General features: G+C 40.3%; 1 protein-coding gene across 4 annotated transcripts; it reads left to right on the forward strand.

Moving 5' to 3' along the window:
* The first annotated feature begins 28,251 nt into the window (after positions 1 to 28,251).
* On the forward strand, positions 28,252 to 87,501 carry ctif (CBP80/20-dependent translation initiation factor). Of its 4 annotated transcripts, none has more exons than XM_036140257.1 (15): positions 28,252 to 28,436; positions 29,421 to 29,566; positions 38,693 to 38,926; positions 41,081 to 41,152; positions 45,684 to 45,806; positions 46,085 to 46,158; positions 47,196 to 47,300; positions 47,442 to 47,520; positions 60,351 to 60,427; positions 65,380 to 65,460; positions 71,882 to 72,491; positions 73,438 to 73,737; positions 76,531 to 76,683; positions 84,114 to 84,167; positions 86,113 to 87,501. In XM_036140257.1, exons 3-15 carry the CDS (start codon positions 38,750 to 38,752, stop codon positions 86,332 to 86,334), a joined length of 2,127 nt encoding a protein of 708 aa, XP_035996150.1. In that variant the 5' UTR covers positions 28,252 to 28,436; positions 29,421 to 29,566; positions 38,693 to 38,749; the 3' UTR covers positions 86,335 to 87,501. The 4 variants fall into 4 exon arrangements, with proteins under 4 accessions (XP_035996150.1, XP_021175365.2, XP_035996152.1 ...); XM_036140258.1 differs by lacking the exon at positions 28,252 to 28,436 and adding an exon at positions 28,501 to 29,180; XM_021319690.2 differs by lacking the exon at positions 29,421 to 29,566 and having other exon boundaries at positions 38,695 to 38,926.
* Positions 87,502 to 144,179: the final 56,678 nt, after the last annotated feature.

A 144,179-nucleotide genomic window follows, 5' to 3' on the forward strand; every position in this document is an offset into this window, starting at 1 on the left:
TTTACGAGGTGGTGAGTTGTTGCCCTTCACCTTGTCTGGCCAATAACTTCACAAACTTTCTCATCATAAAATGTCCATGTGAAAGCAAAACTTTGAAAAATAAACCTATTGACAAATCCAACGTAAAACTCAGCGGTGGCTCGTCTCATTGTGCAGCCCACACCCTAAGCATGCATTAAAAGTCTGTTGAGCCGTAACTGTTTATGCATTCAGAGCATAAACTCGGCACTATATTACATTCTGCGATGCAAATAGGGGTGCAGGTAATGAAGCTTTTGCAGTGTGAAAAGGCCAATTACTCCAGTATGTGGTGGCTGGGACCAGGATTGTGCTTGGGCACCCTCCAGGCTAAAGACAGAGCCTAGTAAACACCTCATCAGCTGATGAGAGACACGCGCGCGCAACACACTCACATGCAGCGTCAAAAACCCTCTTGTGAGACGCATTAAAACACGCACTGCAATAACAGAAAGGTGGACTTGGGCACAGCTCAGCGAAAGGATAAATCTAAATATCTTCAAATGATCAGAAACACTATGAAAGGCTTTAAAATGTGCTCGTTACAGAGATGTGATGTAATGAGATTGTTTATAGAAAATGACTCCTCCAAAAAAACTGAGCTAACAAATGTATGTTGGCAATATCAATTTAGCTGCTCCTGAGCTGGGAGGAGTTGAACCGGGAGGTGGAGATGGACGTGAACAACCCTCCTTTGTGTTTTAAATGTCTGCTGCTCATTTGTTACGCGCTTTTTTGACGTTTGAAGGTAAACCTGTCACGTCTCGCCTTGTGTACACAACGGCCGAAAAGAAGAAGAAAGAAAAAAAAAGGCTTTTGTTTGAAGCCCAATAAATCCAAGAAGAGCAAAGCCTAGACGTCGGAGATGGGAACGGGATGAGGAGACGGGATTCATGGAGGGGCAGAGCGGGGAAGAGAAAAACAGACGTGCAGCAGGAGGCCACTTGTGTCACCAGTGGCAGAAGATCGTGGTGGGGGAGGTGAAAATTAAAGCACGCGGGCGGCGTCTTGCACCTCAGCCTTGGCTGAGCCCCCCCTCCTCGGTCCTCATTGGTGTCGCGGACCTGTAAATGTACAATAGGTGTGAGTGCAGGAGGCTATTTTTTTTTTTTTTTTTGAGGGGGGACGGGGACGGGGGGTCTCAGGGGTATGGAAATTTGCAAATGAGTCACAGGTGTAACCGCCATCATGCATGCCGCATATTTGAGGAGCATCATCATCGGGTGGAGGGGCACCCGCGTATGGGGCGCGCCAATGTGCCTCCCTGCTCAACAGACAGATTACTCTGATGTCTCATTGTGCCGAAATGGGAGTGCGGACTGGAAGAGGAGAGACCTGTTGGATGAGTAAGACGACGAGAAGCATAAAATAAATTAGTTGCTATCACTCACGGTCTGAGGCAGATGGAGATAAAAAAAAAAAAATACCCCCCCGTGTGTCGCCTTATAATTACGCTGAGTGAAAGTCTTGCGTCTGATACTTCTACAACAGCATAAGTGAGGGTAGATGGTTAAAAAATGGCATGCATGTTTATTTTCCAGGAGTTTCACCCTAGTTATACCGAATTTAACGTTAAATTGGAAACGCATAAATAAACGTTCCAAATGAAATTTGCCCGATTGGGGAAGTGCATTTTCACGCTGTGGTGATTGTAGTGCAACCTTACCTTCATAACGTCCTACATTAGCATAATTACTCCAGATTTCATGTGGCCTTCAGATTATTTCAAGAGCAGTGCCTAGAAAGCTTCATGGCTTCGCTTTCTACGACTGAGCAGCTGCATCCGGGCCTTGTATCATCAAGTCCAATGCACTGGATGCAGTGATTTATAGCACGGGCATTATTGGACTCCAGAGCAGTGGAGACGTTTTCACTGGAGTGCAAAGTAGTGCTTCTCCGTCCGGCAATCCGGGGGAAAGTTCAGTTTTTGGTTGTTGCCAGGAGCACAGCGCTTGCCTGACTGCATTGTGAGAAGTGGATTGGTGCAGAGGTGTGTTTCAGCACACCTAGACAATTTTGTTTAGGCACGTCGGACATTATGCACAATTTCCTGCTCCCAACTCGGTGGGAACCGTTGAGAGAGGCCCACTTCCTGTTTCAACATAACCCGGGGCGAGGGTTAGCGTGGAAGAACCTGACGGCCCTACACGTCAACCCGACGGGGCAGACATATATAAAAAAACAAAAATCAGCTGGCAAATTAGAATGAATTGAATTAGTATTAACCCGGTGGAAAAAGACTTCACTGCACAGTGAAAACAGGAGGAAAGTAGGCAGAAACTTAAATAAGATAAATGATATGAGAACCTTCGTGTTAGGTGTTTATGTGATAAAAAAAATTGCAGATAAAGTTCTGCCCAGCCCTGTCTGGCTGTTTGTCTCCGTGAGTGTTTTTCGTTCACATCCTATATTGACCTATGTGACTCAGCAGGGGTTTCTGCGGCTGTATAATGGGGATGTCCTCGGACATACACCATAATCATCTTCCTCTCCATGCCTCTACATTAAAGACTCCCCTTTTTGCTCTAGCATGTAATAATAGGGCACTAAGCGATTCTTGCCTCACAACAGCTTGTAACTTTGTACAAATCACATGCCCATCAAAACAACAAAAAAAAAGATAGTGTTTCCCTCCTGGTGTTTCGAAAAGATCCCAAAAAAAAATAAAAAATCCTTTAATTTTTCTATTTTGAAGTGAGCGAGTTGCGGTTGATTTCAAGAAGCAGGAAAAGAGCAATTGAGAAAGTAGAGGGAATCCTGAATAATGAGAGTGAGAGGAAGAGACAGAGAGCATGTTGGAGGTCTGGTGCTGCTGTCCTGTCACAGCGTTTTGCACGAGGAGTGACAGGAGACGAATCTTTGGGAAAATTCCCAAGTAATGCAGAAAAAAGGGAGGCGGTAGGAATCTGTCTGCCTCACCAGCAGTGGGGAGGGTGGGGAGGGCTTAGACTTGACTCTACACACACACACACACACACACACACACACACACACAGATGCGTTTCCATACAAACAACTTGGCCAGGCCGGGCGGTTAGGTGGGAGGATGTAAGGCAGAGGGCAACACCCTTATGTGAAGCTTTGTTGTGTGACACATAGACAGCCCACCCTAACATTCCCACCCCTATATTTGGCCTTGAATACAATTGCAGGTTTGAGAGTGACAAATCGGACCGGGGCAGGCGGGCGGGCGGGCAGACTCAGACGAGAGAGTGAGGGCAAAATTATGAGAGCAGAAGGGAAGCACTGCAGCAGAGATGGTTGAAAGGAGATCTTCTGCACCACATCATACTGACAACTTATATTATTAATCATTTAAAAAAAAAGTTAAAAAACAAAACAACTGGCCTTTTTTTTTCTCAATTCAAATGTCTTGGATGGGAAGCAAAACGCCTTCAAATTTCGGAAAAAAGGTCCAGTTGTTTTGTTTTTTAACTGTTTTTGGAATGATCATGAGCTGGATGACTGAAACTCTTCAGCATATTTATATTATTAAGCCATATTGGAGCAAAATCCCGCTCAGAAGCCTTCACGTATAGACCCAACATGTTTAAGTGGAACTGTTTCTGCCATAAGGGGAACGATCGATTGTTTCCTCCTGCGATCCAGATAGCAGATGCAGGAAAGCGAAAACCAGAATTACAAAAAATATTCAGAAAGAAACAATGTGGATCTGACGAGGGCTTATTTTGACAACAGCTGGGTTGTGATGAGAAACGCCTCTGGTTTCCTTCAAGTCGTTTATTTAGATACTTTAATTAGTTCCGAGATTGTATAAGATGGACTGGTCTCAGTCATGTGTAGAAAGGTCCCTCTTGATATTTAGTGGGTGTAAGGGGTGCTGAAAGCCACGAACTTGTTAATTTTTACCCCCTTTACCGAATTTTTTTTTTTCTGCAAGAATATTCAGATAATTAATTCAAAAAGCGTTACTTGCACCTGCATTTAAAGGCTGAAAAAGCTTGCCTTCAATTTGAAACTGCAGCTAGATGCAATAACTCTGATGAGGTAAAGCAGCCAAAAATGTTATGTTTCCCTGAATTTGTCAAGAATAAGATATTAATTACCGCATGACATTCTTCTCACATGACTGGAAAAAATAAAAGGCAGCCTGGTACATGAATGTCATGCAATGTGCAGCCAAAAAAACTAAGTTTTTTTATTTATTTTTTTTTGGTTGGTGGGTCTATTAATGTGCTTTTGCTTCAGAGCAAGAAGGTCCTGGGTTTGAATCATGGTTGGAGGCCGTTCTCTCAGGAGTTTGCATGTTTGTTTTGTTTTGCATGAGCACAATAAACTGCAAATATACGATTATTGCAATATCACTGTGAGCAATAGAAATAGCAAAACACAACTGTTTGCAATGCAATATGTTTTTTTTAACTACTTTCAAAATGTGAGTAATTTTGTTTTGTGCATGCACATTAGATATTCAGGCTCCTGGAAAAACTCTCAGCAGTGCATTCTCACCCCTTGCACAGACGTGCAAGCTTAGAGACTGTTGGAAGTATCAGAATGACAGATGAGAGGGGTGAGGGAAATGTGGATAAAACTCATTGCAATCTTTAATATCCTTATCTCCATTGCCCCAGTTTCTAAAAACATGCAGCCCTGTTACGTGGGCGTTTGCAAGGTATGACAGCTTTTGTCTCACAGCTTTTTTACCAAAGCATGCATGTTACTAACATTTTGGCAGCGACTACGAGTGTTTAGAAAACGGACAAATGGCTTAGACCCATGACTTAGTGGGATGTCCTCATCTTCACCAGTGTTTTCTGCAGATTCAGAGGAATGCAACCTTACAAGACGAGAAGTCAACATTTGATATACCTTGTTGGTTTTGGAGTTAAAGAAGACAACTCAGGAGGGTGAAGTAAGCTGTGGCAAAGGCTTGCTTCTTTTGGGTCCAGCCTAAAGCTTAGCAGCTTGGCATTGTTGACTTCTTTTCAGTTGTCGCGCTGTCTGATCCTGAACTTTAAAAGAATCCTACATTTGAACACAGAGTGAAACCTGGACCCTAACTACATCATACATCATACTATATACAAATACAATACAAATAACTGAAGTATTTGTAAATAAAATCCTTGTATAATTATCTGCACTATTTTTATTTCTGCTATATTAGAATACTTTACTCCCTCTGAAACGTGCAGGTCAGGTTCAATTAGTGTAGTTAGTGTAGTTTTGGTATCTTACAATCACACGTGGACAGTTTTAGTGCATTTTGTGATTTGCTGTGACATTGTGCCCTAAATAGGGGGAAAATACATATTTTATTACATATTTTCTTTTATAAACACGTATTATTTTACCTGTCTACTCATAAATTATGTTGTAAAAACATATAATGCAATAACAACTATACTTTTTTTTAAAAAAAAAGAAAAACTTACAATAGATTCCTGATGTGTTTAGTGTTTTCTGCATTCTTTAAGCACTGAATCATGGTGACAAGTCCAGCACAGCAGCGGCCGACACCAGCCAGAAGAACTGGGTTACTTTTCTTAACATTTACCAGGTGATAGGTTCCGTGTGTTCAGCATATTTATATATTTCTTTCTAGATCTCTCAGGATTGGAATGCTTTATTTTTTATCCACAATTGCTTTTGAATGGGGAAAAAAGAGTTTACAATAGAAATATTTATAATATTCATCTCTTCACTGGATGTTTATCTTGTAAATATTTTCTGAAACAAATATTATTAATAAGTTATTGATCACTCTATTAAAAATATCCTGTGTCGTTCTGATAATTGTTCATGTATACACTAGTTGGTGATTTTCTGAGGTTACATCATATTGAATGCTTAGGTCAAATTTGAAGTGGGTGTATTTATATGGATTTATATGGATGATTTTATAAGTAAAATTCAACATGTTCTCCCTTTAATAAAAGTTAGATTATGCAACTAAACTAGATGCTTTCAGATAAGTTTTTATTTTCAACATCACCAAGTGGTACAGTGTGTGTGAATGCAATTGTTTTAATTATAAAACACAAATGTAATCGCAGAGAGATTACATTTTTAATAACATTACATGTTATAAAATAAACTTTGATTTCTGCCCTTTTGGCTCTAGAGACGAACAACACCAAAAAAAAAAGAAAGTAAAAAAAAATGTGTCATACAGTTTTACGTCTATGTGACCTAATATGATTGGCGAATTATCAAAATAGCGATGGTGGACCTGTCACAGGCCGAACTCTGTCAATGATTTTCTATTCTAATGAAAATAAAAAACCTTCACGTAAATTTACAGTGCAGCGGCCCCCCTCTACTTTGCTCTTCTTGTTTGTGTGTGTGTGTGTGTGTGTGTGTGTGTGTGTGTGTGTGTGTGTGTGTGTGTGTGTGTGTGTGTGTGTGTGTGTGTGTGTGTGTGTGTGTGTGTGTGTGTGTGTGTGTGAGTAGGGTAATTACACGGTGGTGAACTAGTGGTTGGACAGTAAATCAACTGTAGAATGACTTGGATTGGTCAGCTCGGCCGACAGCACTCCTCACAATGAGGGAGGGTTACGATCCTAGAATAAATATGGTGTGTGTGTGTGTGTGTGTGTGTGTGTGTGTGTGTGTGTGTGTGTGTGTGTGTGTGTGTGTGTGTGTGTGTGTGTTTGGGTGCACTACCACATCTGCATGCCCCCCATACATCTGCCCTAACCCACTGAATCGTCTGTATGTTCCTGTTCTCATGTGCAGCAAGTCTGCATCCGCTGCATGGAGTTTTTTTGGGGTGCACATCCTTAATGGGCGTGCCGGTGCAGAAGAGTATTTGCATGCACAGAAAAGTTGGCGGCGTGTCAGCAGAGTCGCTCATCCAAACAGGTCATGAAAAAGGACTCCTGACGGCTGCCTTTTTGGCCACAGCAGCCGCTCGGCCTGCAGCCGCCCGGCCGTTGCTACTAAAAACACTCCCCGCAAACCCAGAGACAAAACAACAGATTGGTCACACAGAGTCTCAGAATAATTCTCAAGCTTTATTTGGTACAAAAATAGATCCGAATAACTGAGAGTAATTAACATTTTACAGCTGTTTAGTGTTAGGGATGGCACACCTTTCAGCAGCTGCACAATGCTAATGAGATGCTTCGCATTTAATATTTACACATGCTGTGTAAAAATAGGAGAATGCTTCTATGAAACATTTGAGAGAGTTACTTATCTTCTTCAAATTCAGGGATTTTACAGACACCAAGATTACTTTTAATAATTTAGGAAAGTCCAGATGATGATGCCACGGCTTTGTAAGCTTCCAACAGGTTAATTAAATACATACACGGATTTGTATGTATTTCTGTAGGATTTCAGGAAGCAAATTGTGGACCTCCACAAGTCTATCCTTGGGCACAATTTCGACGTGCATAAAGGTGCAACAGTCTTCTGTTCAAACAATTATATGCAAGTATCAACCGTATCATGCTATTCAGGACCGAGTTGGCTTCTGTGTCCCGGAGATGAACAAGTTTTAGCGTAAGATGCTGGTATCAACGCAGTCATTTAAGAAAGAAATCTTGTATGGGCTGAAAGGCCACTCTTACAAGGAAGAATCCTTTACTCCAAAAGAAAAGTAAAAAGCCAGATTACAGTTTCCAAATGTCCTCAGGGAATAAGACGTTAAATTTTGGACGTGTGTTCCTGCGGACCGTCATAACCATTATTACAGGTGTAGGGGTAGAAGCGTGCACGCCTGAGAACACTCTCCCCCGTGCGAAGTACCGGGGTTGCAAGCAGCTCGTTGTGTTGACGTTTTACTGCAGGCGGTACTGGTGCATATTTCAAACTAGATGGCGTCATGAGCGAAGAGCCTTACGTGGAAAATTTAAACAGCTGAAACAACATCTCAAGACCTCAGTCAGAAAGTTAAAACGTTGATATAAATGGGCTTTAAAAGGACCAATGTCCCTAAACACATGCTTCAAAAATGAATTAAAGTTGGGTCAAGGACAACAAAGGATGAAGGACATCAGTGTTGGAGAGACACTAGGCAGCTAAAAAAAAATAGAATAAAGTAGAGCACTCTTTGCCAAATTTAGTCATGGTGCTTAAAAAAAACACAACTGGTTATGTTGAACTCACATATCAATCAAATTATCATATTGATTAAATAAATGAATACCAGGCATGATCAGACAGAACAGAGCCATACTGTGGATGCTTATATATTAAACAATTAACCAAAAATACTCAGAACTTAACATAACTCCGCTCTAATTAAATGAAATAAAAATAAAGCAGCTAAGGTTCTTCAACCCGTTATTATTATTATTATTATTATTATTATTATTATTATTATTATTATTATTATTATTATTATTATTATTATTATTATTATTATTATTTCACACTTTGATGTGAGAGCTGCTTGACATTCACCTGCAACATGTTTGTGGAGTTGCTTTTTTTCCTCCAGGCTTTCACATCAAAAATAATCAAGATTTTAAATGAAAATGGTAAAAGTATCTTTAAATGTCTGCCTGTCTGCTGCAGCTGTCCTTATTATGCCGATTTTCTTAAAATCTGACAATGTTGTCTAACTCTGCTTCTCCTTTTGCTTCTTTTTCATTTTGTTTGTGGTTTATCCACAACGCGATGCCCCTAATGGGTACGGTCGTCGGTATTTCCTGGAAATGTGGGCATTACGGTGTTCATCGTTCCACAGAGTCCTGCTACGGCTGGTTTAAGCCAGCGAGCCCTGCGTCGTTACGTTAAAATCTGCAGAAGAAGCTGTGCACAGGATAATCTCGGTTGTCTTACCCAGCAGACTGGGCTGCTCTCCATCCCCATAATGCCTCTGTTCAGTTCTAGATCACTCACAAATCAAACTTGCAGCCTAAACAACCTTTTCCGCTCCGATTTTCTGGTTTTTCTTCTGTTAACGGGGATGTAGCAGATGTCCAGGTGACAACAGCACCTTCTTGGAGCTCCTCCCTCCCAGCTACTCCTTCTTTAGCTCCCCACGTTTGGTAGGTCGGGGTGGAGGCGTTACCAACATCTACAGAAATAATTTTAAATGCAGACTTTATGCCCATAACAATTTATTCTTTACTTGAGAAATACATCTTTCTACCGCCCACCTAAGTATAATAAGGGTTTTATCCAATAGGGGGAGTGGTGGCCTAGTGGTTAGAGCACAGAGCTTCGGTCCCAGAGGTTCTGAGTTCATATCCTGCAAGCTGCCATTCTGGGTCCCTGAGCAAGACGCTTAACCCCCAATTGCTCCCCAGGCGCCGCACAGTGGCAGCCCACTGCTCCCCAAGGGGATGGGTTAAGATGCAGAAGTGAATTTCTCCATTGTGAGATCAATAAAGTTCAATTATTCAATTATTATTAATTAACTCTCTGAATTTCTTGTAGATTGTATTAATAAATAAAAACATCTTTTATTTTGTGATTTTAACTTTCATGTTTGTTGGTTAATTGACCCACTGGCCTCTGACTTGCCAAGGCGTCTGTAACTTAATCTGTCAGTGGACCAACACTTTGGATCTTATTCTTTCCCATGGATTGTCGCCCTCTGTGAAATATCTGAACCTGCTATATCAGATCACTTCCCCGTTATTATTGATTTTGCAGCTCCCCCTCTTGTCAGTAGGCTGTTGGTTGCAGGTTGTTTCCCTCACATCCTCACTTCTGCCACAGCTGGACAGTTGTCCGCTGCTTTTATGAACCTGCCGCTTCATCGGTCGGACAGAAAACCCTCTTTTGTCCTCGAGGTCTTTCACTCCTCCTTTAATGCAACTTGCAGTCAGATCCAACCGGTTCAGTTTAAATCTACCGACCCAAAGCTGAGCCCTAGATAAACGATGCCACGTGTGTGCTCAGACAGCAGTGCGGGAAGGCTGAGCATCAATTGGAAGACGGATATGTTTTATCCGATATTATTCACAAAGGTTGTCACTGTCCCCGGGTGTTATTGAACGCGGTTAAATCTGTTTGAAATCCCCCTATCCCTGTTCTGCTCGGTGCTTTAGACAGCATGTTGCAAAGGTTTCTCTCCTTTTTAATTGAAAAGGTGGCATCTGTCAGACCGGTGACTGGTACTTGCCCCCACTGTTCCAGCTGTGTTTGACCACTTCTAACCTGTATCCTTTTCTTTTCTGGTTGAAACTGTGCAACATATTAAAATCTACTAACTACCCTCTCCATGGAAATTGTGCGACTGAGCCCCAAAATTTTGATATGTGTAATTTTAAAAAGAGTGTGTGTATGTTCGCAATATTCTACGTTATTATTCTAAATGCTTTCTTTTGCAGCATGTACAGTGGGTGTAAACTGTTTTTGTAGCGTTTACCCCAGAACACACAGTAACTAAGATATGGTAGCACTGCAAGCTGAACTCTAGCGGTATTTGTGCGTTCACAAACACATGAGAATCCATCTTGTCCCGCTCTCGTCTCACCCGTTTGGGCCGAAACCAAAAACGCTTCAGGCCAATCTCGTTGCAGTATTACGATTTTTAAGGCGGGACATACCAGCTGTGATGAAAGCAGGAGCTGACGAGCCCACAGCTGAATAATAATAAACATGGCAGCACATGCGTAGCTGCTGCTATCACATCTGTTTGGTCAGAATTCATGATTTCATATTTGACAGAAGACCATCAAGAAGTACCTTGACCAGAGTCACATGTTGTGGTTTCTCATGGCGCTTGCTGCTTACATTTTTATTTGATGCTGTGATTGGCTAAAACCAACCTTTAGTAGGTTTAGTCATATTGTTTTCACGTGGTCAATTTGTTTCCAGCTGATTTTATGGTCTAAGGGTTCACCTGGAAATTTTGCTTCAACACATTAACAATAGCTACGTTTAACATGGACAAAAGTAATCGGAATAAAGGGCCAATCTGAATAAAAAAGTGTCGTGTTAACATGCCAATCGGAATATGATGATCGGATTGAGCTCATCGGAATGAAAACGTAATCTGAATGAGAGGGGTGGTTTATGCCGATTGATAATCCGATCAACGTGCGTATAAACACGAGACGCTCAAAATTGTTGCTTACTCAGCAATGTTTCAATCGGATTCAATAGAACCTGGTACAAGTCCCGCCTGGTACTCAGAAGATAAACAAACTCGTAATATACTGCTTTGTTTGCTATTTTTTGTTGTTTGGCAAAGACGGAAGTACTTCTGTGTTGTTTCTTTTAGGGGAATTTGATAACTGCGCCTGTCAGAGTGGTTCTCGGCTGAAGAAAGCCAGGTGCACACTATGATCGAATTAATTGATTGTGTGCCCATGTAAAGGATACAATCCCATTATTTAATCAGGGAATTTTGTGAATGTAATCATAGCCATTGTCAATAGTTATTTTTATTTATGATTGTCTATATATTTTACATTTTCCAAATATTGTCACTTTAGTTTGTCTAAGTTTCAGGACAGTTTGCTCATGTTAAACCATTGTTTTAGTTTTACCAGTTCTGTTGTGACTATCTCTCAAAGCTGCTGCCAATTCTTACCAGTGCAGAAAACGCTGGTGTCATCTGCGAATAAAATACATGTCAACAAGTTTAAAACTTTGCATAAATCATTTCGCCCCAAAAAAGTGAACCAGGGCAATTGTTTTGTGTTAACATTTGATTTCCAGGTAACACACCAAAAAAGGTGTTTCAAGACCAGTTCGAACCAAATCCTCTCTTTGTGAACAGTGCTCCATATTGTCCATGTTCTGCTCCAACATGACTGTGTCTTTGTTCATTTCAGTCAGCAAAGCTTTTAGTTATTTACTTCAAACCACTCAGTTGTTCTTGCTGCGATGTTAAATTTGCCAGTTCCCCTGATATAAAACGCAAGCATCTCTTCATATCTTTCATATTGTCTGTGTATATTTCTTTGTCATTTACAGTGTTTCCTCCTCTTGGCATTATCTAGCTAAAACAGAAGCCAGAGCTACTAATTTTAGGTATTGTTGTGTTCACACCAAGGTCCAGCACTCAGTTCTGTTACTTTTCCTGTTCCTCCTGGATGCTCAGGAAAGGCCTGCTGGGTTAGCTACTGCCGCTGGGAGGAGCAGATAGCTGCTTATTTACCTATTAAATGTAAATACTACATCTTTTCCCTTTACCCCCCACCCCCCATAGCTTTGATGGACTTTATACAACTCAAATGTGGCTTTGTTCTATTTTTTTTAATGTCTCATTAAATTCTTCATTTGTATAACTTTTTGCCAAAGCATTCATTGATTAAGATACAAAATACTGCACAGCTTCTGGAAAACACAATAATAAAATCTCATGCGCACGGTCTTACGTGTGCTTTTCTTTACTCCATTAGAGGTTCAGGCCACTAATGACCGAGTCGTGTATAAAATGCAGCTCTTTTCAGAAAGAGTAAAGCAAGGTTCAAGTACAAGCAGTGAAAGCATCTTGAGCAGCTTTGCTTGGATTCAGTGTTCCTCCTGCACAAAGTAGTGGGACTGATATTATATGAAATGACCTTTCAAGTGTAGATCCTAATGAGGCTCATAAAAGGAAATAACTATCGAACATTCGGGAGGGGAAAAATAAACTTGTTTACTTCATGATGAAAACCCCTCTTTATCTCTGCTAATCAAGAGCATGCAGGCAATCTTCTCTCCTCATCGATGCTCAAGAAACCACCATGAACTTCGCATAAATAACTCAAAAACAAAAAAGCAAGACAGCAGCAGGCCTATCCAACTCTGGACACAAGGCGGTTCAGTTCAGCGAAACTCATTCAATAGCTTGTGGTCTGAAGGTTGTAGTCTTGAGTTTGGTCTCAAGAGGTCATCGGGGGGAAAAAATGGACAGAGTATTGTTTATTAAGTAGTAATTATTACCCCATCCCCCCCTGGGGAGGGAGAGAGTACACTTTGTTGTGGACGAGGCTCTCTTCGCTGCTCACAACTCATGTGGGTCATGAAGAAGTGTCTTCAGTCACATCTGTTTAACTTAATTACTGCAGTTGTAGCCTGATGAAGGCCACATCAACAGGTTTGCCGCGTTTGCGTGTCTGCTTTTATGTGCGCTCGTGACAACGCTGAAACTGCCACTTCTGCCAGCACAAAGAACGTGACTGACTAGAAAAGTTGGGAGTATGAGACACAGGCATGTTCTGGCATGAGTCACCATCACACACACGCACAGACACACACACACACGCACACACACACGTATACACATCAACAGGCTGTCCAGATATTTGGAATCAGCGATTATTGGCAATAAACAACCATCAGCTTGCCTGCTCGTTGTGTCAGTGGATGCAAGGGTCCTTCCCCTTGCGAAGCATGATTGTTAAATTTGGATGCGCTCACTGTGGGTCCTATTTTACCGTTTGTCTGTGATAAATTAGAAACCCACACCCCATTTCTGCAGCACGCGCCAGGCTCAGGCACACCTCACTTGATTTGGGTGGTTCACCAAAGCCATCTCTACCCACAGACTCACACAAACACACAGAGACTCTCTTACCCCTGATCATATCAGAGCTGCAGCCACCACTACAATGAAACCCCCACTCCCTTCAAAGGGGCTGCTGCAGGTCAACCGCGCGTACACAAACACTTTCACAGATATCGCTCCTGGCCTTCCGCACCAGGCAACACACTTCTCACATCAACAATACAAAAGCAAACGATTGAATTTAAGTCATTCTAATGGCTAAGCTCTGATTTAGAAGTAGGTCAGTTCTCACTACTTTAATGTCTCTGCAACAATGAAGATGTCAGACAAAAAAATCATTTAAAATAGACATTGTTTTATATGAGTTAAAAATGTATAACCCTTTATTATGTTATTATGTTTTTTTTTCTATCTTGTTGCCAGGTATGTTGAGAAAAAAAAAAAACATTGACAGCAGGTTTGCTTATTATAGGTGGAAGCTTTGCGAATAATTTAAATGCACATCTGTCTGCGGAAAGCATTTCAGTGAGATTTTGGAGAACAATTCTCAATTTCTCAGTTTATTCATACTAACGGTGCAGTTTTTACTGGACATGCTGCAGCAACTCAGAACAGAGAAAATGTGTTCTCGATGCACACAAAGGTAAATAAAATTCACTTCTGCTTAAAAGCATCATCCCGTGGAAAATAGCAAGTGGTCTATATGCATCAGGGGTATACCTAAAAGATTAAATACTTCTATTCTTGGAGGGAAGTCCAGTTGCCTCTTTCCTCTGATTTTCTTCCCTTGTCAGAGAAAAGCAGGAACCTTAATTTTTTTTAGTCGAGTAGTCCAAATCAAACCAAAAATAAAACTATGATTCTTATCTACTGCGCATTAATTAAGAAGCACAACAGGCTTTCAGAGGGGTGTAAAGATGATGTTACAGAGGGTTGTAACTTGTCTCTATCTGGTATTTCCTTTTCATGTAAACCTGCACGGCCATCAGTGCGAGCATGTTCTCACATGCCCCCCCACTGAATAAACCACATTCTTGAGTTTAAAAAGACTTCCACAAAGAGACGGCTACAATCCCTTCATACAGGAGGGAAAGATTTATGAAGTATGTGAAAGGCTTTGCAAGAGATTTCCCTTTACTATCAGGGTGTGTTTGTTAAAGTCTGAGTAGAAAATGACACTTTTCATGTCTAAAATTAATTATATTGGTCCTTCAACTGTTCCTCTTGGTACCAATTTGTAAGCAGTGGATAGTTGGTGCAGATGGGCACAGTGATGCTAATCCTTAAAAATGAAAGAGAGAATAAATACCGCTGTGCTTCGCTACAAAAAACAACAACAACAAAAAAAAGACGTTTTCTACCACATTACAGCAGCGATGATGGAAAACCCTGGAAAGCCAATGCACAGCTACAAAATTATTATTTTTTAAATCCCTAAGGATTAGCACTAAAATAGTGACCATTCCCATTTAAAATAATTTACTTTTATTATGTTTTAATAGCCTGTTTAACAGATATGTAAGCATGCGGGATTACAATCATACAGTGGTGGTTCTAAAAATAACAAGCAGCGTGCTAACTAACTTAAGATCTGCAAATGAATACCATAGCAACGCTGCCTCAGAGGCTCACCTGAGCAACACCCGTGCGTGAGGAAAACCATCTGATGATTTTACAACTTTCTTCAAAGTTTGGGGCAAAACTTCACTGAAAAATTCATGTTCAGTGAACGTGCGCACGTGTGTGTGTTTGTGTGTTAATAAAGTTAAGCCTAAAAAACAGTGATTTAATTAGACTTACTAATCAAAAGGAAAACTACAAAAGTGAGTGATCTAACAGTAGAAGGTTTGAAAAACCATCTGCCAGTTTCTGGCATCATTGTGAGGATAGTTTGCCCCACTACACATTTTCAGCTGTGAGATGTTTGGAGAGTTTTAAGTCACCACACGGTGCTAGGATGAAGATCTGGGCTACACCTCAGCCCAGGGCTTTCCATTTCTTTCTTCTCTGCCGGTCCTATCAATATTATGTTGCAGGATCTCATTCAGCTTCAGCCTAAATTGTTTTACAGATTGTCTCATGTTTTCCTCAAACACCCACTGATGGGGGAGCTGACCAGGTCCTGCAGCAAAAAACTAAATAAAACACATCCACCTTCACGCATCACAATTATGTTCTTCTCCCAGAACGCTGCATTTGGTTGATGCCAAATCTTTCCGCTTTTCTGCTGCGCAAATAATACATTTATAAACTCATATTTTTGTCCAAAGAACATCACTTTTAGAAGTCCTGGACTCTATCCACATTCTCTCTAGCAATCTTTAGTCTGGCCTTCATGTTTTTGTTAGAGAACGTTTTTCTCCATGCGTATATTTTGCCAAAATTCAAACGTTATTGATTGCCGGGGAAATCATACAAACAACAGCAAGAGGCCGATGTAAGTGGTGCATCTTGCAGTATGCTCTTGGGGTGAACTTGTTTGGATGTCAGGCGCAGGCATATTGGCAGTTGTTTTGAATGTTCTCCACTTTTTGACTACTTTCTGGACAGGGTTGCTGGCTATTTTCAAAATCTCTTACCAGGTTAATAAACTGCTACTTCTTTCTGAAGGCCTAACACAGCTCTTTAATCACACCATGGCGTTCGCTCTCACTTCAGCAGTCAGGAGCACCCCAAACAAAATGACCCAGGTTTAAACAGGGCCTGGTTCAAAATGATGTGTAATCGATCAGATGTGCCAATCTAGCAATTGTAACTAATTTATTCCTCACCAGAAATTGCATTCTTTATTACAGTTTAAAGAATATTTTATTATACGATCCTGCAAAAGTGTTTATATTTCTAAAGTGTCTCAGATTGATGTTAAATTGATGTTAGAATAACCATATATGCAAATATGTTTAAAATAAAATAAAAATAAAAACTTGTCGGCTTTTGTTGGGTGTCCTGCTGTTTTTCCACGTGACTATCTAACTTTTATTTGTTCGTGTGATTTATATATAAATGAGATTTTTCTGTCTGTGTAACAACTATGAAATATTTCAGTGAAAAAACCAAAGCAGTGGGAGTGAATAATGATTTTCACACACACACACACACACACACACACACACACACACACACACACACACACACGCAAATTCAACAGTTTGTAGTGTTTTAATTAGGAAGCGAAACACAAAGGTTCAAAGACGACCACAGTGTCTCAGCCTTGTGTGGGATGAGGTTTTAATGGGCATGAATTTGGAATAACCAGACACCCCTCCCTCATTATTACCCCTCTCTTTCCAGACAAGACACCAAAAACACCAGATTTTACATCATTTTACAACCCCTCTCTGGCCAGAAGGCACCTCATGATATCCCCGCACGCACTGTATGTTTCACTCAAGGTCAGTAAGTGGGCTGAGATTTGTGATTCAACACACATTTATACAGCGGAGAAGCGAGTGTTTTATACAATGTAGCTTCATTACGCTTGGAAACATACGTGGGAAAGCGAGCTAGTGTTAAACAAAGGCTTGGTGCAGCTTTATCGGGACAGATGACAGTGTAGCAGACCTTTCACATCAGCAGAAACTGGGAGCTCCGTTTATCAAGTGGAGACGCAGTTAATCTCCTGTTCATTGTGATATTAATCATTCTGTAGAGTCATGAAAGTTGCTTTCAAATACATTTATACTACACAGGTTTGGCATTTATTTGTTACTTTTGTCCACATATGGACTCACAAGCTCCAGCATTATTTCCGCGCTGACTGCATTTAGCATTGTGAATTGTTATGTTTTCCTTCTTTAATTGACAGAGCAGAATTGCACCAATGCACTGACGTGGGTAGATGATTTCGTTTTAAAACGTCCAGTAAGGCAGTAAAAACGCCGTCGGCTTCAGTCGCAGACGTTCAAACGCAAAGGTTGGTTTAATAGGAATGTAACAAACACATGACATCATATTGAGTGTTGTCTATTCTTGAGAAGCGGTGACGTGGGGGTACAAGTGTCTTTTTTTCCTTAAGGATAGTTGTTCATGTTAAAACTGAAAGATCTTCACAGATGTCTCGTCAAATATAGTTGTTGTTTTTTCTTGCATGTCCTGCTCAGGAAAACAGTGCGGTGGGTCCGGCTGCCCCGCAGTGTCGGGTCAGATTTGTTCCACCAGAGACGGAAAGTGAGACACACATCTTTTTTTTTTGTTTGTTTGTATTTTTTTACTACATGGAATGACAGAATGTATGTGATTCAAGCAAATAAGTTGGAACAGCCATAATAAAGTATAACAGACAAAAATGATGGGTGGAGTCAGAGTAAAACTTCTAATTAAAACTATTTTTTTGATATTATTAACACATATAATTTAAAATGCAAAACAATATTTCAGGTCATCCTGTTGAGGAAAGAAACAAGCCTTTTGCCCTAATATGTCTAATAGAAAAGTTGGAGGGAGCGGTGGTGGCGCAGGGTAGAGCGTGAGGCCAATGTACGGAGGCCCCAGTCCCTGATTCCCAGGTTCGAGTCCTGGCCCGTGGACCCTTGCCACATGTCGTCCCCCTCTCACTCAAAGCTGTTTCCTGTCAGCCTACTTTAAAAAAGAAAAAGGGCAATTGTTTCACAGAAACATATTTAATAATAAAATGGAGCTTACACATGATCATGAAATCATGTTTAATATTATTATTGATCATGTCATCAGGTTGCATTGTATGATTGTTAAAGGGATTTTTAGGATGAACATGTGACTCTGTGCCAGAGCCAACCATCAAACTATTCTGAAGGTCAAAAATATGTTTCCTCCTTCCTCCTGTCTTCCACCTGCTATCATTATCTCTTCCCAAATCCCGACTTCTCCACCCTCCATCCCTACCTGTCACCCTTCCTCCAGCACCCGCTGCTTGTCATATCCCTCTCACCTCTCCCTCTGTTACCTGACACATCTCTCACCTCTCCATCTCCCAGCTCTGCCACTTTTCTCCTACCGCCCGCTATACGCCCTCACCATCCTTCCTGCGTGTCTGTCCCCCTCGGCCCGACTCGTTTCGACTCCTCTACCTTTCGCGGCCCCTGCGGCTCACTCTGATCCCCTCCCTCTCTGTCCCTCTCCACTTTTCTGACACTCTGAAGTGTCGCTGGTGAACTTCCTTCTGTGTTCCATCTGCCCCTTTCCCACCTCTCCCACTCCCTTCCAGCAGACCCACCTACTCAACGGGTGCTCACCATGCACGCAGGCGGGCTCGCACACACGGCCCAGAGCTGTCAACGTGCTCCTCGGACCCATCCACTCTGTACCGCAGCTCAGCAGCAGTGGGAGTGTCAGGATGCTGAGGGGAGGACGGAGGAGGGGAGAGCAGAGTTGCCCCATGCAGCCTCTCCTTTTGAAGAAGGAGGTTTAAGGTCAAAAAAAGAAAAGAAAAAAAGATTGTTCCACCAGACAAAATAAGTTGCTGGTGAAGCTTTCTGTTATCTCAATGCCCACAGAAATTAATAAATGAGAATCAGTAAAAGGAGGGAAAAACATGTCTGCATGCACATTTGTGTATAATTTCACACCCTGTATTTCTTTAAAAGTAATTTCTCTGTTCCTAAGCTATTTTAAACACATGTCTAGCACATACTCTCTTGCACATAACCTTGTTTGCACAAATGTAAAAGCTCCAATTCAAAATGAAAACAAGGACAAGTTACGTCACGTTTTTGGAATTTAGGATTTATCGTTCTATTTTTTGCACAATTGTATATATTTCTACTTTTAATTTGAAGAATAATTCCTTGCAACGTTGTTTATTTGGGCTTTTTATCTATCACTACACTAAAAAATGTGTTCAGATCAACTCTATTTGATATTAAAATATTTATCGTGAGTTGAGTGCTTTGTTCTCAGTAACATTTTTTTCTAAAATAAAAAAAATAGTACAATTTACTGCCCATTTCTTTTCTAAGATAAAATATAAATATTATTAACACAATCATTAACGATTTAATAATTTCATTCACAGCATTTATTGGTTGAATTAAACAAAAATAAAAAATAGAAATTATTTTCTCATTGTATAATATCTTACAAATGCTTAGCTGTAATATTATTCATTAGATGCCCTAAATTCATGCGTACAACTTGAAGTTAAAGTTCTTTGTTAGAATTTGATCAGCCTTAAATTATAACTATAGCCTTGTAGGAAAAAAAGGAAAACTGACAAAAATGTAAATCTTAAACTATGATGTATTTTATTGTTCAGGTTGCATGATTAACTATTATTAGTATTATAAGGTTCTGAATGCAGGGAACCTTTTCATCACCTTACATCCACTCATCTGAACAAATTTAGGGCAACTAGTATCATTACCTATTCTGTTTCTTTCATTTTCTTCCACCCTCTGTATCAGTGGGTTACAACAGATGCGTCTTACTGGAGGTTTTTAACAGCATCGTTCAGCACGCAGGAATCTGAGGAACTGTGTACTGCTCCCACCTGCTGGTTAGAACGCTATCATGGTTTTTTGTTGTTGTTGTATTTGTTTTTTGGTGTTACTCAACAAATTAAATCCCAGCCAATCTCAGTGAGATTTAATGCGTGCGTGCGTGCGTGTGTGTGCGTGTGTGTGTGCGTGTGTGTGTGTGTGTGTGTATGTGTGTGTGTGTGTGTGTGTGTGCATTTTACACAAAGCCCTGTTCAATCACTTCCACCCACTCAGTTTCTCCCTCCCTCTCTCTGTGTTCTGCCATTCTGTTTCTCCCACACCTCTCTCCTGCAGCCATTCAGCGCCAGAAGAAGAAGAAGAAGACGAAGGGGCAGGACAGTTGCTGCGCCGGGGCCGCTGCCCTGATGAACTCCACATGCTGATAATCAGCTGCCCTTTACGAAACCAGTAATCACAGTTTGCCGGCCGGTGTTGTTTATGTCACACCGTTGCTCCCCGAAGCCGCAGGAGGGGAGAGTCTGTGACCGTAGGAGATGTTGGGCCTGTCCTGTCTAATTCCATGTTTATGGCTTTGCCTTTTATAACACATGCAGATTGAGGCGACCAGGCCACAAGCGCATGGAAATATCATCATGGGCCCTCTCCGCTGCTAATTGGAGCCTTGGTACCTTCCCTCCCCCAGCGAGGTTTTCAGCTAAGTGTGGTGCGAGCTCAGCCCCGACGCCAGCTGCAGCCTCTGTCTCTCTTTCTCTCCTGGAACAGATGTTTCTCTGGCTCCGTCAAACCAACTTTAAAGTTTATACAGGCGGCATTTATGTTGTCAGGCCTGCTGACAAAACAAACTTACATGCACTAATGTGTTGCCACTGATGCTCCCTCACTGCTACAGCGATGGCCACATTACTGCGTCAGTTGCTATATTACATATTGTTCATATTCATTAGTTTTGTCCTTTAAGCCCTTCAAAATCATTTTCTCCCATATAAGGATGGACAGAGAAGTTTTTGAATAAACTGTTGTTATGGAAACTTTGTGTCCTCAAGATGAAACTACGTACCGCAGTTCTCCTACTGAGAGCTTTGGAGATTTGAGAACCATTACTTCTCCCACCATCCTGTTCACTGGAAAGATAAACGTGGCTCCTCATCCAGCCCTCTCTGTCCCCGTTGTAGTTATTTGAAGCGTTTGAATTAATTTCCTGACAGATATGGGCGAGTATGGGTGAGCAGCTAGTTTCTTGTAGCCATTTTCAGACTTACGAACATCAATGTACGTCTCCCATGCTTGAATGCTACAGTCTCTTGTTTCTCTACAGCCATATTCAATAAATTAGAATATGGGTTCCAATGAGAAAAACTACCATTTAAAAATAACAATCTTTAAGGAAGTATTAAACATAATTTTTATTAAGCCCACGTTTCTGTATTAAATATGTATTTTTAATCAGATGTACGGTAATATTGTAATCTTAAATGTCATGTTTTCATTACACGTAAGCAAAAAAGTCATGCATTGAATTAATATAAATAAAGGCCTTAAAACATTGTGCTGTGAGTAATTAATCTATATGCTGTGTGTACCTGAGTAAAAATTTCAAATTTTTGACTTCTAATTAAACATTAAATGCATTATGAAATCCCCTCCGTCAACCAATAACATGGTGCCAATATGTAAGAATCTATTGGTTTTGTTTTATTTTTACGAGGCAACAAATTCAAAAAGTCCAAATCCTGCTGTACTACAGTTTTAAAATGTAGGATTCATATCTGTAAATGTTAGCATTTCTTCAAAAAGATACTTGTTATGAAGCTTTTCTAAACCGTTATGCTGCTTCAAAAAAAAATTCATCAAAAAAATAAAGGGGCTTTTAAATGTCTTTACCAGAGATGCCAATAATAGTATTGGGTACTGTATTCTTACAAGTTAAGCGTTTTGCATTGACACATTTTAACGTAACTTTGTTTTTAACTTTAAAACCCCTTCCTATAAATAATATTGCTATGCAAAAGACAGATTACCTATGTATGTCAATAATTATCAGAAGTGAAAAAGAATGTCTCATGGATTGTGTGTATTATCTGTTATCTGCAGACATTTTTAGTACAATGAAATTATAGACATGTTTAACATCATAGTTCCCATAGCAACAATACATATATAACTTTGAAAAGCTTGAAATCCATGTTATGTAGACTTTGATTCAAAAAGCTATTTGACAAGTTTGTAATTACTTTACATTGAGGTCTTACATTTTCTGACATCTATGCACTGCGAAGAGCACTGAGTGCGTATTATTGCCTCTACCTGAAATAAACTACTCATCAGATGAAGAAAAGCTGCAGAGTAGTTATATTTGGGAAGGCTATTCTAAATATCTCTGCAGTGTAAAAGCACAACAACAAGGGAGGAAAACAGATCGCAGAATAGCTTGTGGTGAGGCGGGTGATTTAATCAAGGCAACAAAGTAATTATGGTACGCATAAGGATAGGATGCATACTGCATAGGAGTGGGAGAGTTGAGTTAGTGTAGAACCACGGAGAAAGACAAAGTGGGGGAAAAGAACATGCTAGGGACCGCTCATGTTAAGTCCAGCAATCTCCTGAAGAGAGCATTGTTGAACATTTGAATGGCATTTGGAAGAAAAATCCACTTTTTTTCTCCTGGACGTCTGTTCAGTTTCAGATTTCCACATCTAGATTTTACTTCTGACCACAGCTAGTCTATTTTTATGAGTTATTTGCCATTCCAATGGTCTGGGTTAGCTGATTAACTGACCCTGAAAGGTTCTGTTTCATGTTTATCTGTAGATTTAGTTTTCAGCCAGTCTGTCTGGGCTCTGGCTAGCAACTGTTTTCACTCTCCCAAAGCTAAATCCCATAAGTCTAAAGCGTTATGTATGTATGTATGTATGTATGTATGTATGTATGTATGTATGTATGTATGTATGTATGTATGTATGTATGTATGTATGTATGTATGTATGTATGTATGTATGTATGTATGTATACTGTATGGAGTACATGGTGCATTCCCCAGACCGCACAAAGTTTTGTACGGCACGTCTTTTGGTTGCACTTCTCCTACACTCCACACAGGGGCACAATTTTACAGCAAAGGGTGTTGAGCTGATTTTGAAGACTGAGTGTCATACTGAAAAAAGATGTTTTCAGATGTAAGATTTGTGTCCTTTGTCAACTAAATTTATTATTTTAGCTCAAAAAGTAGTATGGTCAGGATCATTAATGTTCCCTCTTCCATCTTGTTAGGGTTAAGGTTGGATAGACAGGTTGCTTTGGAAGACAGATGAGGCAAAAAGTTTGATTGATGCTCTGAAGAAGCACAGCAACGCCCCATTTCACAACAACTGCCTTCTGTCATCAAGGCAGTTCTACTGATTTATCTCCTACTTTTGAGAGGCTTGACTTCTTCCTCATCTTATCTACTCTAGACACACAGGTATCTCTATTCAAGCTTTCCAGAGCAGTTGTGATTTTTTTTTGCATTTTTACACACTTTTTGTTAAAACTGAAAATGAGAAAGGGGCCAGTTATTGTATATTTTTTCTTAGATGGCAGAGGGTAAAATGGAACTGTTTCCCATTCACACCAAACTCAAAATAAAAATACTCCAAACATTTCTAAAAACAGATGAAAAATTATTTATTGAACATAAAGTCAGGAAAATAAATTTTCTTTACTCCCAAAGATTAGAAATGCCAAAAACAAAAATCCAAAAAGGTTGCAATCACTCTCAAACCCAGTGAAAGTGTCTAACTATAGTCTCTCCACTATGAATACAATGCTTTCATATCCCTGTAATTTATTTTGTTTTTACCTTTTGTCATGTTGCAAACACATTATTCCATGTATTTTTATTTTAATAGTATGTCAAAGAGCCACACAATATATTTGTTTTGCATATTACCATTTCTGATGAAAATTAACAGGAGAGATCATATTTGTCCATTTTTAGCTTCTCTTCATTGATTTCCAGTTAAATCAAGAATAGAATTTTAAATTCTCTTCACAAATAAAGCCCTTAACAATCAAGCTCCATTAAATATCATTAAATAACATCTGACTACCCCATATGTTCCTAACATAGCACTTGACTCTCAGAGTGCAGGTCTATTTGTGGTTGCTAGAGCAGGGGTCACCAACATGGTGCCCGCGGGCACCAGGTAGCCCCCAAGGACCATATGTGGTGCCCTCTAGCCTGTTTAAAAAGTAGCACAACCCTCCAATGAGCTGCATTTAAAATTATATTATATTGCTCTACATTTATAATCACATTTGCATTTATATAGATTTAAAAATACCCATCCATCCATTTTCCAAACCGCTTATTCCCTCATGGGGTCGCGGGGGTTGCTGGTGCCTATTTCCAGCGTTCACTGGGCGAGAGGCGGGGTACACCCTGGACAGGCCGCCAGTCTGTCGCAGGGCAACACAGAGAGACAAACAGGACAAACAACCATTCTCACACACACTCACAACTAAGGACAATTTGGAGAAGCCAATTAACCTAACAGTCATGTTTTTTGGACTGTGGGAGGAAGCCAGAGTACCCGGAGAGAACCCACGCATGCACAGGGAGAACATGCAAACTCCATGCAGAAAGACCCAGGACCTTCTTGCTGCAAGGCAACAGCGCTACCCACTGCGCCACTGTGCAGCCCTATATACCATATACTAAATACCAATATCTAAAAAAAAAAAAAAAAAAAAAAAAAATAGAGCATTGCAAATATGTTTATTGGTGAGCCCTGATTCGTGTAGTTCAAAAGTCAGTACAGGTAGCCCTTCGTGTGACACAGTACCGATGAATTAGCTCTCAGTTTCAAAAAGGGTGGTGACCCCTGTTCTAGAGTCTCTAAAAGTAGAATGGGAGGCAGATCCTTTAGCTATCAGGCTCCTCTCCTCTGGAACCAACTCCCAGTTTAGGTCTGTGAGGCAGACACCCTGTCTACTTTCAAGACTAGGCTTAAAACTTTCTTTTCTGACAAAGCTTATAGTTACAGTGGCTCATGTTACCCTGAGCTACCTCTGTAGTTATGCTGATATAGGCTTAGGCTGCTGGAGGATATTAAGATCTATTTCTTTGACTCTGCTGAGTTCTCCTACTGTTCTCCAATTTGCATTGGTAGTTGTTATTTCAACTTTTAACTTTTTGTTCTCTGTCTTTTTTCTCTAAAATAGCAGGTACACCTGCTCTGGTGTTCTGTTAGCTGTGAAATCATCTCTGGATGAATTTGCAACAACATAGAAATGATTATATTAAAAAAGGACTCCTGGCTCAATGTGTGCTTCTGTGCTTGTTGTGTCTCTACTCTGTCTTCTCTAACCCACAGTCGGTCGAAGCAGATGAGCGTTCACACTAAGCCTGGATGTGCTAGAGGTTTTCCTTCCCGTTAAAGGGAAGTTTTCCTCTACACTGTTGCTTCATGCATGCTCAGTATCAGGAATTGCTGCAAAGCCATCGACAATGCAGACGACTGTCTACTATGGCTCCACTCTCTTTCAGGACAAGTTGAAGGCTGCTTGTCAAGACTTGATGCAATTTGTTATGTTTCCTTAGATAGGAAACTTTTTGACTGATCTGTCTGATTGTTATGATTAAATTTGTTTTTGTAAAGTGCCTTGAGATGACATGTGTTGTGATTTGGCGCTATATAAATAAAACTAAACTGAATTGAAGGGATTGTAAAAATTGTTTTCAATTTTACCTTGAAATAAAATCCAGTGCAACCAGTTGGCTTCAGATGTCACTTGATTGGTAGAGTTAACTGTATAATACAGTGAAAAAATTAGAATCCCAAGGAAAACAGCAGACTGGTAGAGAGGCCTGAAGCTGTGGTAAGGGCTTCGGTTACAAAATTATATTCTACAGTTTGAGCATTTAATGTCTAACGCAGCTAATTTTCATCTACTGAAAATGGAAAAAAAATATGGCTCACCTTCAAACCTACCAAAATACGGCTGTCCTCCTGAACTGATAAGCTGAGCAAGGAGAGAAATAATTGGAAAAGAAGCCCAAGGCCTCATTGTCACTCTGGAGTGGCCACCCAGATTAACAGCTCAGGTTTGAGAATCTGTTGACAGGGTAGCTAATTACTGTGCCCCTGACAAATCTGGTCTTTGTGGAAGTGGCAAGAAGAAACCATAAAAAAAGAAAGCTATAAAATGTCCTATTTGCAGTTTGACACAGGTCATGCAGGAGACAGCAAGCATGTGCAAGAAGGGGCACTGTTCAGATTAGATATAAACTGAATTTTTAGGTTTGTAATGGACTGGCGTCCAGGGTGTACCACGCCTCTCGCCCATCGGCAGCTGGAGATAGGCACCAGCACCCCTCGCAACCCCAATAGGGACTAGCATGTTGGAAAATGGATGGATGGATGGATGGATGGATGGATGGATGGATGAACTTTTTGGCCTACAGAAAAAACACTTTGTGCCCAATATGTCCAACTGAGGATGTGTGGCAAGACTTGAATAGCTTTTAACAGATGTTCTCTGTTCAATATTAGAGTGAGTTATTTAAGAAAGAAGAATGAGCAAAAAAATTTCCCTGGATTGACTAAACTGAACAATTGCAGCTGTTAGATGGGTTCACGTGGGAGACTTAAACATCCATGTTGACAACCCCAAAGACAGAGGGGCTAAAAAGAACTATGTGATACACTTAAAACATTTCATTTGGCTCAGCATATTTAACAGCCAACACACAAATCGGCTCATATTTTGGACCTGATCATCAGTGAGGGTCTAAACATTTCCAAGGTATTTGGGTTACCGTGTCTATGCAGATGACACACAGCTCTACATTAGAATATCACCAGGTGACAAGGAACCTATTCGCTGTTGAGCAGACACATAAAACAAATCGATCCGTGGATGTGCTGTAATTTTTCTTCAAATCAATAAAAACAAAACCAAAGTAATTAGTTTTGGACCAAAGGAAGAGCAATAAGGAGACAGTACACAGCTTCAGTTATTAGTTATTATCAAGTTAGAAACCGCTGATCAGGCACGAAATCTGGGTGTAGTGATGGACTAACAGCTAAACCTTCAGAGGCACAATAACAAAATTATGAAGTCAGCACTAACCTAAACAACCTTTCCAAGACTGAAGGACTAATATCTCATTCAGCTCTTGAAAAACTCATTCATTCATTTATCTTTGGTTGAATTGAATTGAAGTCCTTACATGGGCTTTATGTGTCTCAGAGAATAGTACTTAGATACCTTTCTGTAATTTTAATAATTACAAGCCAATATTGGTACTTAAATATTAGATAATATCTCAAAAATAAATATTAGAATTTATTAATTGATTTTACAGCTTTGTTGAAGAAAATTAGTTGCTGAGAGACAGTCAATATGGGTTTAGGAATAATAAATCTACAGCTCTGGCAATGATGGAAACATTAACAGAATCTATTGATAACAAGAAATAGGCACTTGGAATATTTCTATATCTAAAAAAAGCTTTTTACACCGTAAACCATGATATACTGTTGAGGAATCTGGAGGAGTATGGTTACAGAGGTGTTGTATTGGACTGGTTGCGGAGTTACATAACTAATAGACATTGATTTGTACAAATAAATCAACACCAGTCAAGACGGCAAGTGGGATGTCTCAAGGTTCAGTTTTTGGTCCCAAAGTGTTCATATTGTATATCAATTATATCTGTAAAGTATGAAATGCACGGATTTTATTTTTTTAAATGTATTTATCTATTTTTCAGACGATGCAAGTGTTGTTTGTTCCAGGATGGATTTGCAAAAGGTTTTGCAGGTAATCAGGTAAGAAAATGCACAAAACAAAACAAAACAAAAAATGGTTTGATATAAATAAACGATCATTACATTTAGACAAAACTAAATAAAACATACAGAAGTAAATTCATATAATTGATAAAGTAAATATTGAAAGGGTAACTAAAATTACATTTCTTGGTGTGATGTTAGACCACATAATCTGCTGAAAACCGCACATCAAATATGTAGGGGGGATTTGGCTCGGAGTCTTGGCATCCTGTGGAAAATAAAGCATGTCCTCAACCAGAAATCCCTTTATACGTTATATTGTACGTTACTCTTAACATATTTTAATTACTGCGTGGAAGTGTGGGGGAACATAATTTCCAAACAATAACTACTATACAGAAAAATGGCTATGTTTATGAAAGAAACAAGCTAATCTAACTGAAAGTTAAGTTTAAACCAACAGATAATGAACATATATGATAAAGGCCAATATAAAAAAAGTGAAACTAAATACCAAGAGTCGGTATTGCAAACTTGTTTTATGATAGTTTTAATTTCATTCAATAGATCTTTTTTTCTACTTGCTTGGTGTTGAAAAGCTGCAGTTGTGGTGTCCTGTCAAACAAAACTCTGTTTCCCAGAATGCTTTACTGTTGGGTTCACGTGTCAACGTTGCCAACGGTCGGTCAGGACCGAACGTCACATTCCTGCATTCCCTTTCCCTTCACTGTGAGACGTTGGAGTTGCTACAGGACTGCTAATCTCCTTCCTTCCTCTTCCCTCTGGACAAACACACTCATGACAGGGCGGATTTGATCCCCCGGCGTGATCCAGGGTTCTCCAAGGCTCGCAATCTCACTTTGGGTAAGGATTTATTCATCACCGGCGGACGGGGGTGTTTTAGTCGGGAGGGGGACTGTTCTAGAGAAACCGCTGAGACCAGACAACAGTTTTCTACATGGGAGCCGCACAGCCTGCATGCCGTGTCTGCGAACCGACTGCCCTGGCTCTGCTTTTACAGCCGCCGGCTCACCTGTTGAGGTGTCGGCGTTTGCGAAGGAGCAGTCTGAAACCGGCGTTTTGCTGTCTTGTTGTCATTGTTGCGCTTAAGCGCTAACGTTAGCCCGCTGGTTAGCCGCAGAGCTTGCGTCACCATTGTTGCCGGTGATACGCGGACGGAGACGCCGCCGGGGCGTGGAGGCGGCGGCTTCACGCGCGTGGCTCTGGTACTCTGTCGGGGCCTTTTATTTATTTTTTTGTTGTGCCTTCCGGTCCGTGTCCCGTTCGGCGTGCCGCATTCAGCCCGAGTGCCTCACAACCGTGCAAGGCACATGGGTGTGGCTACGTGTTGGGAGAGAGACGTGTAAACGTGGAGGCGATGTAAACACCAGGCGATGTGTTCCTGCAGGGCTGCGGACGCTTCATGGGCGAGGAATGAGCTGTTTTTTTTGTTTTTTGTTTTGTTTTGTTTTTTGTTTTTCTTTAAATGTCCGACTGTCCTGCAAAGCAGCTGAGCTCGCTGTCTCAGCTGTTGACCCTCGCAAAACAAAGAGAGGATCACAGCTCAGCCGCAACAGTTCAAAGGGCACGAGTGAATCAGTAACATTTGTAGGGGAACAATTTATAATCCAGATCAGTGCTCAAAAATGTCCACTAAATATCCAGACATGTTATGTATTCTGTTATTTAACTCGGCCTCCTGACTTTATGGCAAAAATAATAATAATAAATCCATTACTGTAAATATGCTGGCAACTATTATAATGCATAATAGACTTGACTGTTACTTTAAGACGATTTCCCCCAGTGCGGGTTTCTTCTAACATTCCTGACATTCCTGTTTTTCAGGGATTGATCGCATCAGGGTGGCTTTGCTGAGTGAGCTACAAGAATGTTTGCCTGCTGTCACAAGACCGAGACCTTTCTATTTTAAACGACAAGGCATGTTCCCGCAGAGAAGGCTACAGCTGTTTTGAAATATCCACGTGTATAAAGGTATAAGTTTTTTTAAGGTATTGAAACTGCACTAGATGACAGAAACATGTCTCTTTGAACAAATACGCTTGACTTGCTGTTAAAGCTGTGGCGCCTACCAAGGAATGAGGTTTTTTTCATCTTTCGCATCTGATACTTTGACCTAAAGATGCCGGGAAAAATCAGTCGGTGACCAGAATCGGACCCGGCCCCGGTCGGCACACTTCAAAATCCTGTGTTGTTCCGATCTTTGAATGCATCACAGTGCACCCTCCCAGTTCACGCTGACAAAGAGGAGTGACGATTCAGCGTCAGCTATTGTTATCTGTGAGGTGTTTTAAAATGAAGTCAGAGGGAGCACGGAGATGGACGAAGCTGTTTAAAGGAATCTGTATTTTCTTCGGCGTCTTGAGACATGTTTGCGGTTCATTTAGAAAACCAGAAAGAGCAAGACTTTTAGCAGATAACAGGGAGGCCAGATGTATATGAGCAGATTTGCTCTCTGCTATTTTTTTTTTATATTTTTGCCTTTGTTAGCAGCTTTGTGGTATAATTAGAGTTAGTTTTAGAGTCTACATTCTTAAGTGAATGCACATGGGGACTGGTGTTTGAATAATGGTAGCCATGCTAGCAGTGCTAATCAATCAATGCTAAAGAGAGGTGAAATTAGCATTTATTTTGTTTGTTTTTTAATGTGTGTATGTAATGAAACCTTGTTTTGCAATGACTGCTCTGACATATTGCCACAGCGTTGCCTCTGTGCATAGCATTAGTAATTAATGACCACTCAGGGGAGGAAGGCCAGAATAACACAAAATATTTCCAAGGCTGTTTTTGGATCTTCTTGTACTACAGCCTTTTAGGAGAAACTTTACACTTGCCACAATACAGTCAGACAAGTACCGTTCTCCTCGTCTGTCAGATTCAGATGGAGAAGCGTGATTCATAACTCCACAAAGCTGTTCTTGAGCTAATCTGAAGGCCGCATGAAGTTCGGAGGTCCATAGCGATGGACTTTGCAGAAAGCCGGCAACTTCTGTGCAGCTCTGCGCCTCAAGCCTGGCCAGCCGGACTGGCTTACGCCGTAAACACGGCACATCAGTCTGGAAAGCCTCCGGCAGAGCCCGATTTCAAAGGCGGGACTAACGGGGTCGTCGGAAACGGGGTAGAACAATCGGATAACTACGGATGTGACCAAAAAAACCCCGGCAAGCAACACGCTCTGCTTTAGCGCTTATAGCAGCCAGTTGTTGAGGTTTTAAAGACATAGCCAGCTCATTGAGGACATTGTAAAGGGCATCATTAAAACATTGCTACGTTGTGGCCGCCATCGTGACGGTTATGGATACGGAAGAGTGCTATCACAGAACCGCGCTGGAATTCAACGAGCTCCAGAGAGCGACGTATTCTTTTACAAATGTTTGTAGAGACAGTCCGCCTGCTTAGGTGCTTGATTTTATACACCTGTGGCCACGGACTTAGACAACTTTATTGTCATTTTGTATGTACAGAGTGCATACAGAACGGAATTTCGTTGCATACGACAGTGTAAAGGGATTGCGGGTGGAATAAGGCAGCATTACAATATAAAGTGCAGCAGTGATCAGAATGTAACAGTACAGGAGAAAAACAGTGTGCAAGAACAGTGTGCAGAAGAATGTTCAGCCATTGTTTATGTGCAAAATATAATGGTGCAAAAATGCAAATCATAATGAAAGTTCAGCAACATTTGTAGTGCAAAATAAGGATGCAAATGTGATGCAGAGTCCAGTTTAGAGTTGGCAACAGGGAAAAAGCTGCAGAACCTGGTGGACATGCAGAGGATGCTGCGAAACCTCTTTCCAGAGGGCAGCGGGGAGAATAGGAATGGCTCGAAATGGAATGGAAGTGACTGGAATACCAGATTTCGATGATTTTGGTGGGTCGCCGTGTATGTTTCTCTTCTGTATGGACCAGGCGGCTGATCTGCTCAGCGCTGCTGCTGTGTAAACTCAGCCTGAACTGTCCACCAAGAGTCGGCGCATGGTCATCGCCCCCTCTGATCTGCAGTCTTAGCACATCTCACATCTGCGGGTGCAGTTTGTGCTGCTGCTGCTGGCACACTTCTCCACGTGGACCAGCAGCAGCAGCAGCGCGTTAGCTTCATCACAGGCCTGTGACGCACCGCGGATTGCACGGATGCCATGTTTTGAGGGACGCAGGGGGGGTGAGCGAACTCAGCTGTATGTTGTGGAGAGAGTGGGAGTAATCTGCAAAAAAAAAAAAAAAAATCGAAGCTCCCTGAGTCACGCCGCGTTGCAGGGATCCATTCTCATTTCAGTGGGAGAAGCTGCTTATTAGGTTACTGTTGTTGCATGGATTAGTTGAGTGGCAAAAGAGAAATGAGAAGTAATTACGTGGCTGATGGTTCGGGAAAACATGCAGAGGCTCCAAAAGGTTAACCTATATAGAAACGAAAAGGTGTAATTCCTGTTTTATTTGTGAACCTTCTGTGGCTATGGGTTTGCTAGCATGCTGCTGGGTGTTTTGCCATCATCTTGGATTTTTTTTTTTGGTCGAAGAAATTGTGGCAACAGCCTCGTCGGAGACTAACCTTTATTGTCTCTCTTTTCCCTTTTGTTCCTGTTCGACTTTGATGTTTTACCCTTATACATGTCGGGAAGCCATTGCGAACACCACCCCACACACACACACACACACACACATTTCTACTCCATGGCTCTGTACGTCGACGTGGACAAAGTGGCATTGTGGGGCATGCGGTCTGAACGGTTCCACAGTTCTGCACATTGCCAATCCTTTGCTGCTAGGTCACAACAGGGAGAAGACAATGGGGTTATTGTTATAACGGTACACACACAAGTTAACACGTCCCCCTGACCCCCCGTGTGGCATTTGCAGACCATTTGCTGCTGGTTCGTTCTCGTCTGATCTCTGTGTTTCCTCGCAATATCTCATTACAGAGAATGAGACGCAGGTTCAGTGCTGGGCTACTGAAAGTGATTAAATAGAATATTTCAAAAGCTGTGAAAATGCCAAGTTTCTTTAGACCTTGTTGCTCTGAAGTGTTGCAGGCGTATTTTCTAAAGGCTTGGAGTGTAGATGTTTGATAAAATAGGTCTAAACGCTTTCTATCTTTGCCCCTAGAATCAAGCTTGAACGAGTTCAACTAATGTGGGGACAATTATCACGTGTTCAGTCCTAATTTTTAAATGCATTTAACGTAGTGTTGAAAGGGTGTTACTTGGTGCAATATACAGCAACAAATTATATTATTTTCTGGTTCTGCATATTGCAACAATTTGTGATTGATGCATCTGATATGTTTTCTATATACATGAGCATCAAATGCATCATGTTTGTCTGTTTAATGATACTCAGCAATACATTTTAGGTCTAAGTGACCACTCTATGATAACCTTTAGCCCCATGCGCAGTTTTCTTGGACGAATTAGACCAGATTAGACGAATTATCAGCTCTGCCTGCATGTGCCGAGAACACTGAGTCGGACACCCACTGGGGAGACCGGATCTCTTGTTCTCTTCTGTTTGGATTGAACGGATTACAGTTTTGGTTTTTGTTAGCCATAGAAAAGACTCCAAATCGCTGCTGGATTAGACTGTTGTCCGATCTTACATGATGTAGCTGTGCATTGATAAAAAAAAACAACAACAACAACACCGTCACATTTGTAGTGAAGTTCATCAGTTGTTGTTCATGCCTGGTGTTCATCTCAGTCATCTCTGTTTAAGCAAGTAAATGCACATGATCACCAAAAGCACCCAGAATGTAAGATGATCTAATCTTGGCTATGGAAGAAACCCTTAATGCTTCAGCAAGGAAAGAGATTTTGGACAATTTCTTACTCTAAACTTTATGGGAACAGTTTAGCGATGTACCCTTCCCGTTTGAACATGATTGTGCACTAGTGCTCAAAGTAAGTTCCACAAAGACATAAATGGATGAGTGTGGTGCGCAAGAACTTGACTAACCTGCACAGAGTCCAGAAAATCTCTGGGATCAATCAAAGCAAGGACCAGGCTTTCTTGTCCAACATCAGTGTCTGACCTCACAAATACTCTGAAATTTCTACAGGTTTCTGTGTTATTAGGCAGTGGTTACAAGTCCTTATGAGTAAAATTTGTGAATATATTACATGTGGTTAAGAAGCTAAAGATACAAAAAATGTAAATAATTGAAATATTATTTTAATGCAATATATTGCTTTACTACTACTGCTACTTCTACTACTACTAATTTACTTATAAAGCACTTAAAACAAGAGCAGCTGTGACAAAGTGTTGTACAGACAATAACTGATAAACATTTAAAATGAAAAAAAAAACAAAGATTACAATGGAAATATAAAAGGAAAAAGAACAAAAGTCTCAACATGTTAAAAGCCAAGGAATAAAAATGTATCTTAAGGCGAGTTTTAAAAGTTTACAGTAAAGGGACACTTTGTGTAATATTTACCACCACAGGTACAATTATTTACAGAACTAAAACGGAAATGATATCATTGAGGCAACTGTGCTTTAATATATCTGATATTTTCCAAACAATTGATGTTTCTTTCACGAATAGGTAGGTAGACCTGATCATGCTTCGCAGCGCCTGATGCGTATATCTGCTGGAACACTACTCCTTTGAAATTCTCTATTTTGTCTTTCCATGTCCTTGCATATAAACAGGATTATTATAACTTTGGGAACTCACTGTCCTTTTCTGTTCAGAAACGGTAACACAGCAAATTCTTTGTATTTGCTACATGTGAATAACCGAAAAAGAAAAAATGTCTTCGATCACATGTTGCACTTATTTAAACACAGTTTGTTTAGTCTGTATTTTTTGCACGGTGGGCAATTTGCAGAGCATTGTGCTCCCCCCTTCCCCCCATTTTATGCACCATTATCTATTTATTAGAGCAAAAAGTATTAGTAAATGAGCTCTTTTTGCCTTTCTAAAAAATGTTTTATTGTGTTTCTGGGTTATACGCAGTGTTGGTTGAACCTGCCAGCGTCTGGTACCATGCTGTGGCTGTCTGGCTTGTTCAGTATTTGTCTGAATGCCTCTGAGCCTCGGGCACAGTGGTCGATTGAAGCGCAGACAGCTTTGCATTTTGCAGGGCTGATCTGTCTCTGTGGTCGGTACAACCATAGCTGGCTGTAAGGTAGTTTCCAGGACTGGCTAGATAATGTCGCTGCATTAGGGCTTTGGCTGTCGTGGTGTTGGCAGTTGTTCGGGAAGCCGGTCACCCAGAAGGCAGCAGGGATCTTAAACGACTTTAGCGACTCAAATACATCAAATTATGTTGATTGTCAAAACACACCATCTAATGTAATAATTGTTCAACTGTGAAGGTGATGTACAATTGGATTTACTTGAGTAACGCCGGACAGTGTAAATAGCTGGAAATAATTAAGGAAATTTGTGCCTTTTGAATGTTCCAAAAAGGGAAATTTCCACGTAGATGTGAGTCCAAACATTTCACCGTAGTTGTGGTTATATTCTACTCTAAAACATATCATTGTATTGTCTTAAACTGCCACTTGTTTTGATTTGATTTCTGTCAGTGTCATATAGTGGCAGACAACACTGGCACTATATGACAGTGTGACTGGCAGAAAAAAGGCAGGCAGCTCTTTGTCAGGACAGCTGGCAGAGTGGGGGGTACGCTGGCGATAGCGTGGAGACAAGAGGAGGAGAGGAGGGGTCTGTAGTGCTGCAGTATTATGACCTATGTATATAGTCAGCAACAAACAAAGAAAGGACCACCAGCCCTCATCGAACATATGAGTGCAGCGGCTGTTTTGAATTCATCTTCCTCTATTTAACTATTCCTCAAGCTGAAGCAGTCTATTAATTGAACAAAGCTTTCTGGATGGTAAGCGAAACGTCTTCGAACTGTGGAAAAAAGTCCAGTTGTTGTTTTTTTTTTCTTTTTACTTTTTTTTTTAAATGATCATGACCTGGATGACTGAGCATCTTCACCAGCATTAATTGAAGAGCCCGTTAACAGAATGTGCAGCTTGTTGCACCCATGAAAAGGGAGTTTAAATTCATTTCTATTTTGAGATCCCTAAAGTATCTCAATGCCACCTTTGAGGTGAATATTTTCATGTTTATGCAGTTTTCATCTGCAGGACTTGATGATGATTGAACAGCCCCTTTGGCATTTAGGAAAATACCCAGTGGAACCAGTGGTATAAATTTAGCTATTTTCATGCTTATTCCTCAGTTATGGTGGCATTTCTTGCTGAGCGGAGGCCATTTTCAACAACTTAATTTTACCTGAGGCAATATTGATGGGTTTACTTAACTGTGTGCGTTGGGGAAAGGCCTGTTGGCTAAATCAAACATATTTTTGGATGCTATATGTGTTCCTGATTCTGAAGGGTGAATTTCAGGGCTTGGTTTGAGATCAAAGGTGCTTGTAGGCTTGACTCTTCCTACATTGTTTACCTGTGTCATGTTTGCTAAGGGAAGACTTTTCTCTGTTTGGGTCAGACAAATCCTTGTTCTAATCTTCTCCCACTCTCCTGCTCTTTGTGCCCCCTGCTGGGATGTTGGCTTGTTGACTTGTTCATGTGCAAAATTCAAACTAGTGTTGCTTTTAATTAGAACACTTTTTTAAAAAAACAAAAAAACAATTTCCTTCTGTTAGAAATATTGATTTTATTCTACCCTAACAACGGTGGTGGCCTAATCTGGTCCCAGACAATTCAGAACCATAATTAGCAACATGTAAGACTTTGTAAGAAGTTATACGATTACTGTAGGGTTTGAATTATGGATGATTAAATTAATTTAGCCCACATCCATGTTTTACACTAGGAGCTTAGTTCTCCTATAATGCACAGCCACTCTATCTTGTACTTCAGGTAAAATAGTTTAAGCGGGTACCAATTTGTCTGTACTGTACAGTGAGCAAATAAAAGGGCAAAGAATAATCCAAACAAAAATACAAAGACAATCAATACAAACAATCAATAAAAAGGATCATCAGGCAGATTCCAATTTCTTTTAAAGAAATAGATTATAAATATATGAGCGTTGAACATGTTTATTTCTAGCCTTTCTTGCTTTAATCAGCTGCTGGTGGTTTAGCTTAGTAGCAGAGGCATTATACCACGGTGTGAAGCTGGTGAATCACTCTAAACCAGTTTTTTTAAATGTAGGTTTGAAGGAAAGCATAAGTTAAGTGTTGTCTGTAGCATCTTATATTAGCGACTAGCGGTTAGCATAACTAAAACAGTAGTCTCAGTCTATTTTCTACGGAATATAAATACCCAACCCAGACCCCAACCTGGTGACCCGCTCCTCCTCCAGGCACAAAACTCCAGATGAAAATTGGAGAATTTCGCTTATTGCTCCTTTTTTTTTTAAAGGGAACAAACCAGGTCTCAGGGCAAAGATAGACAACAGCTCGGTTCAGCTGTAGCTGAGCAGCACAACACGCACACTCTGAACAGCCATATCATCAGGTTGCTATCATATCATTGTAAATACACAAACATCAAAAGCTGAAGAAATCGAAAACCACTGTTTCTCGTCCGGTTACTCTGTATGAAAGAAACTGTTGTTCTTTTGTGTGAATTATTTTTGTTTCATGTTACAGTAGCTACAAAGAAGCAGGCCAATCAAAGTATGAATGAATTATACTGTACTGTTGACATGGGAGGATTACAGTTCTGACTCAAGGTCAGATTACTGACGTGATGACCTGATGTACAACTGCAATATGACTTTAATTAAAGCCCCTTGAGCAAGGATTTTAGGCTACTGATCTGGTAATTAAACATTTAGGTCTTTGCATTATGGCCTTAGGCCTTGTCCATACGTTGCTGGATATACGGAAAAACAACTATATTTTTCTGTGTTTTGGCCTTTCATCCACACAAAAATTGTTTTACATCACTGAAGACTATTATTTCTGAAAAGTCCTTCCAAAGGCCTGGCGAAACTAAATTTTAAGGTCCCTCCCATCACAGTGTGTGACAAATACTGCGGCGCTGACGGCACATGTGCGACCACAGTTGTAGACTTGGCCATGCAGTCACTGAGGTGTTGATTTTTACGTTGGTATTGTGATTGACAACAACAATCCTTGTTAAACTGGACAAATTAGCTGCTGTAAAATCAACGGGCTCTGTGATGCTTCTAATGAATTTAGATTTTCCCTGTCAATCGGAGCCAGTTATGGAAAACTGATGTTGGATTTGTTCAGATAAAAAGGAAAAAATATTTTGTAATGTTTTTTTGCTACGATTACATTTAACAGAAGGTGCCAAATTGTAACGTCAAGTTAAAGATGGTTTAAATAAAAAAAAAAAGGCGGCATTAATGTAGATAGCTTTACAGTGCGAACCTAAAACAAACGTTTCTGACGTGTCGGTGGCTTGTTGGCTGGCAACGCAAAGGGTTCCCCAGCCAGCCGTCCGGGCTCAGCATGTAGTATTTTGCGTGCTCCAGCCATAAATCCTCTTTGCACGGCTGGTGATCAAACCTTGATGTAAAGGAGCTTAGCATCAATAGACGGTCTGCAGGGAAGCTGCTTCCCTGTTGGTCCGGGGTCAGCTGATCACACACATCTCTGACCGAGGAGAAAAACAGGGAGACCGAGAGATGCAAACGTAGCAGTAGAGAACAAATCATATGAAATGGACACAGAGCTGGAGCAGAAATAGTTTGGAGAAATACATTTGCAGAGAATAACTTTCTTTCTGAACGCCCGAGTAATCCATTGACACTACAAGGGTGATGTTGCAGTTGGACACCTTAACAATGCAAATGTAGTTACCGGCTGACAGTATGATGTTGTGAAAGTAGGAGGATCAACAATGCAAGGAATTTTTTTGTTTTTTTTTCTGTATGTTTTGGCTAGTACCTCCTAGAATAAGGAATTTAAAAGTTTTGGGCCTCTTGGCCTACTAGCTGGTTAAACATGGAAGTTTAACGATGACTGCATGGCTGTGAAGTGAAGGACAAACGGTCTAATTTATGTACCGTCTCTGGACTTTGGTCCATCCACTGACGTGGACCGTAGGCATCTGAAGTAAACATGAAATCTAAATACCGGTGATAACATAAAAGCTCCTTCTGTTGCTGAATTTCTAACCAACCTCCCTGTATGTTTCGGCACAGGTCACTTCCCATCCCTGCTCCCTTCCTCCCTCCTGCCAGCTCTGCAGCGGTTGCCATGGAGAACTCTTCAGTGGCCTCTGCATCGTCTGAGGCCGGAAGCACGCGCTCGCAGGAGATAGAGGAGCTGGAGCGCTTCATCGACAGCTACGTCCTGGAGTACCAGGTGCAGGGCATTCTGGGGGATAAGCCAGATGGAGACGTGGACGTGGACATTGACAGCAAAGAACCGCAGGTTAGATGATGCTTCTGCGATTGTTTCCAACACGTGGCTTACCAAACTTGTATTTTTTAGTAGGGATACAAGATTTATTGGCATTAACGTCGGTATTCTGATCGATCTTCATTATGAAACGTCAGGATGGTACAGTTTTCATAATGGAGTAGCTTTAATAGCAGAAACAGTTGTGAAAGTAGTACATGTTTTACAAACATAACTATACATTTTCAACTCATCTGTGCACATTGCACAAAACTAGGGCTGGGCAATGATTAAAATATTTAATCGCGATTAATCGCCCTGATTAATCGCGATTAATCGCGATTAATCGCATTGTATTTACAAACTCCAAGAATGAATTCAAAAGTAGTGTAAAGAGCACTTTTATTTTAATGTTCTGCTGCCATATGAACAAAAGTGTTGTAACATTTGTAGCACTTATTTTATACTGGATATTTTCAACCCATCTATTGAATTTAGTGCACTAGTTGATCTTTTCTTCATAAGAGAACAGCAAGCACTGCAGCCAAAATATGGCCTTTTTTGACCTGCTGTATATTAGCCAGTCCCTAAGCTTGATGTATCATGAAACTGTTGACCTTTTGGGTTTTGTGGTTTTTATTTTATTATTACAATTAAATAATAATAATAATAATAATAATAATAATAATAATAATAATAATAATAATAATAATAATAATAATAATAATAATAATAATAATAATAATAATGTTATGTTCAGTGTTTTTTCGCTAATCCACCTCTTATATATTTCAATCCTTATGTAATTTTGTCTGTGTTGTGTGCACCTGCCTGTTGCTTTAATCCTATAAATTTCCCCGTCGTGGGATAAAAAAAGGATTAGCTAATGTTATCTTAAATAACACTTTTTAATATATGTACTGGGTTCTTTCAAGGTCTTAATTACATGTTATGTGTGGGCTCCAGTAACATCCATCCATCCATCCATCCATCCATCCATCCATCCACTGATCTACCTGGATGTTCCCTGGAGGACTGAAACGCCTCAGTCAGAGACGTCAGTCTGTGGGTCTGTAGGGGCAATGAGAGAAGTTTCGTCTCCTCTCTCCGTTTCTGGGGCTCGACGTTTTCATGTTTTTTCACGTGCTTAGATAAATTTGTTGTGTTTCCACTGAAATGAACCGGCTTTTTACAAAACATACAGCTTGATTTCATTTACGGTATTAAAATAAAGCCAAACGGTGCTACTTCCTCTGTTCATGTTTTTTCGCTGCTGTGGTCTCTCTCAGCTGTTTGTGTATTAAGTTTGTGTGAGAGCTGAGTGGGCGGGCCAGGCTGAGCCTGCGTGCTGATTGGCTGGCGCCGCTGAGCCATGTACGAGAGGGGAGGGGAAGCGGGAGAGTGCTGCCGTGACAGCGCGCTGCAGTCAGCGTGCCTGCTGACTGACACTGACTGAAAGCATATGAGCAACATGCGTTAATGCGCGATAAAATAAATATCGCCGTTAATAGTCTAATGAATTAACGCGAAATTAACGCGTTAACTTGCCCAGCCCTACACAAAACATTACTTTTGTTATTCTATTCACAATAACGTTGCTATTTTCAGATCGCCTGGGTTACAGGACTACAGTATTATCTCTAAAGCCAGCTCATCGGGAGTGTTTGTGCAACCATGTATCAGTTGCAGTTTTCTTGCATTGTTCTGTAAATCAGCCACTGTCATCTTCTACTTTAAATTGAACATTGCATTTTTACCGGCATATTCCTTGTTATTTATTAATAATTGTGTGGTCCCCCTCCCCCAACACATACACTTCCTGATAAGTTATTTTCTCTTCTGCTTCATAGCTTAACTTCATAGTATTTAAACTTGTTTGTTAGTCTGATGTCTTCTGTCTGTGTGTTTTCTTGCCACTGTCATGCCCGAATTTCCCCATTGTGGGAAAATAAAGGCATTTCTGTTCTGTTCTGAAGCTACAGAGGTAATAGTGACATCTTAAACAGGAAGAGTAACGAACACCTAGCAGCTGGGCATGTGAGCGGACTTAAGTGGCTCAGACAGTGGAACATATATAGTAGAGGTTTTTGCTATAAAGTCTTAGACTATATGTTAAATCAGTAGGAAACCAAAAGTAGAAATAAAACCAAAAGGATGTGACTGTATCTCCTTTCTTTTCTCCACCAGTGGACAGACAACTGTATCATCCAGGGAGATGGAAGTTGGACGTCATCTCAGGGAAGAGACTCCTCTAAACGTGTAAGTTTACCTCCAGGTGTTGGGACTCTGCTAATCTCTCTCTTCTGTTTTCTGAACCAAATATATCGATAAAAACCAGTGTTTCCCCTACCGTTCTACAAGGGGGGCGCCATGCCCCGCCAACAAAATTGCCCGCCACCCAAAGAAAATCACGGCATGCAGTAAATTGTTATACATATGTGTGTGTTCATGGTTAATTTTGTTAAAATTAGCCTTTCTATATCGCACCAGTTCTTTCTGTCTCAAGGCCTCCGCATAATAAGGCGGAAATGAGTCTGCAGGGCTACTGGCCATGAAGACGTGGGTGGAAGCTGTTCTGATGGGGGAGCATGGGGCGTTTAACCAGAAAAGCTTGTTATTCAACTCGATTTAATTAAATTTAATTTATATAGCACCAATTCATGAAACATGTCATCTCAAGGCACTTTACAAAGTCAAGTTCGATCATATTATACAGATTGGTCAAAAATGTCCTATATAAGGGAACCATTTGATTGCTTCAAAGTCTTGATAAGCAGCATTCACTCCTGGAGAAGCGTAGAGCTACAGGGAGAGTCGTCTGCATTGGCAACAAGTATTTTAATTAAGTTCACCCAGTTTATTTTATTTAGATTATAAATTGCCAAGTTAAGCTATGGTAAATAAGTTAAGTTCGGTAAACTTAATTAAATTGCTTGTTACCAATTGAAATCATCCATTTAAGTTGTTTCAACATTCTCTTTTTAGAGTGTACCACTAAGATTGCTTTGATTGTCGCACATCTGTTGGAAACAAAAATTCACCTTCCTGCGTCCAGCTATGAAACGATGGCTGCTTTGTTCTTGGAAAACACATATTTGTTGCTAGATAGACCCCATGAATGGATCAGAAACAGATCTCAAATGTAATAAAATTAAAGTTATGCTCAAAAATATACTAAACACCGGCAGGTCTAGATTTTAAAGAGATTCTCATTTTCATTAATATTTTTAAAATGAAAGTCTTTTAAAGAGATTTTATCCCCAACGAAAATGAAAAAAGGCAGGTAGCCTTCAAAATATAACCATGTATAAAGATTAGTGCTGTCAAACGATTAAAATTTTTAATCGCGATTAATCACATAATGTCGATAGTTAACTCGAGATTAATCGCAAATTAATCGCATATTTTATCCTATATTCTGAAAGTGTAATAGCCTGTTTGGGCATTTTAATATGCAATTTTGCAATAAATGATACTAATAAAATACATGCTTGTACAAAAAATATTTTTATTTTGTTATTTTTCAAGCACTTTTCAGAATTGGAATGAAAACATCCTGGTGCCAAATGTTAAACTCTGGACTATAATGGCTAAATGACTAATCATGACGCCCTGATGTTTACACAGTGTGTAAACAATTGTGTAAATAAATACCTGTTTTCATGCCGATATATATTTTTTTGCCTCTTAAACAAAGATAGACATGGTATTCTGCACCATGTAATCTACTTTCAGCAGTTATCACCGGTTATTGCACCGTAAACTGCAGAAAATACCTGCAGAGTTGCTCTGTCTGCCTTTACTACCGTCGGCTCCTATGGCGGAGGGATATTTCAGCTGGATACACTCAAATGTAGTGCAGGCAGGTCTCATAATAACCCCTATTTCGTCACCTATTTTAGAGCCCAAATAAGCGATTTCACTTTCAGAAACCTGCCCAAAGAAAACGCAACCCGTGACTCATGAAATTTAGAAGCGCTTTTAGAAAAAAGCCCAAAGTCGCATGTGTCCGAGGGTAAAAGAAACTTTGCGCTCACGCGCAGTGCGGGTGTGTTTTGCTACAGTTTTCTAGCACTCTTGAAACTACGGAAAGCGCCGAGGGTAAAAGAAACACAGTCCGGAGAGCGCGGCAGGGGAAAAAACATTAGGGAACGGTGTGTGTTTTGACGCGCGATTAACGGCGACAAAAAAATTGTCGACGTTAAAATGGGTTTACGTTAACGCCGTTAATAACGCGTTTAACTGACAGCACTAATAAAGATACATGATAGAGACAGACACTTAAAAAGAGACTGAAAGAAGGATAAACAGGATAAAGGTTAAGAGAGACAGAAGCTGGCTGTTCGTATAAAGTTGTATTCTGTGATATTAATGGAAAGCTAAGTTGAAGAAAAATCTTTTCACCTGCATAAAAAAGGCAGCACTATAATGATGTTTATAGTCTATAGCCCTCTTGTGGCTATAGACGGTAATGTTTACTCTTTGGTTCATGCTGGTCAAAATGAATTACCATTTAAATTTCACATTTAAGTCATACCTGACTGTAAGTTGCAGGATCGGCCAAACTATAAAAAAAGTGTCTGCAAAATACGGTTAATAAAAGAGAAAAACAGTCACTGCCTTGTAGCAGCCTTGAAGTGGATGGATGGAGACTTCAGAGACAAAACTTAACAGCTTTCAGTGTAAGATGAGAGAGCCTAGACAAATCCACCGATCTGATAAAGTGCATCAGAGTATAGAAAGCTTAAGTGTCTTTTTTTTTTTTTTCAGGTGTGGTTCATGGTTTGCAAATAATTAGGGTTGGGCAAGTTAACGTGTTAATTTCGCGTTAACTCATTAGACTATTAACGGCGATATTTTCTTTAACGCGCATTAACACATGTTGCTCACATGCTTTTATTTTGTGAAGGTCTGTTGCTGCGGTGTAGGGGTTTGAATCAGAACAGTAGGTGGCGATAATGCGCCAATAACCTCGCTGTCAGCCAAACCTCGGATTCAGAGGAAGAAAAGTGCTGGCAGGGAAAAAACAAAGCCGACATGCGGAAGGCGGTGTTTCCCGCAGGAATTTGCTTAGGCGAGGCGGTGAGTTGGCGAACGGAACAAGTTTTGTGCGGAGCGGAGCGGGGCGGGTCTGCATCGACACCGTCGGTGAAGTCACTTCTCGTTTCAAAGTATCCATGTGTTTTTTGCCTGTTTTTCCCTGCCTTTTACTATATGCACGCGAGAAAGCAACAACAAAAAAACGCTTGTTCACGTCAAATAAACGCAAGCATATCGAGTTAGCAAGCATTTCAGTTTAAAGTTCTTCCAGCATCTAATATGACAGAAACAAGTTAGTTGTAACCACTGCCAAGTTAAACTTTGGTATTAAACATAAAATGGTAATGCTGCTCCCTGCTGTTACCTCAGAAATTGCCTGTTTTTTTGTAGATTTTTTCCTCATAAAGAGAATTCCCTGTCAGTGGCATTTATTATCATAATTTATTATCATTGCTATTTTTTGTTTTACATGTTTAAGTTGAGCTTTACACTAAATATGTGTTACTGATAAGTGCTACAAATGTTACAACACTTTTGTTCATATGGCAGCAGAACATTAAAATAAAAGTGCTCTTTACACTACTTTTGAATTCATTCTTGGAGTTTGTAAATACAATGCGATTAATCGCGATTAATCAGGCAAATTATGCGATTAATCGCGATTAAATATTTTAATCGTTGCCCAGCCCTACAAATAATAATATCATATTTCAGTTCAACTCCGCTCATAGTGGTCTTTAATATTAACTCCGTCGCTCTTCGGTTATTTTGGACTTCCTCAGAGAAAAAGCTTATAATTTCTTCTCGCCCCGCGGCCAATGAATGAAAAGCAGCGAGTTCACTCAAAACTCCTCTTGAGTCATCTCGGTGTGACCCTGCTATTCAGCAGGGTCACAAGGAACCCTGAAAAAAAAGCTCATCCTGAAACGGTCTCAAGCGGGCGGAGCCGTGCTACGAATACGAGCCGGTGGAACCGGGCCTTGTGTGCCCCTGTAGCAGACGGTTACGGTCTGCTTGCTCCCAGTTCTGGAGGTTAATCTGCTTGGGTCTACAGTATGACTAGAAGACGCTGGTAATGCAAGCCTTGGGTGATTTGCAGCTCACCAAGTCTGTCAGTTTCTGAATGACTGTCATAGGATGTGATAGTGGTAAAGCCAGTGAATTAATTATCTGTCAAATAGCATTGAAGCTTTACTGCGGTCCCAGACTTGGAGCTCAGCAGTATATCGGAGGGTCTTTGTGTTAGCAGTGTGTTATGTTACAGTTGCAAAGGACTGCTTGCATGCAATATTTATTTACAAAGATGTTATTTTTTTCAAGTTATCACATATTCACACTTTTCATAATCATTCATTTATTTGACCAGCTGCATGAACTCTACCTGCCTCAGGGCAAACTCTGATGTATGTTTTTAGTGACTTGGATGCTGAAGATTAAAAAGCGTGGTGGGGCATTTTCCTTACCTAAAGACGAGTTGGAAAAATGTTGGTTAATTGTAATTTATATCGTCATCACAATTTTCAACAATACTATCACAACCGCTTGTTCTCCTGATATACTGCAGCTCTAACCCCGCCTCTTGGATTATGTTTGCCCACTTTGAGGGATTGCTGCAAAATATAACTGGAAAATAGAATTCATTGAATGTGGATTTCTTATTATGATTGGATGGATTTGTTTATTTCTGTATATAAATCTGATCTCTTTGTTTTGTAAAGTGTCTTTTGACTGAACTCCCTTCACCCTGCAGGACGAGTGGGAGCACAGCAGCAATGGCAGTACTGGATCCAGACCCAGTTCAGGGTCCAGACCAGGATCCGGCTCCCGCTCTGGCAGCAGAGGCAGAAACAACCAGTTTAAAGGCTCTCCCAAGGTACCCAAGGGAGTCTTTTTCTTATAGCCCTGTTTGTTCCTTCTGACATGTCGAGGACAAATTTAGAAATACATAAATCAGACTGTAGATATGTTTCCAGGGTCTAATAGAGCTCGACCTGTAGAGAAAAACTGAAAGAGTTGCTGCATCTGTTGGTTTTCCCTTTAATCCTCAGAGTTCTGGGGCTGCAGAAGGAAGTTGGTGAAATGCCTAAAAGCTGTTTGACTAAGTAGGTTTTTTTGTCGCTCCTAAAAACAGTTGTTTCTGTGTTCTTCTAGAACGGGAACAGAGATGTCTCCTTTGACATCTTGGGGACAGACATATGGGCTGCGAACACTATGGACTCGTGTGGGTAGGTGCCGCAGATGTCCCGCCATCTATAACTGGCTTCCAAAGTTTGTGGAGGCTCGGCTGATAAATGTACTCCTATCTCCCAGCTTTTACCTGCTGCTGATTATACTTTGTTACGGATCATAAATGAGTGTTTGTTGTATCCGATCCACCCTTTACTTTCTCTTTTTAATCTGATTTATCAGTTTTTGTAGTACAGAGTCTGAGATACACTGGGGCTTATTGTTCAGACTAGGAGCAGACTAGGACATTTTAGCGTATTAAAGTGGTTATATTATTTTATAATAGGTTAAACCTGCTTTTAGTACTTTATTATTTTGAAACAGACCAAAGCAAATCTCCAGTCAATTGTTATCCTTTGCACTTTGCTTTAGTTTTAGAGCTTTATAATAAAATCAGATATTAATTACAGAAATTATGCAAGGTTTTTTGTTTACTGCTGATCAGAGTAAAAAAAAGTTTTTTCCTTGATTGAAGCGTACAAAAAAGGTACCGAATTGTCACTTAAAAATTCACCCTTTTAATATGTACCAAAGTGTGAATTTTGTTGACCATTACAACCCACTCAAATTGTCTTTTTTTTTTGTTTGTTTTTTTATTATTCAGACTAAACTGATGAACTTATTTAGCAAGTTAAGTTGTCTAAGCTCTCTAAACTATAAACAAACTTTGAAAAGCTGGACTTTTATTTATTACATTTAACCCAATGTTTTTGTGTTTTAAACAAGTGTCTCATCATAACTAGAGTCAAGAAAATTATTCCAGCAGTTTATATTGTAAAAAACATAAAATGCATAATTGTGTCTCTTTATTACTAGACAGACATTTAGCAGAACATGTTAAATATTCTGGTAAATGTTAGGTAAATGTTGATGAGCTTAGACATTATTGGAATGACAAAATAACGTTCTTCCTTTTCTTTTTTAATTGCCACTAAATTGAAGTTTACTCAAATATAATTTAACATCTTCATCACAATTTTTTTCCTCCCCCTTCTCGTTCATGTACAAGACCTGTATCTCTGTTGTGTCGTTGTAGGGGTGCAGGTTGGGACGTCCAACCAGAAAAGTTGGATTTCAGCCACTTCCACATGAAACACTTCAGAGGAATGCCAAAGCAGCTGCCCCACATTGACAGAGAGGGGTAAGATCTGTCTTTGCACCTTCAGCATTTGGCTCAATTAGTCAGAGTGGGTTTGGTTACTTTTAAGCATCAGAAATACAAAACCTGAACCCTAACCATAGTGTTTAAAAGTAACTAATAATTTCTGTCGTTTCTTTTTAGCATGAGCAAAAACGTGTTTGCAGAAGAAGACGGGATAGACATGAATGACCTGGAGATGTTCTTGCCTCATCTGCGCTCCGTAAGTAGTAGGATAATCTTTCTTTGGGAAACTGAGAGAGGCTTTAGGGAGAAGGGGTGCTTTGACCCACATGTTTGTTTGTTTATATATATATATATATATATATATATATATATATATATATATATATATATATATATATATATATATATATATATATATATATATATATATATATATATATATATATTTCACCATCAAAAGAACATCAAAAGGACAAGTTGCTCAGTCCTGTTGCCATAGCTCACCTCTCGGTAGAACCTTTGCCATCTACTAGTTGTTGGATGGTGCCCTCTGCTGGCCTGATAAAGAAATATTGGTTATTGAACCAAACTGGCATACAGAAAATATATTTACAATATATCTGGAGTTTAAAAGCCCTTTATTTGAGAATGAATGGTTGGGCAGAGTTAAATAGCAAAGCAAAGCAAACTTCTAGCTGGTATTGATCAGGTACTGGACTCAAAATGAGTCAGAAACCAGCTAAAGCTCAAGCAAGATACTTTAAAGCACATTCAGAAGACCTATTGATGAGCCCTCTTTAATATGTTAAAAACATAAATGTTCTTGAAAATACAGTTCTAAAGAAAAATGGGTCAATGTGCTGGGTAATATTTCCAGTCTAAGGTTTGTCAGATTTAACACTTTGACCACAGAGGAAGGTTTGGTGACACCTGCTGGTGAGATGTCAAAGTGCCGAGCTTTTTCTTACCTTGAAATGATCATGACCATAATTAAATAAATCTGAGCTTTATTTAATGTATAGAATCGTAATTTTTTCAAAGTTTGTTCTTTGCCTATCTTGCAGAGATTACAAATACGTTTGTTTGTTATACAGCCTGTACATTTCCATTCTGTAAACCTTTCTAATATGGCTCAGGTCCAAATATCCTGCATTTATTCTCTATGTATTGCTTCATGAAGTTGAATTCTCAGACGTTCTTTGTGAACTGGCAGCAGGGTGGAATTTGTTAATGTTTTATAATTATACCAATAGTAACACTTGATGTGTGTAGTTAACTTATGTTGTGGCTGTCTGAAGTGTTGGGGTCACTGCTGACCAAATAAGGGCGCGGGTTGTTTCCGTTCCTCCCGTACGTCCCGCAGTGCGAAAGGTGTGCACAATAACAGCTTCCTGATGTCATTAGCAGTACCTCTGAGGAGGATAAGCCTGGCTTCGTCAGGGTGGAATTGATTTTGCAGCTGTATAAGCTGCAGCAGAGTACAAGGTATGAACCATTGTGTTTCTCCACAGTGAAATTTGATCTATTGAGGTGACAGGGTTCACCTGCTCTCACCCCTGTCACCGTCCCCTTTTCCTACACGGCTTTCTGAGCCAACATGTCTTCCCTCTTGCAAAGTGGTTAAGCTCCAGGTCTTCCTCTTTCCTTCCCCTCCTGCCCTTTTGGGTGAGCTGCGATATGCCTCTCATGATGTTTCAGCAGAGATGCTTCTTGTTGAGCCATCGTGTAGTTCCCGATCCAAGGTTGCTGTTTCCGTTGATTCACTTAGGCCCAGAAGTATTACGGGTTCAGCTGCTTTTGTCTGCTGTGCCTGGGTTCAGATTTATGCTGATCTGAGGGCATAAGGTGCTTTCCCTGACGTTCTTCGTCTGTTCCCAAACTGCACCCTCCTCGTTCACTCGTGGGTTTACCTGTAGTATCACACTTTTCACATTCATGATGTGTATGCTTTAAAACTGGGTGTTGTGGAGTTGCTTCAAATACACAATTCCTGTGACTTTTATTCATTCAGGGGAGCGTGTGAGAAGCACGCACTACTGTTTAGTTTTGAGTATATTGAACCGTGATTTTATATTCCTTAATAAACAGCCATGTTATTTTGGATTGTGCATTGTCCAGGTCTGGATACAAATGGAAAAAAGAAAACTGAGTATGGAAAAAAAAAATTATTACTAATGTAATTATCTTAAAGATAAAATTTGCATTTATTTTTTTAAAGGTTTATTTCTCATGTATATTCAAATACCCAATTTTATTTGCTAAATAACAGCTTAAGGTTTTGGGTTCCTTTTCAGTTACTAACTCTGAACACACTCTGATAAATTCCTTCAAAAGTCACATAAGGCTCACTTTGATGTGTTTCTTAAATTGAGTTTGATTTGGATAAACAACAAAGCACTGAAATTGCCATTTTTATTACTATTCACATGCAGAACAAAGATCTAAAATGTGCTTTGAAGTAGATGTATTTAGAGTTAGATTATCCAGCCTTGGTCTGACAGGTCTGTTATAGACTCTGAAACAAAGCTGTAATCTAGGTTTATTTTGGCTTTTGGTTCTGTGGTGCCACCTGGTGGTAAACAAAGTTAAAAAAATTTAATAAATGTGAAATATCTACCTTGAGTTAAAAATGTGCCAAGAGCTGAGACATTGTGCTGCGTTTTCAGTAAAAGTGTTGGAGTTACCGCTAAGAGACTAATAAGGAACTAATTTCTAACATTGTTTATCGATTAAACATCTCTTAATTTCATGGTTCCACATTATGAAGCTCATAAATTCACTGCCTATCATTTTCATTTTATAGCAATTGATTTGAACAGAGTTAAAATAAACCTAGAGAACATTTGCAGTTTCTCTTTAATTTATGGATCATTGCTACTGAACTCACAAATGTGGGATAAAATATTATATTAAAATCTAAATAACTATATATGTATTAGAAAAGCCAATGAAAAAAATAAGATTATTATTATTATGTTTATTTCTCTATTGGCCTTGTTTTACCAAACCTTTTATCTACTTCATATGCATATATGTGTATTAATTTCAGATTTTCTTTTACTAAAGTGTCCATTCTCCTTAGTTTTATGGTCTTGCAAGATCTTAAGTCTTCTTAAACTTGAAGATTTCAATTTTGGCTCTGAAAATGTCCAGATTTCTTCATGCCAGGTTCTAAATTACATTTAGACCTAGCACTGGGCCCTCTAAAACATTCACCGCTGTCATTCCTCTTTTTTCCCCAACATATCCACCTTCAGATCTTCTACTTGGTTAGTGAGATAAAGCAAACTTAAGTGGCAAGAAGATGGTATGTGTAAAAAAAATCCTCCAGCATTTGGTTAGTCATTATGGGAAATAACCAAATGCAACAACTTGTCCCCAGAGTCATCACTTCCAGCCCCTGAATGGTGGAACTTCATCATCCCAAATCTGGATCTGCATTCCACACTTCATGCTAACATTTACTTCCCTTTTCCAGGAGACAGAATGGACACGCAAATAGCCCAGGGAAGTAGAAAACATCCCACTTGTGTGTGGGTGGGTGGGTGTGTATGCAACTCTGTGAAAAGGCGCTTCCTCCCTTTGCTCTCTGATTCTGCTGGAGCTCTTTTGGCCTCTCTGGAATGTCAGCCTGAACACACACAATAACCTTGCCTTCACGTCCAATGCGAGTTCGTAATGACAGAAGCATCCAAGGGTCAGAGAGGAAGTAGTTGATCTGTGCATTCAGGTCACGTATAACAATGACGGTGGAAAAAATAACACATGAAACCTACAAGTACTTAATTTGTTGCTTCATTCATACAAAATAAGACACAGATAGACGTGTATGTATGTATGTATGTATGTATGTATGTATGTATGTATGTATGTACATGTCTTTTTGGGATAATAAAATGTTATTAGTATCAATTACTTTGACAATCCTACAATAAAGAAATTTTAGTAAGTAATTTTTTGTCAATTTCACCGATATTTTCATGTAATAGTCTTTCAAATGAGGTAGTTATGTTAAAAAAAATGCCCAAATCAAAACAAGAGTTTAGTGTAAAAGATGCTCGAACATAAAAGTGTATATATATATATATATATATATATATAGAACAAAATGATGAGAAAAGTACGAGTTTTTCACAGTTAAGATTTTTAACTATACGAATTTTGCTCAACAAAATTTCTTTTTTTATTATATTTCTCAAATCCATCATTTTTTTATCCAGTAGTTGCAGACCCACCGTACTGTTTTATTCACTCCAAAAGAAAGAATGCATGAGAGATTTTTGAAAAAACAACAACTTTTTTATTCATTTGAAAGAAAGGCTGTCTTATGAGGCTCTGACAAGTGAGAGTTGACACTTTGGTTAAGTCTAACTTTTGTGTAATGTTGGAATGCAAAAAAATAAATAATGTTGTAACATTAATGTAGCCTAACTCCTGAATTCCTGTGGTTCTTGTAGGTATTCTTGAATGCTGGATGAGATGATTTTCTTTATTAACAGAGCCTTCATGTGGCCTAACATCTTAACCATCATCTTAAAACAAAAGACAGATTTGGAACAGTTTCTTCATCCCATTTGAGTTTGAAGGAAAGCAGTCTGGTTCGTCATGGAAAGTGGAGTGCACTGTGGAATTAGCCGAGTTAGAGGCAGGAGTCACTGGATAGGAGGAGAAAGTGGCTGGTCACTGAGGACACATCCGGTCTCTGGTGTGTGAACAAAGCAGTGTGACTGGGGAACAAAGCCGGTGTCTGGAGCTGAGATTTTGCAGACTGCTTGGCCCCTCTGTCTGGAAGTGTACGTGCTGCAGGGCAGGACTTTGGTTCTGAAGGGATGCTGGGGGCAGGGAGACTGTCTGTCCGCTGCCAGTTTGTCTTGGACCTTTACTAACCCCACAGTAGACACATTTAACTCACTTAATAGATTTCAGATCATTGAAATCTTCCGTGTTTCATTTTTACCATCAACAATTTTGCCTGATTTTTCTTCCACCCATTCAGCGTTTCCTTCACTTCTTACCATCTTCTTACGCCGTCCTTCACTTCTGCACCCCCATCCTTCAAATGTTGATGGGTCGCAGAACATTGTCCAGGCGGTCATGGTGACCTGTAACCCCCCTCCCTGTTGTAACTTCCCACTATTGTTCCCGGTTGTGCTGCTTATTGGCTTCTCTAATTTATTAAGAGCTCGCGCACTGGCATAGTCGCCACCGTTCGTCTCCAGGATACCAGCGTGAGGTAAACTCAGCAGACCTGAGTACCTGCATGCAGGCCAGACACCTAGGAGGACACGTGTGGCCAGTTACGCAGAACTCAGCAACACCTGATTGGTGACTTGCTTTTCACTTAGAAATGGAAACAAGAGTATATGGTTTGCTGTGAGTTCAATGCAATGATTCCTCATATGTGCTTGTGGACTTAATTGTGGCTTTTTGGTTTTTATCGTTTTTAGCAATTTATTGCTAGGATGATGAGGGCTGTATGAAAATTCTAAATTAATTATTGTACCTAAAACGGCACACACTACATGCTATTTATGCAATTTATTTATGAGGCCGACTGAAATGTGACCAACAACTAAACAGTCAATACAGCTACTTATTTTGTTGCCGCAGCATCCAAGACACTTTCTCTTTTTCTGTAAACATAACTGCAAATGGTTAAAACACTATTTGGGGAAACGCATTCATTAGATACACAAAGTAATGAGTACAACCTATAATACAAAGACAGTGATTTTCTTGCATAACCACCAGTGCAAAATGGATCTGAATGATGCAACTAACGTAAAATCGACTACGCTAACACAAATTATCAGCAGTTGAATTTAGTTAATACTGATACTGAATTGGATTGGAAAATCCAATAGTGAAAGGTATTCCATTGTTCAAGTATCTGATCAATTAAAATTCATAAAAGTATAAACAAGGCTGTCATTTGAAATTATCATCACCATAATTATCTTCCCACTGATTCTTTTTGTGGCTCTCTCTAATCAGAAATAATTTCCATTAAACTTTTCTTCAAGTGCTTTGAGGTCATTGCCCTACGTGCTTTTCTGTCTCCTGTTCCTTTCATAAAACTTAACTCAAACTCCTTAAACAACGTATTCGTCAGGCGGATTTAGAGCTGCCACCGTCAGATTCAGCAGGCGATCAGTAATGAAAGGGAAAGATGTGAGGTCCTGACATCTATGTCTTATTTATCATGCAATCTGAGGCCTTTGCCACAGAGGAATATACAGGTACATGGGAGAACGAGGTAGTGTGGCAACAGGAGACGGGCCATCGTGGGATCAGAGTGTCGGAGAGATAAAAAAGGAAGAAGAAAACCAATCGTGCCCTGTAGAAAAGCAGCCTCTGCTGAAGCAGCAGCTTTCAAATACACACAGATCTGTTGCCATCCCTCAGAGTAATGAACAAAGCCACGAACAAAGGCATTGATCATACATCCCCTGCTCGTCTGATGCTCTGTGTGCGTGTTTGTGTGTGATCTGGTTTGCTTCAGGTTTCATAAAAGGCGGAATAAAGAAGATACAGCTTTCATTTGTTATGTTGAATATTGTAACTCATCCACGTCTAAGAAATTACACACTTCTTCTAATCTCTGATAAACATTTACAACCAAATAAAGAAAAAAAAAAACTAAACACTGAATTGACACAAACAGGAGCACTATTTATTCTGGCCTTGCATCTGAGTTTGCGCTTCTACTCCCCGTCTGGGTTTCACTACGTGCTCGCTATCTTGTATTTGCAGCCTGCCTTGTAGTCATTCTTGCTCTTTCTCTCGCCTCACTTCTCAACAGTCTGTCCTGCAGTGCCACCCCCGGGGTAGTTTTTAAATTTATTGCTTTTGGACGACGGCCCTCGCAGCATAAATAATCTGAGAGAAACAATGGACCGACTGAGTGAGCATCATACCAGAATTGTTACGCATAAGAGGCGACAGGAAAGCATTCACTCCACTTTCCATGCTGCAGCAGTGAAAGTTCACCAATCATTATTTTCTTTTTCTATTTGTCACATTTCCATCTCCAGTAGCTTTTCTCATTTCCTAACTTTCCTTCCTGGCCACTTATACCTCTACCACGCTGCTGATTGGCTCAACAGCGCGACCTGAGTCATTTGCAAGACCTTGACAGAACATTCTTTGGAAAAACTCAAACCTTTCTGGTTTATCTTCAGATTATCTCACTTGGTGATCCTGTTAAAAGATCATTTTTCATTTACTTTTCATTGGAAATGAGCTGTCAAGTGGGTTCATGTTAGGCCAAATCAAGTGATGTAAGACGACAAATTTCTTCAGTAAACTTCTGCCGTTTATCTGGAATCTTTTCCCCTGGAATGGTACTTGGTATTTCAGCTTCCTCCCAGGCACGCTAAATAACACAAAGACACACCTCAGCCTGGCTTGTGAAGTTTCAAAAAGTATTTTTGGTCCTTGACTTATTGGTAAGTAGATGGCAAACAGACAGATGCTCTTTAAATATGACACCTTAAGAAAAGGTCTTAAATATGTCTCACCCAAATCTCTCTAGAGTTCCTTTGTCTTATTATTTGCATTAAACAAATAAAAAACATACATGCGTTTGTCAAATCCAAGTTTCTTTCTGTCCACTTGCTACTATCATTCTCCCACTTGCAACCTGTACTTCCACCACACCCCATCCTTGTCACGTCCACAGTGGTCATACTGCTTGCTTGGTGTTTAGAGGTCATCTGGCAGGGGACCAGGAGAGCTCATAGCTTTCTTTGATCTACGCAGCGTTCACTGCTACCTGCAGATAGCCTATTCTCACTCACGCTGAGTTCTCTTTAAGCCATTTCCACATCTGTCTTTCCTATTTTTTCCCAAGAGTCCAGGGAAAAAGTATTCGCCCCCTTAGAGATTTCTTCTGTTTTTGTGTCCCGCTTAAACGCTTCAGGTCCTAAGCCGAATTTTTATATCAGACAAAGGCGTACATTAAGTACAGACAAAATGTTTTCAACTAATTTGATTTAATTTGATTTCATGTATCAATATATTCATATTAGTCATCAAACCAGCCCAGGACAAATGGGAAATAGAATCAGGAGTTAACTGATTAAACATCGCTTAAACAGAACCTGTTTGGCAACATGAGGTAGGCTAAAAGATCTCAAAACTCAACTCATCATTTAAAACAAATTTAGGAATAGATAGTAGGGATCCAAAAATAACTTCCGATTCATTGTCACTCAATATTTTATTAGATTAAAACTTGTTTCATCCGATTAGCTGATAACGACCGCTGAGATGGATCTTCTTTCAGTGGTGTAGTATGGCTACCATCCAGAAGAGGGCACCGCTGCTCATCGTTAAGTGCCGCTAGATCACCGTAGTTGTAAGATAAATAAGCACGGCGAAGGCATGCCGGTGGCCCAAATGGAGTGCGATGTTGGATTGTTTTACACTTTGAATATAAAATGTTTTTAAATATAAACCATCGACAAATTCCTTAAAGTGTAACTCACCCCTATAAAAGTATAACCTCGCCCCGATCCAAATTTTGAAAAATGCCACCAAAGTGGGCAGTGCCATGAGAGCCTGAGGGGCAGTGCTGAGTCTGGGGAACGTGGAACATTCAAAGCAGTAGCAAATCGTAAATCGATCAATGCTCCCAATTCTCGTGATTCCCACTGCTGAGTCTGACTAGTTACGGAGACTTGTCTCACTGAGATGCTTTTATACCTGAACACGGGGCTATGGTGACGAAAGTATGTACCTTTTGAACCAATAGAAAAATTGCATCGCAATCGTCACCATTCAACCCTAAGCTGGCATAGTTTTAAGGCAAATATCCTCTAAGTAAAGAGACATCTTCACTGCTTCAGACACACTTAAGCGGGCATACACTGTACGAGTTTTTGCCCTTTTCGGGCCGATTCCTCAGTCGTGCGAGAATATTTTGGATCAGGCCGAGTTTCAGCTTAATCGTGCGTCCTACATCGTGTAGTATACTGGCGGTAACAAGGAGCGATTCGCCTCTCACGACCACCTCCCGATCAGGAATCGGACAGTCGGTTGAAAATCAAACATCCATCCATCCATTTTCCGAACCGCTTTATCCCTCATGGGGTCGCGGGGGGTGCTGCTGTTGAACCGGAGTTACGACCATCCACGAGCCGATTTCCCCCGACCTCACGCACTGCGGATGCGCAAACAAGTAGATTCTTCTTCGTCTTCTCAAAAGAAACAATAGGAGCTGAGAGAAGCATGGCGGCGATACGTGTGACATGGAGTCAAACTAGGGAGGAGCAACTTGTAGAATTGCCAAGGCGGCGCGTTTCGTTCTAGTAAGCCTCACATTTAACAGTGAGCATACACTGTGTGGAGTACAATTCGCTCCACGCAGCAGCGGCTGCCAAGAGGAGAAGCTGTCGCTGTCTGTTTAGAGCCTTGCAGTGTGGAGGCTCCTGGAGCTTTGCTCCACTGCAGCAGCAGCCGAGAGAGGAAGCTGCTGCCAAGCAGGCTTCACTATCCAAAATGTGGAGGCCGCTGGAGCTTTGCTTTGCTGCTGCAGGTGGATCTAACACAAAGAACGCTCCACCAAATCAGCGCAGCGCCGTGCAAATACCCAGAAGCCAGCCTATAAACCCAATACTACCAGGGCAGACTGAGAAAAACTGCATTATTAGTTCAGCCTGATCTGTGTTCCAGATAGTTTTCTTGGTGGATTATTTTATACTTAAAAAAACATTCAAGACATTCTTGCATATGCATTATTTGTATTCTGTTATTTATGTATTTATTTATGATTTCTTTGTTTTTATTCTATCGTTTCTCACATATTTATTTAGAGCTAATGCCACACAGTAAAGCTTAATAGCAGCAGGGCGCAAAACACTGACTGCTGAAGGTGGGGCTTAAAGCCACCCCAGGAGGTCTTCACCAACCCTGTGGCCTTACCGGGTCTGTGGGAAACCAACAGGAGTACAGCAGAGACGGGCTGGCTAGAGTAGAGTGGTGTAGGGTAGACGACGGCGATGGAAAAGGGGCATAAACTGTTATAATGCCGTAAACCATGGCAAGCCTCCAGTAGTGGAGATTTAGGACTTTGTTGACTGTTTCTTTTTTATTTTTTAAAACCAATCTCCACCTGTCTGGTTTTAAATGATTACTGGGGCAAGACCGCTCTCCCTCCTAGTGCTCACCCCTCCTGGACCATGTCTTAAACATTACATTGTGTGCACAGCTGGTCATAGTTGGGCTCATTTATGCACTCATCCTTTTCACAACACTGTTCGTCATCGCACACTGCATGTTTACTCAACAGGGCTAGTCCTAGGCCGCTCATAACCATGGTAACAGCACATAGTGGTGATGAGCCAGGGGAACTGTACCCTTTGACTGACAGAGCCAATGTTTTATGGATGATGGATTTCAGATTTCCTTTTCAGAAGAGGTGAACTGTAAAAGCAAGAGGAAATAGCCATCAGACTGTATTCCATCAGGAATCTGAACTTCTCTCCCACCTGCCGGAAAAAAATATCTAATTTAGTCAAATGAAAAATGACTCATTTTGAACTGACTTATGCCTGAGAGTTCCTCTTACATGGTGCCAAAGTATCAAGCTGCTAGGAGTATATTTAACAAGATTAGTGCAGTTTTTTTTTTTTTTAAGTATTGAAAAAAAATGCACAGGAATGAAAGAAGCTTCCATTTAGTCTTTGGATATTATTCAGGGAAAAACAAAGAGAGCAATACCGGTTAGAACAGTGCCATCTTGCATCCATCTCCTGGTTTTGTGTCTTCGTAGTGAAAAGATCCTCTGGGCATGTTAGATTTTAAGTCAAATATAAACGTTTTGATTATGTGACAGAACTTTTAACTTTTATCGTTTTTATTCTCTCAAGCTTTTTGCCTTGATTTTGGCAGCTTTTTCTGAGTCTAATAGTAGACCATTTCTAAAACAGTGGGCTGTTTGTTTGACTTGTGCCATGGCAGCACCTCTTTATTTAGATTCTTTCAAAGCTCCTTTTATATGAATCAATACTAACAAAACATAGAACATATTTTTGCTGGGCAGTTTTTGTTATGGTTCCTCCATTATTATAAATTGGCATATTTCAGTCCTCATCTGTCTGGTGAGTTGGGATTTCTCTGTTAATCTTCAGCTCACCTGTTGCCAGGAAAGTATTTATACTAAAGGTAGAGTCTGTGATATTTCCAGAAGTTTCCCCCAAGTCCCTCTTTGAATAACTGTGCATGTGCAAGACCGTCTTACCTGCTCTTCCACTCCTCAGCGGGATTGTGTGAAAAAAATCTCCTAAATCCACTCTGTTCTTATGTCTTTCTTATGAGGCCTCCTGTTCTTCTTATAAAATTGTACGTGGTTTGCTTCTTGCGACTCTCAACCATGTACAAAGTATATGTTGAAGCAGCGGAGCTACTATGAATGGGTAACACTGAAGGTCACCGCTAAGCTAACCGGATCCATAAACACTAGAAGTGTGCATGTTAAGGTGACCAGATTTCTCTAATGAAAAACGGGGACGTCTCTGATTTTGTTGAGTGCGCGATTGGCTAGTTTTTACTGGCCTGCAGCTCCCACTGAGACCGTTTTTATTTATTTATTTATTTATTTCTGAATGCATAATATATTGACTACTTTCAGGATCAAAGGATCATTTTACCCAAGTTTAACTTTAATACTGCTGTAATTATTTGCAAAATAACTAGGGCTGTCAGTTTTAGCACATTATTAACATGTTAACGTTGTTAGACCATAACGGCGACAATTTTTTTTGTTGTGCATTAATCGCGCGTCAAAACACACACACCGTTCCCTAATGTTTATTCTCCGCAGCGCTCTACTGGCTGTGTTTCTTTTACCCTCGGCGCTTTCCGTAGTTCCAAGAATGCTAGAAACTGTAGCAAAACAGACCCGCGCTCACTGTTGCCAAGTCCGCTTATTTCATGCGACTTTGGGCTTCTTTCTGCTAAAGTCGCTTGTAAATTTCATGAGTCGCGGGTTGCGTTTTTTTTCTGAAAGTGAAATTGCTTATTTGGGCTCTAAAATAAGGGACGATAAACACAAGTTATTAAGAGACCTGCTTGCACTACAGACACTTTGAGTATAACCAGCTGAAATATCCCTCTGCCTCATCACGTGCTGGAGCGCATCCTCCTCTAGACTGACGTAGGAGCCGAGGGAGTAAAGGCAGAGGGAGCAACTCTGTCCGTATTTTCTGCAGTTTACAGCTGAAATAACCGGTGATAAGTGCTGAAAGTAGATTTTGCGGTGTAGATCACCATTTTGAGCGGAGATTGATTTCTGAAGATGAGTTTTGACACCCTGATAACATTGCAGAATCCCAGCCCATAAACTGTACTTTAATGCTTATTAATTTGTTGTCTTTGTATTTGACAAACTAAGACTGAATCACGTTACCAAATGAAGTACCCTGGAGTTACAGTGTCAGCACATGAAGCTGTGCTAAACAGTTCTCTTTCAAGGGTGTTGAGCTCCTGCCACAGTTGCAAGCAAAGTGTAAGACTCTGGAATGACCTGGAAATTTTAAACCTTTTTTCAGGCTTTAAAACAGGTTATTATTTAAACATTGTGTAAACATCAGGGCGTTCTGATTAGCGATTTAGCCATTATTGGCCAGAGTTTAACATTTTATGGCACCAGCATATTTTCATTCCAATTCTGAAAAGTGCTTGAATAGTGAAGTGAAAAATGAAGTGAAAAATGCCCAAATAGGCTTTTGCACTTTCGGAAATAAAAGGCTAAAATATGAGATTAATTTGCGATTAACCTTGAGTTAATTATTGACATTATGCAATTAATCGCGATAAAAAATTTTAATCGTTTGACAGCCCTAAACATTACACATGGTCTGAAATGTTGTAGGCATTAAAATCTGTCCTTGAAGCTCATGTCCCCCGGGAGGACACCTTTTTGTTTGGGTTTTAAACATACAATAATTTGCATGCATGATTAGCAGCATATTTACCTGAAAACAGAGAAAAATCAAGCAAGAATGTTCTCGTTGACATTTAAACGCATGGAAATTGCTGGTTTTGACAGCAGCCTTCTCTTACACCATGATTTGTTTCTCACAGGTCTTCCCACCCCTTCCTAATGAGGCAGAGATAGCACACACCAAAAAGCTCTTCCGTCGCAAGAGGAACGACCGACGGTAATGTTTACCCACCACGCACACACGCCTGCACACGCGTGCACATCAGATGGAGAAAACCTGGGATTGAGGCTTTAGCATGTCTCCACAGCCATAATAAATACAGGCTCCAGTCCAGTCTCTCTCATAACTGATTTAATAGTCCTGCATTGGTTTGCAACCTCTAACCTGATCCAAAGTAGGTTTTTTATATTCTTGGTTGAATGTTCTGTAAAATCTAATTTTCCCTGGTCAAGTCTGACTTTTACTGAAACTAGTAAAAGGAAAGAAGAAGAAGAAGAAAAAAAATCCTTTCACTCCCTGCCCTGATGTCACTGGAAAACTGTTCTTTAGTTGCTAAGAGACGGGCTAAAGAGAAAATATTTTGTTTGTATTTGTGGCTTTAAAAGAGGAAATTATATCTAAACCAAATGAACATAAACACTAGCATTCCTGTTTTTAAGCCCAGAGAATAATTACGTGTCTCCCACCAGCGGTTGTGTTTGCTGTACAGCGAGCGCCGTGCAGGCTCGGCTGAAAGAAAAGAACAAAAATATCAACATAGACCCACAGCCGCTCGCTTGGGTTTCACTCTGTTTGCTTTGTGTAGTGGAAGCTGCAACGACAGACCATCCTGTTTTCTCCTGCTCACTTGCTTTCTCTACACTTCTTTGTATTTAACAGACTACATGTCTACATGTTTTACACAAGATTGCACATCTCTCTTTGCTTTAATGCATTTTTTTTATTTACTTCTTTCTGCCAAGCTTAGTAATTTAAAAAGCTGCCACTATCCCACTAAACGGGATAGTAGCAGCTTCATTGGGGTTTACTTGGTATTTCTTTCTTTAGTTGACCAACTTGGCGCAAAACTGTCACATGAAGAGCAAAATATGACAAATCAATTATATAAATAAATAAAAATAAGATATGCATAAGTAAGTAAGGAAATACTTTTAAAAAATGGTCAACGTATAGTATCCACATTATGGGGCATACTGCACATTTCTTTCTGCATGCGTGGGTCCTCTCTGGGTACTCCTGCTTCCTCTCCTACTTGGAGCTCAATACCAAAGAGAAGGTGGCAAAATACCAGTGCAAACATGGAACATTTCAAAAATTTTGCTTTTAAATTTAACATCAGTTATCAAATCTTACTGTTTTGCCAACAACAACACGGTCAGGTTGAGTGTAACACCATTCCCATTCAACTTTAAAAGCTAAACGGACAACCGCTTAAGTAGCCACTAGCGCTTGTTAGTAGATCACCGCCATCTGCTTCATGCACTGCACCTCTCTTTGAAGTAGTATCTGTTTAAATTAAAGATCAATTTGGTTGAACTGCTCAAGTTGTTAGCTCTTTACAGGTCATTTATTAGATTGCACCGAATTCTTTGTCTGAAAATCAATGAAGGAAGAACCATCAAAGGTTCTTGTGCAGCATTTTGAGAAGCACAGCCATACATGGATGGATACCTTTGACCACATGATAGCCTCTCCACTCTTTTTCTCCAAACCGTGGACTTTTTATTTATTTATTTTTATTCTGATTTTTATACATCTTCTCTGTTTATACTAAAGAGAGGCAGTAGAAAATTTTGCATATTGGTTGTTGGTGAAACAGCAGAGATGAGTAGTTATCCGGGTTGATGTTATGAAAGGAAGGATGAGACAGAGGTGAACACAAACTGGACTTGAAAAAATATTTTGGCCTTAACAAGATGACTCATTCATCCTTAAAATGTTAACATGTTATGATCCTTTAGAATACATTAAAAAAAAACACAATTGGGGGATACAATCAAAGGGATCTGGACAACAATAGTGAATAATTATAACATAGTTAGTGCAGATTTGAACTTCTATGTTCTAACTTGACATTTTGCTATAAAGTGCATCATGAAATCTGAGGGGTTTTTTTTGTTTTTGTTTTTTGAAAAGTTGAACATGCAGTCAGTAAATAGCCTAGCTAGATTTACTTTGTCTATTCAACAAGCTGCAGCTATAATTTAAGCTTCAACAGCAGCAGCTTGTAGGCAGTAAAGAAAAACCACAACAAAAAAATGTTGCACTTGGGTTGGATTTTGCGCGCCGTTGCTTGGTTTCCATCAGCACTACAGGGAAAAGACGAGAAATGGCCTAAACTAAACTTGGTGGAAAGACATGATGAAATATGGAAGCAAAGTATTGATCCGTTGACTACATGTTTGAAACATGAGGGGTGTATTGAACAAATGGCCGGCCAAGGGAACAGACTGGGAGACCGAGGAAAGGAAAAAAAGTGTGGGCTGGCTGGGGCAGGATGGAAAAGAAAAAGAGGAGGCAGTGCATGTGTTTCTACTTTAGTAGGCACGTCAGGCAGTGCTGAAATTAGTTGTGATTTACAGGAATGTGCTGGTTACTGTTTTCTTTTGCTTCAGAACAGAAGATTGTTAGAATGAGTAGCTTCCTCCCTCTCCTTTCATTCTTTTCTAGCTGTTGGTAGCTTTTCAAAGACGTTTATTGTTCCTACAAGAGCATACTAAACCGAACTTCAGCAGCGATACTTACCACTGCCTGCATGGTTTAACAGCGTAGCAGTCCAGATCCATGTCACAGTGCACCGTCGGCTGCAGTATGCAAATGATGTATGACTGCCAGCAGTTACACACTCAAGAGATGTTTTTAAGAACATTTGCAGAATATTTGTAAGACGCACATTATTACTTGTGGAAACCTGTGTTTCCTTACTGTTATGGAGATGCTTATGAATCTTTTTTTCCATTAACCTTAGTAATGGCTGAATGCGTGAGCTTAAACCTGAGAATGCTGTGAAACGGTGTCCACACCCCTTAAACCTTTTCACATTTTGTCACGTTACAGCTTCAAAGTTCAATGCGTTTTGCTGGGACTATGTTGCAGACAGCACTAAACAGTTTAGCTATAATGTGAAATAACAAGGGTTGGGTTTGCAATCTGCACTCCTGAGTTAATGTTTTCTTGTGTCACCTTTTCGGATTTGTCTACCAGCTTTGCACATTCAGAGTCTATTCATCTTCAAATGGAGAATCTGGGTTTATCAATTTGCGAGTGTTGCCACAGATTCTCTACTGGTGTTGGGTCTAAACTTTGACTGGGCCATTCTCACGCATGGGACTTTCATTTGAACCACAGCTCTGTGTGTCTGGCTGTATGTTTGGGGGTGTTGTCCTGCTGGAAGGTGATCCACTGCTTTTTTTTTTTTTTATTTTATTTTTTTACAGCCTCTGGGAGGTTTTTATTCAGGGATGCCCTGTATTTAGCTCTGTTCAACCAGCTTCCACGTCATGATGCTGCTACCACCATGTTTCATGGTGGGGAATAGTGTGTTCTTGGTGGGGGTGCTGTTGGTTTCCTGCCATACATTTTTTTTCTTGTCTGCCACAACCTTCAGTCTTGCTCTTAGCTGACCAGAGGACTTTCATACGCATGTTTGGGGTGTTCCTGGGCCAGATTTGTGGGCTGCACAACTTTTATTTCTCCTGTCAAAAGATTGTCCCACCTGAGCAGGGGATCTCTGCAGCTCATTCAGAGTTACCATGTTTCTCTTTACTGATTAATGATCTCATTGCCCGCCCTGTCAGTTCTGTTAGACGACCATGTTTTCGTAGTTCTCCTTACGCCTTAAGACGAAAGATTGGGCAGTGCTCTGTGAGCATTTCAAGCCTTGCTATAGTCTTATAGCACCAAACGGTGCTTTATACCTCCCTAAGCTGTATCCCTGACCAGGCTGAAGTGTTCCTCGGTCTTCACGATGCTGTTTGTTTCACAAATATTCTGTAGCAGACCTCACAGGCCTTCACAGAGCCGCTGGATTTTATTTAGGGGTACCAATGGAGAGCTGAGTACGGGCTGAAAACCTTTTCCTTCTGTTTTACAATTTTGCACAACTTTGTTTTGGCCTAACATAAAATTCCAGTGAAATGCGCTGAAAATTGTTTGTGATTGGAAAAAAGTTCAAGTGATGCAAATATTGTTGCAAGAAATTGTATAGCCACTCAATCAATGTTCTCAATAGTAGGCAAAATTACCCCCTGCCCAGCTGATCTCATTTGACAAGTCTATATGTTTGTCTTTAAAAAAATGTCTTTACCTTTGTTTGTTTGTTTTTTTTATTCTGAATGTTTTGAATGGGCTTGTCTGGTTTGTAGCTTTCTCTACACTATTTAACTCATTCTGCTCTGTAGTTGAGTGTACGGGTTATTTCAATAAATGTAACCGGCCTCACTTTGGTTTGCTTCACCAACACATTCCTGCTTACAAATATATTCCGGTTCCTTCTTTGTTCTCTAAGCTGCTCCAATAAAAGATCAACTTTCCAGAACTTTGTTTGTACCCATGATTCTTCAAAGATATTATGTGTGATCAATATAAATTCCCCATGCATGAATGCACCCACATTCATTTTGCCTCCCAAATTTGCATCTTAAAATGTAATAATGCAAATGCTCAGTCAGGCAGCTGAAATCTGTCTCCCCACAGTGCATTAAGTCAGTGTTTTGTGGCCCGTGTAGAGCCTCGGCCAAGTTATTGACTGTCTGGCCTGCAGACATCTCTTCCCCCAGGTCAATCGATTCTTGTGTCTGGGTCAACCAGTGGTTCTATGAATTGTCCTCTTGTACACAGTAAAAGTCATGATTGATCATTTTTATCCCCCCCCCCCCCCCCCATCCCCATCACCATGTCTGCAAGTTGTTTTAATCTTTTATGTAGCATTACTTTATAGTCGCTGTTTTCTGTGACCTTACCAACCTGTAGTTTTGTTTTGTTTTTGTTTCCCTTTTCGCTTTGCCTGTCGCCACCTTTAATCTCTCGTTTCCTCCTATTTGCCTTCCATGTAAATTTTCCTGTTTCCTGTGCAATTTACTTTGACTTTATCCCGATCTTCATCTGATCTCATCTTTCCATCCTTCAAATCATCTGCGTTTTGGCACACCCTTTCTTGCTGCTTGTAGAACATTTGATCACTTCACCCGAGAGCAGTTAACCATACTTCTGCCCACTGGCCCAGGGGAGAAACGACGAGTCTCAGCCAGGTTAGTGACAACTTCAGTAAGGTCATGACAGGTAATGTAACATGTGAAAGTATTAAAACCTCATGAATTTATGCTGTTGTTTTGTGAAAGACAAACCACATCGTGAAGACCAAGCAACTCCGCAGACCTAGCGATAAAACTGACGCTTTGAATGTCACTGTTTAGCTAATCAGCTGAAAATATTCTGTTTTTTGAACACCCTCCCATCCCCATGTGTGACACACGGTGGTGGCAGCATCATGCTTTGGCGTTTCTTTTCTTCAGCAGGGACAGCCTGTTAGTTGGCAAGAAAATGGTTGGAGTTGAATGCTGGGAATTCTGGAGTATATTACAGGCTGCAAAGGTCCAGCAGATCAACAACCCTAAACATATAGCGAAAAAGCTAAAAGCTTTAGGTCGGAGCATATTCAAGTTTTAGAATGGCCCAGTCAACACCTAAACCCAAATGAGAATCTGTGTCAAGACGTTAAACTTGATGTTCGTAGTTGCTCTCCATCCAATCTGAGGATGAGATATTTAGCAAAGAACAAAGGGCAAAAATGTCAATCTCTTGAAGTGGAAATCTTGTGCTGTTTGGCCGGGGAGAATGGGTAACTGCATTCCCTTGACATGCAAAGCTGCTAGAAACGTTCTGCAAATGACTTACAGCTGTACTTACAGAAGATGTCTCTATGAACAACTGACTTAGCTTTTTTGGAAAGCCAAGTTTCAGTTTTCTTCAGCTTCACAGTTATGTGCAACTCTGTGCTGATCTACCACTTCAAATCCTAATAATGTAAATTGAAGTTATAAGACAAATCTCAAAAGTCCAGGAGGTGTGAATAATTTTGCAAAGCTCTTTAAATGAGGTCTAAATACATTTTTGGTTGATGTCTGGAAAATGCATTTGATTTATCGTATCAGTTTGAAGAATGTGAGATAAAGTTGGTCTCAGTTTGGAAAAACCTGCCACAGATATCGACCTGGGTAATACAAATTAAATTGTCAATTCAAAATAATAAATCGTGTTTTATTTGATTAGATGTTTAACCACAAAAGAGTAACTTACTGTGGGATTAAATTTCATCAGTGGGTCTGTCATTAGTCCTAAATGTAACCATCGCTCAGACAGTAATGGCTGATAGATGATCAGCACTCAAACCCCTGTTGAGGTCACCATCATTAAACATGATTAACATTTTATTATACTCCTGCTCTAACCCACTCTCACATTATCAGTAGATAAGGAGAGTGGTTTATTACATCTGAGGCTAAATTAACAGTAACTGGCAAGATCCCATTAATTCATCAGAGAGGTGTCATATTTGGTGTCCTTGGCAAAATTTAAGAAATTTCACCAGCTGTAGGATAAGATGCTCGCATGTTTTCACAATTTGTTTCTGGGAGCTCTGAATCCAAAGACTGTTGTCAAACCTCGTGGATTTGCCATCATTTCCGCTTCTGCGAAAGCAACAAAACCCCGCTTTATGACCGTTAACACTGAACTCTGGTGGCATCAAACCAAAGATGGCGCCCCGAGTTTAAGACTGACTACATTCGCACTTTAGTCACAAAGATAAAAGACTGCAGACTTAACTTAGACTTCTACCCTAAAGAATTGACTTTACATGCATGCCTGGTCTGAGACCAGAGTCTTGGTAACAGTTTTTATATCATGAAATGTGAAAGGAAGCCTGTATGTGAGCTACAGACTGCAGCACCTGCCCATGTTTTACTGTTAAAGGATGCGCTTGATCAGTAGCCAGTGATGTCAGTGGATTATGGGCATTTGAGTTTTTAAAAATGTTTGGATATTTTTTATTGTTTTTTTTTTTTGTGAGGGTCTTTGTAATGCTGCTGGCCCTTGATGCTGAACTGGTTGGCCACCTAAATTAGCTTCAAAATTCTGCAAGGACCCTTCTGTCTAAAATATTTAAAAAAGTATAAATCTAAAACAGTGATGATAAAACCCTATTTATTACTTCTTTGCTGTCTTTTGTAGGTAACTGTACAGCTGTGACTGCACAGCGATTATAACCTCACAAACACAAATACTTATCTTGAAAAGCATATCCATTTGCAATGAAGGAAATAGTAAAAAAAAAAAATAGCTCCTTAATTGTTATTCATTGTTTTAATGAGAAATCTAAATTGTTATGATGATGAGACCATTTATTTTTTTCAAGATGATGATGAATAATAAAATAAACGCCCACCCCTTTCCAGACATGCCCATCAAAGAACTGGGACTTGACTTGGACTTGGAAAAATTATGTGAACATTTCTACATCAAATCAGCCAAAGCTTGTATTTAATTGAGTCTGGAAAATAATTTCTTTCACTTTTAATCCAGGCAATGCACAAGTCATTTTGGACCACAGTTAAACTTTCCCCTTACACTACAACCTCAATCTGTCAGTGGTAAAACAGTACCGTTCAGTTGATCTAATTTCCATTTATTTCACAAAAGATAAATGGGTCCAAATTATGTGCTGAAATATATAATCAGATTAATCCATTACATACACAGATTGATGTTCTAATTATTCCTTTCTAACTATAATACAATGCAGTGAAGTTCAGTTGATTAAAAAGTTCATCTAAAGCAGCCTTGCCTGCTGTATGAAGCCATTTACTTGGCGGCAATCCCTCTTACTGAGCAAACATGTGCTGACAGTGGAAAGGAACCCTTTTAAAAGGTAGATACCTCCAGCAGAGCTCGCCTCTGTGTGCGCAGCCATCTGCCGTGGCGGATTGGCGGTTTGGGAAGACAGAGCTCCGATAGTGCCTTGAAATGTAAATCACTGCCATTTTCATCATACAGTGTAACCCATGCAAAGGGTGCTTGGAAAGCCTGACATTCTTTATTGTGGTTTGCCATCTGCCGGGTTTATATTTTTCAATCTTTTAATACCTGCAAAGACAATTTTATCTTCAGCATTTAGGAATGTTCATGAATTACTTAAGTACACTGTCTCTGGTCCTAGATTTCTGCAGAAATGTGTCTTTCATGCATGAGCGTACTTTAACAAACTTAACTTCTTTTGAGGCAAAATACTTTTTTCAAGGTTGCTTTTCCGTCCTCTGATGAGGTTTAAAAAGAACCCTTTTACAGAAGAGCACTAAAGCTGAAATCTGGAGTATGTAAGTGCACAAGGGCCCCTTTCACAATTTACTTCGGAGACTGTAGAACAAAAATCAAAGTGTCAGGGTTGTCCTTTCATTTTTTTTCTAATGCAATGACAAAAATTTAGGCAGCTCAAACTTTGCAAAATGAAACTTTTTACTTACTTTGAGCAAAATGGTTTTCGTAAGCCTCGAAAAACCATTGTGGCCATCGCCTCACTGACGGCATGTTGGAAAGGCTTTGTACTATTGCATCTGCGTTTGCGTCGTCCAGCCTCCCACAAGGCTTACACGGCTCAGGGTTACAGATTCAACTTCTCTCTTCTTGCATTTTGTGCCTTTTTATCAATTGAAGAAAAGCCCGTCTGTGGTACAAAGGAAAGCAGGCTTACACCAGACTGTGAGCAGGTCTAAAGCTGTTATATAGCTGTGTGCGTGTGCTAATATTTAAAAGCTTAATTTGTTTAGAGCTAAAAAAAAATTCATATTGACTGTCTTTTTACATGGTTTCAAAACGCAGCATAATGTATGGAATGCCGGTTTTATCCTCTATTTCATTATATATTGGCCAGTGTTTTAGAAATGGTCTGCACAACACGAGTTAATAGCCCTAATTTGTAGTATATTGTGTCTAACACAATATGTATGCTTTAATTAAAACATAAAAGCCAGTAAATATAGTGACATTGTGCTTTTATGTGCAAATACATGGGAATTACATGTTTTGTTGCTTTTTTTTTGTCTAGTGTTCAGTATTTGTGTGAAGGTTGGCTTGTTTAATCAAGAATGTTGCAAAAAATATAATGCAAACAGATAAAAAAAAAATCCTAGAACTCCTGAATAAGTTGTTTTGTGTTGTGAAGATTGCTATTCAGAAATAACTAGGTAAGAAAAATATTTAAATGCGTGATATTCTATGGTAGACTTCACTTTTTATTCACTTTTTGTTTGTTTTTTTCTTTGAAAAAAGAAGGGGGAGTTACATTGCTAACGCTGGAACCTTTTAGGGGTTAAAAATTCAAAAATGTATAACTATGTATGGTGAAAACTGCAGTTAATGAAGTATGTTGTAACATAATATTGCTTGGCCCTCTCTAAAGCATGTTTGTGTCCGAGGGTCCCAGGTGGAGCACAAAATGAAGAGACTCCCAGAGGGTTAGTTATATTACGAACTAAAACAGTGGCTGTATGAGAAGTCGTTAAGACCTGCCGTGTGTTATTTCATTTCTCACAGTATTATTGCAAGGCAGCTAATTACTGAGACAAAAGACCCGGCTTATTCATAGAGCTTTTTAAGATTTTTATCACCTGGCTTCTTCATCCAGTGCGTGTGAATAAGCTGCTCCTACAGATTGTCTGCTCACTTTCTCCGTCTCTCAGTCACCAGAATCCTGAATCTTCTCATATGCTCTCTTCTCTTCAGCTCATCCCAAATGTTTTCTGTAGTTTTACACCAAAGGACTGAGAAGTGGATTTCTGGGTTTATTTTGCCCTTTTTTTTTTTTTTTTTTTTTTTTTTTTGATAATTACCTTGCTGAAAGACCCAGGGACGATCCTTTTTTGTCTTCTAGTTAAAGTTGCCAGATTTTTATTCAAAATCTGGAGGTATTTCAAACAGTTTGATATCAAACACTCTGGACAAGAGTTCTAGGGCTCTTGAAAGAAAAATAAGAAGACATTAACACATCCTCCTCCAAACGTAATCGTGGGAAAGAGCTGATTTTCCACATACTCATCCTGTGATTCACATGAACAAAAAAATCAAAAATGTTGAATAACGTTACTCTCATAAAACCAAAGCACATGGTTTCAGTCAAAGCCCCAGGAGATCTCAGCAAACTGCACAGGTTTAGATCTGTGGTAGCGGGTTTGGACAGTACATTTATCCTAAAAAAAACTGCAACATGGTTGTTTGGCAGACTTGTTTACCCAAGGTAGGCTCTAATTGTTTTTAACTTTAATTATGCAGCTATTTTCTTATAGCCACGTCCTACTTATCCAATGTCTTTTGCCATTTTGAAAAGTGTCTAAAAGAAATGGATTACTTGTATTATACCTTTCTACTGATTAACTTTAAAAAAGTAGAATATACATTTTAAAAATGCCTTATTTGCATTCATTTTATATCAATTTCCTGTTATGTCTTTAGTGTGGCAGGGGGAATTTTGGTTTAAAAAAAATCCTCATGTGGAGTTATTTAAATTCTTTTTTTCCCCCAGTTTCAGATTATGCTACTGGAATAAAAGACTAACTCATTTTGAAGAGCGTTACTCACCTTTCTGTTGCAAATAATTGTTTCTATATACCTTTCTATACCCTTAGGAATTATGTTCATCAGTAGGGCTGGGCGATATGGGCCAAAAATAATATCTAGATATTTTTAGGCTGAATGCCGATAAACAATATTTATCTCGATACATTTTTTTCTTTTCATAAAGTAGTTATAAACAGGCATCTCTGAATCAAAAGCTTTATCCCAAATGTCTCACAGGCAAAAACCCTACTGGAATACATAAAAGTATAATTCTAACGCAGCATACATAGACCATCTCAATATAAACAATATAGTCTCTTCTTATATCTCTTAAATAAATCTTTATATTTTTTTGAGTCTCAATATATTGCCCAACCCTTGTCATCAGGTCATTTAACTTTCTTTATCCTTGGGCCTTAGTGTTTTGGGCATGACGTCTCCAATCTGCAGTCCTTGGGCCAAAGTGGGGCAAGTGTTGGAAAATGCTGACTAAAACACTGCGTCCTGTAATAGTGTCCTAATAAGCAACTTTTAATTTCTTCAGGCATTAAAGCATGAATTTACACCCACCCATGCATACCAATTCTAAAGTCAATGTTTTCTGAGTGCATTTTTTATTTATTTTTTTTGCTTTTCTTCTTCTTTGGTCAGTTTTATATGATACAAAAGGGCGGGAATGCTGCTGCTGGTTAGGTTTGTGCAAGTTCACAAGCTGAGGTAGGTAAATAGGCTGCGTCCTCAGCGTGGAGGTGACTAATCCCTCAGACCATATGTCAGTGGTTTGTAGACCAGAGCCAGTACAGCAAAAGCAGCACAGCCACGCAAGACAGGAAAACACACACAGACTGTTCATCCTCATGTAAGCAGAGCGTGGGCTTTTTTATTTTTTATTTTATAGCTTCTAGTTCAGCAGACGATAGCTCTATTGAGTATTGCAGATGGATGGATGCTTGTAAATTAGTCTCTCTAATTTGTTGGAAAGCACCGTGTAAAGGGCAGACTTGTGCAAACTGACCCCTGTAACATCATGAAGGCGCTAACTCAAACCTGATTTAATTTCAGGAGGCAGCAGCGACCTCAGGGTGGTGGTGGAGGAGGAGGAGGAGGAGGAGGAGGAGGGGGGAAGAACCAGCCTCAGCAGATACAGCAACAGTCTCCACAGCAGCAGAGGGATCAAACCAATCAGCAGTCTCCAAACCAGCAGGAGTTAAATTTAACTGAACTGGGAGACAACAGAAACCACAACGCTGGGCGACCACCTCGCCAGCACCAAGGCGGACACGCCGGGCCTCGCCAGGGAGGACCTCCGCATCACGGCTACAGCCAGAACCGCCGCTGGCACCACAATCAGAAAGGTCAGGGGCACGGACAGACAAACGCTGCGGCCGATAAAGAGGCATCCCCGAAAACAACCAAAGACAAAGAGACAGAGAATGTGAAAGTGGGCGATGAGCAGATCAGACCCGCACAGGACTGCAACAATAGGAGTCCCAATGAGTCGGCCAAGTCTGCCCCCGCACCCAGTGCGACGGCCCCCCGACACCCAACAGCTAACAAGGAATCCCTCGTCATGCCGCCAAGCGGAAAAACAAGCGAGGACCAGGCAGAGCAGCCAAAAGTCAGCCTTCTGCAGTCGTCAAAGGAGAGGCTGAGGAGGAGACTAAAAGACAAGGTACAGCAAAGCTGCTTAGTGTCTGTCAGTCTCTATCAGGGCAGCCAGGCCTGATCTGTATGTGTGCACACGCTAACAATTAGTTTCACAATTACCTCCAGAAAGACGAGCACATGCGTTCATTACCACACAGGGACGCTCACACACTTTCCTCTCCCTGCCTGGCTTCATTTAATTGTCCAGGTTTTTTATCCTACACTCACACAGGAAGTGTGTCTGCGTTCTCCACGTTAGCAAACATTTAGCGGTTTCTGATGTTTTTTCACCGAGCGCTGAGCCGATGACTTGGCCAATCACGTCGTGGACGTCAGCTTCCTCTTTTGACTGCTGACTCAATACAGGGCGATTGATTTGAGAGCGCAATCAGTGCGGCTTCTCTTGGTGTTTTCTGGTTTTTGGCCTCATTTTACTTTATAGTTCATGTAAGTTTAGTTAGTTCACATGCGTTTGGCTGACTTGTAATATTTTTTGCTCCGTTGATACAAGCTCTTCCTCTGCCGTGTTCCTCAGCTGCTGCGTCCAGAAAAGACGTTTGGTTTGTTTATTTTTTTTTCCAGGTCTGGATAAGAATGGATTAAAAAAAGCATTTGAGTGTAGAAAATATTACTCTTTCCCACACTTTATTACTTATCACATTGTCTAAATTGTACATCTGCCCATCCATCTGCTCAATACTTATCCATCCACTTATTTACACACTTCCTCCGTCCATCTTTCCATACATCCTATATTCATCCATCCTTCCTTGCTTGCTGGTTCCACCTTTGACCACACATGACCACTGTAGAAATATGGGCCTTAAATTTACTCTTAAAAGATGCTTTTCAATGAATGATTTTATACTTTTGGAGCTTTCAGAGTATGGAGACGTCTGGTATTTTCACTTAAAAATCTGAATATGGACCCTGAGGTGAGGTAACACCTGATGACGACCCTTTTTCTGCAGGAGGAGATACTCGCCGAGGAGTCTCGGTTGGGACCCCAGAACATGGACCGGCTCGTGGAGCTCCTCAACAGCATGAGGAGCAACAGCAGCGGCGTGGAACAGCAGCTGGCTTCTTTCATGGAGGAGGCGCAGAGCTCGGCGCGGTCGGAGGAGTCGCTGGCCCAGGTGGTGGGAGCCATCTACTCCAAGGCCGTGTCCGACCGAAGCTTCGCCGCCACGGCTGCCAAGCTCTGCGACAAGATGGCGCTGTTCATGGTGGAGGGAACCAAGTTCAGATCGCTGCTGCTCAACAGGCTGCAGGTGAGAGCGTCGTTTGGGTGGAGTGTAGCAGCACTTTCTGCCTTCGAGCTTTATTTCTCCGCACTCCATTTGGGCTTCGTTTTGTAATTAACTCTGCAGTGAGCCACCGGTTTGATTAGCTCTCAGCGAATCCACTTCTGGTTGTAAAATTAAATCTCTTGTGCTGTTTCTGTAGCCTCAGTGCTGAGGATCTCAGGGGACCTTGTTAGTTAGGGTTTCAATTTAGAAAACAGTGTTACTTTAAGTCGGGCGGGGGAATCCAGCTCTTGCGTAATTGAATCTGTGCTACATTCAAAACTCAACTATTTATATTATTCATTTAGTCAGTATAACATCTTATTGCTTCAATAATCCCAGCCATTGTTTGTAGTTATATATATTATCTTTGTGCTTACAGTATTTTCTTTTCTTTCTGTTTTTTACGTCACAAAGTTGCCCTTAATTATGCAGTGAATATTTTCCCTTTCAGTATCATGTGTTTAGAAAGATGTCCACCGTGATCTCCGTATCTTCATCAGTAGTTTTAGGGAGCACCTCCTCCTGATGGCCCGGCTCATTGTGTTTCAGAGCTGTACAACTCAATGGACATCGTTGACTAATCTAAACTCCCCAGGGGAGCGGAAGGCCTGCTTCCTCTTCACCTTCCATCCCTTCGCTTTGCCGCACGGTTCCAGACCTGCACCCTGGATGAAAACATCCTCTGAGGCGTTACAGCCTCTGCCGCCGCTCCCTCCTTTCATTTCCTCCTCCCTGTCCCTCATGAGATCTCTATTCCCACGTTCCCACGTCTTCTCACCCATTACAGTACGGACCAGCGCTTCGCTGTTTCTCCCCGGACGGTTTCCCCGCCTCAGTCTCACAATCAGAAGCAGGAAACGGAGACATGTTGCTGCCTTCAGAAAGTTAACTACCTGCTGCTGTGCTTTTTTTTTTTTTTTCTGCCTTAAGATTTTTCCATTTAAAAATATGTATTTAAAAGTTTGAACCTTGATCCTTCTGCCTCCTTTTCCACCCATTTCCTCCACCTCCATCACATTTGTGTGGTCTTTTCTCCTCTTTTATCTCTCTCTTTAATCCCAGTTTCCCAGGCAGCACAGACCCCCTGCTCGCCTTTGACATTTTCCCCCCTTTTTTTTAAACTATAAAAGATTTTAAATGTCATAAGTGGCCTCATGAAGGCTTTCATTAATGTTGTTGCCATTAGAACCCCAGATCTCAATATGGGGCCAATTAGTGCGAATGCTCTGTTTATTCAGAGAGAGGTTTTGTTGGCCTATACGCCGCCACCGTTCCACCTGTTCGAAGACCTCTCTTATTAAACACAGCTGAGGAGAGCTTGGCATGTTTTTAATTGATGATATAGACTCTTTCTGCTGTTTTCATGTTCTGACAGTAGGAAGATTTTTCTGTTGAATCCTTGCAGAGCTATGTAGGAATATATAAGGCTGTCCACATTTATTGCCTTTTTACACATCGTAAAGACATCGTAAAGATGTGTAAAAAAAAAAAACCTTGATACAAACTGTCTAAGTAGCATAACTTCACACTGGGGGGAAAAAAACATAAATCTTAACATTTACCTTGAGTACATTTATTCAACGGGGAAAGAATGAAATAAATGGACCTCGACTATTTGTTTATATTTAAACTCTTTTAAAGAGTTTCAATGAGTAATTAGAAATCAATGAGTGATTTCTTATAGCCCCTTCTCGAAACTGGAAAGACAATTAGGGAATTTGGCATTCTTGTAATAAAGTCAGAAAATTGCAACAACAAAAAAGCTTACCTGCTTGTTGCTATAGTGAAAAGTTTAAAACAAAGCCCAGCCTATTTTGCTACCATGCACAGTGAGTTAGGTAAATATATATCTCCAAAACTCTTCTCCTCTTGGAGAACTGCAACAAAGAGGCAACTTGGTGTCTCCTATTCCAACTGGTTGTTTTGGAGACCCACCTGGGGACAAAAAAAAAACTATGGGTGGGGTTACCCCAGGTGGGTGTAGGGTGAAGCACCGGAGGAGTATGTGGAAAAGGAGCCCGTGTTGGCTGTGAAGTAAGGGGAAGGGTCTGTGTTACCGAGGGTCCGCTTTCCCTGTTTGAGTGCATGAAATAATGAAGTCCTAAAAATACAAGGTTATGCTTTCAGTAGGCTTCAAATAGAAACTGAATTTCTTTTAGCATGATGGACTCAAATTAAAGGTGCAAATTTTCAAGTTTTTCTTCACTGACTGATATGCTGTTGCAATAAAAGATTTTACTCATCATTTCCAGGCATGCCAATAACGTTTACTGCCCATGTTTCTAGAGCCCCCTAACAGATATTACGGTGAGGGAGAGAGGAAAAAAATGGAGGCCTTTTGCACTGCCTGTTAATAAACGCTCAGTTTAACCTGCAGCAGCTTTATGTGAGCACTTAAAGCATTAACCCATATTAACTCCAACGCTCTCACAGCACTGTCCTCACTTCAGGACTGAACGAATACTTCTAGCAGAAAAAGGATATTTTTAATGCAGCTGTCAAATACTTCTTTTTCTTTTTCTTTTTTTTTTTTGGGGCTTCAAGTACCTTCGGGACACAAGGTTAATGTGTGTGCCGGCTACCAAAACTCTCATCAGGCGGATGTGAAAGATGTTAACAGCGATGATTGGCCAGAGCAGGAAAGATCGTCTCTGAACACTACATATCCACCTGCTAACTGACCTGTTGTGTAACGCCATCACAGAAAAGCTCGGCGTGCCGCGCTGTCTCTGGGCAACGTTTTAAGCTGAAACGATGTTTTTTTTTCTGCCTCAGAGAGACTTCTCCCGCCGCGAGGAGCTGCAGCAGAAGGACGTGGAGCAGTGGCTGGGTTTCATCACCTTCCTATGCGAGGTGTTCTGCACCATGAGCAGCTCCGGCCAGCCGTTCCGGGTGCTGGTGTGCCCCATCTACACGTGTTTACGCGAGGTTTGTGTCCAGTCGGAGCTCCGCAGGTCGACGAAAACATCGTGCTGTCTGCTCGCTCTCGTCTCTGCCGTCTGGTTTCCTGAGTTTCGACCAGACGCGGTCTAGACTGCAGACACCGCATTGAGGTTTGGTTTTAGAGGTGCAAACGGTGAAGTCACAATCGGTTCCAGTAACAATGCGTGACCTCTGGGTCACGTCCCCCCATTAGCTGGTCACACTTTCTGCTGGTCACCATAGAAACCATGTGTAGGGTAGCCACAGCAGACTCGCTACGATACAGACGTGGGGAACGTCGGATCGGGTATTGAAAGGGGAAGCGAGTGGGTGGGAAGGAGGAAGCGCAGGAGACTGTGGTCAGATTGACAGTTAGCGTAGAGGAAGTTTGACAAGTAGAAGACAAGGGAGGGAGGGAGATGAGATCAAAGAGTCCGCGAGTGAAAATAGTTTTGGATTGCGTCATTCAAGTAAACGGGAATGATGCCAAGACGTGCATTAGCGAGCTTTAGCACCCAGTCTGGCGCTTCTCGCACACCCAGTGTCCCATTAACAAACAACAATGACACACAGCGACGCATCCGTCCACGCCCTGTCTGTGGGTATGCCCAGGGCATTATCTCAGCTTGTTAAAAGACTCCGCTGCTTTACCCAAAGGTGTGGCGTAACCAGTCAGAAAACCCACACACATACCGGCAGTTCACAGCCCCAGCAGATTCCTGTAGATCTAAAACACTGGGGGGGGTAAGAGAACATCCAAATGTACGTATGTAGGTGCTCGTGCATCTGTCTGTGTTGTGAATCTGAGGCCGTTTCCCAGAACTATTATCTTTAATTTCATCGGCTTATGTGGGCGTCTGAATTCCGTTACAACCACAGTGCCTGGTTGCCATCCACACATCTTCCTGCACATGCAGCGCCTTGCAAAAGTACCGCTTTAAACTCTTCCACATTTTGTCATGTTGCAGTCGCAAACTTCAGCCTCGTTTTTTTTTTTATTGGGGTTTTACGCCACAGACCTGCAGGAAGTAGTGCATCGTTGTGAAATGTGAAAATGATTGCCTTATATGTTGAGAAGTTGAACGTTTTAGATTGTAAAGCAATATCCCAAGCTGTTCAGTCCATCATGTGACGGTGGAAAGACTATGACACCGTTACGAGCCTACCAGGAAATGGCCAACCACCTAAACGGACAAGCTTGGCAAGGAGAGCATTAATCAGAGAAGCAGCCAAGAGGTCCATGGTAATTCTTCAGGAGTTGCAGAGATCCAGAGCTCTGGTGGAAGGATCTTTTTAACATGATAGTGGTTAGTTGTGCACTCCACACCTCCTGCATTTTTAGAAGAGCGGCAGGAAGAAAGTTGTTAAATGAAAGTCTCAAAGGGGACGTATCATGCTTTTCAGTTATTTTCAAATTGAAATTATTCAGTTGTGGTCTATGTAAAGAGGAACTGCAATTCTTAGGTCTGAATTCCTGGTTAATTCACCCCATCTCTCCCCCTTTTCTGAGGTGCGTTTGAGAACAACTCGTTTTGGGCCTGTCTCTTTAAATCTATTAGGCTACGTTCACACTGCAGGTCTTGATGCTTTTTTTTTTTTTTTGCTGAAATAGGATTTTTTTTTTTTTTAAATGGCCATTCTTACTGTTGTTAAATGCGACAGCCATCATACAGCTTTCTGAACGGTTCAAGACCGCAAAGCGACCCGCATGCGCAGACATCACAGAGCAGCGTGCTGTTTACAGAAGTAATGGTGAATGTAATTGTTTTTTAGAAGTGTTCGATAAAGTTTTGTTTAAAAAAAAACATATGGACAAAATGATCGGATATGGGTCGCATTTCCCTGCAGTGTGAACGGTAGCCTAAAGGACGCACTTCACGCCCGGCCTCCTATCCAGGTTGCAGAACGTTTCACTCCACCCCATTCTCAAATTTCTTTTAGGATCCTGGGGGGACGGTGTAATGTGCAACTGAATGAAGCTACTTGTAGCTTCAGCCTCCTTGAGCCTGGACTTCAAAACTGCGTCGAAAGATATTTAAATGGCCAATTTGCAAAATTGGTATGCCGAATGCCTGTGACCTTGTTTAGCAGCTCCGCTGCCAGTACTGTGACATAGTTGTTCAAAAACCTAATAGAGAACAGAGAAAACAGAATGACATGAAAAATATGACCCAAAGAGGATATAATGATATCAATGTAGCACCTAGACAGACTAAATTCAACTTTTCTGCATTCCTAGAGACCCCAAGTACACCACAAAATGTATTTAATGGCTAAAAACATAGCTTTAGCATGGAATGTCCCCCTTTAACAAGTCCTATTTGGATTTTGCCACAAGCACACAGCATATATGAACAAAGCTGCTCAGGTCATATGAGCGACAAGCAACTTTTAGGCCTAAATGCAAAACGCTGCGTGAAACATTACGCATCACCCTGAACACACTTTTCCTTTCATGACACATGGATGGCAGCGCCATGCTGCAGGGAGGCTCTTCCTCAGCAGGCACAGTGAAATAGGACAGATGATGTAGACTGGAAAAAGTATTGAGACTGGGGTAGATGTTCACTTTCCAGGAGGACAACCAGCCCCAAACATGCAGCCGGGGCCACAACGGGATGGTTTTGATCAAAGCAGGCTTGTGTTAGAGTGGCCCAGTCAAAGTCCAGACCTGAACTTTAGGGGAAATTTATGGCAACAGTTAAATATGTTTGAGTTTGTATGTGGAAATACAGTGGGCAAGAAATTCAGTTAACCTTTTTTTTTTGGTAATTTGAAAACTATGTATATTTTATTCACAATTATCCACTGCTTTGTATTTTTTAATTGCAAAAAAAAAATACCTGCATGTTTTCTTTGTGGTAGTGGAACAATCTGTAAAGATGGGATCTGAACACTTTTGCTAAACGTGTGTGTGTGTGTGTGTGTGTGTGTGTGTGTGTGTGTGTGTGTGTGAGAGAGTGTGTGTTTGCAGTAAGCGCTGCTTATGGTTAACACCTGAAAAGCAACAGTAGCTAAGAGATGGGGAGCTCTATAGTGAGTTTCAGTATAACCCTTTCCCAGCTGAATAAAATGAACCGTTGTCTGCGACCATAACTTCAAATTAAAAACCTTTACACTAAGTCCCAATCATTCTTTTTGAGTCAGTCAGCCTTAATGGCCTAAACAGTGAAAATTCCCAGCAAATAAACTGGAATACTATTCACCCATGACTGTTTGTCCTTAACAAATTACACAGAAATGATTGCAACAAAATAGAAAAGGCCAATTTTACAAGCAGAGCTACCAGTAGCTAAACTTGGCTGTTAAATTAGTGTTTTTTTAATCAGCATATGTGCTGCAGAGTTGCGAGCTTTGAAGTCGCTACTCGGGAGTGGGAGTGAATGTTTTTTTGGTGCTAGAAATGAGAGGTTTCCAACACCCTGCCACTGCTTTTCTACAAGGGCAAGATAAAATTAAATAACAGACACACAAAAAAAAAAACCTCCATGGACTTTCTCATGAAAGCTTTCATAAATGATTGATTATTTTCCTCGACTCCCAATCTGTGTATCCCTTAATGTTTATTACATTGCTGTAGCTCATGAGGTTTCTAGATGAGTCCAGTTACATTTAATATTGTTTGCTTGTTGCCGTTACTTTGAATAAGGTATAGCGTTTAAATTACTTCCCAAATTAAGTGTTAAAGCTTATTTTACCATTGTGAGACATTGGCTTGTTTGTTGCATTTGCTGCTGCTTCCAGAGACTTGCTTTAAATAAAACATCAATGTGGAAAAGCAGCCATGAAACATAAGGTGTGCCCTTTCTAAAAGTCCTGGACAATTATTGTACAAGTGGCAGCCAAGTTTTTTTATTAAAAAAAACAAACATATTTTTTCCAACTAAATGGCTCTCACATTGCAGGGTTTGGGTTTGGGTTTGCACGATGTGCCAGCTTGCTTTTTCTGTTTGGCCTGGTAGCTTTCAAAATCTACAATTGCCCACACAGACAATTTTTTAGCTTCTGCTTTATATGTAGTCTTGTTTGGTTAGCGGTTAGTGAGATGGCATTAAGGCAACTGTGATACTGTAATAAAATTAAATGTAACTACAAGTGGTGCTAATCCTGAAGATAGACCTGCAGTTGCTATGCAACTACTGGAAGGGTGGTTTTAGTTGAATGTTAAGTTTAGTACTCTCTCCGGAGAGAAGCAACAGCTCCAGTTTGAGCAATATGATGGCAGATTTTCATAACACTTAAAATCAGTAAATATACTGTATTTTGGGTATGTCTATATGTACTGCTTAAAAAAATTAAAGGAGCACTTTTTAATCAGAGTATGCCAGGTCAGTTGCCGTGTTTCTATCAAAGTTTTTTTGCACATTTTGAAATATGGAATTAGAAAAGGTTGATGGAAACAGCAAACTTCCTCTATTTTGCAAAAAAATTGCTTGCTTAAGGTCCAATTAAATTTTATTTATATAGCGCCAGTTCATGAAACATGTCATCTCAAGGCACTTTCCAAAGTCAAATTCAATCAGTTTATACAGATTGGTCAAAAAAAAAAAATCCTATCTAAAAAAACTCAGTAGATTGCATCAAGACCCGACAAGCAGCATTCACTCCTCATGAAAGAGCGTAGAGCTACAGGGACAGTCGTCTGTATTGTCCATGGCTTTGCTGCAATCCCTCATACTGAGCAAGCATGAAGCGACAGTGGAAAGAAAAACTCCCCTTTAACGGGAAGGGAAAAACCTCCAGCAGAACCGGGCTCAGTGTGAACAGTCATCTGCCTCGACTGACTGGGGGTTAGAGAAGACAGAGCAGAGACACAATAAGAAAGACAAACAAACACAGAAGCACACATTGATCAAGTAATCTGTTCTACATTAGATGGTAATAGCGGATGATCTGTCTTCTCTGGATGATGTCATAGCTAACAGAACGCCAGACCAGATTTACCTACTATGAAGAAAGAAAATGACAGAGAACAAAGAGCTTAAATGACAACAAGCAATGCAAATTGGAGAACAGTAGGAGAACTCAGCAGAGTGAGAAAATTAGACCCTGATGTCCTCCAGTAGCCTAGGCCTATAGCAGCATAACTATAGAGATAGCTCAGGGTATGAGCCACTCTAACTATAAGCTTTGTCAAAAAGGAACGTTTTAAGATTAGTCTTAAAAGTAGACAGGGTGTCTGCCTCACGGACCAAAACTGGGAGTTGGTTCCACAGGAGAGGAGCCTGATAGCCAAAGGATCTGCCTCCCATTCTACTTCTAGAGACTCTAGGAACCACCAGCAGACCTGCAGTCTGAGAGCAAAGTGCTCTGATAGGAACATACGGGGTAATCAGAGCTCTGATATATAATGGAGGTGGAAGGTGTTTTTTGAATTTTGCCATGCGTAACGTCAACTGACAAAATTACACTTTGCGTAGTCTGGTGAATTGTCTCCAGACAACTAGAAAACACATCTTCTTTTTTCCAAAGAAAACTCATAACACTTGCACAAAACTCGCTTGACAGTTGGATGGAAACGTGGCTAGCTAAACTTCTTAAATATTAATCTGGTCAGTTCCGACGTAGAAGGGGTTGTTAATCACTGTCGACTGTTCTGGTGTTAATGACATTAATAGCAGGTGCACTAAACTACTACTGAGCAGGTTCTCTGAGCTCATTTGACAGACATAAAAGGGTCTGGAGAAGCTGCGAGGAACGTTATGCCGCCTGCAACATTGTTCTGCATGATTGGTTGTGGGTCTGTGTTTGTCTGGGGAGACAAATCCATGGATCTGTACAGGATAAACAATGGCACCCTGACTGCCACTAGCTATCTGAATGAAATCCCTAGGACCACTATTAGACCCTTCGCTGGTGCAGTGGGTCCTGGGTTCCTCCTGGTGCATGATGATGCCCAGCCTCATGTGGCAAGAATAGGCGCGGTTCCTGGAGGATGAAGGAATTGATACCATTGACGTGCCTCTATGCTCCCCTGACCTAAATCCTTTATTTACTGACCATGTGAAGAAGCAGACGATGGAAGTTTTTGGGTGACATTACAGAGAATATAAAGCTGTTCCTGTGACTAGAGCAGAGCTGGAGAGCTAAGGGCGAATGACTGTAGATTAGATCATTTTAACAGTATTGGGAGAAAGAAAAAAAAAAACTTCAGCTCCCCCGAGAACTCATTATGAGCTCCTCCGCCTTGTCACATACTTTTCCTACTGTGGAAACGCCAGGACTGGAGTTCCCACTTCAAACAGCCACTCTGTCACCACGCCTGCCTCAGCATACTGAGGAGCTGACGTCTGTTCAACTGCTGGGCCTGACTGATAGGTGAAATACCAAGAAAGCTGCAGAGAGGAAATAAGAGCCCAGCTTTGACTAAATGCAGATCGACGCATGAGTTGGGAGCAGTGGGGGTTTTTGTCTTTCAGACTTATGAAGGCTCAGACCTTTGTGTTGACGGTTCTGTGTAGCTTCTTGGATCATCATTTAGAAATACACTGTTGCATTTTGTTTCAGCCGTTAAGCTCTTACTAAAAGCTTTATTTTCATGAATCTTTTGAAAGTCCTCAGTGAAAATGGTTTTAATAGACGTGACTCTGCATAAGCCAGTGGCAAAGACAACCACGTGTCATTTTCTTGTGCAGTGATTTTTTTTTTTCATCTTCTTTTAAACCCCAAACCAGACGTTTATTTTTATCCTTGCCTGGTAATTAAAAGATACTTTGTGTTAACTCCGTTTTATTTTTTTGTTGGCTGAAGTAAGCCTGATATTTGAGTCGAGTTGTTGAGGTTTTACGTAGTATTTATTGTTTTCTCATAATTAACATGTATTTTATTTGTGACTTAACTGTATGATCCAGTTGAGCCACAAAGGAAACAGATATTTCTTCTGCTGAAAAAGTAATCTAATATATGGATTATTTAACTTATAGTAATGCTAGAAAACTCGTACTTTTTTGCACAATGATTTTTCTCCGTGACCTGAAATGTTTCTCAGACAGCTAAAGTGGTCTATCTTGTAAGCAAGGGAGGACCGGCTGTGCTCAGCAACGGGTGGGGTAGGGGCAGCATGGAGTCATATACAACTGGATAGAACTCCAGACCTTTTTTTTAAATTAAAACAATTATGAAACCCTAACTTGGGGAGGGGGAGCGAGGCTCGTGTGTTTACCAGCCCTGTGTCTGCCTTTAAGGTGTTTGTATATTTGTATTTTCGTATGTAGCTTCGACACAATAAGCCCTTTGGTCTGTTAAGGTAGAAAGTTTTTACTAGTGAAGTTACATCTTCATTGTCTTTTTCTTGTCAGATGATTAATCTTTACAGACACTTGCATTTTCTAATGTCTTCCTCAGATCTAAACCCTAACGTTAGGATTGTGCAGACTTTTGCTCCTCCAAGTATATCCCCTCATGTGTGTTGTTGTTGTTTTTGTTTTTTTTCGTAGCTGCTTGAGTCAACAGATGTTAAAGAAGATGCAGTCCTTTGTTGCTCCTTGGAGGTATGGACCACACACAAGCGTACACACATTTAAAAAAAAAACAAAAAACTGTAGAATGTCTTCCCTTTGCAAAGCTGCTCTCCGAATGTCCCGTAGGGTTCTACAGTGATGCACATAATTGTATCCAGAAAGACGGAAAACCTTTAACGAAACTAAATAATAAAAGCCATTTATTTGGCATCTGTTTTTAAAGTTGTAGGTTTTTATATAAAGCAACATAATCGGCAAGGGAATCAAATAAGAAAATACACCTATTAAGCCTTTTGTATCTGAATATGAGCAGTGTTTTGGTAAAGTAGTCACACCAGTTAAATTTTTTAAAATGTTATCACGTTACAAACACAAACTGAGTGTTTCTTATGTGAAAGGCCAACAAAAAGCAGAGAATACCAAATCTAGCTTTCACAATTTTTTCCAGTTTGCTACAACCCATGCAGGGGGACGAGGCAAATAAAGCTGTCTGTTCTCAGGCTGCCAGATATTAGAAAAGCACGTAATAGCAATATTGTAGGTAAAAGTTACAATGACGACATGACATTCTCCTCTCTACTCTCTTTCTCGTGTGTGTTTCCAACTCTCCCTGTGACCTTTAGCATCTTGCCAGGTGGGAGCACCTACTGATGTGAGACTGAATGCGTTATTTGAGTTTAATTAGTTAAAAAAAATAGTGGATTCCAAGCAGTCCTGTCTGTCATAATTCATGATGCATTGTGCCGCCCTACTCTGCTTAGATGGGATCAAAATTAAACTTTTGGGCTAAGATGCAAAGCTAACAGTCCTCATCACATTTAAAATATCATCCCCACCATGAAAGGTGGTGGTGGCAGCATCATGCTGTGGGGAGGTTTTCCATCGCGGGGGGGACAGGAAAGCTAAATGCTGCTGCAAATGCTTGAGACTGGTGAAAACTTGAACTTTCCAGCAGGGCTATGACTGTAAACATACAGCCAGAGGTGTAATTGTAGGGTTTATATCAAGGCATATGTGTTAAAATGGCCCTGTCAAAGTCCAGCTCTACATCCAGTTCGTAATCTGCCTTGAAAGTTAAATATCCCAGACACTCTCCAAGCTGATTAAGCGAGAGATGTTATGCAAAGAAGAAAAAAAGTATGGGCAGAAAATGTTAGTTTCTAGATGAAGCTGTCAGAGATGCACGTCAAAAACCTTGGAGCTATAAAAGCAGAAAAATTGACACAGGGAGGCTGAACACACATTTTAGATTTTTGCTTCAAATAATTTGGATAACCTTGGCTCATTTTATGAATTTCTTTGTGTCGGTCTGTCATACCAAATCCCATTAAAATACAACAACGTCCGTTTGTGGCTGTAACACCACAGACCCTGACAAAGGTCAAGGTGTATTAATACTTCTCCAAAAGAATGCAGCACACTGATTTGCTACAATTTAACTATCAGCTGTTTTTCCCTTGAGCTGTCATGAAAAATAAGACTGTTTTAATCCAAATAATTTGTAATTTGTTTATTTTTCTGCTACTTCAACATGAAATACTTCAAATTGCAGCTATGTATCTGAGTTTCTTTGCACTCTTGGAAATATGTTCCATTTGTATTTAAAAAAAAAATAAAAAATGGTCCCTAAATGAACATCTCCCCAACTTTATAAGGAGCAGGAGTTATCATTACCCTCAGAACCACAATGGTTGCATTGATATGAAAGCCTTCAAGCTGAGCTACACTGAACTTCTCCCTCCATAGTGGAAGGAAAGGCCTTGGGGTATCGGAGCATAAAGAGCAAAGGTAGGTGAGCTGTGAATCTCAAACAGCACCCAGATGCTCAGAAACACAGCTCCATAGCTGCAGGGTGTGTGAATCTCTGTCTCCGTGGAGTCACAATAACAAGGTGCCAGACACTGTCTAGCTCTCAATAAGTGACACGCATCCACTCTGCCTCCTTCTACCCGTCCTCCCTCCCTCTGTCCTCTAGTTGCAAAGCACGGGCCGTCTGCTGGAGGAGCAGCTCCCTGAGATGATGACGGAGCTCCTAGCAGCCGTCAGGGACAAGATGCTGTGTCCGACCGAGTCCCAGCTGACCCGCTCCCTGCTCATGGAGGTCATCGAGCTGCATGCGCATCGCTGGAGCCCCCTGGAAGCTATCACCACACAGTACTACGACCGTACCATCCAGAAGCTCACCACCACAGCCTAGCGTGCCGGCTCCCAGTCAGAGGACACGGGGAGGGGGGGCTCCCCACTGATGCCCCAAAGTCAGATTAAAATATTTATTATTTGCATTGCTCCTTGCCTGGATGATTATCTGCTGTGTGCCGCTGCTGAACATAAAATTCAATAAACAAGGTGACGGTGGAAGCAGACAAAGCTCAAAGAAAGCCGCAAGCAGCTGTGTGGCTAAATGGCAACACTACATGTGGTGAATTTCATAGACCAAACTGTTCTGTGGCCGGTAGGGGCATGCTTGGCCACACAAGAGTTCGGGGGCTTTGGTGGAGCAGAGATTAGAAGAGGGGGGGCGTGCAGGAGAAAGGGGGGCAGCAGCCTGTCCACGGGGAATAGAGAGATCTGTACCCAAAGATGAATGAATGGACGGAGGGGGGAAGGGGGGGGGGGTCAGGGTGGTCTGTGTCAGTCTCTTCATTGTGTTCATTTGCCAAGCCAACCTCCCCTCCCTCAGTCTCTTTCTCCTCCACCCCCCTATGTCTCTGCATCAGCCCCTTGGGTCTTAGGGGCTGATAAAAGAGAGACGGGGGAGGCGGGCAGGCAGGGAGCAGACACGGCGCTGTCTGTCTGGGCCGTCTGCCTCGCTGGAGCGGGAGAGATCAGGTCAAAGGGTCTCGTGGGGGAGCTCCCCATCCCTTCGCTACATCTCCCCACAGCAGGAGCCCCCTTTTGAGGGGATGAGACAGCAGGCCTGCTGGGCCGGGGATAAGGCTCAGGCTGGCTGAAGCAGGGTGGCAGATGGCTGCTCGAGCCCCCGCGAGGCGACGCGCTGCGAACACACCCCACTGGCACCCTGACTCCCCGCTCCCCATTAAAACCGGGGAAACCCTGCCGTGGGGAAGGGGGGGGGGGGGGTTGGGGGCTTCATCCGAGAGTCAAAGCAGACGCTGCTGTCTGATAATTCCTTTGTTTTTGTCTTGCAGGGGAATGTCTCTTCTCCTCCGCTAGGCAGGTCGTGTCCATGCTTTATTTACCGCATCATCCATTTCTGTTGTACGTTTTTGATCACGTATTGTTTTTCTCATCGATGTTTCCTTTTTGTGCTAAGATGTAGGCGTAGGCTTTATTGCACAGCTTGGATTTGTTTTGCACTGTTTCAATGCAATTTGCTTTAAATTTTTAATAAGCATGGGGGGGGGACATTTAAATTTGAAGCAGTTCTTGACAGTTAATATTAAACGTTGGTTGTAGAAGATGTGGCTTGAGCAAAGCCAGGGAGTTTAGGTTGTTCTAATTGCCTAGTGGCCTTTTTTTAAAAATAGGACCTCTTTCCTGGTTTGTCGGGTTTGTGGCAGACCGCATGCTGACTAGCTGGACGTCATCAAAAGCATTTGTTTGCAGAAGCAAAAACAATAATCAAAGGAAAACAACAAAGTGTGGCTCCAGCCATTCCTCAACTATGGACATTTTGCCAGTGTTTCATATGAATCGTGGTGGATCCTGCTTTGGTTTTCAATTAACTATTAACCCGTGTATTTAAAAAAAATCACCACAAAAAGAGAAGATATTATTGTTTGAATTATCTTGTCATTTGTGACCTTTGTTCCAAGCTGATGTTTGTAGTATAAGATTGATGTATCAAGCCAAACATGTATCATGTTGAAGCGGGCTTTATGTATTATCTGCATATAGGACATTAGGTATTTAACTATAAATAGACCTCATGAGATGAAGAAATAGAGGACAAACAGTGTATTGGAGCTGTTACACTGAAAAAAAATGACAGTAGCAGAAAACTGTCTGTCTACATTAACTCTTTGCTTGGGAGTTGTAATTTGCATAAATGCACATATACACGTGCATACAGTTGCAGTCAGAAATATCCAGCCCCCTCACCACTAAAGGCTTAGTTATGTTCGCACGACGCGCGATCCCATAGAAGCGCTGAAGACGTTTATACTTGACGCGGAAGTAGGTGCATTACTCGCCAAACACACAAGGGGGTAGTACTCAGTAGAAATGCGGTAAACGAGATGAAACAGTTGAGGTCACACACCCAAAATGGCCGCGCGCTGGATTGTAAACAGTCATGAAGAATAGTTGGTGTGTTTATGGCAGCTAAACAGAAATAAACGAAGGGTTAGTGACGTAGACTATGGTATGGTCACCCGGCGCATAGAGAGAGGTACAGACGGGAAATACAGCCCGTCGTGAAAGCCCATACAGATCTTCTTTAAATAAAAGGTTTCATAAAACACTTTGCTTTACTAAATACAAGCTGATAGCTTTGCAAAAGGTTGCAGTTTTTGGACTTGATTTATGCTGTAAGTGGCAGAAATAGAAGTCAGAATCCTTGTTTGTACCCATGAACTTGGCCAATAAACTCCTCCCTTAAAGTATGCCAGTAATATGTGTATGCTATGAGTCTAACAACAACATAGCATTTAACAAAGCTGTGCTGCTTGAAACTTCTGGGCCATTCAATGTGAGTACAGGCGAGCTTGTTCTGCGAGGGCTCCTTTGAATTGCCCCATTTTAAATGAAACTCACGTGAAAAGTTACAGAAACTCGGAGGTGCACGGCCTTGCACCGCGAGAGCACGTTGGGCCCGTGCGATTGCGTCACTTTTGGCGCGAGCACCTTCGTGCCCTGTTCAGGGCATCGAGTATAAACCTAGACTTCCGAATACCCTTGTAGAACAAGGACTCTTTAACTAAAGCGGAAGTGCGTCAGCAGTCGCCATAAGTGCTGTCCGAATAGTGCAGTCAGTAAGGAAGGAGGTAGGATAATTAGCCGGTATGCTTGCTCCCGCGGCTAGCTTTGCCTACGAACCTCACGGAGTCCCTTACCGGCGCTAAGAAGCCTTAAGGTATCCCACAATCCTTTGCGTGACATGACATATCAGCACAGCCCCCTCACGGAAATCAACGAAAATGTCCGCCGAGAACAGATTACTCGCTGTGTAGTTAATTTTCAGAAGGGATGTAGGCCCGGTTTTGACTCTCATCATCCAGGTGCGTTTCCGTCACATAATGACGTCGGAGTTAAAGGCTGTCCGAATTCGGCACAGCAGTCTGAAGCTCCTTCCCCCCACGATACAGTTCTTAATGTTGACCCTGTGGAAGGTCAAGGAACAGGAGCTAGAAGCTGTTATTAAGGGTATTCAGATGAAGCCCTATTCATAGTGATGTGCTTGAAAGCTGATGGAAATAAAAATAATTGTTACATGTTTGAAGAAGAAGAAGTTGAGTAAGGTTCAAATAGGTAGTGCAGCTCTTTAAACACGCTCTGCACATTTTTACTGAATCATTGCCTGTTCTCAGGGATGTTTGATAGTTTCAGTGTCACAACTCCCTTATTTAAATCCCTGAGGAGAGGGACGCTCTACAATGTTGCAGGATGTTTTTTTTTTTCACATGGAGGTACGCCTTGGATCATTGTCTTGTTGCAAAGTCCACTGATCACCAAGATTAAATTTCCCAACGTATGGCATCCTGTTTTTCTACCTCTGGAAATCCAGTGACCCCCGCTTCCCTGCTAGACCATTAAATGACGTTATTCTTGTCGTAAACCTGGCCCATAACATGTCCCAACAGTTCCAGTTTGGTATAATCAGACCAAAGAACTCGCTCCCAAACATCTGTTACCTGTTCTAATATTTTCTTCTTCTTTTTTGTATTAATCCTGGTGGAGCTTGCCTTGTAGTCCAGCCTTGAATCCTTTTTTATTCGGTGCAGTTCTTACAATGAAGCACTTGGACCAGTCTTCATCTGTTGAACTTGTAGTTTCTCCTTGTTGTCCTAACAAAGACGGACAAGGACCTTTGATGAAATAGTGGGTCTTCTTTCACAATGAGAAAGTTAGTTTAAACCCAACACGCTTTTATGAAAGCTCCTAAGCCTTTCTCTTGCTTGCAAACTCACCTTGAATACCCCGATGAATGCAAAACGGCTAAAGCAAATAAGGCACCGACAGAGAGTCCAAAGAGTTAATCACTTTAACTCTGTTAAACGGCTTAAAAATATTCATCCCTACAAATCAGCGTAGGACCCCCAAAATAACAGCGCCAGAGACTGGTGACCCCCTTTTGACAGAGGGTGGAGGGAGTGGAAGTGGAATTGTGAGAATAAAGCCATAACACGAGAATAAAGTCGTAGAATGATGAGAATGAAGTTGTATTTTTGAAAAAAGCGCAGGAAATGCTAAATCTTTTTAGCACATCAGCATCAAATCCTCTTGCGACCCCCCACTTTGGGAACCTGGTGTAACTCCTGAGTGCTTCATCGTGTGTTTCCCGTGTCAGATTTAAGCGTCGCTCAGCACATAGGAAATTACACAGAGCAGACCTAGGCTCAGTGTTAAATCGCAGGGGTTGAATATTTCTGACAGCAACAGTAGATAAAGTTTCCCACAAAATCTGTGGGCAGTTGGTGTTTTTTTAATTATTATTATTATTATTATTATTATTTTTCTGTCTTGCATCAAGAATTGAGATCCTGTGTGGTAGAAGCACACCCCGGAAGATTAGTAGAGAGAGGTGTGTGAGTCTAGAGCTGCGTCTAGATCATGTTTATACAGCAGAAACCAGAGATTTACTTACGCTGGGTAAAAAGACACATTACTCTGGGCTTGAGCCAATAGAAATTATTTGGGTAATCCTAACTGACCTAAAACAGGGAAGGTTTAGTTTGATTTCATGTCAGAGCGTGAGGGGGAAAAAAGGTTGTCTTTTTATACACTGTAAGTATTTTATTTCAAATGTACATTCTTTTTTTGGCTCAAGGGGTGATTTGCTCAATAGATTTTTTTTTTATTATTATTAAAACTTTATTTAAATTCAATCTAGCGCCATTTATATATGGGCTGTGAAGACATTTAACAGCGATACATGGCGCCCCGGCAGGTGCGTACGTTTGGTATTGCTGTTTTTCTTGGTGAAAAGAAGACAAATCCCATCAATCAGTGCCCATTATGCAAGAGAGCGGCTCCGTCTCCCAGCAGACAGGGGCAGGTGGGGATCGCGTCCGTCCTCTCCCCCCCTCTGCACCGCTGGAGCCTCCCCGCCCCGCATGCCCCCCCCCCTCCCCTGTTCGGGGTCACATGGCTCGGTCGACAACTGAATGAGTGTGCATCATAGTTTGCATATCCTCATGAACGTCGAGTGACGGCAGTAGCTGGAGCCCAGACGAGCTTTCGATTAGCTGCAAGTGAAGTTCTCTGTGAGTCTTGTTGTTTTTTTCTAAGCAACAGAAAAATAAATTCTGTGGCGAGGGATTAAAAAAAAAAAAAAAGACCTGGTGGAGAAAGGCTGTGTTGTGTGTGTTTATTTTATTTTTTTGTCTCTTTCAGTGGGAGCGGTTACAGAGAAGTCACCATGGTGTCAAATGGGTTTACACATCACAAAAGAAACAATAGTGGACACGTGGCAGCAGCTGCGGTTACCAGAGAGACCGCGTAACTAATCGAGGCATCGCAGTTGGTCAGCAAGCAGACAATATAGACATGCACACACTGAGACGTCTCATTTACATGCACGCTTTTTTTTTTTTTTCTACATGGTCACACATTGAGCAGGCCACACTTCAGAATAACAACAGCACCAGGTATTCTGATGTATTCAGCGTCCTTGGCTTATGATAAGCCTCAACACACGCCTGAGGCGCTGACTGTAGACCTCCCAGTGGGAGCTCCTAATACTGGGGCCGTCTTCCCGCTGAGGCCCCCTAACCCTCAAACCTTCGGGGGGAGGAGGGGGGGGGGCTCCTCTGCACTCGTTCATACCAATCAACGTCATCCTATATGCCAGAATATTCAAATGAAACACCTCGAGCGGTTTTTATAAGAAGCTTTAATTTGGCTTCCGCTGTAGTCAATCTTGAGTCGAAGACGCAACGTTTTTATGTCACTCAAACGGACTCTTTTTGTAAACTGCCACCCTGAATAAAGTACAAGACATTAAGCAGACAAGATGATAAATGTAGGAGATGGCTCGTGCCAAGATTCAAATAAAAATGTTCATAAACTTTGATCCTTTGACCGTTTTCCCATGTTGCAACCATAAACTTCAGTGCTTATTTGTATGTTTTTACGATAGACCGACACAGAGTACCACAGAATAGTGAAGCGAAAGAAAACGATGCACGGTTTTCAATACAAGGCTGAACACAAATGTAAATCACACTTTTTAGAGTGTATTTATATAAGTAAATCATGTAAATTCCCCTCGTTTGTCAATCATGCACATCTTTGTAGTTGTCTGTTGCATAAGATCCCAATAGAATAAATTGGTTGTAGGGTTAACATGAAAAGATGTGAAAAAGTTCAATGGGTATTAATACTTTTGCAAGGCAGTTGTGTGAAAAAAATGAGGGCATATGCTGAATTGAGAGAGAGAGAGAGTGAAAGCACCATAGTGAGCTCTAAAGAGCTGTCAGAGGCCTTCAGAAAGAAGATTGTAGCAGCTTTAAAGCCTGTTGAGAGATTTAAAAAGATATGAGAAGAATGTGAAATTTCACTGTGTGGAAAATGGACTACAACTGGAGGACTTTCAGAAGAACTGCCAGCATATCCAAATCTGGCTGACCAAGGAAGTTTGCAGACTCCAAGAAAATAACTAAATAAAATATCTCACAGGACCTACAGCAGGTTGTTACTGTTAATATGAAAATGCATAACCTGTCCAGAAATGGACTGTACAAAGTGTGCAAGGATGAAAAGATTGCTGAAGAAAAACATCAAGTCCAGATTTCTGTCCAATGAACTTCATCAGTCCAAAATTGAATCATTCGGACACCACAACAGAGTTTGACATAAATCAATTACACCATTTCAACAAAATAACCATGTTCCAATTGTGACGCATGGAGATGGAAGTGTCATGGTTTGGGGAGGCTTTGCTACCAGACCTGGCCCGCTCATCATCTTAGAGTCCACTGTGGATTCTACAGTATATTAGAGGGTGTTTCAGTAAAATGTGTGACCAGCTGAACAGAACTGGACCCTCTGACATGATGGTCACCCAAAACAAACTCGCAAATTAAGCAAGAAATAACTCAGAATTAAGGTGTTTTTGACCGATGCCTAGAAACTGTCTCACTGAATATAGTTAAAAGTGGACCAGTAGTTATTTTGGACCAGGGTACAACGTGGTTAATCTTTGGCCTTTCCTCGTAATAAAGTTCCTTTACCAAACAAATAAGGTTTAAATTAGACATCGGCGTGTGAACACATCTTCTCAAAGAACAGTATTTAATGAGGTGTCCTATTTTTTTTCCCCTCACGGCTGTGTGTTCATATATGTTCCTCATTTATTGTTTACCCACAGAGGAAATCATTGCAGGTGATGAAGGAAAGGCAGAGCCAGGCCTGCCTCCCAATTAGCACCGCAGTTAATTGAGCTCAGCTCCGTGAGAACACACAGTAAGATGGACACATCAGCCCCAAGGGATCATGATGGCCACCATGCTGTTGGAGTCTATACTGTTTGGGGGTCCTGTAGATCAGGTTACACTGAGCCAATCAGTTGCCTCCAAGCACACACCAAGAGTTGGCGAGTGGAGAGCGAAAGAGGCCTTAGGTCACGTGGTTAAAAAGAAAGTCACCATAACATGGTGAGAAATCACCGACTAGGTTTTAGAATACAAGATATGACCTTTCTGTTGAGATGAAAAGTAGACAAGTGTTGACACAAAAAAAAAAACTAGAAATATATTGTGTTGTCTTGTTGCTTCCTCGGCCATGCTAGTTAAGACTGGGGCTAAAATAACATCACAAGCATGTATTATTGAGGAGAAAGGGGCTTAAGGTTGGAGAAATGCAGGAACCACGTGTCATGGAAACAATGCAGTACTTTAGTTTGATGCACACCTGCAAACAAATCAGGAGAGTTAGCAGGGACCTGAAATGACGTCGCCTGAATCATTGTGGTAAATACTTTGTTTTTTTGTGTAATCAGTATCAACAGCAAAAGGACAAAATGGCTAAATGTTAGGTTTTTTTTCCAGAAAAAAACAAACTGCCAATACTAGCGAGGAGCCTCTGAGGTATACTGGAAAAGCAGGATTTGAGCACTGGGAAATTTACTTCAACGTTTCAAATACATGTAAAAAAAAAATAAAATAAAAATACAGATAATTATAAAAAAAAAAAAAAAGAGTCCAGCCATCCATTGTCTTCCCGCTTATCCAAGATCAGGTTACAGGGGCTACAGGTCCAGACATTCCTATAGCTCATTTTGGGGGAAAATGTCACATGTTGTGCATTTTTGTTGTTATGAATATACAAAAAAAAGAAAAACAAACTGTCTCAAATAATTTAGCCTAAATGTCATGAAAGATGAAAGGCAGTGCAGCGCTGAGTAACTCCTCTGAGACTTTAAGATGCAGCATTAAAAATACAATAAAATGTTAAACAACAACAAAAAGAAGGTGGTGTTAAAAATTTAGCAGCGTTCACGTTTCTTTCTAAACTCACACGGTGCATAGAAGACATCCATTAACATATTTCCATAGAAATAGTTCTTTATGACTATTAGACTTGCCATTACGCCACCAGTACCGATGCACTGTGGCCACATCACTGGAACCAGAACTCCTCACACAACCAAATAAAAACACACAAGTTGCTCTTCCTGGCATTTCTTTGGTGTGGACTGCTGTAGATGTTAAACTTAATGTTTTTATAGTTCGATTTACTATTGGTATCTGCTGTAGAAACTTTGAAGATTGAGTTGAGCAATAAGATAGTATTGAGAGATCTGGACAGAAATGTAGAATAGTAACCAGGTAAATAAATATACAAGTAGTTTCTAAATAAAACGCCTGTTGCAGTGATGCCACCAAAGAATGGACAAAATCCACCCTGTAAGATTGCCAACCAGCCTTTAAAATGTAAATCTAAAAAAGGATTTGTCTATTTCTTTGCTTATGCGTATGCATTTTTTTCAGTCTATCTCTGTGCAATAGCATAATAAAACTCCCTTATTGCTGTTATTGCTTTGAGTTTTGGTGTGCCACCCCATCATTATCAATAGCCCCCACCTGGCTACCCATTTTAAAACCTTCTGATGCCTACACTAGCAGTTCTGTTCTTTCTAAAGCAACATTTTGAGCATGTGGCTAGGTAATTAGCTGGGTAGCTGGGTAATTAGCCAGGTTATAAGCCTCTGTTGGCCTACAGTGAGGCATTTACTTTACCACCGGACATGCATCTGGTGGCAAAATAAACTTTGAGCTTTGAGTTCACTGGAGGTAGACGTCCCTGTGGTAGCCTTGCTGAGAACGCGTTTTCCCCAATGAGGGAAAACATTTTCAACTAGAAGAAGCTGTTCCTGCGTAACAGCGAATGAGAATGCTAATCTGCAGAATGATTTGAGGAGAAGATGCAGAAGATCCATGCAGAAGAGAAAAAATAGCTGAAAAACATTGAAGAATTTGAAAAATTTGAACAATTTGAAGTAATTTGTAGTAGTAGTAGTATCAGTAGTAGTAGTAGTAGTATCAGTAGTAGTAGTACTAGTAGTATCAGTAGTAGTAGTACTAGTAGTATCAGTAGGAGTAGTATCAATTTTTAAAGAATTTGAAGGAATTTGATGAATTTGAAGGAATTTGTAGTAGTAGTAGTAGTAGTATCAGTAGTACTAGTAGTAGTAGTAGCTGTATTAGAAGTAGTAATAGTATCAGTAGTAGTTGTTGTAGTATCAGTAGTAGTATCAGTAGTAGTAGTAGTAGTAGTATCAGAAGTAGTAGGAGTAGTATCAGTTGTATCAGAAGAATTTCAAGGAATTTGAAACAGTTGAAGAATTTGAAGTATTTGATGTATTTGAAAAAATAATAATAAGATTTTGATAAATTTGAAGAATTTGAACCATTTGAACAATTTAAAAAATAAGAAGAATTTGAAGGAATATGAAAAATTTGAAGAATTTGAAGGAATTAGCATTTATTTCAATGGGAGCAAAAAACGCACAAAAAGTAAAAATATTTTAAAAAGTATAAAAGTTAGAACAACCATGAGATATAGCAGTAATGTCGAGAACGAGCCGAACATTTTGGTAGGAAAATTGTTGAAAATCGGTTGAAGTATGTGGGAGTAGTTAGACGCACAAAAACGTACGGAATAATAATAATAAAGAAAAAACTTTCTTCCAGCCTTCTGTATAGCATTCTCACTGATAAGCCAACGTTAAGGAAGAGAGAAGATGGGGGGATATTGCTTCCTTTGGCTCTGATTCGCAGCTGACTGGCAGTGAGCAGCAAGGAGCACTGTTACGAAGAATAACTCGCCTTCTCTGTTAACAGGGATAGATAAATTAAATCGAATGTAAAGCTGGACACACACTGACTTTAGCCGCTGTTTAAACACAAAATGGTTTTCACGTTTATCAGCTGTCTCACAGCTAACGGGTTGTGTTGTTCGGATGTGTGTGTGTGTGTGTGGGGGGGGGTATTTTTTGTGTGTGAGTGTTTCTGTATCTGATCGGCACACCAGTAAACCAAAGGAGGGCCCTTTTAAATGTATTCTGTGTGGTGCGAGGGGTGCAGAGGCCAGATTCTGTGCAAAACAAAGTGCAGTTAAACACACGGACTCATTCCCAGATGTTTTACTCCACAGTACGCTCTGCTCTGGGAGAAATCAATAACTGTGGGCTACGAAGTGGTTTTAGCTTGCTCTCTTGACCTTTCCATCTCCGCTGCAGCTACTGCTCTGCAGTTTATTTTACTACCAAAAAAAATTATTTGTTTTTTTTTATCTCAACTATATTTGAATTTAGACATTTCAGTTATATGTTTGGCAGAGATTAGATCCTCAGTAGTGTTTCAGAGATTTTTCTTGTATTCCTTGCTCCTCAAAAGAAGCTCATCTTTTTAAACTTAAAAAAAAATAGGTGGGCTGATACTTTAACACGTGGTAATTAATGGAACAAAGCCAGATAATTGATAAAGATGCACACGACTGCAACATCTTTTTAATAAGCATATAAACACATAATTATTGTGAGGATATTTGGGTGTTTTAGGAAGAGTAAATTGTGATTTTAACAGAAACTTAAAAAAAAAACAGTGTTCCTGCTTCCTGGACAGGCAGTAATAAAGGAAATGATGTCAGGAGCTGTTCACTTCCTGTATGAACTGCCTCTGTGGGCCTTCTGGTCAAGGACCCATGGAGTCAGCAAACTAGCCAATTTACCCGTCTGTGATGATGGGTGAGACGCCTCCAAAGGTAATCGACTGCATTATCATGTCATATTCTGAGATTCGTCTAAAAAGGACAAACATCAAGGCAAATTCAAGTCATTTATATTCAGTAATGAGTGAAAATTTTTATGAAAATTTTCACTGAAAGATAAAAGTTTTTAGCGACTTGAGCATCATGTTTCAGGATCGTTGCCAGAATCTAAAAATAGTTGTAACAACTCAGTGGGTTTAAAGTCTTGAAAAAGCATTGAGTTGTCTTGAATTGTGAACCTTTATGGCCAGATCTGTTGCTTAAAAACGTGTAATCATTCAAATAACAATTGTCACTTGTTCTTCCCCCTTCTCAGAGAGTTTGGAAACGCCCCGATCAGAACTTTGCTGACAATTTTTTTTCCCTACCCTTTCTTCCTGCTATAACTGGTTAGTTGATGTTGATTATTGCGCAATCGTTTCATCCTGAAAATCATGACGGATGTTGCCCTGGATAGCGAAGCTGAAACAAGTGGTGACAACCGCCTTTAATCTGAATCGAATCTGTTTATATTGTGTAAAATTCTGTTTAAATTCCCTAATTCTTTCCATACGATCATTTGCGTTGGATGTACATCATTCGTAAATGCCACACTGGCTCAACTGGACCAAGAGTCCAAGATCTTTACAGCATATTGTTGCGACCACAGAATCATCTTTTTCATGGAGCTACTCTACCAGCCTCCAAATAATCGCTGCACTTCTTGCCATTATAACTTCTGTTAGTCGCCGTCACTAATGCCTTTCACGAGTTTATCACAACCAGATTGTCTGGAAATCAATGCTGTCTTCTCGTGTATTACTCATAATATACTACAGTCATATTTCAAAAACAAAAAGTAACAAAAAGCAAAACATTTGAAGGACGAATCTGACTAAAATTTACTAAACAAAGAGTGAAAAGAGAAAAGGATACAAGTGTGAACATTCAGAGGAACTATGATCGGATTACCTCTACCTTTGTTGACATCGCAAGAGATGCGCACATTTGGTAGTGTGATAGGATTTCATTGATTTACAACATAAGAGCAACACAAATAAAGAACTTGTCTCTAGCAGACAAACTACTTTATATTCAAATTACATTTAAATATATCTGACAGAACAATCGGACTAGCAGCTCTAAATGAAGCTTTTACAATTCACACATGCGGGTAAGGTGACTCATGACAAAATATTACTGAGATGGGTATCATTTTAAATTTTAACGCAGCAAGAACAGTTGACTCCAAGAAATGGTAGCGGTCTACAGATGGAGCCTTCTGCTTGAAAAATGCATTACTGCTGAAAAACAAAGTGAAGACTAGATTTATGAGGATGGTCCAAGATGTTGGGCAGTAAACAGATCATTTGATCTGGAATCTAAAGTAAAAATAAGGCGAAAATGTGCAGACATGAAAATAATTAGTTTATAGTTTATCACATGGCTGGTGAGAATAAGACAGGGTTTTATCTTGACTGGTGGACAAGGCGAAAGCATCTTACCTGAATGCTCAAATGTCGCAGTAAGAACAACGAGGGAGGAAGCTTTTACTGAGGGAGGAAGCATCAAAGTTGGCTTAAGGAGTAAAGGTAAGAGGAACCATGAAGCTTCTTAAGCTTGCAGCCTCTATCTTTCAAGGAGCATGGTGGATTTGGAAAGTATCTACTACGTTCTCAAAAGAATACACACAGAAAACCCTGTTAAGAGTTAGCAATGCAAGCTGTGCTAAGTGCTAATGTAAAATGCCAAGGGCTGTTATTTTGTCTTCCTTTTAAATTAGCACTGGGACGCTGCCTCTGCTCCTAATAAAATGAATAATGATCCCTCACAGCAGGAAACTAGCAAAATAATTTGAACACTCCTGTCTTATCTGCTTATATTGTAGCTCTCAAAGAGAAATTTAAATTGGCAATTCAAAGCTTTCAAAGAAAAAGAGATCAGAAACCAGCCCAGACAATTAAGGTGGGTTCACTTCTAATACAGACATGCATCCTGGCACTAACTGTGTAGCTGAACGCGCTTCTGTTGTAAAGGATGCACAGCAGCCATGTGGATTGCACATCTCGGCCCGTGGCATTCATAGATCTCCAAGCTGCCTGCTTTTAGGTGAGGGTGCGTGACGCCTTTGTTGCCCAGGAGCACGGGTGCCCTTGCAGTGGCCTGGCTGAAAAGTGTGCTGCAGTGTGCCGTTCTCAGTTTTGTCGCTGCCAGCAGCAGCAGACCAGCAGCCAATGTCAACAAACAGATCTCTGCAGAGGATGGAGGGTGGGGGGAAAAGGGGTGAGAGCGAAGGTGAGGCAGAGGAGAAAACTTTTTAATAGTGAAGGGAAGGGAAAAAAAAAAAAGATTATTGGAGTGCAGCAAATACACAGAGGGGAATTATTAGATCGTTCCCTCCCGGCCCCTCGTTATCTCGCTTGCAAGGCTCATCTCGGCTAAATGCTGTAATTTAGGAGCGTTGATGTGTAACCGTGTGTGTGTGTGTGTGTGTGTGTGTGTGTGTGTGTGTGTGTAAAGCAGATCCTGACCTAACCAGTGCAGCCACCCAGAAGTGTGTCTCTCTTTGTAGCTGACAGGCTGGCATGAGCAAAGCTTCCGCTTCAAGCTGCACTCGGTGACCGACCGCTCAAGCAGCAATCAACACACACACACACACACACACACACACACACACACACACACACACACACACGTATATAAGTGCACATCATAATACGAGACGTAAAGGGGACAGGGGTAGCATCCGCAGAGCCTCTGCTGCTCACTGGAGCAGAAGTTAACACACTCATACACTGTACACACACACACACACACACACACACACACACACATACACACACATGCAGAGTGAGTGTTGGAGGGCAAGGGAAGTGTCTGCAGACAAGCAGTGGGAAGCAACACCTGATGTCTTTGTTGCCAGACTCCCGCCTCTAGCCGCTGTCACAGTGGCAGCTTGCTGCAAAAAAAAAAAAAAAAAAAGAAAAGAGAGAAAACAGAGGGGAAAAAAGCATGCTAGGCAACCCCAATTTATGTGACAGACAGTGAAAAGAGAACAGCTGGATCCAGACATCTCTAAAGAGCACATGAAGGAGGAGGGAAGCTGACGCGCAACTTTACGATGCTGGTCGCTCCGTTTTTGCATATCTTTTTGCACAGTGGCGGCTCCAGAGATTTTTTTTCTGCAGGTGCTAAAGAGGACGGGGGGGGGGGGGGGGGGGGAGCTAAGCATTTTACTGAGGGTGCCATGGAGGATCATTTGTTCCTACGTTTTTCTACGCACACAGACGCAAGCACAATTGCGCCCAGAACTCTGACATCTGCAACAGTCACCAGTTAAGTGGATAATGAATATGTGGTATTCTGCTGTTCAATTAAGGCATGTGCAAACACGTATAGCACGTAAACTGTTACAATGGATTCACTGTATTCTGTTTGTATTCTGAAACTATTGATCAAGTCAGCCTTTGCTCAAACTTAGCTGTTGCTCCAAACAGGCGAGACGGATATTTTTGTACGAGTGGTCGTCTTGGTCCATGTTGATTATGATCCTCTAACCACCCACTGCTAACAGAGTTAGCATTCTCAGCAGCAGTGGACGGGCCGCAATACTTCTTTGTTGGTCGGGGTCTGCTTCCAAAACGTCATCCTCCTCTGATTCCATCCATGGAAATTTGAGCAGTAAAGAAAATGTTGCATTACATATTCCTTTCAATCAGTGCTTTAAATGGAAAGAAATAAGTGTTACTGCCCTTAATGTTATACAAAGATGGGTCAGAAACACGAGTACTATTTTTATATAGATATGTCTAATTGTTGCACTGTACAGAAATGACCAAGAACAAAAGCAGTTCTAAATCAAATCCACATGAGCCAAAGTATTGTGACTTTTAACTTCAAGCCTCATGGTGTTAACATGGAGATGAAAAAAAAACATAAAAAAATCTAAAAATATAAAACAAATGATCCTTAAAAACATAAAAAATTGATAAGTTTTCGACTTAAGATTTTGATAAGCTTATTACGGTTACAGTTTTCTAATGTAACATGTATTTCTTCTCGGTATTCAACAAACCCATGTCATTTTAGCAATATTTTCTTACAACTAATCTAAAAATTTTACTTTCTTCAAAAACTCAATATAAAAACCAGCCATACACAGGGTCTTTACTTACATGTTTAAATATTTAATCATATTTGAAATTAAATTGTCCATCAGGTAACGAGCTGTATACAGAAAGTGGGAAATTTAAAAAGTCATCAGACCTGAACTTGTGCGGTCGACTGGAGGGGAACAAAAACCAGCTGTCTGCACTTCCATCACACACAGGTATAGATGTGGATAGGAGATAGCAGAGGCTGAAAGATAAAGCAACAAGAAGTAGAAAACATGAGCCATTTCACTCAATCAGGAATTCATAAGTGCCAGTTTTAGTACGTTGAATAATTGAAATATAACAGCAGGTTTTGCACATACAGTATAATGTTAAATATTAATGATTATTTAGAAAGCAGTGGTCTTCATCTAAAAATAATAGGGACGGCCTATATTAGAATTAAGTTTGCAGCTTACTTAAGGCTCCAGCAGGTCTTGGGTTCATCTATACTGCTTTGGTGCTTCCAGCCTCTCATCAGGAGCATCCTGCACCTGATCCTCTGACCAATAGTCTGGCCTCTACTCACCTTATCCGACGGATTGTTGATTTTCTCTCTGCGGCTAAATCGACAGCAACGGGTGTCTATGTGTAGTTAAGGCCTGTTCAGAGCTGCTTTTGTCATCCAGTTCGGGTCCTCTTGAGTCCTTTTGGAGCTAGGAGGACATCATGGTTGCGATAATTTCCCTCCACGTTTCCTCTCATTCAAAACACCTAAAGCCACTTGAATGTACGGCAAGCGGTGTGCACCAAAATGAGGGTTTCTTTTGAGGCAATTTTTTTTATCAACACATGCAGAGTTCGATTCACGTTGCGTGATAGTATTTTTTACTCAATATATAATAATTGATTGTATATTGAAATGTGTTTTTGTGGGGAAAATATCCCAACAACCACATGTTAAAAATATTAACTTAGATTAAAGAGAAAAGAATAATATTTTCTTGGGGGTGCCATTTCCGGAGTGAGCTATAGCGCCCATTGGCGCCGCAATTTTTGCACCCTAATCTGTTTCGTGCTGATCCGAACAACGGTCAGTTTCAGCAGGTGTGAAACTTTTGCACCAGTGACACAAGTCCTGTCTTCAGCTGAACACGCTACAGGTGCAGAAGAAACCAAAGAGACAGAGGCAGATATTTTCTCTGGCAGTAGTAAGCAACTAAACTATATAAATGTATCACACGAGTCTTAATGACTATTGGAACTAGTCGCTAATAGAATCAATAACTTATTAGTGTTTACACCAGGGGTGTCAAACTAATTTCTATATGGGGCCACTTTGGCATCATGAAGTCATTAAAAGGGCCGGTTGCATGTGTAGAGACGATACTTTTCATTTCATAATTTCATTCCAGTTCACACAGTAGTATACAAAATGCACAGTAGCATAAAAGTAGCACCCTTAGGCCCAGTTTATACAGTTTATCTGCAAAAAGAAGTTGATATTGGGGTGAGTTACATTTACAGGAGGCACAGTTTTAAACACTTTATGCACTTTAAAAGGATATATGCCTTTTTTTCTGGCTCTTTAGGGCCGGATAATTTACCTTGACGGGCCGGATTTGGCCCGTGGGCCTTGAGTTTGACACCTGTGGTTTACACCATTAATGATTGGCAACAAGTAAATGGTAGAGAAAACAAACCAACAGTTAATTAAAGATCATTAAAACCTACTATGTAAAGAGAAATGTCTAAATAAGCTGGATGTTCAAAAGATTAGCTACTTAAATAGACTCTCTGAAAGGCTTTGTTTCTTGTTTTCATTCTTTTTCCGTTTTTCTTTATCTTCCTTTAATAATTACGAAAGAAAGAAAGAAAGAAAGAAAAGGAGTTTGAACATGATTTGAGTTATTTACCTAAAAACAACAAAGGATTTTGGTTTGTTGGTGGCAGTCTGGCTCTGCAGACAGAAGAGGCGGCCCATGCACTGAGATCGCCAGCCAGTGGCGGCTGGCCCATAGGGGGCGCTCGGGCGCTGCCCTCCCTAGATGTGGAGGGGAAAAGTCAAAATATATATAGATTTTAAAAGTATTATTAATGTTAGTTTTTACTTAATAGTACGTGGCTACATGTAATAAGAATTATTAAAACACTTCTACCAATTGACTCTCATTTAACAGTGCATTTTCACCAACAGAACGTATCATTTCTCTTCTTCTACACTTTTGGGGCTGTCACTCAAGGAGCCCCTAAAAGAGTAGCGAAATAACCAATCGTATACTGTTGCTAGGGAAAATTTATAAATATTTGGCCAATCAGCATCGCCAAAATGAATGGCTTTGGGGCTCCTGGAGCCTTTGCCCTTGCTACACAGTGATAGGTGTGGTAATTTTCCGACTTTTAATCTAAATGCATGTACTGGGTTAGGCAGGGAAATCTATTGGCCAGCCCCACCAAGATTTTTTTTTCACCAGCCGCCACTGTCGCCAGCTGTCATGAGTTCAACTTCCACTCTCTGCCATTTATTGCATCTCTTCCCTTTTGTTCTTTGGCCCTTTCCCTGTCTCCACAGTCTAATGAAGACCGCTAGTGCCACAAAACGTTTTTTAACAGTTTTACAGTTTTAACTAATGTCACGGTTATAATTTGCAACAGCATCATACATTCACTGAAGAAAGAATGAAACCATTGGAGGCATTCCTGGCACCATCTGTTGTCATTTTCTAATCTATATAAACACAAGTATGATTAAAAAGGAAGAAGGGTCTCTGACTAGTACTGTTCTGTGAATGGTCAGGATTTGGATGGCCATGTTTAAGTTGGAAAAACGGAAATGTCTCACACATTTGTCGAATTAAACGCTGTAATCGCCCCGTTCAACTCTGGTGGTTTAAGCCAAACATGCCAATTATGCTCACTTGCCACATGCTTTGTGCACACCTGTGTAATATCCCTAAAGACAAGCCAGTTTGGTGTGGAAGATTTGGACTGGTTCGCCCCAGATCTCTGACGTCAGCAAGGTAGAACACCTTGGGGATGATTTAGAGCAGAAACTGTGAGCCAGGCCTTCTGATCCAACATCAGTGTCTGACCTTACAAATGCACTCCTGGTAGAATGGTCAGAAACTCCCGTAAACACATTCCTGCATCTTGTGAAAAGCCTTCCTAGAAGAGATGAAGCTGTTATAGCTGCAAAGGGTGGGTCAGCATCGTATTAATACTTATGTATTAGGAATGGGATGTCAACCATATAGGTGCGAAGGCAGAGGAGAGAATCCTTTTGGCAATGTGTATTTTGTAAGTTATGAATATAGCTGGATTTTTCTCTAATTACATGCAAACCGCCTCATGTAAATGTGGGAAAACTGCATTAGTGCATAGAGATGCTATTTGCCAGGCAGTGCAGTTTAGAAACAAATATACCTTTGCTGGAGTTTGAGAATTAAATTTATGCAAAAAAAAAAAAAAACTTGTTTGTACTCTGCGTTTAACATGCAGTAATGTCTTTTTGAACTTGCCTGTCTGTAAATAAACGTCTGAGGGCAGCTCTTTGTTAAAGAGAGCCCTGAAGAAAATCAAACTGACATTTCAACTTAAGTATGTCTTCATCAAACCTGCTGCAGCTGCCTGGCTTCTCCCGCTTTTACAGACCTACTCCCCTGCGTGCCAGCAGTCCTTTGATTTGCGAGGCGGCATGCAGCGCGAGGCGTGTTCTGAGTGTACCGCGTGTGTAAACACACACATAAAAGGGCTCAGAGCACGACCGGGGGATCACATGAACTCCAGTACAAGGTACCGCTCTGTCTGTGAACATGCAGACCTTATTACAGCCTCCGCTGGTACCGATTACACACACACATGCAAATGGCAGGTCAAGCCGAGTCAACTGTATAACCAAATAACACAAATCACAAATAAGTCTCAGGTAACTTGAATAGAAGAAGGAAAAACTTTACCAGGAAAAAAAAGACACAAACTAAGAACGTGTTCCTAGTGGAAAAACAAACCGAGCAAGACTGATCTACAGCAACGCCCTGACGCTGAAACCGTAGCAACTATCTGCTTCCTTTGTTTGTACAGTTTTAGAGCATCACAACACCAACTGCATGTTCTCTGATGATTTGCAGAAAATGTGTGTTTTACAGCTAAATACCAATTTTAAAAAGCTAATTAGATCAGCATTCCTTGATTTTGTCAAAGCTAAAATCAATGGGATCAGTGGGATGGTTTTGATTAAGAAACCTGTTGTCAAGATTCGGGTTTTTATTCATATAGAGACTACAGAAGTTAATCAGTAGGTCCTGCTCATCCTTATAGTATTGTTTAAATTGCATTAGCTGAATGGCACTTCCATTTTCTGGAAGATTTTCCAGAGATTTTCTTCTACAAAGCTCTTCAAAACTGCTTTCTATTACACACAAAACTTGGATGCAGGCCATATAAATTTATTGACAAATCTCTTTTGTAACCTTACAGCAGGGTTGGATAGTAATAGATTAGCACAGTATCTGGGTTTCTTAAAACAAACAAACAAAAAAATGTTATTCACTGCCATTCTTCACCGTTAAAATGGCAGCTTTGATTGGTTGAAATCGTGTAGCCATGTTTGTCTAACAGGGATACACATTTATTTTCACTTGTGTTGAAAAAGTTCCTGATTAAGTTAATCTTTTAATACGGTGAGTATCCTGATCGCAGCCTGAAAAATCCAACCCTTAATTTGAGTGTAGTTATTTACTGAAAAAAATCCCATGAAATACTGTAAATAGAACTAAAGTTAACTCCTGTTTGCTTTTAAGGAACTTCTAATTATTAATCCAAAACTTTCTCCTGGGCTAAAACTATAGAATGATAAAATGCTTTTAGCCACCGGCCACTAGGATGGACAAAGACCTATTTTGTAAGGAAGGTACAAAAATGTTTAAGGCTCGCTAGAGCCGGGGAACGTCAACAAAGAAAGGCATCTTGGGGTCACCAAGTCACCATAACAACCATTTGGGCAACTGAAGCACGATGGGAAGAGTTGTTGTCTTTCAATTTAAAAGTTGTGGGTTTGGCTGCTGATACCTCCAGTCACATGTCAATGTACCCCTGTGCAAGGCACTTAACCTCAAGTTGTTTACCGATCTGCATATAAGGGAACGATGTGTGTGTGTTGAATGTGACGGGTGTCTAGTGTAAAGCGCTTTGAGTGGTCACTACCCTAGAAAAGCTTTACGTAAACTTTGTCCATTTAATATCAAATGCCTGGACGCAAGTCAGGAAAAAGCTTTTTCCCGTTCAACCATCACAAACATGAACAGGTTGAGAGTTTGTTAAACTCTGCTTGAGGTTAAACTGGAACCAGACGCTTTGATCGGGGGAATATTGAGCCTTTCTGCATCAAACACTTCATGCATGAAACATACAAAGGATGAGTAGAAAAGACCTACTGCTCCCTGTCAAATACAGTGGAGGATATGTGATGCTGGGGGCATGTTTCCCTTGTAAAGACCCATGGAACCTTGTTGGGGTACTTGGTATCACAAATTATTTGAAACACCACTGGATTTCTTTTTTAAATAAAGAAATCAGATAAATCCTGCAATTGTGAGAATGGGTCCTCATTAGGACCTTCAGCAGGAATATCCAAAATAAATTGAATTTAGTTTCAATTAGGTTTATTGATATAACAATAATTCATTGTTTGTCTCAGGGCACTTTACCAAAAGAAAAAAAAAGTCAATTAAATCATTATATGAGCTGAACAGAAGACAGCATAGGAGAGGATTTAGGACTCTGAACAATCTAGAGAGACTATGCAAAGATCCCGCTCTCTGTATGCTCCAACCTAGTAAAATGGTTACAGAAAAAGAATGCTGTTATGCAGGAAAAGCTGGATTTTGCAAAGTAATAATAGCAGATGATACACATAATTTCATGTTTAAAAAAAATATCTCATAGTCATATTTTTCCATACTGACCTAAATTTACTTGAATTAAAGGTTGGATTCATACCCCCTAACTTTATAGTATGTGATTTACCAGGGGAGCCAATAAATGCAGGGGCAGCTGTATTTCCAATATAAGTCTTTTACTGTTGTGTAACACGATTATTTTCCTCCATACTGTTTCAGTTACATCTCAGTCATCACAGCAAGCAGCCTCTCTGTTGGTATTACGACTGGCTCCTGCCATGACCAATGAGTATATTAGAGCATTAACCTCTTCGTTTATACCCTTATAAAATGCATCTTAAGCGCCCGTGATGACAGAACTCTTGTAAATAACAGCAGTAAGGTCTGTGAGACTGCTGCCTCCCCAGCAAATTCCTGATAACACCAACATGCTGACAGTCTTATTTCTAAAACGACCTTTTTTAAGGTCATCCTTTAAATTTCTTGATTTATTGTCAATTGACTATTCTGTGATGCAATACAGATAACATAAAAGTGCTCAGTTGTAGCTGTCACCTAAATAATGAGGGGTTAAAATATTTATGAGCCTTTAAAGTGTAAAAACAGCAAGGGAAGTGCTTCCAGGCAAACAGTTACAGTGGGTACAAAGGTATAATTTAAGGAATGATTTAATGGTATCAACTATCAACAGCGATGATACACCTGAAAATCATTCAACAAAGAGTTTGTGGGTAGTTTTTTGGAAGGGTTGCTATGGGTATAGAAATGAATCTTAACAACCATAAAAAACTCTGAGCCCAGAAGAAGAAAAGGAGAGGATGCGAAACATACTGTATAAGAATGTTTTGGTTTGATCCTTTAGCCCCAAGGTGTCACAGCAATAAAAACAGCTACAAATCTGTCATGGAGGTGTCAGCACCAATATTTCTGAGTGGGCGTATTCAGTGGGCGTGTCCACAAATCAAAGGTAAACTAAATTCAACCTGGAAAGACTCACATAGACATAAAAGGCAATTAGACAGATTTACTGACATAAATCAGTAAGAGTTATTTGGTACTCTGACGTCAGCAGAAGACGTAAAAGCTGTGAATGGCTATAAACTTGAATGTTCAACTATGGGATTAGGATTAGTGAAGTCTTCCCCCCGGGGTCAGCACACTGGTGGAGAGAAGGGGGCCAGGAGGAGCTTGTGAGCGCGAAGGAGGAGATGGGGTGGAAGGTGGTTCAAAGCTCAGCTGAAGAGCAGGAGAATCCATGGAAAGAGGCTTCAGTAAGCAAAGCCTTGCAGAATGATTGGCTGAGGTGGGAAGAGGACGTGGTGCAGATTGGCTGGATCACAGGTGCAAAACGAGAAAGTCGGGGAACAGGTAAGTTTTCCAGTCTGAATTTACGTTCATACTCCACAACATAGAAACAGGATCTAGAAACTATTGTGTCTTCTGAACAACGGACCAAATTAATGAGGGAACCTGTACCCTAATCTAATTATATATAAAAAATATATATATCTTTAAAATCATGGAAACTTAAGCATATAATTGGAATGGTCGGAGAGGGGCCTCTGTGATTTTGGTCTTCGAGCAAGACAAATAATTAAGGCATTTTTTTTTAGCTATTATCCAGAGGATATTTACATAAACTGTTTTAAAAAACATTTTAATTTTTTTTCCTCACTGACTAACATTGAATCAGACTAATACATTTAGCAATGGTATCAAGGTGTTACTCGATTGTATCTGTTGCTTTATGTCTGTTGGTTGTGCTGTTCTTTTTGCGTCTCTTTCCAGGTGATGGAGCAGACGGAGGACGTTTTATCATTCTCTTCCTTTTATCTCTTCTTTCTCTCACCTCTTCTCTTTCTTTTTTTTTCTCTTCTTGTTTTTCCTTTACTCTCCTACTTTCCCATTGTAGTGTCCATATAATTTGAAATTCTCCCTGCAGGAATCACAATAAAGCTATTTACATGCACAAATCAAGCGCAGCATTATGGCGAAAGCTGTTTGCTCTACTTGTGAAAGCAAAATCTGTCAAGCTCTATTTGGCATTAAGACATCAATTCTTATTGCCACATTGCTAGACAGGACACTGGGGGGGGAAAAAAAGCTAGAAAGCTCTTCTTCTTTTTTGTTGTCAACAAAACAGTCCATTGCTGTTTAGGTGGTTATGCCTGCATGTCACACAACACATCGTCATCCATATATGGTAGTGAAGTTTAAAATGTAATGACTCTAAAGGCTGTTTTACCCCCAAACAAAATCTATTCTCTGTGACCCAAAACAACCAAAAACAAGCTTTTAACATTTTATTTGTTGGCTTTGTAGAATATTAAATCAATGTTGGTGTTTGGATGATATGCAAATAAATGTTTTTTTCTTTTTTATTTGACTGACACTATGAGATTGTTACAACTGAAAAGTAACAGTTCAGAATTTTTTTTTTACAAAAAGATTTCCCTGTTTTTAGTTTTCAGGGGGGAAAAAAAGATGTCTAGAAAAAGATGGCTCAACGAGCCACGCAGAGGATGCCTTTGAGTACATTCACAAGTTAAATAACACCATTCATAGTGATGTCAAACCCCTGCACAAAGAATATACATCGGGGCAAATGTGGAGGTTGTGAGTGAAACTGAAAATGGGCAAGAATAGATCAGACTGTGTCCGCCCCTAAATATAAAACTGTTCACCGATCGTTTCGTCCTGAGAGTCTGTGAGTATTTGTATTATGAGTCAGACGGAATTTGGTTTTTGAGTGTCTCACACCCACAAGATCTTGCGATGGCTGCAGGCTGTCCCTCAACGATGCTGCACGTCAGGGTTTTATAACTTTGTTTCTCCACTCTTTTTTGGATGAACAGTTTTAATGCCGGTTGAGTCACTGATGTGGATGAGTAGTCAGGATACGGCCTTTTTTCGTGCGTTACCTTTGATGTCTGTTTTTGTTAAGGAGTACAGCATGCGCGCAGAGCCCACACACAGCCTACATTTAAACGACACACTACGCCGCAAGCTACCTCGGAGAACATGTTGGCTGGACAGAACCCACTTCACCATGTTATATTTGCTGAATCTGCTCACTTTCAGCTGTTCTAATGCACGGAGGCTCGCAAAGGTGTGCACACACTGTAATGGAGTGACACAACTTTTACTTTTATATATATATATATATATATATATATATATATATATATATATATATATATATATATATATATATATATATATATGTAGCTAAAAGTAAGCACAATCTATTCAGATCAAAGGGTATACATGTGTTAGAATGGCCTAGTCAAAGCCCAGACCTGCATCTGGAATCTGTGAAAGTTTATTTGTCCTTCGCGATCATACACTGTGTTGTGGTGGTCTGTCACATTAAAAAAATTACATGAGAATTAACTGGGTTTGGGTTTGTACACTATGTTTGTAAAGTGACAAAATGCCTCATTTGCTGATTGCTTTAAACCAACAACAGAACACCTAGTGAAGCAGGTTTGTGAGCTAAACTAAAATTACGGTTACAAAGTGCTGGCATTTACAGCACAGGACAGAGTGTGATAATTTGCGCAGCTTCATGAGGAATGATGTTAGTAATACATCTTAGTCAGAGTCAGGCCTTGAACACTTTTTATTCACCATGTTCTGCTCCAGATTGCTGCACTTTCCTTTGTTGCCTTTGCGAGACTCACAGTGACCTTTATCCTTTTTTTAAATTATTATTATTGTTATTTGGAGTGGTTTATGCGATTAACCTGAAAATTACGACCATAGGTAAGTCCTCTGTTTAACAGTACATATGCAAGAATATTAATCCTCACAAAACCTGTAATTTACTTTTCTGGCACTAAACTTTGAAGTTTCTGAAGAAGCAAACATTAATGGGGATTTTTTTTTTTTTTTTAAAAACAACAAACAAGCAGCTAGAGTGCAAATTATTTGAAGAGCCTTCATTACTGCTGTCTGTTTCTACGTCAGCAGGTTGATAGCTCAGAACGTCTTTTATCTTACACAGCTACAAAGAGCCAAAGAAATTCTTTCTTTTTGTTGTTTTTTTCCCCCCTCCATCTTATACCGACGCCCGTTTCATCTCTTTGCCATCCTTGTTCTTTTGTATTTCTCTTAATAACGTGGAAACCTTGTGGCGCATAAAATGCACTCAGACACACAAACACAAAACAGGCACACGTGGTTGCACGGTCCTGCAGGCGTCTTTACACCGAGTCGTTTTGATTCTTGGTAACTGAAGTTGTTTTAAAGCAGCTACTGTCTGCGTTTTCAGCTGTCTGTCTGAGGCTGTGTCCACACTGATGTGAACAGATCTGAGGGTTCATTTTTTTCATCAGAGCTTTGACGGTGACAAGCCGTCGACTTTCATAGCTGCCATTAAAACTACTGAAAGGAACACAAATCCCAAGCTTCTTGTACAGTTAATGCAACGTCGGCATTTAAAAAAAAGTTTTGTTTTCTCATCAGAAACCGTGAATGAAAAACAAAACAAGAAATCAGAGCCTATTAGAGCATCAAAATACACAATATAAAATTGAAATACATGCCCTTTTTCTGATTTTAGGTCAGAAATAATTAAAGTTTGGTAGGATTTTCGCTTTAAATATAGAATTTTGAAAATAAATAAAAATCACCAGAAAAAAGAAAGTAAAAATTGGCCTGTTTTTTCTTATTTTGGCACAAAGGGATGATGTCATTGTTCACAGATAGTAAAGGTGAGCAAGTTGCCCAGGGCGGTATTACAAATGGAGCGCACGAGCACCAAATAGAAAAATAACATTTCTCATAAGCCTTTCTTTTCGTGTGACCTCAGCTGCAGTAGAGGAAAATGGCAATCCAGGAGCTAAACCCTACCTGGAAAGAATTACGTTGTCAGTCTTCTTCAATAAAAATAAACAGGTGCAGCTATGGCAGTGGGTAGAACAATCAATGGAAAAGTAGAGGTGACTTAATATTAAAGAGATTCTGGGATTCAAAGAGGTGAAGAAAATTTAGCCAACCCTTTCCCTCGTTTAAAAGCACACCTTTAAATCTTAAAAACTTAAAGATGTTCTCAGTTCTGATGGAGTCAGTATTTTCAAGGCTGGTTTGAACTTTTACATGTCATATATTGTTTCTGTGTTAAAGGGGAATTATCAGGCTTTTAAGTTCTTTTTTTCACATTAAATTTTCTTCAGTTGTGGGCTATATAAAGTGGAACTGCAAAGATTTGGTCTGAAATCCTTGTTAACTTGCCCCCATATTTCCCCTTTTTACCCCTATTCTGAAATGCATCTGAGAGCAACTCATTTTGGTGCTGTCTCTTTAAATCTAAAGGAGGCAATTTACACCCCAATCCCCTTCAGGTCGCAGAGCATTACCCCCCCCCCCCCCCCCCCATCTGCCATTTTTGTGGTATGCTTGGGGATGGTGTAATGAACAACAAAACCTTTTTAATCGTCCACTTGTAGCTTTGGCATCCTTCAAGTTGGACTACAAAACCGCTCAGAGGAATAAAAACGGTGGATTTGCAGGACTGTTAAGCAGCCAGACCCTGACCTTATTTTGCAGCTGCGCAGCAAATACTGTCACATAATAGTGCAAAAAACGTAACAAAAAACAGAGAAAATTGAAAAAGCTTGAAAAACATCACCCAAAAAAATATATATATGCTGCCCCTGGAGCGACTAAATTCACATTTCCACATTCCCAGAGACTAGAAATGCACAACAAAATGTAATTAAGAGCTAAAAAAAAAAAAGTTAATTTCACATGATACATCCTCTTTAAAATAAAATTAAAAAACAGTGATTTCTTTTTCTACTTAACTGAAATTCAAATACTAAACTACTTGAAAGTCGTCTGAGCCCCCTTAACGTCTGTCAGTGTAATAACCACACCCGCTTCAAATTTCTGATAAGTCACGCAATATTTCTCGGGGCGCCACACAAGAAAAACTGTACTCTCCAGATGACGTGTCAGGAACAGGCTGCAGGAACAGAATGATGTCATTTTGTTCTTGCAGCCAAGGGTACAAGTTTCTCTGTTCTTACGAAGTATGTATGAACCTTTACCGTAACATTATGAACAATTTTCTTCAAGTGTTCTTATGTTTATCTGTTAATAAGATCGTTTTGTTTTGATGCCATTTCAGAAAATTAAAAAAAAACAGCAGCACTTGGATCTTTATTGGTGGAAAATATTGTTGGAACAATAAAAAGCCTTAAGTTGCACAAGACAGGTTCTGCAAACATTACAATCCAACGAGGCATTTCTGACCTTGCTCCTGCAAAAATAGGTTTTAGAGTACTCGCCTTAAGAGAAATTTCACAGAAGTATTTTTGCTGCACGCTGCCTGTTAGCTGGCTGAAATAGGGTCCCTAAACTTGTTCTTTTCTCTCAAGAAAAATCATTTTCTCCCAGGTTTACTCTAGAAAGAACTGTAAAAATAAACTATACCTACATTCAGCAGGTGCTTATTCCATATTTTCTCTTGAGTCTACTCATCAAAACAGCAATAAATGTGTATAACAAAGAACTGTATTATATCTGTGAAAGTCAGCATGGTGTATCTACAATCAGCAACGAAAAGAAATGAACAGATGCTATACAGTTTTGCTTTATTTTATTTATTTATTTCTTGTTTAAATACTGTAGCATTTTTACTCAAGGTTACCACGATAATTTATTATTAACCCAGGCCTCGTTCTGTCTCTGTTTGTAACATAACATGAACAGTTCCTCATGATTAGTCTTGTTTGTCTTAACCATGTCTTAACCTGAATTTGACCTAAATTCTTGTCTCGGGGCTCAAAAAAAAAAAAAGGATGATGTTTTTTTTTTAGCACTCCAGTCTTGTCTGAATGTAAATGTGGCAGAGGGTTATATTGTTAACACCACCATTAAAATGAGATCCGTGGCCAAGCGTTGAATTTCCATTAGTGCATCTTTATGGCTCCCGGAGGTAACAATGTATATTAGAGCTTCTCCATGACAATAATATCATGCTTAACGACGCACGCTCTATCTTCATCCATGATTTATACTTTCATTAAATGTGTACCTTTTCATGACATTGAGCCTTGAGTAAAATGTCAATACAATATATATATATGATAATGACAATATGTGGGATGGAGCATCTCTTGCCTTTTTAAAGAAACTCATTATACATATTCCTGTGTTGTGTATAGATGAACATGTGGGTATTTCTAGGAGTGCAAACATGGTGTTTCAGATTTACACGAGCGGCGTCCACCAGACGAGTAGATGCACAGCAATAACGTCTCCGAGTGAACTTCGTTGGCCGCGCTTCAGACACGAGCCCCTCTGGACAAAGAACTATTTACCGCCTCATTCAGCCCAACGTGGGGCCCATCTCGGAGACAGTGGGGGCTGACATGGAGATTGGCGGCACCGGGTACCACAATGGCTGCATTGTTCGGTGCCAGCACCACGCCACACGCCTCAGAGGACTGACACCACTCTCTGAATATTAAACACACGCGTACAAAGTAGTGCGACTCAGTGAATGGCGGATGTGTGTGATATTAGCTCGTGCAGGAGCGATGTACGGCGTTCTGAAAGTGTCTGCCACCCCCCCATCAGAAAGTGTGGGTGTGTAGAGACATGTTGTCACGGTAACAACATTCTTCCCTTCTTCTCATTCAAGGTGATAAACTTAGTTCACACATATATTTGCGCTGTCTTCATTTTAAGACGCTTTCAATGAGGTTTACACTTATCAGTTCAGGCAACACGCACCGTTTGTTTTTTTTTGTTTTTTTTTCAGGTTTTAGTTTTTTGCATCAAGAAAATTGTTTACGATCCCACGGGTAAAAGCTGTAATTTCCTCCTTGACGTTTATCAGTCGGCTTGGACAGTAAAAACCCCTTGACTTAATCACAAATATGAGAAAAGGCTCAACTAACATCAGGTTTATCGACGTACCTTTTTTTTTTGCCAATCAGATAAGGCCAATTGATTTTACTTTAACCGATTCGCTCATTATCGGCAGTCGTGTTGTGGTTCTAGTAGAGAAACGTTGTTGGACATAATTGCACACCATTAGTGGTACTTCTCCCAGGCAGACTGATTAAGTTATTGATCGGTCACTTAGGTCTCCTCTGGCATGTGTGTTGTCCTCAAAAAGAAAAAAAAAAAAAAAAAAAAAAGCTGCTACATTTGCATCTTATTTAAGCTGAAACTGGGTAAAGCTGAATATACAGAATATTTTTGACTTGCGCAAGGAGTGACTGCAGGCAGGCAATTAAGCTCCAGTTTGTCTTAACACCACCCTCAGAGCCAAAGGAAACACTAAGGTGTCAGAATTAACATACAGGTGTAAAAACCAGCTTGGCTCCTGGTTATTACTGTGCCTCAGGCCTGTCTGATACATTCATGTTAACACACTGCACTGCAAGCTAGCTGACACCTGTGAAGGTCTATCAGGGTGTGCTTTTTTTTCTTAGAGTAACCTTATATCAACATTTTACCTTGAAAAACAAGCCAGGCGATCGCATTTGAAAACTAGGTAAATATACTAATAAAGGTCTATTTATTCCACTGGAAATACTTACTTGCTGTTAACACTTTTCCAAAATTATTTATGCATTTTTTTAATTTGAATTATATTACTTATTTTAGTGAATTATGCTACTTGAATCAGAGTGGCTTTCAGTTTTTGTCACTGCACTGCACAAAGGGAACTGAAAGTAAGTCAAATTTTCTTAAAATCTGTATATTTTCCTTTGATTTGAGCAGCTAAATAATAGTAATTGCCAGTGGAATAAGTATTTTTACCCCTAAAATAAGATAATTACATATCCTGCACTTGAAGTTCTTTTTTAGCTGCTCAAATCAAGGACAAATACACTAATTTCCAGAAAATTTTACTTACTTTTAGTTCCCTTTTTGCAGTGTGAAATGTGCTATACAAATAAACTTGCCTTGCCGTTTTCAAACTGGATTTGATTTAGTAGATGTGTAATTTAAAAGATAATTAATTATGTGTATATGCCTGGCAGGTTAATCAAACAAACTCTTTCACAGAGGAATAGGCACTTCCTTGTCAGAGCTGTGGTTTTGTTTACACACTGGTTTACCTTTTCCTCATGAATACATGAGACGCTAATTGTCCATGAAGCTTGATGCCAAATCCTCGTGGACAATTTGACAACTAGAGCGAGTCAAATACAAGTCTTGAATTATTTGAGCATAAATCTAGTTTATTTCAAGAGTTTAAATTGAGGCTCAAGTCGTTAGAACAGAAGTCAAAGCTTGAGTCTTTAGAGAGCAAAGATTCACATTTTAGGAAAATTTGAATGTTTGAGGTTTTGCGTCTTTACAGTATAATTTTTAGCTGTAAGACCTGAAGGGTGACCTGAGCCCAAGTCTTGGATTTCAAGTCTCCATTTCTGTGACACACAAAAACTAGTTTGTGTTCATTTTGGTTTATTTCAACAGATGGATATTTAAAAAAAAGAACAACAGTAACATACAAAATGTAAAGTGTGCTGGGGGGTTTATGGGGAGGTAGCAGTTAAAACCCAACAGAAAATGAAAGAGTTGCAAGATCATCCCTTATTTGGTTTAAAAGCATGTGTTCTCAACTTATATTTGGGTTTTACTAAACTTATAGCAAAGTGCAGAGCGCTGGATGTTTCTTTTGTTTTGGTACATTTGCACTTTGGTGGACAGGAAAACCATTCCGATTTTTCAGAATATGGAGCTACTGATAAGTAGTCAAAGGGTGTCAAAGTAAAATGAGCTCTTCCTCAAATGCTAACTAAGAATGAAAGAGGCGACTGGAAGCACTTTGACGAGTCAAAATGAAACAACAAAAGTCTGACAGTGGAGTGTCAAATAAGGGTCTGCAGGTCTAGAGCTGACTCAGAATGTGATAAGGCACAACCTTACGTTTTCTGGGGGGGGGGCGGTGATGGGGTTAGTCATAACTGTGGTTTCAATCAGCTTTAAATGTTTTGTTAAAGTGCTGATTTTGCACTTTTATTTTTAAACCTGTAGTAAGACTGCATAAACTACACATCTATGTAATCACAGATGATGCAGCTGGAGCATTTCTTACTGATAGGAATTTATAAGAAAGAGACGGGCTGGAGTCGGATGATGAGTTTTGAGATGGAGCTTGGTGGAGATTAAGTTTCAGGAAGTTATGACATTTTAAAAAGAGAACAGGAGGGTTGTGGTGGGGCTTAAGTTAGAGATTACTGCATTTGTCAAAAGCTGGATTCTAATAAATAAACTTTTTTTATGAAGGAGACCATCATTTTCTCAGGTACTGTAGTAGGTTGATACACGTCCTACCTTCATAGTTTGTCCACTTGTCATTGTAAACACATTGTCTATTGCTCCTAAAAACCCACATACAGGCAATATAGGGCTTTGCAAAATTATTAATTTATCATACAAAGATTTCCACATTTGTGACGTTACAACCACAAAGTTTAATGTATTTAATCAAGATTTAATGGGACAGACCAACATAAAGCAGTACAATATTTTCAAGTGGAAGGAAAAAAAAAACATATTTATTTATTTATTTCAAATATAAATCTGAACAGGAGAAGCGGGTGGCGGTGCAGGGGTAGACCCATGTAAGGAGGTCTTCCTCAATACAGTCGTCCCGGGTTTGAGTCCCGGCCCTTTGCCACAAGTCAAATAAAAGTCACTAAAGCTAAAGAATTTAGAAAAACTAAAAATCTGAATAGTGTGGCATGCACTTATACTCAGCCCTTCTACTTTGCAGAAACACTTTTCACTGCAGTTACTGTTTCTACCAGCATTGCTCAACACTTTTCCTTTTTCATTATTCTTTGCTAAAGCTTGGTCAGATTGGAAGAAATGCATCTGTGGACATCATATTTTTTAATTATCCTGTGGACCGACGAAGGGACACAAAAACTCATCTCATCTGTGAAAAAATTCATAAATGAAAATCAACACATTCATTGAGACCTCACTCCACTACTGACCTGTGGTCCACGCTAGTTATCAACCCCTACTTCCTGTTTGTTACAGCCGACGTCAGCGTATGACGACATCGGTTAATTCACTACAAACCAGTAGATGGAAACACGTCAGATTCGTGTTTTCTTTTTTGCAACAAAATTTGCATAAGAATCGGATGGAAACGCGGCTACAGATATTTTATTGGATTTAGTTATGAACCCTGGTTGGGCCGTTCTAACACATGAATTTGCTTTGATCTAAATTATTCCTTTGCAGCTTGGATTATATGTTGCCTTAAATGATCCTGCGGGAAAGTGATTCCTCTGTCTCTTGCACATCTTGTGCATCACACCTCTTCTTTCAGGATTGCCCTGTATGTATTTCCATTTATCTTCTTATCAACTCTGATCAGCTGCCCTGTCCCCAATGATGAAGAGCATCCCCACAGCATGATACTGCCGCCTCCTTGTTTTTCCATGGGGATGGTGTGCTCAGAGTGATGCTCTAAAACCTAACCCTGTTTTAAACCTGTCACTTTATCCCTAAACTGTCCGGTCTCTTAATTGGTCTCGGTGATGCTCTACTTTTACTTAGCATGTTCAGTTTTATTGATTAAATTACACACAGATGCATTCTCTTGAGTAATTAGGGGATTTTATTATTGTATTTAGTGGTGTTGGATTAAAGAAAGCTCATAACAAATACATGCCACACGTTGCAGACTTTTATTCAGAGGACATTTTGAAAAGCATGTACTTTGTTGTTTTTTTTCTTCCACACTCATGCATCATATGGTGTTTGGCTAGAAAACTAAATTCCAGTAAAATTAAAGCTTATGGTAGCAACCTGACAAAATATGAAAAGGTTACAAAGGTATTGATACCTTTGCAATCACTGAATGTGTGTAAAAAAAAACAAAAAATGCTGACAGGAGGTTTTTGATAGCTAAGGTCCATATATCCTCTCATGGCCGTATATTTCACTCGGTCTCCTCACATTATCACCTCTCTTCTCTGTGCAGCCCTCCTGGTGTCGCGCAACGCAATAAAAAGCACACACACAAAAAAAAAAAGAAAAAAAAGTGAGGCACAACGTGAGAGACATGCTAGATGGACTCTTGACCTCATCCACCCACCCCCCACTCGGCTCCTGCTAAGAAACAGACTCCAGCACTTTGGTCTTTGTCCCGACTTTCCCCTCTATCTTTTTTTTTTCTCCCACCCCCACTGACCCACTGTCTCCATCCATTCAGCCTCCATCCTCTCAGTGACTGCCTTTGACCTCGGCAGCAGTATAAAATCTAACCTTACACGTCAGAGGAAGGTCACTCGCACACAGTGGGCGTCAAGGAGAGGTTTCCTTCGTGCCTCCCAGGCGCGCTGCCTCTGTCCCAAAGGACTGTGAGCCATGGGACAAAGGGGTGCCCACTTGACCTCAGGAGGGGGCTGGGGATGTCTGTCCACACACATACGCAGCTGTACACGTATAATGGTTTTCTCTGTAAAAGTTGGACGCTGTGATAATGCTTGGATTTTTTTCTTTTCGAAGTGGAAACAAAACAACAACATTGCTATAAAACCAAAAAGCAAAATATCGGTATCAACTGAATCGAAGTATAATAATTGAAATTTTGGTGCTTTAATAAGGATCTGAAATCTAAGAATGAGCCAAAGGCCTTTCATGCAAACCCGCTGCTGATGCAGTGTGTGCCCAAGAGTTAAAGCGCACTGCCTATTTTGTATCATGTGGTTTGTGCCGTTCTGGTGATGTGTGCGTCTCTCTGAATATCTCCGTCTAGTGACTGCCTCCCACAATCTGATTCGTTTTCCTGCAGAAGGGTGACAGGTCTCCCTTTGTCTCACAACACAGAAAGACATCTCCCTCAAACACACACACACACACACACACACACACATATACACACACAGTCACACTTACCATAAAGCCAGATGGGCTTGTGTCCCCCCATCGCCAGACAAATTAAGTTTGGGCCCCCAGATTAATATTCAGGCAAAGCCCTGGCTCTATATAATTGAATCATGGTGCCATGAGTGTGCAACAGGGGCTACTTTAAATGCAGTTACCATGCGCACACACACGCACACACATGCACACACACATGCGCACACACACACACTTAGTTGACAGCTGTGCTCACTATCCACTATCCTGTCGGCTGCTTGGGGACAGGTCATGCATACAGAATCACAGTTATCGGTGCACCAAATACAGTTTTATTGTTTATTGTTGCCTTTTAATGTCTTTATTTTACTGCTAAGAACACATGTTCATCTACAAATAACTAGACGGATATTGCGAAGGGTTTTTGCAGTGCACATATTTACGGCATTTTGCTGTCTGAAAATAGCCGGCTGTACGCAACCGTCTAGTGTGAGTTGTTAATTTGAGCAAAAGTTGCACACAACAAAAACGTAGATCCAGTTTTTTTTTTTTTTTTTTGTAGTTTCAGCACAACTGATAAAAACGGACTTGATGAGAGATTTTTGTAGAAATGGTTCTCCGATCGTTAATACTCTAAACGGCGGTCTTTTCATGACATGGGTGGCGCATTAGATCCTTGTAACGTCAGATGTTTATGGTGTCTTGTTATTTTTGGTATGTGCTTATAAAATAAAGAGAAGGCTGTCTATCTTTCATTGATGTATTGTGGTCCAGGATTAGACAAAGGCTCAGCTGGCTGGGAGAACTTCAATTATACATGAAGCCTCGGTGGCCTTCCCCTCATCATTACTGCTAACATACCAGCTTGTCTCTAAACATTTTTCATACTCTTCTAGATACAAATCCTCACAGATATCAGCCTTTTTTTGGTGATTTTTTTCACTGAAACTTCCAAATTCCACACATAATTTGAAGATTTTACAACAGTGGTCAGAACCTGCAAGACCCAGGGCAGGTGGATGGATGAAAGGACGTATGGACGGATGGAGACCTGGACAATGCATAAATCACATGGCAGAGTAAGGATCCATCCATCTAAACACACACACTCACACCTAAGGGCAATTTAGAACAGTGTTGTATGAAATACTGAAATCTCAGAGTCAAGTAAAAGTATACCTCTCCAAAATATGACTTTGGTAAAAGTCCAAGTCACTGACTGAAATGTTACTTGAGTTAAAGTCTTAAAGTATCTGAAATGTCTTGTACTTAAGTATGAAAATTACTGTAAAAATAGATGTACTCAAGTAATGTAATGAAAAGTATAAGTAAAAAGTAAAACAAAGCAAATGCAGGTTGAATGACATTTTTTACATTTCTCTCTCTCTCTCTCTCTCTCTCTCTCTCTCTCTCTCTCTCGCTTTTTTTTTTTTGTAATGAGTAACTAAACCAAACATTGAACATGTATCGGAGTAAAAGTATGCAATTAAGTTAGAAAATATAGTGAAGTAAAAGTGAAAGTTATCAAAAAAAATTATACTCGAGGAAAGTATAAAGTACTCCAAAATATACTTAAGTACAGTAGTGAAGTATTTATACTTTGTTACTATACAACACTGATTTAGAGAGACCAATTACCCTAACAATCCTGTTTTTGGACTGTGGGAGGAAGCTGGAGTACCCAGAGAGAACCTACACACGCACAGGGAGAACATGCAAACTCACTGCAGAAAGACACCAGGTCGAATGCTGGACACTGGAAATGGGGCACTCCAGAGTAATTTATTTAGTGGAATCCTTCCTTTTTTTCTGTTCAAAACTCCAACTACTGAGTGTAAGCTGCAGACAAAAATAATTAAACATTGATATTTCTGTTTGAAACTTTTCATGATTATTAAATTGTCTTTTTTTTCTGGCATAACGCTCTAAGTATCAAATTACCAGATATTTTTGTAATAGTCTTATGTGTTCGATAAACTGTCTCGTTGGCCAAAATAATGACCCGCCCCCCCTCCCCCTTTTTTTGTCTCTGTAAGCCTAAACTGGGAGGCTAAACTTTACTCCTCTATGATTTATCATGAAAACACCGTTATACTGGCATATCCTGGCTGTTAAGGTGGAAGCTGCCTCTTCACTGAACCTCACACACACTGGTGCTCATTCGCACCTACGCCGTCTCTTCTGTTTTCTGTTCCCTCACAGTTTCTGCTGCAAAGACGAGAGGTGACGTGAGCGCACACACACACACACACACACACACACACACACACACACACACACACACACCTAATTTCTCACTGGGCTGTCTCGGTCGCGACCACACCTTCTCCTCTTCCTCTCCACGTCTCACACTCCCTGCCACACTTGGGGTTCAGTTGTGGGTTGACTGCCACCAGTGAACATGTTTGATTTGTGCGATTTCTAATTTGACTGTATGCGTTAAACATGTTTCGTTGGGATTTCATATTATTCAAAAGAAATCACCTTCCGCCTTGTTCATGCGACACTCAGCTGTCGTCCTCTGCGCTAACAAAACAAACAAAAAGACCTCACACCAGTAGCAGCGGTTCCCTGAACGTACGTGTTTGTTAAATTCAAATTGCAGCACAGGTAAAGTGAGTTTCGTTTTTTAACTGGTAAACTCGGGGATGAACTGCACGTACTCAAAAAGCCCTCCGGACCACAGGCGCCACTTCCTGTCTAAGAGCTCTGGTTAACTGTTCACGTGCTATTTGTCTCCGTCTCCCTGACATTTTGACCTGTACTGTATAACAGGAAAAACAATTGTACAAAATAAACAAACACTTAAAGTAAATTCCGCTTCTTCTTTTTTTGCAGTAGCAAAATCTGATACTGAAAAACATGCCTTGATGCTTATTTTTTGCAACAAACACTTTAGCTGGATCTGGCATAAAGGATGAATACGTGGGAAAGCACTTCATGTCCTCTGTAAGGTACGGCAGAGGTTATGTGATGCTGTGGGCCTGATTTTTATCCAACGATCCCTCTCTTTGAATGCTTCAACCTTATGAAATATAAATATATATATATTTATTGTACAATGTATTGATAGCAGGGCTTGCAGCAACAATGCAAATACAATCAACACTGGGGGGGTTTTTTCAGTCAATTTAAAGGGTTGACTTTTCTATAAAAAAAAACTTCAATACTACATTAGTAAAATAAAAGATGAATTCATTTTAAGGCGTTTTACATCTCAGGGATGCCCAAAAATTCCTATTTGTCATTATATATACCATGTATACAGATGGTAAATATACCATCAACAGGAGGCTCAACACATCAAATTTAACCTTCTAAAACTGCTTTTAAAAATATTTAGGATATTTGACATTTTTCTCCAAATGTTAACTAGGATTTTAACAGTGAAAAATGTGTTCCTTCCCATCGTTCAGAAATTATTCATGCCTTAATGACAGCAGGCATGCCTCCAGATAACTCGGTTTGTATTGTATTTTCCCCTCTTGGATTCTCAGTCAGCTTGAATTGCAGCTTCCCCATTTGAGTACAAAACTAATCACCAATTTCTGCAAAGCATCGGTCCTTTACCACATCGTAGACGCCAATTGGAAAGGTTGAGCAGCGTATCTAGTCTAACTTCTCTGACCTGGTACGATCATATTAAAAAAACATCTGAATGAATAACAAAGCTTTATTTGGGTTTTCTCACACTTTCAGTCTAAGGAGAAACTATGAAAAGCTGCTTTGTACGGAAGCTTCAGTAGCTTTGTACTCAAAAGTTTCACAAAAGAAAAGACTTGAAAATTTCTGATTCTCGACAAATGGATCCCCAAATGGTCTCTTTTGGAGGACACCACCCCAAGACTTGAAAAAGTTCTGGGTTATCTGAACTGCTGAACAATTAAAATCTCCTCTTTTGCAACTGGAAGCCTCATAAAGACGACCCTCCAACTCACCAGGGACATCAACACGAGTGCTCAGCCAGGAGCTTGAAGGTATCGCTGAGTCCAACCAACCTCTCTGGGAGACAGGACTTGATGCCCCCAGACAGAAAAACAAGATTAGATAAGATAGTCTTTATTGATCTCACAATGGAGAAATTCACTCAACAAACAAGAAGTTTTACCATCTCTGAAAAAACATCATCTTTGGTCTCCAAAACACCCCAAATTGTGTTATCTTAGGTTTTCTTTTAGATACAACACATCCCTCGTTCACTGGCACCCCGTTCAAAGATGTGAAATGAATCTATCATCAGCATATTCTTACACTGAAAAAATATGTTGCAGTTTAGGTTGTTGTTGTGGGACTTTTTATACTTTCTGAATATCTGTACTCAAATGAAATGCTATCTATGAATTTATACTGCAATACAATACAAGTACAGATCGAAAACCGTGTCACTTATTTCAAAAAGTGACTCACAAATGTCATAGATTCATCATTAAAGGAGTGAAATATTTCTTGCAGTTTGTGCAATGTCTCCATAAATTTGAATATTGTAAAAAAGTCATAGCATATTCATACAAAGCTGAGTGGCAGGAAAAAGTGTGGTAGAAAAAAAGGGCACCAGCAGCAGGGATAACTGCAGCTTTGGTCATGGATGGGGCAGCTTCACGAAGAGCGCGACGTTTCCACAGTCAGTGATGGTTTGGTGTGCCATGTCATGTGCTGTCGTTGGTCCACTGTGTTTTCTGAAGTCCACAGTCAATGCAGCATCTACCAGGAAATTCTAGAGCACTCCATGCTTCCCTCTGCAGATAAGCGGTATGGAGATGCTGATTTTATTTTCCAGCAGGACTTGGCACCTACCCACACTGCCAAAGGTACCAAAAGCTGGTTCAGTGTTCCTGTTCTTGATTGGCCAGCACACTGACACGACCTGACTTGTTAAGAGGAAGGTGAACAACACCAGGCCCATCAATCCAGATGATCTAGAAGATGCTTTAAAAGCAAACTGGGCTTCCACAGGCTGACCGTTTCTGTGCCACGGGGCACTGATACAGTGTTTCATGCAAGAGGAGGCCCAACCAAGTATTAGGTTCTTAGAAATGAGACATTTTCCCGAGAAACTGACATTCCTGTTTAAAATATGTCCTTTTTTTATCTATCTTATGTAATAGTCTTACTTTCTGAGACACTAAATTCTGGGTTCCCATTATCTATAAGCATAATCATCAAAATGACAAGAAATAAAAGGCTTGAAATATTTTACTTTATGCGGAATGAATCTATAAAATATCCGAGTTTCAATTTCTGAAATGACTGACAAAACCTATGCATCTTTTTTGCAATATTCCCATTTATTGAGCTATAGATGTTTTCTGTTATTGGCACCCGTTAGATACCAATCAACGTGGAGTGTGACTAAGTGTGGCCTGTAAAAAGTGTGCATTTTGTGCATTTAAAGCTCTTACAGCGTAGCTATTTTGCCACCATGTCATCATCACCACGACTAATTGAAACTGGTCAGGGACCAACTGTATCAAGCGATTTTCATTCCCACCAAAGTTTGTCTCATGCTCACCACCCCTCTCCCCCCCACCAACCCTTAAAAAGAAACAAAAGAGCCATTCATTTGGCTTCCTGATTCGCCATAAAAATAGTCCACACCCATAAAGGCAAACGTATAATCACAAGAACAGCCACTAATGATACGCCACAGAATGCCACACCTTTATTGAGCCACACCACAGCATAATTAACAAGAGAGGCACAGGCCTCTGAGCTGCAGCACGCTACACGCAGACGCTCTCAACTTCACCTCTATAAACAGTGCGCTTGTACTTGAGGCAGAGTAGTGTTGTATAGCGAGGAAGAGCAAAGAAAATAAGACCTAGATACAACTGCCAGGCCCTGCAGTCATGTTTTTCGATGTCTGAGCCACTTAGCTAATAACAGACAGACCGATAAAGAAAGAGCAGTACGCATCGCATCCTCCCTCCACTAATGTAGCAGCAAAAGCGGCAGTTCTGTTGAAAAGCACACAAAGCCCCGGAGCGGCTTTCTGGACCCCCGCTAATCTTCTTCAAATCTTAGTCCTAATGCTCACTCACACCCAAACACCCATCTGCAATGTTCCCAAAAAAAAAAAAAAAAAAAAAAGTCAGATCGGTCGCATGGATGAAAGGATGGGCCGGTTAATTGACTGAGTGAGTGAGTGAAATCAATGTTTTGAGCTGGATGTGTTTTTTTTTTTCAGCTTGGCTAACAGTGAGTTGGTTCAGTAAGAGTTCAGCGGGCTGCAGAAAAGGGTCCGGGGGATTTGTGTGCAGGCTCAAAAAAAAAGGACGACACAAACGCTGTTCTTACCATGAACTCACTACAGACGCAGCTTTACAAGCCCATGTCACCAAAAGGTGAAGGAGGGCAGTGCAAAAGGAGGCCATTTGGAAGTTATAAAACCAGAGAGGAGAGGTTGCATTTAAAATAGAAACCTGTCTTATGATGGTCATAACTGATTTTGTAAAAAATATATATATACATATATATCTGTCTATATCTATATCTAGCTATAAAAAAATAGCTATTAAAAAAAAAAAAAAAAAAAAAAAAAAATATATATATATATATATATATATATATATATATATATATATATATATATATATATATATATATATATATATATTTATTTATATCCGGGGGTTTGACAATGAAACTGAAACACCTGGTTTTAGACCACAATAACTTATTAGTATGGTGTGTAGGGCCTCCTTTTGCGGCCAATACAGCGTCAATTCATCTTGGGGATGACATATAAAAGTCCTGCACAGCGGTCAGAGGAATTTTAAGCCATTCTTCTTACAGGATAGTGGCCAGGTCACGACGTGATGCTGGTGGAGGAAAATGTTTTCTGACTCGCTCGTCCAAAACACCCCAAAGTGGCTCAATAATATTTAGACATGGTGACTGTGCAGGCCATGGGAGATGTTCAACTTCACTTTCATGTTCATCAAACCAATCTTTCACCAGTCTTGCTGTGTGTATTGGTGCATTGTCATCCTGATACACGGCACTTCCTTCAGGATACAATGTTTGAACCATTGGATGCACATGGTCCTCCAGAATGGTTCGGTAGTCCTTGGCAGTGACGCGCCCATCTAGCACGTATGGGGCCAAGGGAATGCCATGATATGGCAGCCCAAACCATCACTGATCCACCCCCATTCTTCACTCTGGGCATGCAACAATCTGGGTGGTACGCTTCTTTGGGGCTTCTCCACACCATAACTCTCCCGGATGTGGGGAAAACAGTAAAGGTGGACTCATCAGAGAACAATACATGTTTCACATTGTCCACAGCCCAAGATTTGCGCTCCTTGCACCATCGAAACAGACGTTTGGCATTGGCACGAGTGACCAAAGGTTTGGCTATAGCAGCCCGGCCGTGGATATTGACCCTGTGGAGCTCCCGACGGACAGTTTTGGTGGAAACAGGAGAGTTGAGGTGCAGATTTAATTCTGCCGTGATTTGGGGAGCCGTGGTTTTATGTTTTTTTGGATACAATCAGGGTTAGCACCCAAACATCCCTTTCAGACAGCTTCCTCTTGCGTCCACAGTTAATCCTGTTGGATGTGGTTCGTCCTTCTTGGTGGTAAGCTGACATTACCCTGGATACCGTGGCTCTTGATACATCACAAAGACTTGCTGTCTTGGTCACAGATGCACCAGCAAGACGTGCGCCAACAATGTGTCCTCTTTTGAACTCTGGTATGTCACCCATAATGTTGTTGGCATTGCAATATTTTCAGCAAAACTGTGGTCTTACCCTGCTAATTGGACCTTCACACTCTGCTTCTATTGGTTTAATGTGCAATTAAAGAAGATTGGCCACCAGGCTGGTCCAATTTAGCCATGAAACCTCCCACACTAGAATGAGAGGTGTTTCAGTTTATAGAGCTATATAGATGTATATAAATTTGACACCAAATATCTAATCTCTTACAGCAATTACGCACCCAATAAGCAAGATTTGAAATGCAAAATGAGATTGGATCATTTTTAGGAAATCATCATCCGCTTGAGGATGAAGAGATGGGCAATACAGCTTTCAGAACTGACAGGAGGGCAAAAGGAGGCTCAACTTTACCCGGATTCAATAAACACAAATCAAAATTTGATTGTTTCTGAAAAATGATGCGGACTCACATTAGTCTTCTGGAGCTCTATTCCATCCACTGGTCACTTATTTCATGCTTTTTTTATGCTTTTCAGCTGTGCGACACCTTTGCTTTACCAATGATGCTCCCGTTTTGAGTCGCAAAGACAATATTATCTGTTGCAACATTACTGACACCCCTGGTAAAGATGTGAAAAAAGCCACCGTACAAAATAACCTTTTATTGCATTTACATATCATTTACATACATATTAATACTTACAGTCACATATTTTACCTCCTGAAGCATCCTCCTCTCTCTGTTTAGGGGTATCAACAAATGTGGCTCCTGTATTCATGTGGAAGGAGACATTGTTAAGAATGATGAGATTACGGATGCTGGAGCTGCAGAAAGCAGTTAACAACAGATAACCAACAGGCACCTGAGGCTCAGAGGCTGACATACTTAGATTGAACAAAATGACTGATTAAAGGTGAAAGGGTCAGCTTGGTCACATCCACAATATAGTATGATATTCTCCACCATTGTCATGGTGGAACACTGATATCATATGGTACACCCCCTTATAGGGGTGTACACACTTGGTTCTATATAATGCTTACATTGCAGATGATGCAAACTCTCCGTTTCCTGTTCTTACCCATCTCGGATTGTTTTATGCATGAGAGTCCAATACAGAAGATTAAATTTGTTACAGTATAGTTTCTGTTTCAAAAGTCTTTTTTATTACTAGAAGGGTCTACAGTAGAGGAGACCACTTTTTTCAAGTAAAGAACCTGGTAGAACCGTAACAGGGTACGGCTAAATTTGAACATTATTGAATGAAAAATCATGTTTTTTTTACTCACATACACACAAAATATAGATCTGTGTGATATAACTATTCTGTAATACAAAGATTCATTGATTTTTTATTTTTTTGCGCAGGGAATACTAAAAATTGTAGATGGCATAGACTTGGCAGGTAGCAAGTCTATGCCGAGTCTCAGGTAGCGTAGATGTAAAACTGGATCATTGTATGTGACAGTGGACATTGTGTTGCGCTCAGATTTGTTGCTTAACTCCTCCAAAAACATCCCCTCATCCATGCAGGGTCACAGTGAGGCTGGTGCCTGTTTGCAGGTTCCTAGGGCGATCTAGAGTAACCGATTAACCCAAACAGTCATGGTTTTTGAACTGAGAAGGCCAGAGTACCCGGAGAGAACCCAGACATGCACAGGAAGAGCATGCAAACCCAGGACCTTATTGCTGCAAGGCAACAGTGCTACCCACTTTGAAAACATGTACAGCAAATATATGGACATAAAAGTATTGTCTGAAATATTTTCCCAGGGTTATTTGAACTTGTTTGACCCCTTTTTTCCATGTGTTTTGGAAAAGAGTTTCTTTCTGCATGGTAGTGAAGCTTACAGAGCATTTCATTACTAAGAGAAAATCACTTTGAAATCACCACTTTCATACAAAACTTCTTTTTGATTCTTTTTTTTTTAGCTACTTGTTCAATTTGATCAGGACTGCAGTCTGCTTCCTGAGAAGCAGTTAAAGTCTGACTGCTTTTAACCTAGGATTAGCTTATAAATACAGAAACATGTAATGGAGACCATTTTCTAAATGATAACCTTTTCAACCATTGCTTACAACAGCAGCTTGTAGAAAACAGTTTCCACAATTACATTTTAATAATCATTATAAAACAGTAAACATAACGTTTTGCAAATTCTGCAACACTGTTCAACCATCTTAAGATTAGTCGAACAGGTCCAGCTGTTCCTGACCTTTATTGTTTCACTTATTTAATTGTTCAGTCTTTTTTATTGATAAACCACATGGAGAGTTTTTCAATTTTTTAAGAACATTCATTAAGGAGAGAAAACTGGTTGGCTGCAAACTGACTTCCCTCCAGCAGATAGTCAGTGAAGCGGATTCATCCGTCTCTGCCATGTCTGCACATATTCAGACACACAATCATGCAGCAAAAATAAACATATGGTCCCTTTGCATTCAGCTTTTTTTTCAGGGCTGCATCGGTTCGTCCCTTCCCTTTTTTCACTCCCATCACAAACAATCGACATTCCCGCTCATTCATGTAGCGCACGACGGTTTGTAGCGTTTGTCATACATCAGCTGTAAACTTAAATCGCTCTAGTTCTGTCCGAAGTGAAGAATCTATTTTTTTTTTAAGGAAAGCATTGTTTTTATTCCTATGTAGAGCATATTTAATGCAACCTATACATATACCAAATAGCTCTAAATGCAAGCTATAAATATATTTAGTTCCGTAAATGAAAAGAAAACGGATGCAGAATTAATTATAAAGAGCTTCTAAAAAGAAAACAGTGCTTAAAAGCTGGCAACAAGTAAGAATACCTGCTGGAACATAACCTGATAAATACAGGCCCCAGTCCTTGAGTGCTGTTAAAAAAAATCAAAGATCAGAGTCTCCAAGTGCAAGAAAGCTGAAACGAGTGTAGCGCTGTCGTGTCTTTTAGTTCCAGTAAAACCGTGCAGAGTGTGAAGTACGAAGCAATCCGACATGAATAACCTTAATAGAATGTAAAACTCGTGTCAGAGTGTATTACAGTGGTGGGAACAAATTATTATTCCTTCCCTGATGCACGGAGCAGCTTCTGTCCTAAAACAACCAGGGTGGAAGACGTGTTATGCATGTGAAATTCATTTTGTAAAAATTTCAAAGGAATCAAAGCAAATCAGAAAACTGCTGAAAATTATGAAACCACATAAAGGACTCTCTAATGCGGGTTGGCATGATGTTAGTAGAACATGCAATTGCAATTTTGCAGCAATTGTGGCTGATCCACATGTTGGCCTTAGATCATGACAAAGCACTGAGACCGCCCCGCTAATGTGACATAATGACACAGCTATGTCTGTTGAGGGAAGGTGCCCGGTCGCTTGGTTCTGCTGGACCTTACAGCAGCCTTTGACACGGAGGACCATTCTGACCTTTTGTCTTGTCTGAATCACTTTGTTGGTATCTGTGGCACCGCACTGAAGTGGTAGATTTCATACCTGACAGGCAGAACCTTCTCTGTCATGATTAATAATTTATCCTCCTCGAGTGCTCCCCTTTTGTACGGGATGCCACAAGGCTCCATTTTAGGTCCCCTTCTGTTTTCTAATTATATGCTGCCACTAGGGGGCATTATAACCGCGAACCATTTGTCCTTCCTATGTTATGCAGACGACTTACAGATTTACTTGTCTGTTAGGCCACATTGCCGTAATGCTCTTCTTCCTTCCCTGGACTGCATAACAGCAAACAGAGGTAAAGTAAAAAGACAGAATGTATTTTATTATTTTATTTGGTGACAATCCCACCTTCGATCTCAGTACTTTGAGGTAATATCTGATTTGGAGTTTAAATTCAATAAACAAATTTACTCTGTGGTCAAATCCTGTTTTTATAATTCTGCGTCTTCTGGCCAAACCTAAATCTTTTTTAAATCTTGGAGAAGGCATTTCACGCTTTTATTAGTTTGAGACTCGATTTAAACAGCGGCCCCTGTTTTAACCAACACCTCAAAATAGTGTGATAAATAGCTTGTTACTTCTGTTTTAGCCTCTTTACACTGGCTCCCTCTCCATTTTAGAATTGATTTTAAACTTTTATTAAAAAACACATATTTTGTTACTTAATGCCCCGGCCCCATCTTATTTGTCTGAACTTTTACATCTCTCCAAACATGGCGGATCCCTGAGGTCATCAAACCAACTTTTATTAGATGTTCCAGCGACTAGGCCTAAGCAATAAGGTGACTGGGCATTCTCAGTGGCAGCACCCCTACTTTGGATAAAATATTGAATGTGGATATCAGAAAATTGGCATTTTCTTAAAAAACAAAAATCAAGAATTAGGATCTAAAAGCTGTGTAGCTTTGTTAAAAGGCAATAATTACATATTATCAAATGTTGTGGCTTGAATTTATTTGGGGACATAAAGCCTGAACTTTGGAATCATGAATAAGGAGGAGTGCCCAGCATCTACCATACAATGGTGTCAGTATCATGATCTTTGCCTCTGCCTGGTCAGGTTTGTGGTCAATAACAATACATACCATTTATTTTATTTAATTTTTTTTTGGCTTAAAAGGAGATTGAAAGGATACTTTGGTCTCAAACTGTATGAGAGTGGTTCAGGTATCATAAGACTGCATTTTCACCAGAGGTTGTTGCTGACACTTGGTTCAGACCACAACCCGACTGAGAGTCTTGGTACAACTGGCTCTTGGCAGCAGTTTACGGTGGTTTTTGATTGGGGCTGATCTGGCTCTCCAAAGGGTGGAACAGCCTGTAAGCAATGGAAGAAAACACGGTAATTTATCACGGCTGTCTGATGGTACTAAAGTTGGTGACTGGTTTGGAGGTTACAACTTTTTTTTTTTTTTTTTGCTTAAACATGATCTTACATTGAACCTAACTAGAAAAGCCAAATTGTTGGTGATAGTCAATGAATTAGAATAATGTTGAAAAGTTTATTTATGTCTGTATCTGGAGTCAAAAATCTGAAACTTCTCATAGATTAATTACACACAGACTGATGTGTTTAAGATTTGTTTCTGTTAGCATTGATGATTTTCCACTTGGATCTAAAGAAAACACAACCTTTAGGATTAGGATGTTATGTCAGATCAATAAAAAAAACATTTTTAATACAGAAATGTGGGTTTAATGAAAAGCATGTTTAAGATCTGCCTAAAGGCTGTTATTTTTAAAAAGGTACTTTTAATCTGACAAACAAGTTTCAGCTTAAAGCAGATTCTAATTTACTGAAAATGGCCGTATAGTCGTTTAACCTTTACATTTATTTCTGTCAATTCCATGACCATTATACTATATTACTGTCTCTGATATGTTATAGAGTGAAAAGATAAAAAAATTTCTTTGTTCTTTTAAGTATCTTTTGCAGATTGGTGTACATTGGTTTGTTGAGATATTTTACAATGCATTCAATAGATGATTTGTCCCTCTGTTTAAAACAACAAAATCATAAATACTCCACATTACAAAACATCACAGCACTCTACCCTTTGTTTGCCAATTATTCCTGATCTGTGTGTAAGTTCTTCCATAGCTGTCTGTGTATCTCCGTCGCGGTCAAAAGAATCTGTCTGGTGTCTCGCCAAATATTTCAGAAGTCTTCACATCGCCCAGATAAACCTAGGGCCCTCGGACAAATTCCTCGGCTAACAAAGTGGATTTCATTACATGAACAGAATTTGCTGTGTGTGTGTGTGCGTACGTATGTGTGTGTGTGTTTTCCTTTTATTGCTTGGAACTGATGAAGTGAATAATTCGCACCAGCACCGCTCACTATTCTTGCCCTGTCTGGCTTTGCTGTTTAAAATTTGATCCTATGCGTTTGAAATATTATTGTCTTTAGATGTTTGTTTACAGCCAGCTGCAGTGCACACACTGTGCTCTCTCTTCTGCCGCCATTACAAATGGATTTCATAAACAGATTTTGTTTTTTCTCTGTTCTGGGATCACGTCTTCTGCTTTCATTGCCCAGATGTAACACAGAAAGAGATTCTGCTCCTCGTCTTGTGAACTTAGTCCTTCCTTATAATGAAGGCTTATTACACAAAGATTGTTTAAAGTATCTTCTTTTAAGGGATTGTATTCCATAAGGAACATTTCAATCTAAATGCATGTGGCATGAAAGTATAAATTTTCAGTTTTTCTTTGTCTTTTGTGCAAAAATCATCCACATTAGAGGGTCTTTGTGCATGAACAGCCTACTTCAGACAATGCCACAGCATTTAACCAGATTTCAGTCTAGGCTTTGACTAGGCCACTCCAAACCAGTCATCTTCTTTTTTTTTCTTTTGCCATTCAGAGATGGACTTCCAGGTGTGCTTTGGGTCATTGCTCAGCTGCATAGTCCAACGTAGCTTGAGACTGAGGTTGTAAACAGATGGCTGGATATTTTACTTTAATAATTTCTATTAGAAAGAAGAATTGATGGTTGGACCACTTTTGGCATGTCATCAAGAAGAAGACAATTAGACCCCAAATATGGGCTGAACATTTATGCACTCTGTAGTTTTCTGGTATAATGACTTTTACCAGCTATTTTAATTTTTTAGGTTGTGAGGCAACAAACAATGAAAAATGCCAAGGGGGTGAATACTTTATAATTGGCTGAAACAATCTAGATGAAGAATAAGCTTTTGATTCTGCTTTTTTTCTCCTCTAGTAATCTAGTGGTGACTGGTCAGCTCTGCTTTCTTCAGAGAGCAATTCCCAAATTCACAGAATATTTTCCAAAAAGTGTTTTTTTGATGGCGAATCTGAGAGGGGCCTTTGTCTTCTTTTTGATCAGCTGTAGTTTTTTTTTTTTTTCCCCAGGAACTCTTCTGTCAATACCATTATGCCCGGTGTCTATCATATTATTGAATCATAAACACTGATTTTAACTGATGCAATTGAGGCCTGCAGCGCTTTAGATGCTCTTCTGGTTTCTTTTGTGAGATCCAGGAGCAGATTTTCATGTGTTCTTGGAATAATTTTTATAGTCCATCCTCTGCTGGGAACATTTATATGTGGATAATGGATCAGGGTGGTCCCAAAGCCTGATAAATGAGTTTTGAGATCTTTTTTGACTACTTCATGCTGTAAAACAGGTTCTTTTTAAGGGATTTCTTAAATCTACAGCTCTGGCAGTAATCAGGCCTGGGTGTGGGCACCGAGATTTAACGACCTGTTCAAAACATGAGGCTCATCACAGTTTGTCCATGATTTAACAAGACGCGCAAGTACCTTTCAACATAAAACTATTTTTTAATATACCTTATTCATAGACTGATGTTAAATTTGGATCTTCTGAAACATTTAAGCGTGACAAAAAAAAAACAGAAGACATATTTAAGGGGATAAATAGTTTTTCACAGCCCTATAAAATTCCCATGACAATCTTCTCCAATTATTGCGAGCACGACTCCACGCTTAAGATGCTTTCATGCAAATTTGCTCTTCTTGTCACTACTTGTTATGCATCAACAAAACAACATCTTCAGAAGCCGAGAAACGCTAAAATTACACTCCGTTAAAACTTGCACAGTGTGATAATTTTCACCTGAATGTCAAGTGAGATTGATTTATGTCAGAAGCGCAAGCTCTGCTCCGAAGGAGGAGGCGTCTGAATCGCTGCTCGTTTCCCTTTTACCTCATCTCCGACAAGAAGGTCAATATCAATTTCATCTGAATGTATCGACTTGAGAACTCGGCCTGAGATATGTTTATCAGCCTGTGGAGGCTGGTAAAGTTTGTCTTCTAATTTTGTTCAGTGTAAACCAAACATATTGATTTATATAGACTGAATAATGATTCAAAAAGCCCTACATGGACTGCTTGTGGTGCCTTGTAAACATATTCACACTTTTTGAATGTATTTTTAAATGATTGTTGGTGGAATAAAAACAATCTTCAACGTTATTCTATTTGGATTATATGTGATAAACGAATACAAATTGTTTCATAACTGTGAAACAGAAGGAAAGTGATGGTTCACACCTTTACAAACAAAACTCTGAGGATTCTTATCTGCAATTGTGTTCTAAGTTCTCTTTAGTCGGATAACCCAAGTAAATGAAATCCAGCTCAACTACTTCTGGAAGCTATCTAATTAGCAAATCATAATTCAGCGTTATGATTCCTCCTTAACACATCATTCCCACAGAGAGTCATGGTGATGCTGAGGGAATGCTGCTTTAGAGACATCGAAGCTGGTCAGTGTTGATGGGAGAATGGTTGGAGGTAAACACGAGGCGGTTATGGAACAAAACCTTAAGCTGTTTCCAGTTTTTTTAATATTTTCAATAACCACATAAAAAAGAAAACCCTTTCCTTAGCTCAGTATGAAACACAGATTATGTAACACTTGTTTTTCCCCTCTTTCTTTCCGCTGCTAAAAAAAAGGTTTGAGTAGTTTTCGTAACTTTTACAGTAAAATGGATAAAAAAAAGACAAACATTTAAAAAATATACAAGGTGAAACTGTTTCCACAATTTAATGCCTAATCAGTAAGCCTTATAATGAATGCATTTTGTCAAAATGTTTTGGTAATTTCTTTTTCAGGGACGAGGAGCCAATCTAAGATGGAAAAAAGAATTGTGTTTAATAGCATTCTTGGAAAAAAGACAAATATTTTTTGGACCCATTTACAAATAGCTGGAGGGCGTCTAAAACTTTTCCCAACGTTGATACATACAGAGCATATTAGTTTACATGATGAGCTCTGTTACAAAACGTGTACATGTTTTCCTGCGGCTGGTGGAAACATTACACTATCGTGTCTAAATTAAGGGACTTGGGTGTCCTGAGCAGGAGTAAACTTTGTTTATACCGTGGGCCGCCCCTGCTCTCAGAGGAACTCTGTCCAAACTGTATGAGCCTCGGCTATTTTGCAAAAAGGAATGGGCAAACATTTTAGTCTCGAGTCTCCAGAGATAGACCCCAAAAGACTCGCAAAGTATTAACTCTGGGAGATTATTTTGTAAAAAAAAAAAAAAAATGTATGTCATTTTCCTTCTACTTCACAATTATGCACAACTTTGTCTTGTTCTACCACATAAAAGCTCAAAGAAAAACAATAATACTTGTGATTATAATGTCACAAAACATGAAAAAAGTAAATTTTTTTGCAAGACAAATGCTAGATCCCTTTAGTAAGGGCGTGTTTACATTTTGTAAGACAATTTACTTTGATTTGAATTCCATAAGTACACACTTCTCATTAACGTGAGTGCCTACAGTAAAGAAAAGTTGCAGAAAGTTGTAATGAAAAACATTTTCTCATATTTCTTGAGCAGCGAAACATCAACCCTACATTATTAGATGTATAAAACTTGTCAGCACACTTCTTTCTGCATCTAAGATTGTTCTTATTAACCCCAGTTTCCCACATAACTGGTGGCGGGCAACAGATGAAAGCCAGCCGCTAAGTTTATCTACATTTCATTCAGAAACATTCAACATCAGCACTAAAAGAAAGATTCATATCTAGATGACAGAAAAATGTGGTTTGCAATGAAAGAGCAGAAGGTCATAATTAGCTCCTTCAAGTGTGATGTAAATGTGATTTGGAGGGATCTCTTGACATCCTGTGTAAAAGAATTATTTTCTGAATTTGTTTCCTTTTCAGGAAATTATCTAAGTGTATTTAGACAGTTTACTAAATAATAAATCACTGATTTGCGGATTGATTTGTGATGATCATCTATCAGCAAATTAACCTAAAAGTAAATAGTTTTTTGAATTTATTTATGCTGAGGCTGAAACTTCTGCCGATGGTGTTTTGATCTATACTTATTTTCTTCAACCTATTTTCAGTATTTTTTTTTAGCATACTAAATAAGATTAGATGGTCCCATTTGTAGAAGACCAATTTGATTTCACATTAGCTAGATAAGTTCCCTGTAACGTCATGCTAACATGATGTGTGTATGCCCCCTTCACATTCAACAGATGGGACCCAGCCAGCCAGATCATGGAGGGGATTTATTTGCGGTGTTAAGGTCTTCTGAGGTTTGACATGTTGTTCATGTTGTTGAATGATTTCAAATTCGTTCGGGATCTCTTTGAATCCCTGACCAGACTCATAAATTTATACAATCTTTGTTGTGATCATTGGGTGTTTATGTTTTGGTTTTCATTTGTGTTTTTGGTCACTTGTGAGTTCTTTGTTATCATTTTGAACGGTCTTACAATATTCACTTCATTTTTGCGTGTCCATTATTGTTAGAAATGTCTTGCCATCTAGGGTTTATTCCTTTTGGTTTAGTTTCTTACTGTTTTCTTGTGTTCTGTCCTCTGTGTATTTGCTCCACGCTCCGTTAATGTTCTCCTTGTGCCAGATCTGTAGGTTTTCTGTTTCTGTCATTAAACCTCCACCCTTGCTCATAAAAAACTCCTGTCTGCATGTCGGTCCTACTCTTAACATGCAAAACATGACAATCTTCTTCAGGAGGACCTCACACAGCTCTTTGGATCTTGCCATGGTGCGTTCACTCTCACTTCAACAGTCTGGAGCACACCAAACTAAATATTTGCAATTTAAACACTGCAAATCTCTTTCAATTTCCCAGGTAACCACCTTCTCACCATGAACCCCTAATGTGATACACTTGTATGTCCTTTTAGCCATTTTAGGTGCTCATAAATGGGGGTGTTCTAATTTATTCCCTTACTAAAATTAGCATTTTCTCCAAGTTAAAGTCTTCAATAGCTTTGTTATATTACTTAAAATCCATATTAAATGTTAAAATGCTGTTGTGTGGTGTCCTAATCCCCCCCCCCCAAAAAAAATTTAGCCAAACATGTGATCCAATCATCTCCCTAACTGAAGAACTACATTTATAAAGCTGTCAGAAAAATACAACTCAATGACAAAAATCTGAATATCAATTGAATGGCAGCTTTAATCATCTGCCTGTTCGTTTTCTTTTCTAACTCTGATAAATGCTGTTAATTATATAAGTCGCAGCAACACCGATTTTGCAAAAAAAAAGAAAAAGAAAAAGTCCTTTTATGAACCAATTTTTTAAGCATTTGGTTGTTATTTCCGTCTATTGTACTGATCCGCCAAGAGCACGCTTGTTTCTGTATCTGTATTTGTCTCAGTAGCTGTGCATGGAGCACAAATAAATCATTTAGATTTATTTGTGCTCCACCCGCAGCTACTTTGGTGTCTTTTGCGACGAATGATTTATTCAAAACGAATCAGAAAGACTGTCTCGTTACGGCAAGGAGACCCATCCAAAGCAGTGGTTTTCTTCCCATTCGTCTTCATCTTTTTACCAGCGAGTTTCTCTGCCTCAGTGTGTTTGTTTTGCAGAGCACGGCTCGTCCGCTGCGACGAGGAAGTACGTCACCGTTGCGGCCTTGTTCTTAGTAGAGGGCAACAGGAAAAGAAACTCTCCAAGAAGAGGCAGGAGCGAAGGTGGAGCTCGAGTCCTGGAGGGAGCTCAAGAGGTGATGCACGGCAGAAGAAAGCGACGGCTTCAGGATTTGAGTTTTCTGGCAAACATTCGACTACGACTACAGGATGTTGAACATATTACCAGCTCAACCAAAAGTTTAATATAGTAACCCTCGTTGATCACTAAAGACATGATGTTGGGTATTGGATTAATCAAAAAGGTGAAAATATAATCTTCATTGTATAAATTAATCTAAAATTTATTGTAGCACCAAATGTCTGTCATCATAGCCATAGCTGTATGTTGGTTGGGATGAAACTAGACCTTCAACAAGCGCTTACTTCAGTGTGTTACTAACGTGTCTCTGCTGCTCAGATTCTTCTGGCATTGACTGAGGGGATAATTAGAGCAAAAGAAGAAGTTGCAGGAGTCATCTTGGGCTGTTCTCCTTCTTTCTGTCTCTTTCTGTCTCTTTCTCTCCGTTTCTTTCTCATGCTTGGAGCAGCACTGCTGCTTTGATCTGGCTCTTCACATAACGAGGCCCCAGGGTGAAAACAGTGCAAGACACTAGCAAAAAAAAAAAAAAAGAAAAGTTAAATCTTCAGCGCGGATGTCTGAGCAAGCAGCTCTGCTCACACAAGCATGGACATACAAACATAAGGCATGTGCTGAATATCAGTTTCCTGGTGTCAAACACTCGTCCAAATTTTACCTCGGGGATTAATTTTCTATGATTGTTTTGTATGTTGTTGTTTTTTTTTTTTTTCCTGAAATGCACTTTTATTAGTGGAGGATATAACCGTTTATTACTGAAAACACTGTTGTGTGTGATTTCCTTCTCTCACTTCAGTCTCAAAGACGCTTAATTGGCTTGAAAGTGAGACACTCGAGGCTATTATTGCAGAAGTGGTTGAAACGAATTAGCAGTATAAAAGCGGACATAAAACGTGGCAGAAATGCAGAGGTTGCTCGGCTTTGCTGGCTGTACGTTGCTGAGTGTCAACACTGGCATTTTCCAACCTTTTCTGTGCGTGCACTTTCAAAGAAAAGACTATTCTCTAAGCTCTTTTTCGTGCTTGGAAGACTTTAAAGGTTGGTCTGAAAACCGAAATCCACTCATGCATTGCATTGCTATAGCAAGTGGTACTCAATATCCTGGTGCCTGTGGCGGTTCTTGCACGAATGATGCTCTGGGCGAGCCACTCGTCCTGCCGCCTCCAGCTTCCTTCACCTCATTAAAAACATTTTAATCACAGGTTGGAATGTAACAACACAGGTAAAAAGCCAAATGCGGGTGTATGCCTTTGCAAGGTACAAAATTATTTCAAATCCAAAGAAATCGATAATTTCATAATTTCTTGATATTGGTAATTGGCATAGATCATAGAAAGACATTTTGGGTGGACCACGGCGTAACTTTAAACCATCCAGAACTTTGTTTTGTAAACTGCTGGGGTAATACTGAAGTCCAGACACTCTCACCTTCCTGGGCTGCATGGAGGCACCATCGGGAGCACTGTTGACTTGCAGCGAGAGGGTCCCGGGTTCAAATCCTGGCCTTTCTGTATATTTGCATGTTCTCCTAATGCATGTGTTGGTTTACACTGGGTGCCTTGGCTTCCTCCCAGTCGAAAAACATGACCGTTGGGTGAATTTGTTGCTCTCAATGGGGGCGACGCTGAGACTGTCTCAGTCATTTGGGTCGTTTGGGTCCTGGCGGTGGTCAGAGGGACCGATGTATGGCAGCCTCACCTCTGTCAGTCTGCCCCAAGGCAGCTGTGGCTACCAACATAGCTCACCACCGTCAGGGTGTGAATGATAAGTGGTGTCCGAATAGTGCAGTCTGTAAGGAAGGATGTAAGGAAATGAGCCTGTATGCGTGCTATCATAGCTCCTTTAGCATAGGGAGCTTGCGATGTACCACAGCCCTAACCTGACCTTAGCCAGATATATTTCGCTCCGCCTAGCTCCACTCACATCCATCTGGGACCTATCCATAGGATTGGCGTTTATTGAAGGCTGGGCCTTATCAAAAATCCTTGCATATGATTGGATAAGCCACTTGTCTGTCATCTTTATCGACGTGCTATTTCAACTACTCACACCGAAGCTAACCCGTGACGCTGATGAGAGCGACAGCAGGAAAAAACTAAACTTTTTTTTTTTTTAATGTATTTGCGGCTCTAGTGCACGCGTTTTATTGACAGTGAGCTGACAGGAAGAGGGGGGAAGACAGACGGGGTCGTAGTCGATCCCGGGCAGACCGCGTTGAGGACTAAAGGCCTCCTAACATGGTTTGCGCTAACCGCTCCAGGGGCGCGCCCCGGAAAACAAAACTTGCCAAATCCGGTCGGGAGAAGGGCGAAAACATCGTTTCCACCAACAAAAGCCTTCAGAGGCGTTCTCTGATGTTCTTTTAATGAAACAATATTAGGTAGATTGGACAACACGGAAGAAATAGCAGCATCAATGTTAACGCTTGCTTCCTCGATGCGAGCCGCCATTGTTGTCTGAATTAAAACAAATCTCACAGGCGCTTCTCCACTACGTCACATCTATGAAACTCCAGCCCTGCGTCCTGATTGGCTGGACAATAAAATTGGTTGAAGAAATCACTCTCTATGGGAGAGGTCCCAGAGGGATGTGAGTGGAGCTAGGCGGAACAAAATTCAGCTGGCTAGGGTCAGGTTACCCCACCTCACGGAAATTGACGAAAATGTGAGGAGAGAACGCAAATTTTTTTTGGAAGGCTGTAGGCCCGAATTTGACTCGAATCATCCATGTGTGTTTCTGTCGTGTTATGACGTCAGAGTTAAAGGTTGTCCTAAATCAGCACAGTTGTCCGAAGCCCCTTTCCTACCAACAATAGAGCTTTTGCTCTTGACCTCATGATAGGTTAAAGAACATGAGCTAGGAGCTATAATTACAACATTTCAGATGCAGGCAAAAAGTGATTAAAAGATCGTTTTTAGCCAAGTGAAGGAAACTTCTTTGTTCAGGTTTATAAACTGTATGTATTTAAAGCCAGCAAAAAAATGTTTTCCCTTTCCATTTAAAAGTTTGATTTACTTGATTGAAAAGTTCATACAAATTGTTGCTTTAATTCATGTAGGCTGAAGCATTTATTCAGGGTGATTAGGAATATTTTTCTGTCACAAAGTGTTGTTCTGTGTCATTTTCATGCCTTGCAGCAGAACAACAAATGGGACTTCTGATGATTTCCTTCTTTGAACTTTTCCATTAAGGACAGACTGGTTGAGGACACAACTGTTAAGTCAAAGCCTCTAAAGTTGCTTTATAACATAACCCTGTTTAAAATTCCAGCCTCTTTCATGTTTGTCTTCACAACGCTCTTTTTTTATTCTCGATTCCAAGGGTACAAGCTAAGACGTGGAAACAGGTTTTCATGCATGCTGCCCCTAATGCCTGGGACAAACTGCGAAATGCCTTGAAACCTCCTGACATGGTCCCATTGGAGGCCGTTAAGGCCATGTTGAATGACTTGGAGTCAGACCCTGATTCTCAGAGCTGAATGTCATACATCTGCCAGCTTGAATGTATGTGCTGATCTGTGTTTGTAAAGGTTTTAAGGTTTGGCAGCTGCCTTACCAGGACATGATATTTTTTTTTAACCACAATGGGGTCAAGTACAAAAAAAAATGTTTTCTAACAAACTTTTGAGGCCTTTGCAGAATAGCTGGACTTATCCTGATAGTGAATTACAAACAAGTGGGCTTTGCACTATGTGACTTAGAAAGGTAACTGGGTTTTATTTTGGGGTATTAGAATAAAGGGGGCTTTAATACACCTGCACATCAACATTTTGTGATATTTATTTGTAAAGATTTTGAAAACCACGTATCCTTTTCCTCCCATTTTAAATTTAATGAACTACTTTGTGATGGTCTATCATATACTTTACTGATAAAATATTCATGCTGATAAAAAACTGTGATTATTACAGTAAGATGTGATTATAATGTGACAAAATCTGAAAACCAAGCACTATGTTTGACTTTAGTAAAATAAAGCTACCTTCAAAAGGAGCACAAGGTACGAATGATGACAGCGAAGAGTTGCTACGCTCCTGTTCTCCTGCACAATCACCCAGCAGTGTCATAAATCCCATTGTCTCGGCTAAAGTACACAAAGTCCTCCTGATGTGTCCCAGAGAAGAGTTTTCCAACATGTGGTCATAGCAGCGGGTCGGGGCGTCGGGTCGGACGTCCTGCGACGGCATTCCTTCCACCAGGAGGGAAACCGCTGCTCTCTCCTTGCAGCTTGGTGTTAGATGACAAACGCCTCCACGTGGATTACAGCACTTTTGGTGTTTTACGACAGGCTAGCACGGCGGCACCAATCTCACCCACATATGAAGTTGTTTTCTAGGCTCTCCACCCCTGTCGGATTAGCGAAGAAGATCTGACAAGTAGAAACCTGTCAAAAGTGAAATATGCAAAAGACATAATTGGTTGAGGCCTCTCGATGTTGATTTTTTTCTGGGATAGTAGGGCTTTGTTTTAATGTGTGTGTTGGACCCGTGTGCAATGCTGACTTCGATCTCCGTGTGGACTGGAGTAAATGAGGGCTGTGGAATTTGAGTGGAGGGTAATCATAGCAGACCTACAGGAGAAACCAGATACCAGCTGCCAGACTTCAGAGGAACGGGAATCCCTCCACCCAGACGCATAAACTCCTACAGGATCCACTTTGGCTGAGACCGGACATAGTCCCACCACCACCAGCAGCGGCAGCGGCAGCACCCCCAAAACCTTTTCCTTT

This window comes from Fundulus heteroclitus, chromosome 8 (assembly GCF_011125445.2).
Source record: "Fundulus heteroclitus isolate FHET01 chromosome 8, MU-UCD_Fhet_4.1, whole genome shotgun sequence".
Taxonomy (NCBI): domain Eukaryota; kingdom Metazoa; phylum Chordata; class Actinopteri; order Cyprinodontiformes; family Fundulidae; genus Fundulus; species Fundulus heteroclitus.

Coding starts and splice junctions, on each gene's coding strand:
- ctif (XM_036140257.1), top strand. CDS start 38,750: ATGGAGAACTCTTCAGTGGCCTCTGCATCGTCTGAGGCCGGAAGCACG. Junction 73,738..76,530: donor TGCTGCTCAACAGGCTGCAG/GTGAGAGCGTCG, acceptor TTTCTGCCTCAG/AGAGACTTCTCCCGCCGCGA. Junction 84,168..86,112: donor TCCTTTGTTGCTCCTTGGAG/GTATGGACCACA, acceptor TCTGTCCTCTAG/TTGCAAAGCACGGGCCGTCT.